This window comes from Anser brachyrhynchus (assembly GCF_964034855.1).
Source record: "Anser brachyrhynchus genome assembly, chromosome: 3".
NCBI lineage: Eukaryota > Metazoa > Chordata > Aves > Anseriformes > Anatidae > Anser > Anser brachyrhynchus.
Window position 1 is genome coordinate 48,522,760 of NC_137696.1, and position 103,978 is coordinate 48,626,737.

Below are 103,978 nucleotides of genomic sequence, written 5' to 3' on the forward strand. Positions count from 1 at the left end.
TCTTCACAGCAAATGAATAGTTAGAGTGCCTGTTTCTTACCAGCCTCCATAGCATACCTTTCCCATATCTCACAGGAGCCATACACTGACAGACGGCAGAGAAGACAAAACCACTGGTTTTGCTCTTCAGAAACCGTATCAGGGTGGGCATTGTCTTCTTGGCATGATGATTTTTTGTCATAAACTGTGACCACTTCATCAAAGCAGGTCCTTATAATCTCTAAGAATAAGTTATACCCTGCCATCAGCCTTCTCTATGAGAAATTAGAGCTTACTTGAGCTACTTGTGTTTTGCATTGCATAGCAATTATCCTGCTGTGAAGGGATGGACTTAACGACCAAATAGGTAATTTCTATCACTAATTTCTTTGCTTACATCTCAGAAGGCTGCATGCTAAAAATTCTTTTTAATAAGAAGAGCTTTCTTATCCTGGTGTACATAATCACACGCTGGTAAAGCACAGATATGTTCTACTTTTTTATGACTCATGATTTTGCCTGCCTTGCTTTTCAGATGCAGAATGTGATCCATCTCTCAGCCATCTGATTCTTAAGAAGCCTTAAGCATGGCTTACAAATATTTGGTCCTTTCAAAGTGCTATAACCTATCTAAACCAAAAGCATGGTAAAACTAGTTACTTGAAAATTTCATCTGCAATTACAATCTCTTTCTGTATTGTAGCTGAGGTCAGGAGGAACTTTTTTAGACAAAGGCACTCGGCTGCACAAGTGTCCTGTCAAGAGCCATTCATTATGGTTAGAGTGCAGAGGACAAGCTGAAAATGGTAGAATCAACAGAAAATATAAACTCATGCCTGATTATTTATTGCCATGTGCAAATTAGTTGGTAGCCTAAGTGAGAACCTGACAAAGCTGGATTAAGGACAGAATAAGGGCTGCAAATCATAACCTTGGGTTTTTGGTTTTTGTCTTTTTTTTTGTTTGTTTGTTTGTTTGTTCCCAGCTTTAAATGTGGAGCATTAAATGACAGTGAATCACAGCCTGCATCTAATGTGTAGTTTGGGTGAACAGGTGTCTCAGACACGGTCTTTTTCCAATTAAAAATTTTGCCTGGGCAGAATGAGAGGATTTTTCACATTTGCCTATGATTTCTGGCATTATTTCTCACTAGCTCCAACAAGTCTATGGTATGTGTGGAAAGCTGGGGTGCTTCCTCAGAGTAGTGATAGGTCAGCTGTACAGTGCTTGAGCTGCAGGACCAACACAGGAACACGCGGCTGTGCCAATACATCTCACTCGTCTCGGGAGTATCAGCAGGTCAGCACATGCGATTGGTGTGTTGCGTGCAACATATCCTGAAGCACTGAATAATCTGCATGGCTCATCACAATTAGCTGAGTCTCGCAACTTAGCATGTGTCACATGCATTAATTTAACAAATCCAGCACAGAGCTAGTAAAATTTTCTGAGCAGATTAAAAAGATTGGTTCCCGGTGACTAATCATACCAAAGCTCACCTACCGGTGTGTTATCTGGAAACCATGGCGTGACAAATACAAAAAAGGAATGACACACACAGTATTTCTATGAGGAGCTCTTGAAATTGTCTAGATCTGCAACTTTTTTTTTTTCGCAAATATTTGAATAAAGAGTATAGAGATCTTTCTGGCAGTGAGTCAAATTCAAGTCCCTTATCTACAAGTATATTTTTGGTGATTTCGGGGCAAAGATAACGTTTCCTTATATAGCTGCATCGGAAAGATGCTTTAAATGACTTCTGAAGATTGCAAATTTCTGTCTCCTGGGAGTGTATATGTATCTGTGATAGACACGGCACTTAATTCTAATGGCTGCCCAAACCCAGTCAAGACCTCATGGACATTGTTGACAAAGAGTGTTGATCAGGCACCATACAAAATGATGGAGGGCAAAAAAAAAAAAAGTTCATTCCCTTTTAAAATCACCTTGTGGCAATGCGTCAGAGAGAGCTTTGCATGGAGTGGTGCCGTGCCAATGTGAATAACAAATGTCTGTTTGAACACCTGCTGTCCTAAACAACTCGACATCCTGTAAGCATCGAGATGTCCCTGGGTGGAGCAGGGGACAAGAAGGCAGATGGCTGCTCAGGGAGGCAAACAGCACCCATGGGATGGGACCTGCTGGAGGAGGCCAGGTAACAATTGAGTGCCTTGCTGGCCCTCTTCCCCAGCAGCTCTGCCAGCAGCAGGCAGCTTTCAATTGTCTCTCAGCTAGTAAGCAACCCTCCCCTGCTGGTCCCATTTCGTTTTTGGGCTAGCTCCTAGCACTTAGCAGCTGCAAGAGGTTGCCAGCATTTGGTGACTCTGGTCCCACTGCTCCAGGAGGAGCTGGGATGCTGGGGAAGGTGGGTGAGGAGCAGAGCTCCTCCATTATAACATGACAGGGTTGGCAGGGTGGGAAGGATCTCACCAGGAAGGGACGAAGAAAGATTTTTCACTTCTCATTTCCACTTTCTTTCTGATCACTTGCTCTGATACAGGCTGAAGTGCCAGTCGTACTTCAGCACAGAAAAATGGGAGGCTGAGGCAGAGCCTGATCGCACAGGTTGCTAAGAGAGTAACCTAATTTACAGCAGATGGTGTTTATTGTTACTTCCCATCTGCATGAGGATTAAGAATTCTTCTTAGAAGAAAACGATGCAGCCTGACAGCATCCTGGTAGGAAGGGGCAAAATTAATTCCAATCAAATACAGCTTTTCTCATAAAAGAGAGGTTTTTCCAGACCTTTGGGTAAGCTTAGCTTAAATGGAGTTTAGGATTTTTTTTTCCTTTTTAAATAATATCACTCTAAGTTTCTAGCTGTGCAGAGTCATTTTTAAAAATGTGGAGGAATGGAGTCAAGTAAAGGTTAAGTGCATTGCCTCTGATCAGAAAGGAACTTAATGTCAGAGCCAAGATTAAAGTTTCAGCTCTCCAAGGTCTAAAATAAGGATGCAGTCCTACAAAGGCACTGATAGCACAGCTTGCAAGCATCTGTCCTTCACCCAAGTACTGACAGAAGAGAGCCATGGATATGCTGTCTATGAACGATCAGTCCCAGAGAACTGCAGATGTCTCTCCTATATTCAGCTCCCACTTGCTGATGTTGCCTCATTGCTCAGCATGCCTTTTTGTTCATATTAAGAAAGTAAATTTTTGTTCTATTGGTATAATCCACATGAAATCATAAGAGTTATACCAAGGTGATTAGCACACTGAGCCTCATTATAGTCTGCCAGTGTTTTTGTTTGTTTGTTTGTTTTTTATATACCACACCATAAAACTCACACCTAGCATATAACCGTGTGACTATTGCCCACATTTGTGCTCAGGCTTTAATGAACAATCATCAAAATGACTACAACTTTGAAACAGTGATGAAACTTTAAACTGGAAATGGAGGGAAATGACAGTCGAAAATTACTAGAAAGCAAAGCAAAAAAAAGTAGTGTTCAAAATAGGGATAGCAAAAGAACAAAGAATGAGTTGATAGTTTGATCGAATATGTGTATGTGTACAAAAGCAACTTGCCTTAACATGTGGGCCAGTCCCCAGACTGCAATGATCTTACTGTATTTATAATATAACTTCATTTCTGCTCTATGCTGCTTGTTTATAGATTCATTTTGGGCTTGGCATGCCCTCTTTTCCTTCCTGCAGCTTTTGTCCTGGAAGAAAAAGCAGAATCTGACAACTTTGCTAGGATTTCTAGAAATCAGGCAGCCCCTGGCAGATGGCTGGTGGTACACTAGAAACGCATGGCATTCCCAGCAGGGGGAAGCCATCTGAGGCCACTGGATCTGACCAAAGCAGCTGCCTGGATGCCAATAGACACCCATCCCTTGCACGGCGGCTCTACACTTGATCTCTACATTCACAGCAAATGTGAAGCAGCTGGGGTATTTCTGATATCTGGCAAATGTGCTGCATAAATAGAAATCTCTCTCTAGGATTTCTAGAACAGAAGTCTGGAAGTCCTAGATACATCTGCAGCAGGTACAGTGGTTGCTAATTTAATGCAAAAAATCATGATATGTCGTCTTCTTGAGACTTGCAGTGCAAACCCTCTGAAAAGGTTTGCAGACATGGCACCTATGTGGTGATGTTGGCCAGAAGATGTTTCACCATTTTAAAGTACAGTTATTAAAATCCTCAGATGTGTATTTTTTCTCTTAACTGGTTTACACAACTGTGGCACATCTGAGCCTTTTTCATTATTTCCTCTCTTGTAGTGATAATAGGTGAACAGTGTGTGTGTGTGTGCATACACTTACATGCAGGGTACTTTATACATACACCACAACTCATTTTCCAGTGTGGAGTTTCTCTTCCAGCTTGGTTATGCTCATGCTTTTCAACTGATCTGTGCAAGAAACCCTTGAAGGCTTTGTTTCCCAGAGTTTTACAACAGAGGATCCATTTGCCACTAATAAAGTTATGATGTTCAACACAACCTGGTAATCCCAACCAGATCTACGTTTGTTGAGCACTGATATAATTTGCTCCCGATTCCACAAAGAAATACTTCTCAAGACCTTCTGCTCCTTAAGTCATTTTTTTTTACAGCCTGAAAAATGTGCATGGGTTTCTATGTTTGTCTGAAGCATTAGTGACATCCAGTGGTTACCAATGCAAATGCTAAAAATGCTTAACCCCTATTGTCAAGGGACACCTAAACTTCTTCCCTATCCCTTTTTAACAGATAGCTATTAGAAAAAGGAGAAAAGCAGAAAAAATGTGTTTCCTGGCTCTTCCACAACACATTCGTACTGTGGGCTTGATTAAACCTCATGGAACTTGCAACGTAAAATCGTGTTTGTGATATCTGTAAGAAATGACAGTACTCCTTGAAGAAACCAGGTGGCTGAACTCATGCCATATACCACCAAAACATGGTTACAGACGACAGTACAAAACAACCAAACAATCAAATGTGAGACCACTGAGAAATATAAGCTGTATATGCACAAGGGTTTCACTAGGTAGTCTTCCATGGTAGTATGTGCATGACAGGGTGAGAGAAGCTGAAGTAAGAACATGAAACAAAAGCAACAGCAGTGATCTTCTGGACACTCATGAATAATGTAATCCTGATGAAAAGCCTCAAAGGCACTTTTGGGCAGAGCACCGGCTAAAGGAGGTTTGGATCTATAAACAAATATGTTATGCTCTTGTTTGAATTCTTTCCTCTTAAAGTAGATAGGCTTTTGGACTTTGTTGTAAATTAGGACGTTCTCAAAGAAATAAGCACGTCTACCATCTGTTTCCCCTCCCAATGGAAATAAGTTGATAGTCTCTGAATTTTGGGTAAGAGTCTGCTGAATCAGCCATAGGCAGTTATCTCAGCTCCAGTGTTGCCACTTCTGTGCTGTCTGGGATATCATTAAGCTGCAAGTAGCCAGCTGAGACGTCAACAGCCCAGAATAAATTTTCAGATGATCTCAAAATAATTAGGTCCCATTTTGAGAGCTTCTCTCACTGTCATGGTGAAGCATGTCAGAAGGAGAAGGTAGAAACCCACAGCCTTTTCCAGTTATTATTTGGGTCACCAAGGCAGGATGTCAGAAGTTAAGAAGCCCCTCTCTGTTATGATTTCTGTTTGGGTAAGGCAACTCAAGCATGAGAGAGCTGAAGCCTCCTTCTTCGCTGTCTCACCTACTGCCTCCCTCCCTCCTCATCTGTCTGTACTGGACATATCTTTGATGTAAAGCACTAGCCTGTACTTAACACATCAGGGAACAGGGGCTATTCTGCAACGTTTTAACAAGACACATGTTCAAAACATTTTTTTTGGCTGGTCCATTTTCATACACCAGTTCTACATACTACACACATTCACTATCAATCTTACAGCACATATCATACTTATAAAAATCGTATTTTAATATACTAACAAAACAATGGTGTTACTGCAATTTTACAGTTGGCTTCCAAGACCCATCACTTGAGAAATTAGCAAACTTCTTTACCTTGTCCATTTAGGCACAAGTTGGTGGTGGTGGTGGTGGTTTGGTTTGGTTTGGTTTGGTTTTTAAGTTGCATACTGATATTAAGCATTATTACAGCCTCACTGACCAGACTAGAATTATTTATGTCTTTGGGGTGAGGCAATGACATGTGTTGTAATAGCAGACAGTTATCACAGAAATCAGTAGCTTTCACTCACTGACTACAGTGCTCAGGACTGGAACCGGGGACATAAACTCTTCTCCCTATATTCATGTAATCAGTTTCATTCCCATGTCTTATGCCCCAAAAGAAAACAAATAAAAGGCAGTTAGTGAAACATCAATATTAGAAAAATACCCTTTTCTGCTGTGAACTTCCATTTCTTAATTGGAGTTCACTGTTTTTAACATCTACTTGAAAGCAGCCAACACAGATTTTTTCTTTCACAGTTCTGCCAGAGCCAAGTGACACATTGATGGAGATGTCATTTTAGACATGCAAGGCACTCAAACCAATACATCAATGCTAGCATGGTAGTTTGTCTAGTGTTATCTACATTTCCTAAAGGTTCTTGGTACCTGGAGTGTCTACGACAAATTAATTGTAGTATCTCTGTCCCTGCATGATGCATGCTGTCACACTTTCCTCCTTTATCAGAAATTGTATGCAATGCCTTGAGCTTTTTAAAATGATAAGAACAGAGAGAAATCTTAAGAATGTGGTGGGAGGTAAAAGTAGATACTTTCCTTCCCAACTTAACTAATGCATATTGGAATGGAAGTATTTCCAAGATAAGTGGATTAGTCATTGGCAGCCTTCAAAAAATGATGACACAATTATACTAAATATGATTTGTCATATCATTATGCATCCTTCAAAATGTTCTTTATTTGAGAATGAGAAGGGATGCTGGAATTTTTAAAACTCAGCACCCACACAAAAGCTAAATGTAGCTTTTCTACTCTCTGGCCCCTACACCATCCCTATTCATATAGTAGCAATAATACCGAGATGGACTTTCTGATGCTTTCTCTTTGTTCATCCAATGAGTCCATTAATTATACATCATCCAAAAACTACAGATTAAATAGTGATAACAGCTTTCACAAGATGTTTTCAAGTGTCATGTCTTTGTGTCTGGGAAAGGATGATGGGAAAAAAACTTAAAAACCATGCTTTGCTAGGCCTGGAAACCTTGGAATGACAGTGATGAGAGTCAGGAAAGGAAAAGGTTGAAGGGTTTAATAGTAGAAATGAAATAAATAATCCTAGCGCAGAAATAATGGAAGTAAAGATAGCTTCATACAACTCTGGAATGGCTCATTCCCTCACTTATCGTCTGTCATGGGGATACTCTGCTCTGTGCATAGCTGTACCAGATGAAGATGACTGCTTATTTCTGGTTTTACCGTTAACTTACTGAACGTGTTATATTGCAGTTTCCTTTGGCAAATTATTACATTACCCAGAAATCATGGTTACTTTACAATTACATCAATAAATTCAAAGGGTGTAAAGAGGTCATCAATAAATATATTCAAGTGGAAGTATACTCTTTTTTCCTCAAAGAACTTTGTAAGAAGAACTTTGTAAACAAAAATATAAATGGCAACAGTAGGTCTTTTTAGCACAAGGTTTCTCTTAGTGAACAAAAAAGACCTTAAAAAATTACGTGTAACTCTTTTTTAAAGCATACGTATTTAATATTGTTTAGAATTTTAATTTCCAACATCCAGCTCATTAAATTAAAAAGATAGCAGAGCATTAATATGGTTTTATTACTATACCACTATGGAGACATTTTAATATCAGAACATAAGAAACAACTTTTTGATCAGACACATACAGTCATAGCTAGTGAAAAAAAGGGGGGGGGGGTTTATGTGGTGGATAGATCCTGCTTTTCAGCTGACAACACGTTTGAGCTATAAACCATACCTGCCAACATCTGAGATCTCCAAGAGGGCTAGGCTGTGAAATAACAGCCTCAAAGAACTTTTCAAAGGGACAGAATGAGGGTGACCATTTCACTGGAAACAGAGAGCCTGCCTCACAGGCAAGGACAATCAGCATGCAGTGAGTCAGCCAGAGGGTGTACGTGCTCACAGTCATTACTGGACTGCTCAGCTCTTCATCCTTCTGATAACTCATGAAATCCTAACTCACATGCCAGTTCATGGGAGCAAATCACTCAAGGAGTTAGACTCTGGTGTATGCTTTTGCCCTGCTACAACCTATGAAGCACAGCACATCTACAGGGCTCCAGCTCATCCCACCAAAATCTATGCCTGTAGCATCAGGAGAATCTCTTCCTCCGATCTGTGGAGGTGCAGGGAACACTACAGCAGGTACGCCATTAAAATTGCTCAGTACAGCTCTGAACTCCTGAGCTTACTAAGGCAAGTCTAAACCCATAAAGCGTATGTGTGAGAAACGAGGTCGTTTTTGTCTTCCATACTGAGGTGGCATACAGAAGCATAAATGACAGCAGGGTGTCTTTTTACAGCCAAAGTTGCCGTTACTAATGTGCAAGAAACCTCAAATCAAAGACTTTGAAGGACAGATGTTAACAGAGGGTTTGCTGAAGAGCAGAAGGATGGAGGAGGTGAATTACACTCTAATTGGATTCCTGATACTCAGCAATACATGGGCACAAAGTGAAACACACTGACACATATGGAAAAGCTGTTTTTGCTGTTAGAGCAGTCAGGCACTAGCACAAATTGCCCAGAGAGGAGCTGGGCCTCTGTCCCTGGAGATACTTAAACCCCAAGGGGACACAGCACAGGACAGCTGTCTCTGGGTGATCCTGCTGAAGGCAGGGGCCTGGCTTAAAACACCTCCAGGAGCTGCTTTCCACCTGTGTTTCCACTGTTTGTGCATGGCTTTAGGTGCATGAATCACTTGCGTATACTCAGGACCCACTGCGGGACACCAGCACCCACTTCACCCATCTCCCCTGCCTACAAAGGGGGATTAACCGGAGGACTTCCTCCAAGGAGGCTGGGGGAGGCAGAGCCGTGCAGAGAGACCCCCACCTTCTAGAGGGGACACCGCATAAATCCACGACGGCCTCTCCCCGGCCGCCATTTTGTGCTCGGCGGGCCTCTCCGCCCGCAGTGCGGCCCGGAGCGCTCCAGGGGGCGCTGCAGCGCCCGGCCCGGCCCGGCCCGCTCATGGCGCACGCCCCGGCCCGCCCCGTCCGGGCCGCGGGGGGGTGGGGGTGTCGCGCTGGCAGCGGCGGCTCTTGGGCCTGGCCACCCGGCTGATCCCGGTAGCCGCGGTCCGTCATGGAGGCGAAGAAGATGAACCTGCCGCGGGGCCCCGACAACCTCTGCTTCGACAAGGACGAGTTCATGAAGGTGGCCGGGGGGCAGCCGGGGCAGGGCGCTGCGGGCAGTGAGGGTGCTCCTGCGGGGTGAGGGGGGTCTGCGGCGGGGTCAGCTCATTCGTATGTGGCACGCTGTATTTGGAGGGGAGGGGCGCTGTGTGTGTTCTTGAAGTTTTTGCTTACATCCGTCTCCCTTTCCTGTTTGGTTTCCAGCCGGATTTTGACGTTGATCACTTCGTATCGGAGTGCAGGAAACGCGTGCAGTTGGAGGAGCTCAGAGAGGATCTGGAGCTCTATTACAAACTCCTTAAAACGGCCATGGTAGAGCTCATAAATAAGGACTATGCAGATTTTGTTAATCTCTCAACAAACCTAGTAAGTGTTACTAAATGGTACTGTGAGGTTCAGGCTTAATACATCTTACTGTGATTTTTATTTTTCATACGAGAAGTATATGGCTTCTATTTTGACCTGTTAGGTTTAAGAAGGCTTAAACTCTGACCCCTTGCATTGAGTGAAACTGAAAGACCATTCCTACAGGATTTAACTGCAGTAGAGAATTGCTGTTGACCCATAATAAATGTTTTAGATGTATGCATTTGTCCTGAAAAATAATTCATTAGGAAGATAGGTTCAAGGCAAACACTTTTTGTTTTTATCGGTTATAACTTGTAAAAGTTGAAGGGAATAAATCATTAAAAATTTAATAGCGAAGATGCAAATAAGACCATTCTGAGATTTTTTAGGACTCTTCAAACTTACTGTACAACTGTATATTCTTGGAAAATTCAATGCACTTTACTGAGAATTTTAATCACTTCCATATTAAAATGTATTGTCCACTGTGTCTCCTGCTCTTCTATTCCAATTTATAACATTATACAGGTTCAAAGATTGAGTTTTACCTTTTCTATTGGGAAAAAAAAATCCGTAAGTCAAGCTTTTCTTTCATTGTTGGCTTTATGTGTCAAAAACAGTCCGATACCTTTATGACTACATTGGAAGTAACATATTTATGCATTACACTTAAAACTGGAGGCCATAACAGGAGATATCTCAGTTCTCTTTAAGTATCTTTAAAATGATAGACTTTGTCAGTAATTTACATATGAACTTACCAAAAGAGTTACAGTCTTTTTTATGGTAATTTCTTTAGGTTGGCATGGACAAGGCCCTTAATCAGCTTTCTGTACCTTTGGGACAGTTAAGGGAAGAAGTTATGGTATGCTCAAAACAGTCATTATACACAGCTTGGTAATCTTCAATTCACTTTCATATAATATGTAAATGTTTTACTTATGCTAATAATTGCAATTGTTTTGTCATTAATTCTATTCTTAGGTAATAACAGAGGCATTGTGTTTTCTAGCAGTTGTAGTAGGCTTATGTTTTTTATAGTGCCTTTCAATCCAGAGGTAAAGAATCCTTTAAGTGTGATCAATGAATGGACTCTTGCAAGATAACTCTCTGCAGATATTGTAACTATTTTAATATCTCAGTAACTTGGAGAGGGGAGTAAATAAGTCAGATTAAAGACAGTCCCACTGGAGACCTCTTCCTTGGCCCTGTGGTTGAACCATGAAAGATCACCCACTTCGAGTCGGTCTGATTCTTGTTCTTTCACTGTGACTTAGCAGTTAGTGAAGGGCAATTTTCGATCATGTTGGCAGCTGATTGATTTGCTGCATGAATGTTCCATCAAATATCTTAGCCTTGATGTCTAAAACTTAGAATAGGTTCACCTAGAGAACTATTTATTATATAGGAATTGTTATTTAAGTCTGACTTTTAACTTCAGTTTGAAGACGTAAAATCATACTGGTTTTATTACTTAGTTCTGGGTGAAAGGGGGGTTGTACTGTGTAAGTTATGGAGAAAACACTTTGCTTGAAATAATGATTCTTGTCATGGCAGTACTTTAGGAGCAGGTTATACTAAGATTATACTAAAGTTACTTAGTCTTATTTCTGTCTTTCTCTTTGAGAGTAGTTGACATACTATAGCTTTTCATTGTCCTGTATTCTTATTGATGTCTCCTGTTTCAGGAATTTAGAATTTAGATTTGATTTTTGTTTTTTAAAACATGTTCTTCATAGTGGGAATCCAGCTTTTCATACTGGCTTTCTCTTCACAGAGTCTTAAATCATGTGTCAGTGAAGGAATTCGGGCAGTAGATGACCGGCTGTCTAAACAAGAAGATATTAGAAGAAAAAAGGTACAACAGACAAATTATTACTTTGGAAAGATCCTCACTGGGTCAAATTCTGTTTTTGACATTAACCCCAAGAAAATAGAGTTTAAAAACTTATAGGTTGTCTAGATGCATATTCCACGGAATTTTGCACTTGTAAAAAATATAAGAGGGTTTGGTTGACTGACTTTGTTTTTACAGTCTTAATGATGTAAATCTTTTTTTTACTTTATTTGCCAAAAACATTTACGTTTGGTTGGCTTTTTTTTAGTTACAGTTGTTCTTATTTCTGCTTGTAGTTATTATATAAACTTGTATATTACAAATACAATCAACATACGGCCATTTAATTTTTATATGCAGGAGAACTAATATTTGTCTTTTTGCTTAACTTGGAAAAATTCAGGGGTTTTATAGGCTTATGCGAGCAACAATTTAACTGAGACATGGTTCAAAAATTAAGGTGGAGGGAGAGAACTTGCAACAGGTAGAAAAAAAAGAAAGAAAAATACACCAAAAAAAATCCAAAAGATTTTCAGGGTTGTTATGTAATGTAATGGGATTGGGGTCAGACATAAAAAATCTTTCTTTAATTACAGATGTGTGTCCTGAGACTTATTCATGTTATTCAGTCAGTTGAGAAAATTGAGAAAATTCTACATTCCCAAGGCACTAATGAATTGTCCTCTTTAGAGGGAAACAGGTAAAAACAAACAAAAAAAATAACCAAGTAAACACTTTTTTAAAATATCAATGGGACTAATTTAATTCCATGAAATTGGAGATAAACTTGCAAACATTAGGATATATCTCTCGACATTTAACTCTGATGGAATATGTAACTTGTTTTAGTATTATTTCAACTTCAGTCTTCTGTAAACTTGTTGTTCTGAATTACTTGTAGTGCTGAAGTGTGCATAAAATTGTATTTTTCTTAGGAAGTCCCTAATCCTGTCATGTCCAAACTACTCTCTAGTCCTGCAAATGCATGTCTTTTCCAATATCATTTGGAAGTAAAGTGTGGAATAGCTTTTCTTGCTTTCCCTGCTTATGTATAACTGAAAGGACTGCTGCAAGAATAGTCTAAGGCAGGCAACCCACACAAGTAATTCCTCTGGAGAAAAAAAGACAGGACCGGAACTGTGACAAATTCCGGTCAGACTGCTGAGTTTTGATTTTTAACAGCTTAATGGAAAGCATCCTCTCCCTCTACCTTTGAGAGAGGGAAAATGTCTTTTGGCGAGTTTTGGAATCAGTGTACCAGCCAGGCACTTGGAATAGTTAACTGGGATGCAAGTGCAACTTAAAGGTGGAGGAAAAAGACAATTTCATAAGCTTGTTTAAATGTGAGACATGCTCTGGTGCTCTTCCACTTTGTACACTGGATCACATGGTAGTGAGTGGGGGGAAGTGGACAGACAAATAAGATGACACCTAGAGGGACAAAGCACATGCAGATATTTTCTGACAGGGTGGGAGACTTTGCAGAATCATGTTTGGAAGCAAGATTGTACGTAAGTGGCTCAAAATTTAGGCTAATTTGGGACCATATAGACCTGAGAAGCGTAGGACTGTTTCTCTAGAGATAGCTGTCTTTAATTTTATTGTATGACAGAAAGGGGAAATAAGCAAATTTAGTTTGTGAAGAGCACTTACTATAGTTTATTGAGTTCTGTTAAGACTGACTTTTCTGTGACAGTAAGTAGTGTTGCCATATAGAAAGGAATGCTTCATACTGCTGATGCAGGATCTCTTGTTCCTCAGCTTCTGCTTCACCCACTTTGTATCGTAGTAATTTCAAAACAACTCTAATTTTGTAGTCTGTTCCAGATTATTATTGTGTGACTGCAGTAGCACCTATCTGAATTCCAAGTATTTGTATTAAACAAAAATTGGGGGAAAGCATTATCTATCTGTTGCAACTGAAATTGAGTATATTTGTAAGGATCTAACTGTGTTCTCATTATCTCTCTTCCAGCCCACTGGTAACCGGACAGGTTTTAGAGAGAATTGCCACAGAATTTAATCAACTACAATTTCATGCAGTACAAAGCAAAGGAATGCCCCTTTTGGACAAAGTGAGACCGGTAGGTATTATAGCCAGCTTAACGCTTGTAGGATCAAGCAAAAATATTTAAATTGGAAGACAAATGTCTGTTTCCACAGAGTTTTACTGAAATGATTTACAGGAGAAATGAGTTTCAAGAGGCCATTTTATCAGTAGACTGGCAGTGTTATTTCTTCTGAGAGTTTATGCTTTGCTTGCTAACTTCTTTAGGATAAATTATTTGAAATAATAGTGGAAAAAATAACAAACGCTTTTGTTAGTCAATTATGTCTTGCAATTTGTCTGCAAACTGATAGCGAGGCCTAGTTCCAGAGATTTATGTTGTTTTTGTTAACTGCAGTGTGCAGACCAAAATATAAGTGGAATGTCTTAAGAGTGGTTGACTGGAATAAATTGAAGCTTGTCTTTTATTGATATTTAGTGCCTAATTCTTGGTATTCAGGCTGGTAGGCTAGTCTCCCTGATACTCTGTTTTTAATAGCTGTCAAATGTAAAAGATGACTTGGTGTGTGTTTGTTTTTTGCCTCTTTTCCCTAACCATTCATTGGAGAGAGGGAATGAAAAGTAGTGCCTAAAAAATGTCATATGGAAATGGGGTGATGTTTTAAGCAGATGAGCATGAAAGCTGTCGTTCTTAATGGCTTTTGAGCTAATGAGATGCTTCATAGTTTCTCACTATGTATAAATACCTATTGGTGATATGAACTTGTTTTATCTCAACACTTTAAGGATACCACGTTGATTCACGGACTGTTTACAAGACTGTTTTGGCAGCTGAATTATCAGCAGGGCTAAATATGAGCAGCAGAGTAGTATTTATGGTGGTTGAACAACCTTTGTGTGGCTGGCTTAACAATACTTACCAGGACTTATGTTTTGTACCTGTTGTTGCTGTACTGGTTTTGGCTGGAGCAGAGTTCATCTTCTTCTTAGTAGCCCATATAGTGCTATGTTTTGAATTTGTGATGAAAAATTTGATAACGCATCAATGTCATAGTTGTCATGAGATCATAGTTTCCATGAGTAGTCAGCAATTGGGTTACTGGTTTGGCATGTTCAGAGCAGATTGTGTGGTTATTGAAAAAATTAGTTTTAAGATGGATGGATGCAATATAGCATGCAAAATGCCAGAGAGAAAATCTGACTCGTTAAATTGGTAGTTCAACTATGATTAAATTAACGTGCATCATTGAACTAGCTTTAAATGCAGAGCTGCAAGGGACTATCTTGGGCCAGGCGTGTATCTGCAGCTAGTGTAACAATGAATTGGATATAGTGGAAGAGATGTTACAGGAAATCAGGAAATACGGTTAGCAGACAGGAGGATGTGTGTTGACTGAAGCAGCTGTTAGGCAGAAGCCAGAAGGAGTCTAATGGCATGTCATTTGTTGCCAGTGTAATTCATTGTCTTCATTGGTTTGCAGTTAGTTGACAAGTTGTGCCAGGAACGCGCCACAATTTTAGTTTCTGACAGTTAAGAATAAATGCCACAGTTGTCATCCCTGGTAATGCATTGAAAAGCTTTTGTACGTTATCAAACATAGTGGTTCAGTTGAACAAGGAACAATTATTGACCCATTTCTTCAGTATAAAGGAGACCTTGCATAACTTAGCATGTCTCTTTATATATACAGAGGAAAATAAGTGCCTTTTTACATACCTTTTAACTTTGGTAACCCATTAAGCTGTGTTCATGATCATCTAATGTTGACAGTTACCAAGACTTGTGTACCTTTCAAATGAAATTTGAAAGCCAAATTAGATATTTCTGGAAAAATGTACTTCAGCATTAATGGCAAAGCTTTGCTTTTAATTTTTTTAACTACTGTATTTTGTTTCTCTTCATAGCGTATAGCTGGAATAACAGCTATGCTGCAGCAGTCTCTTGAAGGGCTGCTCTTGGAAGGCCTTCAAACTTCAAACGTTGACATCATACGTCACTGTCTTCGCACTTATGCAACAATTGACAAAACAAGAGATGCAGAGGCGTTAGTTGGTCAAGTACTTGTGAAACCTTATATAGATGAGGTAAGATAAAATGAAGAATCCTGGGGAGATGATCTGTCTTGCAAGAATACTTGTTTTTTTGGTTATCTTCCAGCTTTGGATAGGAGCTTCAGAGTGCTTATGTGGAGAGAGCAAGAGAACTGACCCTTAATGGTGTCAGTTTGTTGTTCCTATTTGAGGAAAAAGGTGGAGGAATTCTCTTTCCTCCTGTCACCAGTTTCAGTTATATCCTGTTACCTACATTTTGCTTGGGTCAGGGGGGAAATTCAAATAACAAACCTTAAGACAAGCATATGGCTGCAGTAAAATACAGCTTACTGTGGAGCAGGGTGCATTGGATCAGGTGAGGGGTGTGCCTTTCTCATTTACTGGCTCAATACCTGGCAAAAGCAGCACAAATAGTTCTTACTGCCGTTCCCCTTCTTTTCTGTAGAAGCAGTATCTGCTGTTCCCAGCTGTACCAGGACAGTAGCAAGAGCAAGAACAAGGGTTTGTCTGGGAAGCGTTTGCTGTTCTGTAGTGGAAGAAAATGTGTCAGGTGGCCAGTTCTCAATTCATGAGAAACTTATTTGTAGGACATCAGTTTACAATACTGAGTTGGACCAATCACAGAATATTACATTTTCTGATTACGTTTCCTGAAATTAGAGGACTTTATGCTAATTCTCTTGACTGTGCAGCTTTTGCTGTGCTGCTACCTGTAAAATGTTTGATCACCTTCTGGTACTGCTTTGTTCTTACCACTTCCTCTGGCCTGAACTGAATAGTCTATGCTATTTCTTTCTTTCTGTTGTAGTTGATGTTAATGTAATCCTTCTAAAAAAGGAGGGAAGATTAGTGAGTAACCTGCCACAATAATGGGCCAGCAAGTCAGTCAGTTGTGCCCAGTTTTTCTTGTCTGTCAGCACACCTGCAGTTGCCACTAAAAACATTTATAAGCGTCTATGGTTGTATCGTGGCAACTCTAGTTTCAAGCATCAGTGAAAATATAAAAATGAATTTTAAGATTTGATATTTTGCTGTATTTAAACAAACCTGATAAAACAAGTTTGTTATGGTTTTAATAGATATGCTGAAGTGGTGTTTCCATAACAACAAGCCTACTTTTCCTCATTTTAAGAGGGGAGGTAGCAATAAATGTTAACAAATTTTTCATCAATGTGTTGAGAATTATGTCTATGTTAGGTAATGACTGCATGTCATTTCAGGGGATATTTGTTCTGTACTGTGAATCGGTGCCCTTTTTACAACGTAAGCTCTAACACTGACTGACTGCCCTGTTGCAGGCAGTTTCCCTGGCCTTCACTAGGCTGTCAGAGTGTTTCACAAAACTATTAAATTCACTTGTCTTACAGAGTAGGTTAAACTGGGCCAACACCAGGTCTGTCAAGTTGTTGTACTAGAGCTAGCGTTATGAACCTCTCCGCAGTATTACGATGATGAATGGTCCAAGGCTTTCACTGTTGTGTCTGTGGGGAGGAAAGGCCATAAAGCATGAGAGCTGCCTTGATGATTGCAAATATACACTTGCTTGACTTGGGGTATGTTAATAGAAGGCAGATCTCCTTTCTCTCATTATTGCCTCTGAAATAGGTAACGCTTTCAGCAGCTTTGAGTCCCAAGTTACACTATTGCTGCATCTTTCCTTTTGCTGTCCAGATTTTCTTTTATTGCCATTACTCTTTAAATGGAGATATTTTTAACTGTTCTCTTTGCTCCATAAACCTCTAAATGAGGTGTGATGTGAGGCACTCTTATTTTTCTGCTTCCTGAATGTTTGAAATGTATTTTCTCTACTAGTCTTTCACAAAAAATGAGACCACTCATAGCATAGAGTCAACATTTCTTATTAAGACCCATGAAAGCAATGTGAACATCATTCCTAAAAGTGTTGAATATATTCCTTTAGGCAATAATAGTTGCTTTTTCTTAGACTGGTGTGCCTGTCTAAACATAAATGCAGAAGGGAACTTAAGGTATTTATTATTTTTTTTATTTATTTAGAGGTTGTTTTCCACATAGTTTTTCCAACCTAGGCAAGTGAAAAGTTAGTCTGTGTAACCTCTGGTGAAGGAGTTGTTCTTCTAAATCAAGATGGGGAAAAGAAATTACCTTTTTATTTCTACTCAGTAATGCCTTCAGCAGCCAAGAGATGGAACCTTTCTTTTCCCAGTGAAAGAACAGCCTGTCTGATAAAATCTGAGCTGTAAGTCATTGTCAGTAGGGTGTTTCTTTTTTCTGTAAGGAAGGAAACATTTTTGTTTGTTTTTACTTTGTATGCACACAGATTTATAAAACAGAGACAGCTGCTGGCTTTTGGATGTTAGAGGAAGTAGAATGGTGCATCCAGACCTGTCCACTTCAGAACAGACTTCCTTGGGTGCTTTCTAACACTGTAGCAACTGCAGTGGGGACTGGTCTTTCCCTCTCAATTTTCCCAGTATTTGTTCTATCCCCACTTCTGCACCATTCTGCTTGTTTATGTAGTGAGAGGCAAAAAATAGAAGAATAACAAGAAACATAAACTATTGTCCTTTTTCCATATTATCCACATACCGTCTGCCTTCTCTTTTCTCAGCAGTTATCCCTTTTCCCTGGACTTGAAGTACTGTCCTGTGAAACCACTTTGCTAGCTGCGTTAAAGGCTTAACTTTGCACAGAAGATTTTTGGCTCTTGGCTTACCTGCACTTGGGATTGGACCAACCTAACTCTACATTTAAAAAAAAATAAAATTGACTTTATTCTAAGGCTTGATTAGCTTTTGCCAGTCACACACTTACCGTCACAGACTGTTTGAGGTGATAGTGACATGTATAGTGGGTGGTAGCCAGGCATGTTGGCTAACAACTAAAAGCTAGAGGCTCATTCGTATTCTTGTGGCTAGTCTTGCTGTTTAGAGCTCTGGATTAAGGAAAGCAGTAATTTAAACTGGCATGTTCTGCTTGGAAGCTAGGAAAGTAATCTGCCAAATATTGCAATATTTGGGGATATGATACAAGGAGTTTTGAGTGAGCAGACTTCTGCATTTTACATTACTGTATTTCATACTCGGTTTTCTGACATTTAATATTGAATTCTTCCTGGCAGGTGATTGTGGAAGAGTACGTTCAAGCTCATCCTAATGGCCTTCAGGCCATGTACAATAAACTGCTGGAGTTTGTTCCTCACCACTGCCGTCTCTTGCGTGAAGTTACAGGGGGAGCTATTTCGAGGTGAATACCTTGGGGTTTCTTTCAGTTGCACTAAAGTTACAGTAAATACAATATACCTTTGAAATATATTGCATAATTACTTTCCGTGCGTAAATGACTTACCTGGCCTTTCCTGAAGATTAATATTCAAGTTTGATTTCTGTCTCATGTCTGTGTTTTTCAAAACAGTGAACAAATTTTCTTGATGTTGGGGCCCAGACCTTCAGAGAAGGGAGAGAGAGAGAGAGAGTCCTGTGTTTCAGTAGTAGAATTGAGTACTGTTTATGATACAATGTGCCAGATGCCTTGTTTTTTTTTGTTGTTTTTGTTTTTGAATCAAGGAAATGTGATTGTACACTTCATCTAAGGAAAAGGGCATAACAAAGCTATTAGAAAATACAAGTTTTAAAGTTACTGGGTTGGTAGCATACATCAAAAAGTGGGGAAGATCCTCAGAGATTTGACATCACTGTATTAATGGAACTACAGGTTTAATTGATTTGTATGCTACTTCCACTGTTTTCTTAAAAAGTGCTTAATTCCTTATGCAGTTAATTTGGCTGTTTCAAAGTTTAAATAATCTGTGTACTGAATTGTATCCATTTATCTGCTTATAGGCTGGTTAGTGTAGTGGACTGCTGTATTTAGCAGAACTATGGATATATCCCCTGGGGACTGCAGAATTACTCTTCTAATTATTTGTCCATTGCTGAGCTTTTTATTACTAACTTTTATTACTACTAACTTTTATTACTACTTTTTATTACTGTTTTACTAACACTTCAGTTCTTTTAATCCCTCACCATGTTTTAATCTTTCTTCTTAAAAACAGAAAGTTTTGACTTTGCACTGAACTGGAATTAAATGCTTGTGTGTCTTCTGCTCTCAATTGATAAATTTTCATAATCAGAGTAGCCTTTAATCTTTTGCTTCAAAGCACAATATTATGTATAAGTACAACATGGAACAATTAAGAGAGTTCTTTCATACCATCTTATTAGTCACGTTACTTCTATTTGCTATCTCTTCAAAGTTTGGAGCTGTTTAAGTCTTGAAAACATAAAAGTAGGAGTTCTCAGCTGAAAAGTACTTGCTTTCCAGACACACTTGCAAAATACGTAGCTGATAAAATTTTAAAACACTTCCAGAATTCTAAAAAATATTTTGTTGAGACCATGGGATCAGATATGAAACCTGAAACAAGAACAGTTTAAGAAAATCAGCATGCCTATGTAAAAAAGTATAATTACATTTTGTCTAATGCATGTGTGTGTCTTTCTAGTTATCCCTACCTCCGAATAGAAGCCTGGTGGTAAAATATAACCATGGAATAATTGAACTTTTATTTCAGTGAAAAAGCAGACATTGTTCCTGGATACGATTTCTTAGTGAATTCAGTGTGGCCAGAAATAGTACGTGGTTTAGAAGAAAAACTGCCGTCGCTGTTTAACCCTGGAAATCCAGATGTGTTTCATGAGGTAATTATTTTTTTCCATGTGTTATTCTTGTGACACACATAAGAACTGAATGATCCATGTTCTCCAGGTTTTTTCCCTGCTGCTCTTGTGTAAATTCATGTTCTTGCATAGTCTGGAAGAGGAGGTTATCTCACAACACTCAATCTTTTCGTAGGAATTCTCCTCTCAGGTTTGTCAGTGCCCTTGTTCTGGCTAAGATAAGAGTTAATTTTCTTCCAAGTGGCTGGCATTGTGCTATGTTTTGGATTTAGGATGTGAATAATGCTTGTAGTTGTTGCAGAGCAGTGCTTATGCTAAGCCAAGAACTTCTCAGCTTCTCACACTGCCCTGCCAGCAGGGTGCATCACTTGTTTTGTTTTGTGTTTTTTAATTATTATTGTTTATTATTATTATATTCTCACTTCATTTTCTGTCCTATTAAACTGTCTTTATCTCAACCCATGAGTTTCACCTTTTTGTCTGATTCCTCCATCCCACTGTTGAGGGGAGCAAGCAAACAGCTGTGTGGTGCTGAGCTGCCTGCCAGGTTAAGCCACGGCAGTCAGGAGGGCTCATACAGAAGTTATTGGAAGCCGTTTAGTCATGTGAATTTGGCCTTAAATATTTGCTTTAGGAGTAGATGTCCTATCTCAGCTGTAGAATTGCAACATATATGGAGGTGGGAGCGTATGACAAAAATATTTTGGCAAGACTGGGACTTCTGTATAGGAAGGGCTATCATTCATTTTAATTAAATGTCTGCGTTCCAACTTGCCCTAATACTTCTCAGTTTCCCATAAAGCTTCAGTCATCCTTCAGGCTCTCACCTAATGCCTTGCATAGTGCAAATTATGGGCTGTGCTGGGCTTCTGTCATCTGTGCTGCTCAGTTTACACAAGAATGTATTTTCAGAAGAGCTGGTTTTGGTGCTTTAAATTAATTATTTTTAATAGCCAGTCATCTTATGTTAAGCTGATACTGACCACTTGTGCTGTTATATTTATTTAAAAAAAAAACACCCCCCCAATGACTTTCAGTTACTTCATGTAGTCATTCCAGAGTTCTTTCTAGACAGCTTTTGTCTACTTAATGATCTAGAGTCTGAGTCAGAATCTCAGTATTTTATGTAAAAATCAATAAGAAGTTGAAATGCTAAGTGTAATGCCAAGCTATTACATCCACTGAAAAATGAGTAGGAGCAGTTGCAAATTAAGAAGAGGAAAAAATTTTTAACGTTTGCTGTCCTAATGGTAATTTAAGTAATGTAATGCAGACTTTAGACAGTGGTCTTCTAGCTCTGTTTTGGAAGTTGATGGAAATGCAGAAAAGTCTTTCTCCAGGTTAGTTTGCTTATTTTGCATATGTATGTAGTTTTAATACTGAGAAGTATTATCTGTTACAAGGTCTCTTTACATAGAAGAGCAAAAAATATTTTTTTCAAATCATCCTGTGAAAATCAGACTAACAGTCTTAAGTATGTATGTTAAAATAACTAGTTACTTCTGCAGTTTTTAAATTCTTTCAGGTTATTGTACCCTTATTTCTGACTCAGATTTGTAGTTTTACAGGCCTTTGAAAATAATACTTCTTCTATCTCTAAACATTGATTTGAGACACTTAAGTTTAGATTTCTGTATTTGAAAATTGCTGCATTTTGTTTCAGATTTTAACAGTTTGTTAAAGTAACTTCTGTGCAGTCAACAACCCAATCCTGGAAGCTGAAATGGGAAGCAATCTTGCAGTTAGTTCCATCTCTTAGATGTAATGTTATCAATAACTAGATAAATGCCTGACTTGCCTTCTATTTTGAAGGTGATAGGATTGTTCAGAGTGTTTTGTTTCTATCTCTGGCTAATACTTAAGGCAGCTGAGCATTAATGGCTTGTTTGCCTTTTAGAGTATTGGGCTTATCTAGGAAAGCAGGTTGAAAGAGCACTGATGTCTCATTCTCCCTGCATTTGACTCCCACAGCTCTTACGGTTCTGTTGTGTTATAGATAAAACCACGCTGGGATGGATGTAGTTACCTAAAAGATTTCCTGTGCAGTTTCCAGAATACCATCTCCCCACACTGCAACTGCCACATCACAAGAAAAACGTGCTGTAATCGTACGCTTACCTGAAAGTCACGAATCCACTGAGATATGCAATACAAAAATGTACTGAGATAAGCAACACAAAAGCATGACCGTATCAGTGCATGGCCTGTGGTCCCAGGTTTGTTTCTGAGAGCAGAACCTGTAAGCAGCACCTCAGGGACTTCTGAGAATGTTTTACTGCTTCATCAGAGAATCTGAGTACATTGCTTGCCTATGGATTGTAGTAAGTCTTGCTGCTACAGCCCTGCTGCTGCTCTTACCACCACACCATCAGAAGCACTGAGGCAGTGGCTTAACACGTACAGATTTCAGTGAGATGTAGGATTTCTTTTATGGCTGCCGTTTTGGGGTTGTTTTTTTTTTTGGTGGGGGTCCCTTTTTGTTTTTTGTACAAAAGCCATTTGCACATAGCCAAACTTTTTCATTGCAGAGAAGCTGATTTTAACTGCAGCTATGTTTTTACTTCTTGATTTACATAACCTTTTTTTGTGTACTGTTAATACAGTCTGTTTTCTGTGAAATAACATTTTCATGTACCATTTTACCTCTCGTTTCTTGCTTAAGGCTTTGGTGGCTGTCTGCATTGCATATGTTAATTCATTATGTTTATTTTCAGGCTGTTAACAAGTTACTGTTGAGAGTAAGCCCAAAGTGCATTTCAGGATTGACGTAATTCTTCTTTGCAACTGGCTTAATACTATTTGTAAATACGTTAATAAACTAATCCCTCCAGTTGTTTACTTTATCTAATTTTTTTTAAGTTTTACTGCAAATATTTGGTATTTGCAAAACGTATTTTTAGGGAAACAGTTCTAGAAACTCCTGTAGTACAGTCTCTATATAATAGAAAGGAAATAACATACTTCCATTCTCATGTATGTTTGGTGATGTCTATTTCTGGATTTCATTCCTGATCCTTTCCATTTGTTGTACCCCTTTATCTCTGATTTCCTGGGACTGACTTCAGTACTGTGCACCATTGTTGTTCCACCCCAGTGATTCAGCTCAGAAATACTGATACATCTCTCTCTCTGATCAGCTTTGTTTTCCAGAGTACTCTGACAATTTTATGCTTTTTAGAAGTGCTGTGCGCTGGTTTTTCTTACCATAGAGTAACACCAACTGGGTCATTGGGTTTGGTTTCACAGCAAGCCAGGATTTTAGCCTTACAAGACCAGGTGACGGCAGTGGTGTCGGCCCATTCTGAGTTTTGAGCTTAACTGTAGTCTGATGCAAGAGATCTGTTGAAACAGTTGTGACTTTCATTGCTTAATGGGGTCTTGGAAGTGATAAAAATGCTCATTCTCTTCTGCAGAAGTACACTACTAGTATGGATTTTGTACGGAAATTTGAACGACAGTGTGGCTCACAGGCCAGTGTGAAACGATTAAGAGCTCATCCATCCTACCACAGCTTTAACAACAAATGGAATTTGCCTGTTTATTTTCAAATAAGGTTGGTATGCATTTGTAGTCATTAATTCTTTCAAAAGTAGAGTTGTCAGAGCAAAATGATATGGCTTAGGGTCAGATCTCCTCGTTACGTTACAAAGTTACCCTTGTCAACAAAATCATAGAAGTCAAACTATGAGAGTATAATTACTGAGCCAAGTCATTGTTTTATGTATCTTCCAACACTTAAGCAAAATCATAGTCAGCTACCCTGCAATGTGCACTCTGTCATTGCACTGAATTTGATACGTTGCTCACGAACAGATCTAGGTAAGTCTTGAAGTCTGGTTTCAAGTTCTGTTTTTCAAGTGCTGTTTCTCCCTGGAGCTAAACAGTATGTTGAGTGATACTGTTTGTGCAAATCCAGAGGAAGAATTACTGTGAGGGGAAAAGATTTTTTTCTAAGAAATAAAAAATTAAAGGGCTGACAACTTCTAGATTTTCCACATCTGACTATGCTTCTGACAAATTATTTCTGTCTCACAGGCCATAGTGTCTAAAGTTCTAGATCTTGTAGGGTTGTCTTCTCAAAGATTGCCCAGCAATTTTCTTTTTGTAAGAAGCTATGTCATAAGTTTTATCTTATTTTTCCAGCTGGTGTGATGTACCTGAAGCGTTATCTTGTAAAGATCTTGTGGGAAGAGAGCAGAGAGAACCAAGAAAGCTCTATTTTAATTCTAGTAATGCTAAAATTTTACAGAAAGGAACCATGTTTGTAGGAGGTCTAGTCTACGCACATGATTTTAGGGCTGTTTAACAAGCCTCCAGGCAAGAAAGCTGCCTGTTGGTAAAGTCTGTTAGTTGTTAAGCGTTCTGTGTCATCTCTCTTGTTCCGAAGTCTTTAGAGAGTCTCTGGACAGCTTCATACACTGTTACATGAGTAGAGTTTGTTGGCTTGAGGGTACTGCAGCAATGTTAGTTGTGAATCCAGTCGTAAGCAGAGGCAGCTAATAGTTTCCATACCCAGTTTTGTTTCACGTCTTTTAGTTCCTATACACACAACAAGGATGATTACTTGGTTTTGTGGATCGTTTTTGTTTATAGCCCAGTATATTAAGTAAGATTTTTATATGCTGCCTTTAGTTTTGAACATGCAAGCCCAAGTACTAAGTGTCTGCAGTGTGTTGTACTTCGACTGTATATATCCTCTGGTCTTGCATTGTATTTCAGTATGGTTTGATAACGTTTTCTGTGCTAGCAAAGCCAGTTACAGGATTTTCTTTCCCCTGCTTCTCAGTATCCTGCTCATTTATTTGTTCCACCGCAGCTATTTATACGGCTGAACTACATCTTGGATCACTGAAATGATCAGGTCTTTTTTCTTAAAAAGGGGGGAGGCAGCAAAGGGAAGAATTTTCAGAAAAATAGAGGGAAGAAATTGAGGTTTATTTTTAACGTGGATCACTTTTGTGACTATGTTTATAGCATGATTCTATAAATGGTAATTACTGTACAGCCCTAGACATATTTATGCAGTTTGTTTAATCCAGGATAAAACTACAGTGCTGCTGAATCCAGGAATCTTATGAGGCCTGGAGCTAATACAAATCAGTGGCAGGAGTGTGGGTGTGGGAGCACGGTCTTAGTGTTTTGGTGATCCAGTACTTTTTATAAAATGTTTCTGGCTTCCTCTGACATCGTCTTCTGTTTTTTTGCTTGCGCAACTGTTCCTGCAGCTATGTAGTGAGCCAATACGAAGTACTGTTACCTTGGGCAAAAAAGGCTGACTTTCAACTCTAATCAATTTCTCCAAACCACTTCACTGTACAAATATTGATGCTGCCCCAAGGGAAAGGGCAGGAGCACTCAATACAGTAGTGGTGCTGACTGTGCAGACTGCAAGGGTCTGTGCAACTATAGCAATTATAAACCTCTTAACAACAGACATACATCATTAATAGGTCCCTGAAGCTGCCCTTTTGTTTGAAAGTGCAACTTTTCTAATTCGTGACCACTTGATCAAACGTTGATACTGCTGCTCATAAGATGGAAATGAAGCTTCAGCATCTTCTCTCTGTTCAAAAATCATTTTTTTTCCATTGGATACTTTGGGGTCTGGCTAATACAAAGAAAAGTAAATATTTTTCCGTTAAGATTATCGTAAATCTGAATAGTTCACTATTTCAGTAAATGGTTAGATAACAGCAGCTGCTTTGTCTTTCACCCTATCATTCCTATATACTTGAATCATGTGACAACTTTTGGAATTGCCCATGAATTCTTCAGTGCAGAAATGTGAAAATAATGTGGCATACTTATTATGTGTAGCAGCAAAGCTCTTTTTTTGAAGCATATAACTATCCTCAAATCATACAGGATTTTTATTGAAGTGTTATCTTACACTGTGACATTTACAGTTAAGGTTGCAGTTTTCTTTTTTTTTTTTTCAATTGCAGAAATTGCTCAGGACAAACAGACCTCACTAAAACCTGTACAAATGATTCTTTAAAGAATAGATGGATGTACAGGCATTTCTTTTGTAGCAGTGCAGGCACAAGCAGCGCCAGTAACTCTCTTCCTTGCCATCTCTTTCATTTATGTCATTACAACTGATAGTGGAACTGTAGTGAGCCTACACTGTGGATATTTTTTGCCCATCTAAGGAATATTCATCAAGAGTTGCATAATTTTTAAAAATCTGATTTGATTCTCTAATCCTCTTCACCGTAAGACCTGAAGACACTGCTTTCTCAATGAAGGTGTTGCACGGGCAGGAATGAGGGTTTGAAACCATTTCACAAATATTTCTAAAATACATGCTATATGTTGGTAGCAATTGAAGAAGATAGATAAGTCACATCACTTGCTTTTTATTCCACCCCCCTGGTGTGTTAATCACAGATCGCTACTTAAAATACTTTAAGCACGCATCTAGTCCATTAGTAGTTTGAACAAGAAAAGCTAGACGGGTCCCTGCTCTGAACTGGAAATTACAGCTGAGAGGCTTTAAGATGAGCCTTGCATGTTCATAATTAGTAAGCTTGGTAAGTGTACAGATTACTCTGCACATAAAAGCAAAAAGGAAAAATGACGAAAACTTACTATGGAGGACCGTAAAATATAGTTTTATTTCAGCATTAGAGGTGAGAACGTAGTGAAAGGATACATTTCTACAACTCCTGCACAACAAGAGTACTTACCTAATGTTTCTTTCAATATGGATAAGTATTGTAATGTTTTAATATTAATTTTGCTGTTAGACCTCAAAAAAATTGAGGGGTGGATTTTTATTTCTTCATATTTTTTGGTTGGTTGGTTTGATTAATTAAAAAAAAAAAAAAAGGTGGGAGAGGGGGTGTCAGGGCATCCTGTGAGGAACTATTGATTTTTCTGGTTCGGAATTGTTTACAGAACCTTATGCCACTGTTCATTAACAAACATGTAGAAAGCTAAAGGCTCCCACTGTCACATGACACGCTTGAAGGTCAGCTAAAGCACATATGAAACAAAGTGTTCACTTATAGTGTGAAAACAGTACCGATTAGAGGAAATAAAAAGCAGCAACAAAAAAAATAAAAAAAAAAATAAAAACTAAGGACTTCACACTGAGCTACAGTTTTGATAATGTTTGTAATCATGATTTTCATAATTTCCCAATGTATAGGTTTCTTATCTGCCTGTAAAATGTCAAAACGTTGTCTTTACAATACTTGTTGTCTTTTGGTCTGGTTTATATCCTGGTATATGTTGAGGGGAAAAAAAAACCACACTTAAGATCTTTTAGTGTATGTGCACTGATAGCATAGATACTGAACATTAAAAAGCATTTAGGCATCAATTAAAGCAATTGATTTATAACATTCAAAACTTTTCTATTTTTCAGATTTAGAGAAATAGCAGGGGCCTTTGAAGCGTCACTTTCAGATTCACTAGAGGAAGCACCAGGTAAACTTTAATTGCAAAAATTAATTATTTCCCTATTATGAAGGAAGCAGTGTTTTAAGTAGCAGTGGTTGTCTGTTTATTATTATTTACTAACATGCATCCTGGGGGTTCACATGAGCTTCCTATTTTCTTATGAACTCATTAAACAGTAGAATACATTTTTGTAGGGAAGGCAATATAAGACTACTGTTCAGTGACCACTTACTAAAAACACCTTTTTAGCAGCAACAATTAACACATTTGTGGAACTATCCCCTCAGTGCAAGAAGGAAGTATTGGCATCCTGTAAGTGACAACCAAAAGACAATGCTGTGTTATTGGGGCAAACTTTTCTTTATTGTTATAGACATCTTCCCCTCTACATAGCCCTATCTATTGTCAGCATTTAAGGTTGCTGTAGCTCGTTTGTGTTGGTGTCTGCTCAAAAAACATACATTGATTTATGAGCAGATGAGGAGGTAAGCATAGGAAGGATTACAGTGGAAGGACAAATCCAGTGTATTTGTTAGAAGTACGTTGTAATCAGAAAAGTTGTTACTTCAGTTAATGGAGTAAATGCCTGTGAAGAAGGCAGCTAAGAGTAACTTGTGTGTATTTTTACTTCAGACTTCTAAATTATAGAACTGAAGAGTAAGGAGGGAAAAATAATGGTGATGAAATGCGTAAATCCTACAACTTCAGGGCATTTATCTGAAACTTGCAGACCCATTCCTTAGCTTTATGCTATAAAATGGTAGTGTGTGAACTACTTTATAAGTATTTGGTTTAAATATGGATATTTCTACCGTGATTTCAATAAATATTGAAGACTTTTTTTAAATCTCAGATAATGCGATTGTTAACACCAGCGATGTTACATCTTTCACAATGTGCTTAGGAACTTGACCTTTGTTGCCTGATTGTTTTCAGAGGGCAGCTCATATTGCCTTTTGGCCACTCACATGGTCTGGACGAGTCTTCTGAAGTGCTGGTCAGATCAAATGTTTTTACCACTGTTAGCACACCGTCTGTGGAAACTTAGTCTGCAAATTTTGGCACGTTACTCCGTGTTCATTAGTGAGGTAAGAGAACTACATACTCAGGGTTTTGGTGATTAGTTATGTCCATCAGTAAGAGACCTCTTGAAACAAAATGTTTAACTTCTTTCTAATTACTATTCTTCTGAACTTAAAAATGCTGAACAAGATCACTCAACCAGTTCATGAATTTGTTTTATAGAAAGTATCAGTGCAAAACATGTCATTGAGCACAAATATCAGTATTGCTCAAGTATTATTGTCTGATGGTTGCCAAGATTATACTGTGTTTAAGGCTGCTTCTGCCACAGACAGAAGTAGCCACAACTTGTGTTTTGTCTGCTGGTATCAATATGTTTCCATATTGATACTGTGAACTAGGTTGTGAAGCTGAGCCAGATGAAAAGTAACCTTGCAAAAAAATAAGGTGGTGAGTTAATCCAGGTCAGTTGCTCTGTGGTCAACTGACTCAATATTGTAATTCACACTTCTGAGCAGAAGATCTTGTGCTCTGCCCTGTTTTAAGCCATAAAAGTTTCCCCCCCTTCCTGTGTCACAAAATGACAGCATGATAGAGTAATTTGGGTTGAAAAGGACTTCTGGAGGTCATGTGGTCCAAATTCCTGCTCAAAACAGGACCAGATTAGATAAGGTTACGGAAGGCCTTTACAGGTTGAATTGTGAGTAGTCAAAGGCAAAAAATTCAGTCTCTTGGGGAACCTTTTTACAATGATTGACCACCTGGTAATTAAATATCTTTTTCCTTTTGATATAAATCCCTTTGTTGCGCTTCGTGTCCATTGGCACTTATTCTGTCACTGTATCTCAAGGCCAAGTCTGATTCCATCTTCTCTGTACATTCCCCTTAGGTAGCTGAAGACAGCAGTAAGATCTCCATTCATCTTTCTCTTGAGACTGAATAGCACAGTTCTCTCAGCTAAATTGTCTTACTAAAAGTGCTCATTAAAACAGCAGCTGAGCGAGGCGTCTGATTTACAGCTGAGGGCTTGAGGAGGTGGGAGAAAGGAGATGATTGACAGCAATGAGTCATGTTTTCTGAGACCAAAAAAGACCTTGAGTAGCCTTGTTGCAAGCACGAGAGAAGGGGAGGAAGGGAGAGACTCAAACTGCACTTTTTGGTGACTGTGTTGGCATAGAAGGTGCTCAAAACTCTTGTACACAAATATCTGAGCGTTCCTCCTTGTAGTGTTGTAGTGGGACAGGTTGTGTGTTGATTCTTAGCTCTGAGTGAAACAATCTATTGTCTCTGCAGTTGGTTGTCTCTGCAATGGAAAGTTAATTGGCACAATCCACAGGTGGTTTTGTGTTCTGGCATATGAAAATAAACTACTTCTGCAAAGCAAAGAATCAAATTTTTGATCTAGCACATTCCTATAATGCACTACATTTGAACACCACACAGGTGATAATTACTCCAGGATGGTATTGTCCTGTAGTATAGTGGTAAAAGAGCTCTAAATTACTGAACTACTTGGTGCACCAAAACTGTTTTAAAAATACCGCTTTTTATGTAATTTAGGAATGTCTATATCGCTTGCGAGTGTTACATTCTAATGCCAAAAACTTAGGAAAACATTGTGCTGTGTCTGTATATACACCTTTAACTGCTTTTGCTATTGGCAGGACTCACATCTCAATTTGATGTTTCAGGTATCCATAAGGCCCATTTCCAGTGAGAATGCAAAGGAAAGCAAAAAATCAGTGCCAGCTGGCAGAAAGGAATCTTCTGTAAGCCTCAACCCTAACGAGGACCAAGGGAATGGGTCTTCTCCAGAAAGTCAGCCTTTGCCTTCTATATCCAGTACTCAGTTGGTGTATATTGCTGCAGATCTGGACAAACTACAGGAACAGGTTTGTGCTTGAGACTTTACCTACAGAAGTCTTTGTCAGTCTGCGTGCCAGTACTATTTGGCGTTTTGTTAATGACATTATTTTTCTAAAAAAATAATGCATTTGTTTATAAATATTTTTTTTTAAATTCTAAAACCAGAGTAGTCTGATAGAGGAAAATATCACCTGAAATGGAGGGTCTATTTTCTGCTTAGTTTGAGTGGCAAATTACAGAGAAACCACTTCAAGTATTTAAACTTTTAATCAGTAGCTGCTGGACTTTACCCCTAGAGCATATTGTTTCTACTCTTTTCTAATGTAAAGTGTGACTGCCCAGAGTTTTACTTTCGCTAGTAATCTCTCTGAAGTCTCAAAGTGTGGTGCAGTATTCAGCTTTAATATTATATTCTGTTTTAAATATTTATCGTTTTTAATCTTTCAGCCTTGAAAAGGTTTTATCATCAGGATTATTGTTTTATCATCATATTTTACTGATGATCCGGAATCTTAAAAGACCTGTGTGGTATTTATTTGCTTTCAGTGGGGACTCTTTCATGTTTTTCAGTCAATGAGGCTGAAATTTCTGTATCTTGTGAAGTTGCCCCTGGGTTGGTATTTTGTTGATTATAAATTATTTCCCCTGAGGACAACAGTAAGGTAGAAGATTGAATGAATAGGCCTTAAATCCTATTAATATTGTATTTTCCTGATACTAGGTTTCCATAAACACACAAAAAAAAAAAAATACAGAAAAGAGCGAAGGTGTCTTTTAAAGCACTTGTAACTTGCAGAATGAAGGAAGAGCCATTTAAATATGTTTATAACAGGACTCTGTTTGTTTGTTTAGATTCCTGACATCTTAGAAATGGTTAAACCAAAACTTGAAATGATTGGCTTCAAGAACATGTCTTGTATTGGAGGTAAACCTGAGAGGCTGAATTCATTCTCTTTCCCCATTCTCCCAAGTCCCTCTGCTAACCAAACAAAATCAGCTTTTACATGCAGTTTTATAATGAGAAACTTGAAAACGCTAATGTTTTATTGCCTAATGATGCCTGCTTCCAATGTTAACCATTCTGTGAAAGAGAAACTACTTTGAAGTCTAGAAAACATTTGATTAAAATTCAGTGAGTCTGAAGTGCGTTTTTTTGGGAAGTAACTTGTGCGGTAATTAGGATGCTTCTCCAGGAAGAGAGGGACCCACTTAAATCTAAATCAAGATTACGGGTAGATGTCTTAAGTCCATAAGAGAGGTAGCTGCTTGTGTAAATCCCCAACTCAGTAGATGATCTTTTGCCAATCACAGCTTTGTGTCAAGCGCTTTTCCAGTCAGTCCGTAGGGAATTGAGGTACTGTGAGAAAGAATTTCACAACCTCAGTTTCTTTGGTAGGTTTGAGCCTTTTGATTCAAGCCCCTTGCTGCACTGATAATACTGAAAACAAACAAAAAAAAAAGAATGTCAAGTTACCCTTTTTTAATTGTCTTCCCTGTATCCCTGTAGTTTTTCTGGCTGAGGAATGGTTGATATTAGTGGAGATACTTTATAAATGGTTGGTGTGTACTTATCTAGCAAGCATCCTGTATTTGACACCAGCAGACATCTAGGACAGTGAATGAGATTGGGATGATGCTGGGTTCACATGATCTGTAATGTGATTGGGCAGGGTAGCTCAGTCTAAACTTCAGCTTTTTGACTTGAATAGGAGCCTTGGAAGACTCAAAGACTTCTTTATCAGCCTGCATGCCTACCTTGAATAACAGGATTATCCAGGATCTGAGTGAGTCCTCTTTCACTTACCTGAAGAGTGCACTGGAAATTCCAAGGTTATACAGGAGAACCAATAAGGTCAGTGCTGGTCGCAGAAGAAAATATAAATCTCAGAAGGGCCTGTACTAAGAATCTTAACATTTATGATTTATTTCAGGGCTGTCCATATCTGCTTGAGAGTCAAGAAACGTATTAAATACTGCGATGACTTAGTTATTACTGTTTACCTCTTTGAAAAGAAAGAATTGTATTTTCAAAATTATAGGTAGGGTAACAATGATGAGAGCACAGGTTGAGATGGAAGGAAGGGCAAGACATAGAACTGTTGTACAAAACCAAAAGGGTTAATAAGATAAATCTGTTTCCCTTGTCTCATAGCATGTATCATAAGATGTGCTGCTGTTGAGTGGCAGGCTGGCAGGGTTTTTGTGTTGTTTTTTTTTTTTTGAGGATGGGTTGCTTGGGGCAGGGAGTGACACTTCCACCTGCTATGTCAAGAAGTTTTTTCTCAGTGAGAAAAAATTCCCAGATTTCATTCAGGAATGCCATGCACAGAAGGAACAAGATAAGAATGGCTAAGAAAAAATACATATATTGATTTGGTGAGAAAATAATAAAAACTAATTAATAAATACGGTTCCAAAACAATGTTCAGATCCTGGCTTGTTTTGTTACTATGCCTTGCCTTTGCCAAGCTGCACTGTTGTTATGGTAGCTGGTTTGTTCTCATGTAAGAAAACTGGCAATATAAGAAAATTTGAGTAACTGGTATTTCAGATGTCAGAGATTGTGTGCCCTGGGTATGATCTGTTCCCCTGCAATGCAGGAGGTTTGTCCAAGCTATTGTATGGATCGCTCCTGGAGAGATGAAGCGTTCTGCATCCAAGACCAGCTCAGAAGAAAGTAGTGAAGGGATATTAAAGTTATCCCTAAAGCTTTCTTCTGAAAAACATGGTGAGGGGGTGGGGTGGTATAAGAATAGAAGGAGCAATGGTTTCAGTTTAGTGAAGTATAATATGAAATAGTAGCTATTTTAACGAAGATGTGGTAGGCTGTTGTGTATGCAGTGTGTTCGACTTTCTGAAGTCAGCATGAGCAGCAAGTGGGCAATAATAGGGGTGGCTGGCACATGCATCTCTCCAAAAGCTTTGGTCATTTTGGACCTTGTTTCATAGCATTTTACATAGTATAACGCTGCTGAATGATTTTATCAAGGTTTGTTCCATGTGCATGAAGACCTCTATTGATTATTTGTGAATAACCTATTTCTTGGCTTAACATGCAGGCTCAGCATTTTATATATGTGCTGTAAATAATGTCCGTGTGTTCAGTAAATAAATTAAAGGTTCTTTTTTCCAACTTGTTTCCCTGCCATCTCCCAGGAAGTGCCAACTAAAGCTTCACCTTACGTTGACAGTGCTCTTAAGCCCTTCTACAGACTACAAAATGAATACAAAGATATACTGAAACAGCCCATGATTCATCAGTGGTTGGAAGGTGCCCTCTCTGAAAGCACACAAAAGTAAGAGCCATACACAACATCCTTTGTGTTAGTTAAAAACTTCATTGTCAGTTGAATGGGCACAGGAGAAAAGATAAAACACACTATGAGTTAACACAGCTGTAAAGAAAAGAGGAATATGCCCCTCTTTTGACCTGGTGCATTCCTTCAGATTTTGATTAGTGTTTTGTATTCAACAGATGAAAAGCAGGGCTGGGAACTAAGACCTGACCTCTGCTTGGATGTGCACAAACCGCGACGTTGTGGATAGAGCATATGGAAATTGTTTCACTCTAGTAATGCAACAGTAAACTAAAACCTTGCATTTTGTCTCAGAAATTACTTTAGTCCTTAACCTCATGTTATTTTCAGCAAATAGTGGTCAAATTCTCAAGAAATTTGAGTTATACTTTCCTTTGACAATTTTATTGTATACAATGATAATGCAAATTTTAGTGCTTAAAAAAATAAATAAAAAAGCTGAAAAGCCAATTGTTCCCAGCTTAATAAGGCAGTCATGACACAGTGCTTTTCTTCATATATCTTCTGGTTTCCTGGTTAGTATCTTGAGGACTTGAGGAGCATGAATAGCCATCTGCATTAAGTTCTTTAATGAATTTTGTTTGTCTGTCTACTTTCCTTTCAAATTCATACTGCTGCGAGATGTTGTCTTTTGTGAGTTCAGCCATTTAACTGTGCACCATGAGAAAGTAATGCTTGCTTTTCTTTGGATGTTCTGCCTGATGCTTTCTCTGGATACACACCACTTCTTGCACTGTGGAAAATGAGAAGGAGGCTTCAACACTGAATTGTAATCTTTAGATTGGCCTCTGTAATTAATGGTGGAAATATCAGTAGCTTCTTCTCAAGACCGTTCCTCTCAGCATCCTTCATTTTTCTGAGGGATGACGATGTAGTGATGTGCATGCAGTAGATGTAATTTTTTTCTCATTAATCTTTCTTCATTTAGGTATTATGAAACTGTTTCTGATGTGTTAAGTTCTGTTAAGAAAATGGAAGAGAGCCTGAAAAGGCTGAAGCAGGCCAGAAGAACTGCAGCTTCAAACCCTGTTGGTACGAATGGAGGTATGAGTGATGATGACAAAATCCGACTGCAGCTGGCCCTAGATGTCGAGTATTTTGGAGAGCAAGTAAGTTAAAAGAGAGAAGTTTGTTTACTGCTGTTACTGGTTTAGAGAAGGGAGTGAGATACAGGAGGAAGTGGAAGCTCAGCTTAGTTTTTTGGTCTTAAAAGCTTTGTTTGTGCTTTTTTGGTTGGTTGGTTTTAACGTCTGTATAATTCAGGTGACTTGAAACCTTTAGTGATTGTAGAAACTCCTTGAGCCATGCATGCTTTCCTGTGCTTTCTTATACAAATGAAAAAGGTTGTATTTCTAACTATTCAGAATTCAATACTACTTAGTACTCAGAAGCACAAAGAAATACTGAGGGGGCAGACCAAAGGATGGGGTATTTTCTTAGCTCTGATGAAAACTGCTTTATGGCCTTGCTTTTGTTTGTGTTCTCGGCAGGTAATTCCTGCCTTCACTTACTGCATAATCAAGGGTTTATTCCCAAGAGTTTGGAAGAGGTCAGATTTCTTACTTGTTGTGCTATGTAACAGTAAGTTTCTTTTGACGCCAAATACAAAAACTTAAACAACAAAGTATAAACAGGTAAAAGAATGAAATATTCCAGGAAATCGGTGTAGTAGCTTTATCAGATTGCATAAGCATACTGATCTGTAGCCATTATTTCTATATATAAGCTTCAGAAAAAAAAAAAGGTAAACTACTAATTGCAAGTCCACGTCACTAGTTGCCAAGCAGTTGTTATCAGTTTTGGTTACGAGCAGGTGCTGTCTGTACAGCATAACAGGTAGGTAAATTCTTCCTGTGTGTAAGGAGATGCTTTTCTTATTTCTGAGGCTTACCACAGAGGAGAAAGATTTGGGTGGAAGTATGGAAATCTTATTTACTAACAAGAAATACTATTTGGCAGTTTTTAACTGGAAGCTTGAGTTGGGTTTGTTCTTTTATTCCTATTCCATTATGTGAATTAACATAATGTGAATTTAAGTTAAACTGGGATAGATTATTCATAATCATTTAGGAGCTGATTTGGTACATGTGGACATTACCTAGAGTTCCAGCAACAAACACCTTTCAGGATTGCTTTATTACGGTTTCATTTAGATTTTAGTGTAGTCTTAGTTTTCTCATGGTTGTATTTTTCTAATTGTCAAAGCAAGAGATTCCCTAGGTAAGAAATGACTTGCAGCAAGCTGTTGTTGTCTTCATCCCACAAGAAATTCTAGGCTAGAACAATGGGCTCTTGCAGCTTATTGAAATGCTTTTGTTACTGTGCTGTTTTTATTGTGTGTATCCATGTTTGTCTTAAAGCCTTTCCTCAAATGCCAAATGAGGATTCTGGGCAAAATTTCATTTGAAAACAGTGCATTAAAAGCATAGTTACAGCCAAGGTTCTCTTTCTGACTGTTTCTTTGGAAAACTTCCAACTGACTTCGGTTAAAAGTTGCCTAGAAGATGGTTAAATATTTTACTGCGAGACACTATGTTGAATGGAAAGACTTAACCAAGCAAAGCTGTATCCAGCTTTGCTCAGTTGTGTGCACTATATGCAGTTATATTTCTTTGCTCATCAGTGCAGGACAAAATATAGGCTTTACTAATTGTTTTAAGGAAAACAATTCATAAACTTCTGTTGTTCGAAATAAAACTAATGTTTCTGTTGTCTTTTTAGATACGGAAGATGGGACTGGATACAAGCAACATAAAAAGCTTTTCAGCCCTTACAGAGCTTGTCCTGACTGCCAAGGATCAGGCTACAGTGGAACAATCCTAGATACTTCTGAAGCATGTGATTAAAGATAAACACTGTCCCTAAAAAAAAAAAGGTCTTTACTGTTCTTTATTTTACCAAATAAGTAGCAATGAAGTGCTTCCTGTTGTATCTTAAGCAACAAATTGATGCATCGACTGTCAAGATACGCTTGTTTCACCAAAAGATTGAGAGTTTACCATAGTTTTCCATTATATGGAAAGCAATCAGAAATTCTAAACTTTTTACTACAGAATAAAAGTGGAAGAAAACGTTTTTTATTTTGTTTTAAATCTTATGTTGTAGAAGAATGAACTTACGTGATGAAAATAGTATGTAATAAATTGTCTTCCTAACTTCGATGTCCCATATGTTTTTGAGTCAAATATTTTTATTGCTGACTGTCTAAAGCTTTCAAAGGGACAGCTCTTATGGAACAAAGACAATGCTCACAGGAATAGGAGTCTGCTATTTATTGTTCCTGCTCTGCACTTACCACCCTTCCCTCATCATGGGACATAGTTAGCTCTTGTTAGGGTTTCCAGTGTTTTTATCTTAAAGATTTATTTCATGGACCTTGTTGATAGAAGTGCTACATACAGAAAGCTCCTAAAGTTCTCTACATTTTGAAAATAATTTATATCATCAGCACCTAACTTACTTGCTGTTACATTTTGGCTACCTGTTTTGTTTCAAGCTAGAACTTAAATTTACGAAGCTAGAATTTATTCAATTTTGGCATAATTCCGATTCATGTCATATTGTCTGTTAGAATTCAGCGCTGTATTTTGCCTAAATACATGCAGAATTCTTGTGACTTCATGCCTAGCTACCTCAGTACAAGGTGCATCTTTATATAGCAGGAAATCTAAAAGTGTTATTAGTTTTAAATGGTAGGACTACCAGAGGGCTATCTTGAACCTAGAGCAACTGATCTATTGATACTTTATGTGAGGGATAGAGAGTCTGGGATGAGTAGGAGATGGATTAGAGGCTTTCAGCATAATTGTCAGCTATGCTCAGTGACAAGCCATGTTGTTTTGATGACATGTTAAGAGCCTGTTACCTTTTGTTTTCTTTCACCAAATCTCCCATCTGTTAGAGCATGATTTTAGGTGCTCATTCACTAGACTGTTGATGAGCAGTAGACTGCAGCTGAGGGCTGTGAACAACACTTGAGATAACCTGGAATGTGTGTTATTGCCTCTCTGGCAGAGGAATTCAGTGGGAGACCACAAGTGTTTCCTACATTTCAGTGGGATTTTTGCATGGGACAAATAGAAGAAGGCTGGACAGAATATATGTGGCAATAAGGGAAAAGCTATTGAGAAATGGTAGACCTAGAAGCTGATGTTGTGCTTTGGTGGTGTTTATCATACAGTTATGTTATATACAGTGTGAAAATTGCCAGGAGAAAGCATGTCCTAGTATGTTTCAGTTTATAAAGAGAATGAGAGCCTTTTTAAATGGTTAGCCTGGCAACTTTCCTCAAGAGTTTGAAAGTCTGTCTTGAGTTCTTTTTGACTTCTACATTGCTACCTGTACTAATGTTTCTGCAACTGGAACTTGGGCATCAAGAAAATTGGTAACTACAGGGGAAAAAAAATATCTTTGTTAGGACTTCATTAGCTCTACAGAGTGAAGAGTAAAATAAAATAAGCATTTTGGACATAAAATTGATGTCAGAAACAAGTCTCAACAGAATATATGCTGTTGGGGAAGCAAAGGTATTTAATTGTGGGTTGTTTTTTCTTTTACCATTTGAATATCCAGGAGAAATGGGTACATACACATATAGCTTATCTTTTTTATACTGTAATGCTCCAGCACTTTCCAGTCCTTGCTCTGTCCTGTTTAGTTCTAGTTCCCTATGCCCTTTCTTCCCTCCTTTTCTTTTCCAGGGTGACGGTGGGCAGTATTTTGTTTGTTTTTCTCCATGTAACACTGACCAGGGTATGGAGTTCTCCAGCCATGTGCGGTCCTCACCTGTGGAGATTGTTATTTTGTACCAGAGCTTACTGGCAGCATGGCCAGGGGCCCCTTTTATTTATCCTCCATCTCCATGGTAAAAATGGAAGCTTTTGTGGTCTGAAATTCCATTTGTGGCTGATGCTACATTCTGACTTAAATAAATAAACGGAATAACTTTTAATATAGCTTATATAAACACTTGGAAGCTGTCTCTTTCATGCTTACAGCTATACTGTTGGCTGTATTGTGTGATAATTGGCAACTTACTGTCTTATAAAACATAAATCTGACAGCAAATTTCAAAAGCTGGAATGAGATCTGACTTAGACAGAAACCCAACTGAACTGTGGCAAAGCAATTTGTAGGTGGTTTTATTTGCAACTTGCCTGTTCTGCATATTGATACCTAATTTCTGCTATATAAAATACAAGCACCGTATTTATGGGTTAGAGCGTCTGGAATACATACATACAGTATAGCATCCATGCATTTATCCAATTATAGCATTTGTAATCCTAGTATTCTCAAGAAAGATATTCCTCAGTCTTTTTCCATTAAGATAGAAGAAGGTTATCTATCTACATAACCGACAGCAAGGCACTGGTGTTAGTGGTTTTGGATCAGATGGAAATCTGGGCCACTGTGGGTGACAGTGAGCTACTGTGCTCTGCACGATACATCTGGCACCATACCCCAAAAAGGTTCGCAGTTACTGTCTGAAGGCATCAGCACCAAAGACAAATCTAGAACTGTGAGGTCAAAGTCTATGTTCCACTGAAATCAAAGGAAAAGCTCTTGCAGGCTTTCCTTACTCCCAATTCCTGTCTTCCTCATTGCATTCAGGAATCAAGTCTAATAATTAATCTGTGGTTCCAGTTTGTTTCAAACCTTTATGACACTGCTAAGAAGTTGCACTGAACTGCTGAAGCCATTTTATTCATGTATATCAGCACAACCACCGTTAGTATAGGTTACTGCCACTAATACTGTTTCTTTTTTTTTTTTTTTTTTTTGGTTCTTAATTCTTTTAAGAACATATGGTTTGGATGTGTTAAGGTTTACAGATCTGGGCTCTAACCAGTAATGTTCTTTTCACTATAAAGTTGTAATAAATGCTTCTCAGGTTAGAAAATATTCTAAGTAATGGAATTGTATTGGAATAGTAAGCATTATTTTTTTCTAAAAATTCAGAGATAATGCTGTCACACTATGAGAATTCATACGTTGCAGTTCATTAATGCTACCAAACCATATTTTTAGCTTTTCCATGGAGTTAAGAAATAAACATACCCATCTGGGCTGCAGAAAGAAGAAACTTCCTATAAATGTGTTTTTGCTTCTAAGGCAAAATCTTGTCTCAGTGGGACAAGCAAAGCTTGCCCATGATGTTGGCAGCATTTTAAAGGAAAATAGTGCTGATCAAGCTAGAAATTTCTGTGTATAATTGTAAAACTTTCTCTGTAAAAAGTGAAAGGGAATGTCTCTTGCAAAACTGACCAAACAAAAAGTGACCTCTCAAGAACAGAAGAGTTCCTTTTTTCTACCTTTCTGTAGTAAATGCTGCTTGTGCTCATAAAATCATTTTATTTTTTTTTTTAAGTCAGTGGCTTGCTGACTACTGTTCTGTCCCCACTGCATTGAAAAAGATTGCTAGGGGCAGAAGGGAAACAAGATGGGAAGAAGGAAAGAAGAGAAGCTGGTAGAGGAGTGTGAGTCACCACCCCACATGAAATAGATGACCAAAATTGGAATGTTGCAAATTTTTAGCTTTCAAAAAGCTGTATTTCAAACACTACCTGCTTCATCTCAAAGCTAAGTAGACCACTCCACATGATCATAAAAATAGCTGATGAATAAGAAAAAGGTGATGGGAAATGTGTATCGTTTCTCTCTTCTCCACACCTTCCCCCTTCCCTCTGCCCCAGTTCTTGGTGCTTGCATTTAAACAGTGTGCAGTGGGTTTGTTATTCTGCCAAGGAAAAGCATTGCCCTTGACTTCTCTTCAAAAACAGCTAAAAGGAATGGCTTGTTCAGTGTTACTTCGAGTGGCCCCAAATCTTTCTTCTGTGCTGTGGGGTCTTCTGGTCGATCTGTTTCATCACTTGTGAGTTTGAAAAAGGCTTTATTTATGACCTGTAAAGGGAAAGATAAAAGTAATCGGGAGTCACGATAGTGAGAGCTTAAGTAGATGAAAAAGCACATGAAGTAATCAGTAAGTTAGATCAGCTGTAGCCAGCACAGGATAGACTCCATGGATGTTCAAATAAGTCCTTGATGCACTTGCTCCATAATGTGAAAAGGCTGTACAGCAACTTGTACACTTCGGCTGTATGAAATCCTAGTACCCTTTATCCTGACAAAGCTTCAAACGTAGGACATCTTCCAAAAAGAAAAATGGCAAAGGCACTGAAATTACACTTTTAGAACATAATTTTCTGCCCTTTAATGGAAGATAGCCCTCCCCTTTAAGATCCCCCTTTCTTTGCCTTGGGACCTGAATGGTTGAACCTGTCTTCAGGTGAGGCAATGTGCCATGCTCGGTTCTGGTTTTGCAATTTCTGGGAGCAGTCCCACAGTGATCAAGGGAACAGCCCAATAACTGCCAGAGAAGCTGTGAGAAGCTCCCCATCCCTGGAGGCGCTCAAGGCCAGGTTGGATGGGGCCTTGGCCAACCTGATCTAGTGGGTGGCATCCCTGCCCATGGCAGGGGGTTGGAGCTGGCTGATCTTTAAGGTCCCTTCCAACCCAAACCATTCTGTGATTCTATGTACTGCAGCCTCCATCATTCAGTCCAGCTGTGGTACTTTGAGTTGTTCAAGCTCTTGGTATGCAGGCTAATTTGTGTGCACAGAACCTAGTGTGCTCAGACCTCAGACGTGGTGCTTGTATTGCATCCCCTGCTGTAATGATGAAATTTAAATGGTGTAAAGCAAACCTGTTCTGCTGTGACATTAATCGAAACAGTATTCAGTACCATTCAGTCATCTTGAATGTCCCCTGCTGATCAAGTATCCCTCATCGCTCGTACTGTTTTGTTTTAGGTCAAGTTCTACAGTTAAACAGGCTAAAGCTGAGCAGAAGGCATATTTTGCTTAACACCAGTGATATATACCATACCTTCCCAACAGTTAGATTGGTGTCACTTATTTTACTGAGATCTGCCCCCTTTCCCAGCAATGCAGGCAGTTTCATATCTGCAAGAAGTTCCTGTAGATCAGAGCTGTCTTCTATTTTTAACTCTGGCAAAGTTAATTTAATTTCTCTGAAAAAGAGAGAGGAGAAGAGGGGGAGAGAGAGAGATGAGAGCACATCCTCTGGTATCGAAGCATGGTGTTTAGGCAGATTATGGGCAGCCAGTGGATGTTTCTTCTACTAATACCGTGTCTGTTGTCCCTGAGTTTCTGTGAATCTCTGTTTGCACTAGTTGTTACACCCTCCCTGACAGGATCTGACCATTATAGGAAAGCAGGGAGCAGGCAGGGCTGCTCTGCGCACCCTGTCCCACTAATTCCTATGGGAGGGTACATGTGTGTCCAAGCTGTACCTTGGGGACAGATCCTGGAGCCAGGCCACAGACTGCAAAGGGAGCTTGGACTCTACTTTGTCCAGGTCGTTGCCATTGATGGGTTGCAGCAGCACCAGAAGAGCGTTCTTGCTGACAGGGACTTCAATCACAGAAAAAGTCTCGCTGGCTTCAGTCTTGTACTTGAACGTCCCAGTTACCGACAGCATGGGGACTGAGATCGCCATGTTCGAATCGACCCAGAACTCCTGAGGCTCTTTTAGCCGGAAGGCTTTCTTAGCATTCACTGAAAAACAGACCAAGAAAGAAGTTGAATCTTCCCTTTCATCCTTCCTCCCCTCTGCCCCTTAACTGGTATATTGTTTGTTTAAAAACAACACACCACACTAGGTAAGGGCAGTGTGTGTAAAATCATACTTAGCTACTGTAAACATGTGTAACCTGTCTTTAATATGCCTTCTGGTAGCATCAGGCAGAGGCAGTGCAGATTTACAGAACAGAGTCTGAAAAATCATCAGGACTGTGACCAAAACTGCTATGTTTCTACCAGCTTTGTGACCAGGAAATGCAATAAATCTGGTAGAATTTTCTGCTTGCTTTGTTACCTGCTCCCTCCCAAGCTGCCAAGGTGGTTCCCAGGTGGCTCATGGGTCTGATGCGGACGGTTTGGATTTCCTCTCCATCCCATGAGCAGCTGTGACGACCATGTGCTAGGACTGCTTGTTTGGGACCATATCTGGCAGGGCCAGCTGCAGGAGTGCCCTCGCACAGCTGGAGCTGGCTCCTGAGGTAGCCAGGGGGCTGGTGCAAGGGAAGGTGGTACAAGCTCACCCTGGGGTCTTACCTTTGGCCATCTTGAGAACCAAAGCAATGGGGAAAGTAGCAAGCACAACAACACCAAAGGGTTGATTGAGCCTAGGAGGTCAAGAGGGACATACCTGAACACTTGCTAAACCTTGATATAAATTTCTTACCCAGTTCACAAGTATGGGAAGCCTTGCTCTCACCTCCTGCTGCTTCTGTGCAGCTTTGCATTTCAACATGTTATCTGCTCATTGCCATAGATCAGTGCTGCTGCCCAGTTAGGCAGATAATCCTGTTGACATTAAAGAAACTACTGCCATCAGTGAGAAGGGCAAAGATCAGGAGTCTTGAAATTGCTGTTTTGTGGAAAGGGGAATTAGGAAAACAGATTTATACGTTCTGGTAAAGAAAGGAATGCCTTCATTAAAGTAATATCAGTATAAAATAGGAGCTGGCATAGCTGTACTGCTAAATAGTCTATTCTCCAATAAATCCAGGGAAATGCTGGATCCTAACACATTTAGTATATAATAAGGTGTGCATAGGAACACTTGTCTCCTAAATAACTTTGTATAAAAAGCACATTTAGGCATTTCCACTTAGTGTAAATTCACCAAAAAGCAGCAGCGGGTAGGAGATGTGAAAGGTATAAGCAAAACAAAATAAAATAAAACAAAACAAAAAATAAAATAAAATAAAATAAAATAAAATAAAATAAAATAAAATAAAATAAAATAAAATAAAATAAAATAAAATAAAATAAAAATAAAGAGTTGTTCACTGTCTTTTCGTATCTCATAGGAATGAGGGATGGAAGCTGAAAGCAGAAAGGAGACACTTTGCCTGTGTAACCTGCGGAACTTACTCTCACAGGACAGCAGATGTCAAGAGTGTAACAGAATAAAACAAAAAGGGAAAAAAAAAAAAAAGAACCAAGCATTCAGAGAGTTAAATGTATCAAGCTGGGATAATAACTTTTTAAATAGTCTTGGGAAGGACATAAGGAATGTCACAGATAGAGGAAGCAGTGTCCAACTGCCTGCAAGGCAGCAGGTGAGGCAGTAGGCTCCTTACTGGTGGCTCCCATCATTTCTCTGAAGCAGCACTGCCCTCTGGCAGGGGTGGACGTGTGAAGGCACAGACCTTGGATTAGCTCCAGGCAGTTTTTATGTTCCTGTTAAGTAAAACGAGCTCCCATAAAGAGTTGACTCAAAGTGCCAGGAAGCTAATTGCCTCTGGAACATTAAACATGAATTTGGATGCAGAAAGTTTGCTATCTGAAGCATGAGTGCTGCACGTCACAATTTAGTTGTATGCAGTTTTGTTAAATGCTGCCAGTAGGGAGAAAAACAAAACAAAACAAATCCGATCTGGCAAATAAACCAGACAGGCAAACAAGCTGCTTCTTCAGCGGTACCATTTAAATTATTTATTAATTTACAATAGCGCATTTGGATCTGATCACACAAAATTTCAAAGCTCTGGTATTGACTTTGGGGCTGAGTCCATTAATACTGGGACAGCCATGAACCACAGCAAATCAACCCCACTGGGTTTGAAATGGCTCCCCATGGCCGTCTGCTGCTGAGGGTCTGGATGCCTCTGCCCTCAAACATGCAACTAGGTGTCTAGTCCCCTGAAAAGGCTCCAAGAGAAGTTAGAAGTCTTAATATGACTATTCACGTCTGGTTTTACAACAGTGTTGTTCTTAGGACATGGGAGAGACCTGTTCATAGAATCCTAGTACATCCTGAGCTGGAAGAGACCCTCAAGGATCACTGAGTCCAACTCCTGGCTCCACAAAGGACCACCCAAAAATCAACCCATATGTCTGAGAGCATTGTCCAGACACTTCTTGAACTCCATCAGGCTCAGTGCCGTGCCCACTGCCCTGGGGAGCCTGTCCCAGTGCCCGACCCCCCTCTGGGTGCAGAACCTTTCCCTAACCCCCAGCCTGACCCTCCCCTGTCCCAGCCCCATGCCGTCCCCTCAGGTCCTGTCGCTGTCCCCAGAGAGCAGAGCTCAGCGCCTGCCCCTCCGCTCCCCTCGTGAGGGAGCTGCAGGCCGCCATGAGGCCTCCCCTCAGCCTGCTCTGGGCTGGGCTGGACAAACCAAGGGACCTCAGGGGCTCCTCAGGTATCGTCCCCTCTAGGCTGTTCACCATCTTGGTAGCCCTCCCTTGGGCACTCTCTGATAGTTTTATGTCCTTTTTATACTGTGGTGCCCAAAACTGCAGACAGTGCTCGTGGTGAGGCCACACCAGCACAGAGCAGAGCAGGACAATCACTTCACTCAACGAGCCTGACAATGCCATACCTGAAGCACCCCAGGGTACAGCTGGCCATTTGGGCTGCCAGGGCACACCATTGATTCATGTTCAACTTGCTTTTGACCAGAACCCCCAGATCCCTTTCTGTGGGGCTGTTCTCCAACCTCTCATTCCCCCAATATGGGTTGCTCCATCCCAGGTGCAGAATCCAGCGTTTGTTCTTGTTAAACTTCATATTGTTAGTGATTGTCCAGCTCTCAAGCTTGTCAAGATCTCTCCTCAAGGCCTCTCCACCCTCAACAAAGTCAACAGCTCCTCACAATTTAGTATCATCTGCGAACTTACTCAAAACACCTTCTAGTCCTACATCCAAGTCATTTATGAAAACCTTGAAGAGAACTGGCCCTAAAATGGAGCCCAGCAGATCCCCATAAGTGACTGGCCACCAGCCTGATGTAACCCTGTTTACTAGAACTCTCTGAGTCCAAGCCATCAGCCAATTGTTCACCCATTGCATTATGTTTTTGTCTAGCTGCATGCTGGACAATTTGTTCAGAAGGATACTGTGAGAAACCGTATTGAATGCTTTACTGAAATCCAAAAAGATTACATTGACTGGCTTCCCTTGGTCAACTAGATAAGTGACCTTGTCATAAAATGAAATTAAGTGTGATAAGCAGGACCTTCGCCTTGTGAACGAATGTTGCCTATGACCAATGATCGCATTATGGAGTATCTTCTGACAGCACCCACGAAAAGCAAAGAAAACTGGAAATCCAGTTTGCAAGTGGGAAGATAAAGGCACAAAAGCATTTAATGCACGCCTGAGCTCCACCCTTTATCAGTAGAAACCCATTTAGAAACTTAAATCTCACTGCAAATTTACTGAAATACAGTCACTGGTACACAAACTGCCCTAAGGTGTGCCATCTCTGGTATTACATTCAGGCACTAGGATGCTGAAAAGCAAGTACACTCAGAGTTGTGGTGCAGTAGTATTTCTGGGACAGCAGTAATGGAACAACCCTAGGTAATTAAAGGATTGCCTTACTTCTAGTTTTGGATACTCTTCCAGTTTCACTAACTGGTAGCTTACTTTCTGACCTAGAATTGCCTCCAGACTATGGAAAAGTATTGCTTTTGCTTGCTTTAAACCTACATCCTCATGATTTTTGCCAGAAACTCCTCATGACTTTTAGTTCTTTTGTGGTAAGAAATCAAGCATGGTACTCTATTATTCATCTCACCACAGCTTTCCTAACCCATGGTTTCCTGATCAGGGAAACTTCCCCTGAGGCCATCTCCCTCCACCTCCTCTCCACTGCCCTTGCTGGCTTGTGGCTGAGTGAAGGGAGGCAGCGTGGAGACAGGACCCTGGGAATGGGACACTGCATGGGGCTGTGCTCCAGGTTCTCACCTGAGCTCTTCCCCCTTGCTGTTTGACCTTGCCTCCTTCCCAGGAGCAGGGCTGCTACCTGTCCACCCAGCCTGCCTCCAACACAGGTGCTTGCTCACCCTTACCTGACAAGCGGACATCCACCGCAAACAGCAGATCGGTGGATGGGTCAAGGTCTGTCAATAAGCATTTGCTTCGACCCTCACTTTTGGCCTCCACAAAGGTGTTTATTTGTTTTGTTGCCTCACTTGGGTTTGTAAAGTCCACAGCTCGGGCGTAGAAAGCATCGGCTGAGGGGAACAAGTCATGCACGAACTGTTCAGATAAGGGTATGCCAGGGGCAGAGAAGAGGCAGAGTGTCTTGGAAAAGAGCAGCTCCTCATCCCTGTTTTTGATGAGGCTTTCAATAGTCCTCAGGCTTGCAAGGACCTTGTGCCCATCCACCCTAGAGGTGCAGTCAGGATCTCCAGATGGGGGAACAAATCCCAGCAAACCCTGCAAATCAGTGGCCGTCTGGTTGGATGCACCCAGGTAGAAAGACACCATGGAGCCATAGAGACTGGTTGGGGACAGGAGGACATTTTGGCCTCGACGTGCTTCCCTCAGCTCATTGTAAAACCGCATGCCCAGGACATGCACAAAGTCCTTCAGGTAGCTCAGTTTCTGCCTCCCACGGCCACTCAGGCTCGGGGTGTCCAGCTTGACTTTGTCCATCAGGTCATCTTCATAGGCAGGTGTGGTTTGGGAGTCAATGGCGTCAAGGACAAATGTTTTCCTTCCCTCTTGGGCCAGGTTTTCCATATCCTCACAGGTACTCTTGTTGAAAGAAAACAAATTGAAAGGATGGACATAGACCCGGTCACAAGCCACCGCAGTGAGGCACAGGAGCAAGCAGAGAAGGTCTGCTGCCAGGTTCATGTCGGAAGACCACTTCCACAGTGTCTGCTGAAAGAAAAAGTGAAGAGGAAAGAAGACTGATCAGCCTGTTGTAAATGCTGTTTCTCATATTTATATGGTGAGGTGCTCATACTGCGTTGGAGTTACAAAGACAGGAATGGTAGTGTAGAGTGCCAGTTGGACTGCCTGCTCCCTGAAAAGGACGGGGTGAAATGGCCAACAGTTTCATGGCAGCAGGTGGGGACGTGCCAAGCATGTCAACATTACCAACTGCGATATCCTGAAGATTGAGCACTGGAAGCAACATGGTAGTGCTCTGCAATGAGTTAGGCTTGCAAGCTAGACTGTGCTAGTTCTGGCAAAACATTATAATAATGCAGCTATATTGCTCCCGGGACCTAGTCAGAGCTATCTCTGCAAATTGCTGCACTAAATCTTGCTGACACATGGACGAGTTAAGCGATTTGCCTGCTGTTACAGGGGAAGTGGGTTTGGAAACCAGGTCTCGTAAGGTCCCACTGCTGAACTCTCCTACTTTGTATGTCTAGTCAGCATAATATCTGGCACTAACGAAGCATTTTGTGTTTCCATAGCCCAGTGCAAACATTCTTTCTAGCTTCTAGGCAAACACACTCAGGGCTCCCTTACAAAAATGTGCTAACACGGAAACCAAGAGCTTATTTTCATAGCACCTTCATTATCTGAATACAGAGTTAGCAGGGATAAACTCTGGTTTTCTCTTCTGTGTGAGCAGTCCTCCTGTGGTAAAAGACCTCCTGCTGCTCTTGTTTTTCCTGACTAGAAATAGAGAAATTTCTTGAACTTTGATGTCGCCAGTGTTTCGGAACAAAGGATCTGGTAAATATTGGGAATGCAAAAGGCATAGGCACACATACATGCACATGCATATGAACATCCACATGTATACGCAAACACACTGACAAACTGTGTTTATAATTCTCACTTTTCCTGTATCCAGTTTTTGATAACTAATAGCTTTGTTGCGCCTTCCTTGGATTTGTAATCTGCAACTTCGGATTTGCATATCTGAAATCCAAATGAGTCAGAAATGACACTTCTGTATGAATAATGCTTATCATTTGCCAAAAATGCTGTTAATCAGAGCTGTATTTTTACACTAATAGTTATATCTTGTTAGTTGCAACTCTGTTCACCCTCTTATTTGCCTCACAGCAGCCACTGCTGGCAGCAAGCTCCCCAGCCCCACTGGTGCCAGAGCTTGCTTCTCCCCTGAGCCACCATGCTGACCCTCACGGGCAGAAACAGCAAGAGGGGCAGTCCTCACTGCCGGCACTTACACCAGGCCCGATCTGTGGTGAAGCAAACGTGATTTATTTCCCTAAAGAAGTCAGCCTAGAGCCTTTCAGAAAAGCATGAAAACTTGAGCTGAAAAACTGGCATGCAGAGCAGATCCATCGAGTATGCTTACTAGCCTCCGTCCGTGCCGGTGTCCCCCTGTGGACGATGTCTCCTCTGGGACAGGCTCCTTGTGGCACCTTCTTGCTCCGGGAGCTGTGCGTGGTGATGTCCAGGGCATTTATGCCCTTCCCAGAGGAGGGGCCTTTCTAAAAGTCTCCAGTGACATTGCACAAAGCTACTTTATGTCACAGGCTGGGAGGCCAAAAAAAGTTAGTTCGGACCAGATAGGGCCTGATAAAACTGGAGCATGATTTATCACTGGATGCACAGAAAACTCCAGAGATCAATACACAACCTTTAACCCGACCCAGCGCATTTGTGTAGCCTGCAGTTACACATTTACTGAGATGGACACAGGCATTTCATTACGCAGAAGAACTGATTATAGGACCTGAAAATAACTCTGCTCGTTTTGTGCTGGACTCAAAGAAATGCAGATTTCCTTGTGCCTGCATTTGTTGCACAGTCAGACCAGACTTTTTCCTTTTTGGATAAGTTGCTTTTAAGCTCTGACTTGTGGCTTGTGTACCCATCAGTGAGTGTGATATGTCAATTTTTACCATTTTTTACCCTCTTGACCTATCCAGAAGATCAAAAGTTTGCTTGTTTTCCTCTTCAAAGCAAAATGTGGTGGAGAGGATGAAAACTAGATGGATTAGGTCACCAGATCCAGCTGACAGAGAATTTACCCCTCCCACTCTCAGCTTCCCAAGTCTTATTTAGAAAAAGCAGTGGGATTCAGAGATCTATCTGCTGCTTTTGGAGTGATCCTTCAGCTTTGGTGTGCCCCTTTCTCCTCTTTAAGCAATTAAATAGCCGGCTAAACCGGGGATGATGCAGTTGGTCTGAGCCATGGTGTCCTGTTACATGGGAACTTCAAGGAGGAAGCCACAAGCCAAGGCAGAACAATGCTGTGGGTGCACCTGGGCTGTTGGAGCCGCTGAAGCTGATGGTGCTGACAGAGATAGCCAAGCCCTGCTAGGCCAAGCACAAGTGACAGAGGGATGGAAAATATCTGTCTCTGCAGCACTGCTTTTCATTTGAACAATTTGATTACTTTAGCTGTAATGAGTCCTGAGCATAGGCCTGTATGACATGCTGTCATGTAACGAGGCCCAAGCAAACAGCTTGAAATATTTAAGGTGTTTTCTCCTCTTGCTGCTGGAGCATCTCACTCTGAGAAGCATCTGGCAGCAGAACAATCCCTGAGCATCTGCACCATCTCCAGACGGCTATAAAATGCATGGAGCCTGGCCATGGATCCAGGCAATAGGAGAAGCAGTCACTCTGTGGCTCCTGCAGTGCACCGTGGTCTAGCGCACCATTATGCACTAGTGTATTTCTTACATCTTTGTCATTTATCTTTTCAGTTTCTGCTAAAGGAGGAGATTTCAGACTGTGAAGAACATACATTGCCACACCTGGGAACATATTTTGTCCTAATAAGACTTACTTAATTACAGTCAGTTTTACATTCTACTTCTGAGCCATTTTTAAGGTAGAGTGCACAAGCGTTATTCCAATTATTATATGTGGACCCTTTTGTCAGGCTTTTTTTTTTTTTTCTGTTGGGTTGCCATGGTTTTAGGAATGAACATATGCTTGAAGACTTCAGCAAGAGGAGAGTCTCTATCCTGCCTTTCAGCTGTGGTGTCCACAGAGTTTCTTCCCCAAAGAGAGCTGTGCCAGAAAAATTGCACTGGGAAAAAAATAGGTGAAAAACTTTCCAAAAGCTAGGAACTCAAGAAGGTAAAAGCAAGATCCTTCCTAAAAGCATTGCTTGTACAAAGAAAGCCCAAAACCTGCGCACGTTGCCTAACAAATCTTATCTTGCAATAGCCACAATAAAGGTATAAATAAACACAGACCTCTCAAACGTGCTGTCCAAGGAAGAGGTTCCTGTCCTTCTTTTGCTCCACTCCTCCTGATCTCAGGAGAGGACTCATGTCTCCCTTTTATACGCACCCTTACATAAGCTGGCCTGAGCTCCCTTCCCCCCTGCACTGCCCTCATTTCTCTTCAAAACCTGCCTCTGTTTTTCCTGTTTGTTATTCATGGTCACAGCTGCCTTCTCCAGAGAGGGAGCACAGAGTGGCTGAAAACCCGCTCCCGCTGGTACTGTGGTCACTGCTCCGCTTGCAGCCTTGCTTCTCGCCCATTTTGTGCCATTGAAATGAAATCCCTTTGCCAGCCAGCCTTTCTTTTCTGACATGCAAGTCGGGGAGCAATGTGCCTCCCCATGAAAACTTCTGGGTGGTGTTGCTGCCTCTTCTTCTTTATGTAAATGCTATCAAATCTGCTTTGGAAATTTTAACCCTAGTAGGGGAACACTGATCTTACAGCCAACAGTGAGTAATTAGGTCTTGAATATGTTTTTTTCCAAGCTCAAATTTCAATTGATTGGCAAGCCAGTGATTCTTTTGCTGAAGAACACCCTGTCTCTGTTCTGCTGAAAAGTGTTTTCATTGATCCAGATAGCTCTGGGAAAGGCTGCATAAAATTCAGCACTTTGTGCAGAGACAATAGTAAATATTTTATTCTGTTTTGGTTTTGTTTTTTTGCTCAGCTTGTTTTCCAGTCTTCCCAAATTTTGCTCTGAGATCTGAATTCGAAGGCGCCAGACATACTACAAGGATGTCTCCCTGTCTCCTGTGAGGTTAGGATGGGATTTATGGAGAAAGAAGTTACCGTGGATAGAGGACAATGAATTACACTGCTCACAGACTTGGCCCACAGGCAGTGCCAAGAACCTCAACATGGGCTCTTTGTAGGTTGAGCTTGCACTTCTGACCTCTGCAGATTACGAATTTGCATTGGGTTAACTCAGACAGCCTGTACGTAGTCATGTATCATTTGTTACTAAATTCGAGGTTTTTTTTCTTTGAGACTAGAAGTACCCTGAATGGGAAGCAGGGCCCAAACAGTTCATCTGCACAACCTGCGGGTTTAAGTTGGTAATTGCAAATCTCTATTCCCCATCAATATTCATAATGCTTCCCTCTCTTTTCCTTTGGTAAGGGAAGACCACATGAGGTCTGGACGAGGCACCAAGAGGAGAGAACAAACTGCAAGAAGGACAGGAAAAAAGGGAGAAAGAGGAAGCCTGTGTGGGAGGACCTGACAGAAAGGAGACAAGGAATATTCCTTTATCAGCAGTGGTTGCTGCAGGGATGGCAGGCAGGCATCACGCTGGAAGGAAGAGCATTTGTGAGACACCTGGGAAAATCTCTGCAGAGCAGCCAAGTGCCTGGGGAGACCAAGGCACTTTGGGTTGGAAGAGTGACCACTGGGATGGGGAGTGTAAACGTAAAATGGTGGAGACAAGCCCCAAGTCCTTACTCGCTGTTTTGCCACAATGCCAGAATCAGCAGGATCCCAGTAAAATTGCCATGCAGAAAATATAACTAAGAGGAAGTTCACTTCCTCGTATATAAACTGCAGAAGGCACTGCCGTAAGATGCTGTGGAGACTGAAAGCGTTAACTGGTACAGAAAAAGATTAAATGAACTCACTGAGGGCACAGCCATCAGAGGCTGCAGAACACAACAGTCCAGGTACAACAGCTAACTTGGGAAATCCCTGCGCAGCCCTGAGTTTTAGTTTGATCCATATAACAGCTCACATGCTCCTCTCTAAGGGCTTGTCTACAGCCTGTGATGGAAATAGAGATGTCTGAGCTTAACTTGGCCAGCGTAACTTGGCTCACCCTGCATCACTGACGGGAAATACTATTTTAGCAGTGCTATGTCAGTGAAGCATCACACCTAGCAAACCTGACCCCAGCCAGGGCACTGCTGGGCACTGCTCCATCGCACAGCACATTTAGGAGCCCACTGTTGACTCTTCAAAATCAATAAGCCTCAGACAATTTGAAAATTTTTCAAAAATACTGGGTAGGCTCCAAATATTAGTTAGCCACTTGTCATGTTTTTTGTTTTTCTTGCTTAGTCAAAGTACCTGTAATAACTAGTGGCAGAGTCACTGCACCAGGTTCTGAACTCTGTCTCTGTCTCCTGCCAGACCTTTGGGCTCTGTTCTCACTTCTGCTGCACACAAAGTACTCAGGGGCTTTATCCAGAGTAAATACATAGGGAAGAGGGAGGGGGTACAGATCTGCTGATGGGTCAGGCAGGTTCCTGCACGGTAGTAAACCAATTTTCCCCAGTTCTGTGAGAACTGTGGCAAGTTGCCTTGGGCCTGATTTTATTTGTTTGTTTTTCCTATCTCTGGTGGGGAAAGGCTGTGCAAAGTAATTTTTTTGGACTATTTTAATGAAACTTTGATAAGGAATAGCTTTGTATGTGATTTTTATTTTCTCTCTGTTTTCTCTGTACACCTGACTCCTGCCCTTGTTGGCTGGAAACGCTTTTCTGTGAAAGCAGCACGAGGGATGTACTCAGTGCTTGCCCAATTTTTTGTGTAAAGAGGATTGCAAAAATGCTTCTCAATAATAGCATTCAAAGTACAGATGACGAAAGAGAGATTATCCCGCTTCTGCTGCAGGGCCTCACAGTGAGGAACAGCACGGCTGCTACAAAACTCAAGGACCATGTGCGTACAGCTTAACCCTACCGCCAATTTTTCAGTACAGAAACTGAACCAAACCCATGCTTGACTTGGTGATTAGCCAGCATAACCGCTGTGGTCCTCCCACCCTGGCCTTCACCTGCCTCTGTCCCGCACTCATCCCTGTGCTGGGACAGAGGGATGCAGCGTGCCAGCCCGGACAGTGCCAAAATACACACGGTGAGTGGGTGGCTGGAGGCCGACTCAGGTAGCTGGGGCCTGCCCAAAATGATGCATGGGGCATGATGCCCCCTCCTCGCAGGGACAGAGGTCCCTGCAGGAGCGTCACCAGCTCTGCATCTCCTTCTGCTCCTCAAGGAAGGGTCCCCTTGAGGGAGGTCTTTGTGCTGGTGACGGCCCACCTGCAGAGCTCATCGAACGGTGTAATACCTGCAAATGATTCTGGGTCCTTCCCTGCAGCAGGTGCTGTGAGGAGCGGAGACGATCCCAGACTGAAGCAGCCAGGACAGCATGGGGCTGTCCTAAGACGGAAAGGGGACACGGAGAGGTGACACGATTCACCTTCAGCCATACAGTGGGTTAGAAGCACCTCAAGGACAAGAATCCAAGTTTCCTGCCTCTCAGCCTAGTGCATTACCTACTTGATCACGCTGTACCTGAATACCTCAAATGACATCCAGGGACAGCAGTGCCTGCACGGCATGATGCCTGCCTCAAAGAGCTGGAGCAAGCTTTGTTGTGAGATTGACGCACTTTGTGAGATGCTCCTGCTGAATGCCTTTGTGTCAAGGAGGGGTTTTGCACCTTCCCAAGATTTCCCAGCTGGGTCAGCCATGAAGTCTTCAGGATGTTCCCTGCGGTGAGTGAGGAAAGTAGCCAGGTGACTGCTGTCTGGGAGATGCTACAACACTAGGTCCAGAAGGCTCTGCCACCAAGCATCCTGCTCCCCTGAGTGTTGTGAGATTGCCACCACAAAGTTCAGTGAAGCTTTTACTCCCTGGGGATCCTCTTGGTGAGACCTGGAGAGGTTAATCCTTGGTGGCTCCACTGGGATATTGAAGTTCTCATTGCATCCCCAGGGCACCACTCAGAGTAGTTGTTTTCTAGCCTGGAAAAGGCTGCTATTCAGTGAAATTAAAAGCAGTACCATAGAAAGACCTTTGGAAGCTGGAATATCCCCACCTGAGCCTCCCTCAGCCACCTCTACCCCTTCTCCTGCTCCTCTGCCCACAGCTTCTTGCCCAGGGTGGGCAGGTAGCAGCAGGACTCAGCTATTCCGGCTGCTATTCAGTGTTCCTCTGAGAAGAATGTCTGCAGCAGTTTCCCCGTTCTCCCTTTCTCATTTGAGGAGCAGTTTTAATCATACATGGTAGATGCAGTTTGTTTTTGGGAAATGGACTGGCTCGTTCCCTACTGTGGTGGTGTAGGGACTCTCTTATTTCCAGGAGTTGTAGCTGCCAAAAGGAAGCTCCTACACACAAAAAAACAGACATGGGGGCAAAAATGCAACTCTCTTGGGCTAGCAACCACAATTTCCAACCCTCCAAATATAGAATCATAGAATATGACCCATGATATAAAATAAAGGCAGAAGCCTCCTGAGACCTGAGGTAAGGAGGCGGCGTTTGGGTTGGCTTTGATTCGAGGGGTACACAACTGCTACCAGCCAAGCTGTGGGGCACGTTGGCCTGCCTCCCACTCTCAGATCCCGTAGACAGATGAAGAGAGGTGGAAAGCAGTGAGGCAGAGAGGGGCAGACAGCTTTACAGTAAGGCTGCCCTGGCTGCTAGAGCCCCGCAGAGCCTCCCAGGGCTGCTGACACATCAGCTCCAGCAGGGCTAGCTCCAGCCAAGGCAATGGGACTATCTGCAGAGCTCAGGCCTGCAGAAGGAAAACGGCAAAGGCAGGAGCTAACCCAGCAGCCTGCAGAAGCTCTCGCCTTCCTCTCCTGATCCGAAGCTGCCTCCGTGTGGAGGGCCCCGGCCTCGCAGCGCCCGGCTGCCTCCACGCCGGCCCGGGGCACTCGGAGGTGCTCTCGCCTGCCTTCGCTTCGTGCAGCCCACAGTTCTGAAAGCAAGCGGGGGGGGAGATTAAATTTATACCCACCGGTGGCTTTTTGCAGGAAATAATAAAAGAGCTTGTGACTGAAGTTTCTGAGGTTTCAGTAAGTGGTAACAGTCAGAGAGCAGAATTTCCTGCTCTTGTTTCTACTGGGTGGTTTTCAAGCAAACGCTTAAATGTTTGCTGCAGTTTAGGATTCATTTTATTTTTATCTTGCCTTATTTTTCCACCTTTTCCATGTTAATGGTAAAATTACATTTTAGCTTACTGCCTAAGGGAGAAAGCTGAAGAATAGGAAATTCAGCTCAGGGTCCTCCTATTGAGAAGAGAATTAAGCCTGCCTCCCAGTCAGGCTGCCGAAACGCATGCTGATGAAAGCCTCTGTAAACCATAATCCCCCCTCCAGCCCTCCCAAATAAAATAATAATAACAAACAAATAAAAAACAGTGGAAACAGTGGGAGCTCTTATAACTATTCTCCCAGGAAAATTTGAGCTCCTGTAGGGCTTTCCTCTGACTCATGGGGTTTGAAGAGATGCTGTAGCTTGGCTCCGCTCCCACACTGCCACTTGGTGTTTCACAGTCCAAAGAAAAAGAATAAAACTAATCTTAAAAGCACCCTTTTGTTTGTAAAACGACCTCTTTCCAAAGTAACGAATTAATGAAGCAGCATTGGCTCAGCTCTGACAAAAGCCTGGAAGAGCAGCTCGGAAAGCTGTGCCTGTTTGTCTTGGTAAAGCACTCAGATGGCTGTCTAACAATGATATTTCAGCTGCCAGCACAGATAACGTTGTCATTACTCACCAAAGCACACAAAAAGATGTTTTTCATGTTGCTGTTTTTTTTTTTTTTTTTTTTTTTCCCTGGGTATACAACAGAGGGGAGTAGCGATGCTGGGCAAAAAAGGGGACAAACACAGTCAGGGAGGGCAGAGATGCTGCCTGGTCCTGAGATGCCATGAGCATTAGGGACCCCCAGGCACCGTGGGCTACACTGTGAAACAAGTCAGCCCCAGGGGATGTCTGCTCTGTGTCAGCATTTCATAGCCAGGCAGCGGGCAGCGGTGGCAGAGCTGCACGCAGTGTGGCTGAGTCCTAAAACAGAATTTGGGACAGGCACCTCTTTAGGACAAGGCCCTTTTGCTGTTCCACAATACGGAGAAAACGGCCTGGCTGTGGCCTCTCGCCTCTTGCTGCTGTGCAAAATGATAATGAGTGCTCACTGTAATTTTGGCTTCCTCCTCTGGATGAGATTTTGATATCTTGCAATTCCTCCAAGGTACTTTTTTTTTCTTGACTAAGCCCAGAGCAGGATTTCCAAAGGGCACTCATTGATGTCCCTCCCCTTGATTTCCAATAGCCTTTTTCTCATTGCTCTACAGCAGTTTTCACTAGGCTGGCCCGTGACATTTCGTAGGGCAGTCTAGTCCTCAGGCCTGGCTTGCGGTCCCAGCACAACCCCTAAAACCCTGCGTGACCTTCCTGACCTCCCCTCCCTTTGCTCTCTTCTGCCTCTGGAAATGAAAGAGAGAGAAGGATGCTCCAGCCCCTCTCCCCAGAACAGGCCAGAGAGAGCCTGTAGGGCCTTACTGCTGGAAGCTGACGTTAAAGTCCTAAAAAAAAAGCCCCAAGCTGGGCTCAGTTTGTCTGGTCTCAGCTGTAGGTGGAGCATTGTAATGTCCCAAGTTAGCAAAGATGCGTGCAGGAGCACATGCAAACTCTGCCAGGCTGCAAGCCACCAGGCAGAAGTCCACGCTCTGCATTAAGCCAAAGTAATGGAAAGTATAAGAAATAGTGTGGTTTCATGTGACTGTGGCTGTGACATTTGGATTCAAATCAATGCACAAGTTCAGAGGGCGCCAAGCAGTTTAAAATGAGACTAATCTCAGAGACAGAACAAAGATGTTTTATATAACTTCATACAAAGTCAGAGGAAGAAGGAAGGTCGGAGAGCTGCCCGGTTTCACAGATGGCACCTCAGTCCACATAACATTTATCCATAAATCATTGCAAATATAAGAAGAGCTATAAAGGGACTGAGGCAAAACCAGTCATGCCTCTCAAACCCCTGGAGAAGGAACACGAAATGAAATCGTCTAGCCTAAAAGAGTCCCTTAGAGAAAAACAGATGACAGTGGCAGGGCTTAGCTAGCAGTCAACAAGTACCGGAGAACTTGGGATCAGTCAGGTCAAAGGCTATGGATAAGCCCTGCAACGTTAAACTGATGACAGGGCATGGGGTTTAACCATGACAGGGTTATGAAAGACTTAATCAGGTTGCTGTCATTTGAATAACCAACTTTAAATCCTGAATGACCAGGGTCCACCTGGTGTTGATGGGGAAGGAATTACGTAAGTGTGACTAAGAAAAGCACACGCCAGATGTTAAAAAGCTGGGGCTGAGAGGCAGAGCTGTAGCATGAAGCTATGCAGGATGCCAGGGAGAAGTGGACCTAATAGTTTCCTACATCAGGCCTTTTGGGTTCCCTCTATGTCTCCTTCTACTCCTTGAATTACAGTTTGAGAGAGAGAAAATGGGAGTCTCTGGCAGTTAAGACCACAGAAAATAAAACTAGACCCTCTGCCTTCTCAGTGAAAAGGAGACAATTCAAGGAAGTCTGACCTGATAGCAATGATGGTGGGAAAGGAAATGACAGGAACGCCTGTTCCAGCACCATGTCTGTGCCACAAGAAAATGGTGAGAAAAGTCTCATCACCCCAAAGCTCTGGAGAACAGGAACAAAGGTCTCACCTCTGGGGCAAAAGAAAAGCAAAATCCCACCTCTCCAGACTCTGCTCCTGGCCACGGGCTGGTGGGTCCCAGAGCCCATCTTTCACAGAGCGCTTGCCTATGGGCTCCGAGAGCTGCCTACATCCTCGCTGCCAGTGATCCTCACCTATAGCTAGTGGTATGAACAATGTCTGCGGGCAGAGGCAGTTGAACTGGTGCTCACACTCCCTGCAGGCTTTAGAGCCAAGGCTGCAGATAACCGATAAAACTCCAAGTGTTTCAGGAGCAGGCATCTAATGGTGGTGCATGGAGAAGAAAACAGCGTTCAGCTTTAGCATACCTTGCCAGCCTGTGCATCACTGATGTTGCTACACTGCCAGTTTGAAGCCCTGCCTCGTCTTGTGGCTCAGAGAGAGATATCTGCAGACCGCATGAGCCTAATGGTTTCCAGAGGTGGCCTGTTGGGAATTAATTGCATTTGCTCTGAAGGCTGTCTCTCATCTAGCAGTGCCTTTACACCTGTGCAGGCACCCACTTTGCAGGGCAAGGGCAGACCTGCCCTATCAGTCCTGCTGGGAGAGGGCTGGGGGCTGGAAACCTGCTGTCCCCTGACAGTGCAACCCTGGAGAAAGGACTTCATTGCTCAGGGCTGTCACAAGCCCTGCTCCTACTTTGCTTCAATGTCACAGTGTGTCCATTGCAACAGCTTGTCAAATTAAAGTGTACAAAGCCTAGTGTCAAAGACTCTTATCGTCTGTGTTTGCCTACCTTCCCAGTGTTAACACCTACTCTGCTTTTTCTCAGTGCACCAGCATGTCTAAGAACTAAAGCCCTTCTACATTGGTTGCTTGTCTGCCCGTATCCTGAGGTATCTGAATATTTTGGTGTCTGTCCCCAGTGAAATACCACACAAATAATTGCTTTGCTTGGCATCCCTGCAGTTATCCTCAGCAAAGAGGCCAGGACCAAATAGGTGTAATTGTCCTTTTATTTGTATCAGGATAATCCCTTCATGTCAAGCCTTCCAGCCATATCCACCTTTCAAAAACACAGAGGTCAAACCACTTCTACAACATTTCCCTTTTCTCTCTTATCTCCCCATTGCCTTATACCTAATATGTATATTGTTGTTCCTGCAGGGCAGGAAATATCTTGAAATTGCATATCTACACAGCAACTAGCACAATGTAGTTTAATAGTCCCTACTATACAGAAATCTAATACATATAATTTCCCCTAACCCAAAACCAATGAATGAAGGGATCAGGCTAGAGATGCTATCAGTTTCTTTGGTCCACTCTTTTCCTAAAACAATTTCATGATTTATTGCAACATCCTATCCTATATAGGATGCAGATATTCTTGTGCATGAGACCAAGACCCATGTTTCACTTTCCTCCCACCGATAACAGTCTCTGAGGATCCGCAGACCACACCAGGAGGCAGCAATAACAAGAGATGTCTTGGGGGAGAAAAGCACTTCTCACTGGTTTCAAATGAGATTTCATGGTAAAAGAGCAAAACTGCTAGAAGTCTTTTTTCTTGTAAAACACTTGAGTGTGGCTAGCTAGATACAAAGTTTTGTATATAACTGAGAACTGAAATATTTTGTTAACATTTTCTGCTCACTCCTCTTTTTCCCAACTGCTCTCTCCAGGTGCCATCTCTTCATGCCACTTTCAGACAGATTTTACACCAAGGCTGAGATCTCAGAGATGTGAACTTTCCTGCAGTGTCAGGACTTGAGCACAGTGAGGAGAGGGAAGAGCTGTCCCTGCCCTCTGAAGAAAAGGCTGCAGTGTGAAAACATCCCTTATTAACACACCAGAGCATTCACTTAGGACAGAAACTTTATGAATTTCCCTACAGCACAAAGAGCACCCATCAGAGCTCAGCCCACACATTTTTGATTGTAGCTGAACTCTGACAAGTGGGAACTCCCTGAGGTGATATGCGGTCACTCCCCTTGGGCTGTAGCAGGTGTGGAGGCTGTGTATCCTGGATGCTGAACGTCTCCTTCCCCGGCCTTCACGTTAGTCTGGTGTGTGAGAACGTGCCTTAGCCCACACAGAGATGTTGGGGATAAAGCGCATTCCTGTTTTTTTACCACTGACTGGATGTGGGATGTTGGGTACATCACATCTCTGAGGCTCATGTTGGCACTTATGACCTTCTCCTGCCTTAGTCCCTTAGCTGGGATCCATCTCGCATGACTATACACATTTAATAGCTGAGCATCTACCCTCAGCTAGTCCATGAGGCTTCACCTAAAGGGAAATGAAAGACACGGTCATCTCCAGAGAGATCTTATGGATGAGGACACAATGAATCACTTCCTAGAGGCACTGCTCTTCCATACTGACTGTAGAAAAAGCCGAGGTGGGTAGTTTGGAGTCTGTTCTGCAGACCTAAAGTTTGGTCAGTTGACTGCCACATTTGGAGCACAAGGCCTGCCTCTTCTCACACGTCTGGACAGCATCCATACATTTGGACAATGGGAACTTGGTCTCAGGAGGGAGCCTGCAGACATCAACAATGGATGCAATTATGGGGAATAAACATGGGAATATATGCTGTGAAAAAGAAAGCTTTCCTCACAGCGCTGCTGTGACAAATAGCAGAACAGAAAGGAATTAATTCTGTTTCACCTAATTGCTCTCCATAAATCATCCCTTGGCAGCAAGCTCGAGTGGTCGACCAAAGGGCCAATTAAAGCACAGGGAGGCTGACTGGTGTTTGTACTCAGGGCTGTGTTTTGTGTTACAGGAACTGTAATTTGTTCCCAGGGCAGCATCTCTTGCCATTCCATGCATGGAGGAGTACCCAGGCCCGTCTGGCTCTGAACCCTGCTGTTATTTCTTCAGAGCATCCACGGTGCATGGACTGACATCCTCTCCAGGACAGCGTTTTGCTGTCTAATGTGAGATGTGATGTGGCAGGTAGATGCTGGGCAGCAGAAGAAGCACAACAAGAGACGAACAAGGTCATGAAACCCAGAACTCAGTGGCAAGTTTTGCATGTGTATTTGGTTTTAAAATCCGTTGTTACAACACACACAGAAATCCTTCAAGTCACAGTCTGTTAAAATCCTTCCCCCAGGTAAAATACCCTGTCACTTGCCTTGCCCTGAGCCGTCCCCACAAGATACTAGCACCCCGATCCTGGGGCCAGCCCCGGGCTACCCCTCAGCAGAGCAGCCCTGGCCCTTACACCTCAGCCCTGGTGTCCCTCGACAGCGACAGCACCTGGCTGCTGGGACAGCCCCACCATCCATCATGCCGGGCTTTTCATGTGTTGGACAAAAAGGGCGAGCCTGCCGCGGTTGCAGAAGCTACACCCCGTCCTGCAGCTTGTGTTTCGCTCTGGTGGCTCCCCATACCTTGAAGTCAGCAGCCAGGGGTGGCAGGGAGAGGTGCCAAGCCCCACACAGGCCCGTCACCGCCGGGTGGGCACAGCAGCCCTGCCCCGGGGAGGACCTGGCACCACCTCACCACTCCCGGCCCAGCAGCTGGCGTGGCCGAGCCGGCCGCCTTCCCTCCCTGTTTGCTTTCAGGGTGTTCATCGTGCTGCTCCCACGCTGCTCGGAGCTGCTCCCGCTCCTCTCTCCCTCTACCCCCGTCCTGTTAAGCCTCAGCCCCCCGTGTTTCTCCCTGGTGGGAGCCATGCCCTACCTACTCCGGGACTCGAAGCCCAGGCCGCCACCGCTGCCGCGGGAGGCGCGTGCCACCCACAGCTCAGGGAAAGCCTACGAGGAGCTAAAGCAGGACTGCCTGCGCAGGGGCAGCCTCTTCGAGGACCCTGACTTCCCTGCCAGTGACGCCTCCCTCTTCTTCAGCGAAAAGCCACCCGTTCCCTTCCTCTGGAAGAGGCCTGGGGTGAGTACACAATGTCCTCATGCCCCACCATCTGGTGGGACTGCTCCCGTGTACGGCAGGGAAATCCAATGATTGTTTGGGGCACTTTGCTGTTTGTTTGGGATCCTTGGCAAGGAGGAGGGTTGGAAGGTTTCACCCCACAGAGCTGCGTGTTGCTGGCTTGCAACTGGCAAGGGGGAGCGGAAGGGTAGGGACATTGTAATAGAAGCTAAAATCTGATAACTATTGAAAGTATTTCTGAAACATCCATTTTTAAAAACTATCCTGTAAAATCCTATGCCTTTCCCATATTCTCTTGTCCTTTCGAAGGCCTTTGGCTTAATCATTTTAAGATATTGTATGTAGATTTTCTTCTGTTCTGCCTTCTGTAGCTTATTGTGTAGCCACACTTCATGTGCATATGTTTACGTACATGCATAAAGAACTTCTAATCGGGCATCTCTCTTACATTATTGCCAAGCAAAAGCAATGTTAAGATGAAGATAAGAGGGCATGCAAGGAAGTAAGGGTAAAATACATTATTATGATATGACTGTTTAAAAAACAACTGCCATTAATGGAGGAAATTCATAATTTAGGTTAAACCTAAAAAATTCAAAACTTCAAACTTTCAGAGCATGAGACATACTTGCTTCAATCATGAAACACTGAGAGGTCATGAATACATGCCATGGTTACTGAGCCATTCAGCAGTAGCCAAGGGCTCGATGAGTATCTCTTAATGCATCTTGCGTAACAGACACTAATAACACAGGAATAGCCTGAAGCTTCGCCAGTCACATGCTCTCAGATCACAAAACCAACATTGCTCCTGGTTCCTTCTCCCCAGTTAGCTTTAACTAATAGCCAGAAAATTTGTGGCTACTTTTCATTTCTTTGTTAATGATTAACATTTATTCTCTTTTTCATCATGGTCTGAAAGCTTCAGAATCAGTAGAAAATGTCCCTTTGCCAATAGTAGTACCAAGAGAGAAAAAGAACAAAATGGGCTTAAAATGTGTTTACATTCTGGCTTTGCTTAATCCACAACGAGAGACATTCAAATGCCTTAGTGTCCGATAGCTAACGTAGTGTCACTACAGAGCATTATTAAAGCTATTACTCCTAGACAAGTTTCAGCTATGTAAAAGCAAGAGATGGCCCCAAAGGCAAGAGTAGACCCCCAGGCACTGCTGCCCATCTTGTCTGGCAGTGCCTCGAAGGCCAGGTGGGTTTTGGGGCTGCCCCCAGGAGCAGGCTGGAGGTTTGGGGTTGCTTTGCTCAAAGACGTAACTCCTATGTCCTTGTGTGTGGTAGTGAGGGAGATAGGAGTGTGGTCTGTCTGTTGTACTTACCAGTCTCATCTTCAGGATGTTTGTAAGCTGAAGCAGAAATACCTCTACTATGAATAAGCTACCTGAAACAGGCTATGCCTTTGCGCTCCAATGCCTGCCACAGAAAAAGATGATCTCCTGTGAGCAGCACAGCAAGAAATAAAGCTCAGGGGAAGCTTTAAGGATGCAAAAAGACAAAGTTTAAGCCCCTCAGCATTTAAGCTAAATCAGTTTCATGTCTATTAGCTGTCAGTGTGTGTGTATATATATATATTTGCATTTACGTTACAATTAAGTTTACATTTATATACTTATATATATTTACAGCAGTAAATACAAGCACTGTAACACCATTTTGAGTTAATGTTTTGCAAGCAGGGTATGGGCCTGGGGCACGTGCCAAGTTTATTACCCCGGCTCAGCTGGCCAAGTGGTTGTGCCTTGACAGTGCGATCCCAGCAGCGCTGCCCCTGCGTTTAGGTATCGGTGTTCAGACTGCTTCTCGTGGTGGCTGATTTTTACTGTCTTCCTACCAGTGTTTTACAGTGGCTCAGCTGAAGTGTAGCACAGTACATGCAGGTAATTGCAGGCCCAAATAATGTTAGTCCTCAGATTTACACCTTGTTACAGTTTATTCATTACTAATGAGAGTAGAGAAGGTTTTCTCATTATTTTCACACGTATATATTCACAGATTCACAGATTTCTCTAGGTTGGAAGAGACCTCAAGATCATCGAGTCCAACCTCCGACCTAACACTAAGTACTCCACTAAACCATATCCCTAAGCTCTACATCTAAACGTCTTTTAAAGACCTCCAGGGATGGTGACTCCACCACCTCCCTGGGCAGCCCGTTCCAATGCTTAATAACCCTTTCAGTAAAGAAGTACTTCCTAACATCCAACCTAAAACTCCCCTGTCGCAACTTTAGCCCATTCCCCCTCGTCCTGTCACCAGGCACGTGGGAGAATAGACCAACCCCCACCTCTCTACAGCCTCCTTTCAGGTAACTGTAGAGAGCGATGAGGTCTCCCCTGAGCCTCCTCTTCTCCAGGCTGAACAAGCCCAGCTCCCTCAGCCGCTCCTCGTAAGACTTGTTCTCCAGACCCCTCACCAGCTTGGTCGCCCTTCTCTGGACTCGCTCGAGCACGTCCATGTCCTTCCTGTAGCGAGGGGCCCAAAACTGAACACAGTACTCGAGGTGCGGCCTCACCAGAGCCGAGTACAGGGGCACAATCACTTCCCTCGACCTGCTGGCCACACTGCTTCTTATACAGGCCAGGATGCCGTTGGCCTTCTTGGCCACCTGAGCACACTGCTGGCTCATATTCAGCCGACTATCCACCAATACTCCCAGGTCCTTCTCGGCCAGGCAGCTTTCCAGCCACTCATCTCCCAGCCTGTAGCTCTGCTTGGGGTTGTTGCACCCCAGGTGCAGGACCCGGCACTTGGCCTTGTTGAACTTCATGCAGTTGACCCCAGCCCATCGCTCCAGCCTATCCAGATCCTCCTGCAGAGCCTTCCTGCCCTCGAGCAGATCGACACACGCACTTAGCTTGGTGTCATCTGCAAACTTACTGAGGGTGCACTGGACGCCCTCATCCAGATCATCAATAAAGATATTAAAGAGGACCGGCCCCAGTACCGAGCCCTGGGGGACTCCACTAGTGACCGGCCTCCAACCAGATTTGACTCCATTCACCACAACTCTCTGGGCCCGGCCATCCAGCCAGTTTCTAACCCAGCGAAGCGTACGCCAGTCCAAGCCCCGAGCAGCCAGTTTCTTGAGGAGAATGTTGTGGGGAACGGTGTCAAAAGCCTTGCGTTTAGGTATCGGTGTTCAGACTGCTTCTCGTGGTGGCTGATTTTTACTGTCTTCCTACCAGTGTTTTACAGTGGCTCAGCTGAAGTGTAGCACAGTACATGCAGGTAATTGCAGGCCCAAATAATGTTAGTCCTCAGATTTACACCTTGTTACAGTTTATTCATTACTAATGAGAGTAGAGAAGGTTTTCTCATTATTTTCACACGTATATATATACCTGCAGGCACAAACTTTTGTACACAGAATAAACAAGACCCTCTAGCTAGCCCAGATCTGTACATCTACCACTGCAATTGGTGAGCTGCACTGATTTGCACCTGGTGAATGTCTAGATTTCTACAAAAATCTTAAGTGCTCTAAGATTCAGAAAGCTATATAGTGATTTTTTTTGCCAATCCCTTATCTTTACAAATGAAATCCTTGAAATTGCACCTTATCAAAAATTTAGAATAATTTGAAAAACAGGTGACCCTTTTCTCATTCTATTTCCCCTTCCCTTCCCTTCCCTTCCCTTCCCTTCCCTTCCCTTCCCTTCCCTTCCCTTCCCTTCCCTTCCCTTCCCTTCCCTTCCCTTCCCTTCCCTTCCCTTCCCTTCCCTTCCCTTCCCTTCCCTTCCCTTCCCTTCCCTTCCCTTCCCTTCCCTTCCCTTCCCTTCCCTTCCCTTCCCTTCCCTTCCCTTCCCTTCCCTTCCCTGTCCTGTTAATTTATGTCTAAATTAAAATGTTGGGCTAGTATATCTGTCATTTATTTCTAGTAGCTCAGTATCTGAGAAAGCAAGAGACAAGTTGAAGAATGAAGAATTAAAAAAAAAAAAAAAGAAGAACACAAATGTGTTTTAACAATGCCAATTGAATCTGTGGTCTACAGGAGGAATTAAGAAGGAAATTCTCCTAATATGAACAGCCACTGGCAACCAGTATGACAGGAACTATATGCTGGAACCAGAAAGATAAATATAATCACAAAAATAAGGCCATCATAAACAGCCTCAGCCTCAGCTTTTCTTAGATCTCTAAGAGGGAGATCTTTTCTTAGACCTCCTTCTACCAATGTGTGCCAGAGTCCCAAAGGATGCAATTTGTTTCCCTTTGACTTGAAAGAAACATAGCTTCAAAGCAGCAGCAGGAGAGTTGCAGGCACCTTCTTTCATCTCCCTGAGAAATTCATCACCCTAATTCTAGGCAATACCCTTACGCAGGTGAATCTTTGAATATGCTGTATATGAATGCAAGATCTAGTCCTGGGTTTTGTCTTTTAGCATGCTGAAAGCACTGATACATGTTATTACACCATCCAGCCTGAAAATCCCTGTAAGTTTACTATTATTTTTGCAACATCCACTCATAAACCGTAGCTCTCGGTTTTCTTTTGTGTAGCAGAGAATGTGACACGGGTCCATTCAAAGTCCTTTAAATTCCTTTTTATTGATTTTTTTTAAAAATTGTGTTTGTTTTAAATGTGGGAGATTGAAAATATTTTCTCATCTGTCAGTTGTAGGGCTGTGTAACAGGCAACGAGCCATGAAACTCTCCCAGCACTCAGCAGCATTTGTGGCCATGTCGGTGGAGAGGCTTTTTATCTCAGCCCTTGCTAGCACGCAGAGTTTCTTGGTAACACTAAATGCTGTGAGAATCGTGTTCTCCAGGAGCAACAGCGCTAAAATAAGGCACGTTATTAAAGATCAGCTGCCTTATGAGCTGTTGTCGTGCTGGTGTTTGAAGGCAATGAGCTGTGCTCTTTATCGCTCACATCCCGTCACAGTCACACATGGCTGGGTGTGTTTAACAAGCAGGCGGGCCAGCTGACGAGGAGGTGCTGTTTGGTTTCCCCTCGCCAGGTGCGCTGGGGACATGGCACAGCCTGGCCACCACCTCCTCCCCGGCAAAGGCAAACAAAAAATACGCAAACCTGCTTCCTGCCTGAATATCTCCTCCGAGGGATTAGCTTCTCAAGAGAGTTGCTTTCCTCATCCGTGGCCGTGTGCCGTTTTCCTCTGCCATCCAGGTGATCATTTCTTCTTGTGGGCTGCCAAAACTGCTGCGCCACCAAAGTCACCAGGTCACAAAAGCTGCTGGGCTTAACCCCTGAGCTTTGGGGAGGGCAGAGCCTACAGCAACAGCAAAAAGCAGCTGACAGCAGCCCTCCCCTGTCCCCCCCTGCCTCCTACATATATATGTAGCGGGGAGGTGACTGACGTGACAAGCTGCAAGGCTTGCTGTGATGCTGGTCATCTCTGCTGGGGCACAGCCACCTCGCAGGAAGATGATGGTTGCCATAAATTGGGCTGAAAAACCTCATCTGTCTAGCAGTAAAACACTGTCCCCCTCACCACCAATACCAGCCCACTGCCATCCGCAAACCCTCGGCAAAGCAGAGCATGGCCTGACAGGACAGAAAGTCAGGCTGCTACCTTAGGGGCATGGCTGGGCTTCGCTGGCTGAGATGAGAACTGCAGTACCAGTTCATCGGGGACACTGTCCTGGCCACAGCCTTGGCCAGCAGCAGATGCTCCAGGAGTAAGTGAGGGAAGCTGAACTGAATTGCCTATGTCCTACCCTGACAGCCCAAAAAAATGCAGTGACAGGAACCAAAAGTAACTCTGTTTCCTTCTAGGCAAATGCAGGGGTTAAGTGACTGAGTGTGCTCTGCTATATTTCCTCCCTCTTTGTCTTTTTTTACAAGCTTCTGTTGATTACATAAAAGAATTTCATGCAATAGGGCCTGCAACAGCATATCGTGGCAGACTGAGAAGCTCAAGGAATATTCCCCCAGCAGTATATTAGATGCTCTCCTTCTCCTCCTCCTCCTCCTCTTCTTCCCTTTTCTATCCAGTTCAATCAATTCAATTCAATCTACAGTTCATGGGAAAGGGAAGAAGGGAAGCAAAGTCCTGCCACATATATTGGTTTGCCACTGTGATTTTTCTGTCCAGCTGAGATACTTCAGAATTGCTTTTATGTCACCGTGATCACGCAGTCCCTCTAACCTCTGAGCACACACGGGTGGGTAATGTTGGCTCCTCCTAAAAACTGACTCTGTAAAACAAACAAGGCTGGAGTCTGCCTTTTTTGTTTCCTTGTCTGAGGAGGAAATAGGACATATAGTGTCTGGCAACCATGAGACTATGTATGATGTGCAAGTAAATACAAGGCCTAATACTGTGTTTGAAGGTAAATTGCCAATTTTAGGGTGTTGGTTTTTTTCAGCTGTTGGGAAAAAAAATAGCCAGGGTTGTAACTTAACTTTGAGATTCTGGACCAGGATGTGCTCTATTTTAACAATTGCCTATGGGTGAATAAAGAATGCCAGCCTTTCATTAGCAGCCAACTAATTAGGAAAAAATGAGGATAGCTGATTCTTTAATTGCTCTGCACTATAATTAATTACAAGGATTAATTACAAGCATTCCCCATCTAGTTCTTTGTGGTGGCTTACACTGCTGCATGAAAATATAGCTCGTGCACACACAAGGCTCACATCTGGGCTCAGAGTGACAGTGACATTTTCCTGGCATATTTTCAGTCACGTCTGTGTCTCACTCCCACTCTTCCAGGACATTGTCAAGGATCCCAAGTTTATCCTTGGAGGAGCTACGAGAACTGACATTTGCCAAGGGGATCTTGGTGAGTGATTCCCTCTGTGTGGATGCGTGCACCCTGCGCAGAGCAGCAGGAATATCCTCACACGTGAGGGGATGTTTCCCCTGAACCGATGAGAGCAGTGACGCTGGAGGCACCTCCCATGCTCACCTTGCCCACAGCCACCTCTTTGGTGGCACTCTCCCATCTGTGCCAGGGATCATCCTCGTGCAGAGGGATTCAAGGCCAGAGAAGGATCCCCATGCAAGGGAGCTTTTCATCTACCAGCACCTCCAGACTGCCCTGGCTGGGCAGGGACACACTTCCTGGGGACACACAGGATCTCTTTTCAAGGGGGGTGACAGCTAACTGTGACAACATCTCCCCTCACCCCCACACCATCTTCTTTTCCTCTCAATGGAGGAAAATGAGTTTTTTTCCCCATTCTCAATTCACAGGTGACTGCTGGCTATTAGCAGCCATAGCTTCTCTCACATTGAATGAAAAAACACTAGCAAGAGTGGTACCGCTGGATCAAAATTTTGGGCCAGATTATGCTGGAATATTTCACTTCCAGGTAAGATGAAAATCTGGCACAGCATGACCACAGTTCTGGGCAGCTGGTAATTGCATGTTGTGGTCTGGTTTGTGGTGGGGTTGTGGGTTACTCCAGAGGAAACATCCAAAAAAAAGGGGGGGGGGGATTGCTGAACTTAATCTGTTGTTTATGTTTTGAGGAACAATCTTGAGGGCTATGTCAGCCTCTCACATGCACACACATAGCCACGTCTGTTCTGTGAAGAGAAATATGGCTTTAGAAATCATTTCACATTTTCCACGCAAACTCCTCTTAGGATGTAAGGCCTTAAAGATGAAACAAGAGTTCGGCTGTGGTCTGTAATATGTGTGTCTTGAAGATGGTTTGAATCACCTGGTGACCACTTGTATGTGACTCACTGGTGACCACGTCAGTGCCATTATCCAGCTAAGGAGCTATGGTGCAGATTTACTCTTTTAGACTTTTTTTCAGACAGATTGACTTTCCTTCAGAGCAGTCTAGCATGGTACAGCGGGAAGGAATGGTTTACATTTGAATTCTGAGCAAGCCTATCCTTGTCACTAGCTGACACTTAGAGGCACTGGGACACGAATCTCCTACACTCAGAAAATGTCATGCTGTCAACCAACTCATGCTCCATCTCTTCTAAATAGTTTTGGCAGCACAACGAGTGGCTGGATGTCGTGATTGATGATCGATTACCCACCTTCAAAGGCCGGTTGGTTTTCCTGCACTCAGCTGAACACAACGAATTTTGGAGTGCTTTACTAGAGAAAGCCTATGCCAAGTAAGTCTGGTGTACCACACTATACATATATGATTTACAGTTTGTACATATAATATACACAATTCAAGTGAACAGCTTCTATCTAGTGCTTTTTTTATTTTTATTTTTTTTGCACATGCTGCTGCCCTGATCTAAAGAGCTTGTGAGCTTGTCCAGCTCCCATCACAGCATTAGATACAAACCTAGCTGTTAGCAACAGAGTTGGATAAAAGCCTGAATCCTACCATTTGTGTCCCCGCTGAGACCTCAGATGATAGTTCTGGCCAACTCCAGATTTTTAACTGATTTGGCAGGCAGCAAGCCACTGATATGCAAAGATATCCAGCCCTTGCCAACATGGTCACTGACACTAATAAAAGAAAAGCCCCAGGCTTTAAGAATATCGAGGAACGAATGAATTAAAAATGTAATTATCAAGGAAAGCAGAAGGATCCCAATATACATCATCTATCTCCTGAGTACATTCTGGGGCACGTCTCTTCAGTGCCCTTCTGTGATTTTACGCCCATGTGAGAAAGCTCTCAAGCATGGGTTTCTTCAAAGTTTTGAAAGCCTGTCTCAAGGTTAGCATGTGTTTTCCAGGCTGAATGGCAGCTACGAGGCTCTGAAAGGAGGCAGCACAATAGAAGCCATGGAGGATTTCACTGGGGGAGTAGGAGAAATGTATGAGGTTAAAAAGGCTCCTGACAATTTCTATGAAATCCTAGAGAAAGCTCTGAAAAGATGCTCAATGGTGGGCTGCTCTATCGATGTAAGTAACAAATGGGGTCTGATTTTCTCAGCTTAGTTTTGTGGTTTCTGCATTAAAAAACTACTTTTTGAAGCATGGTTAAATCATTAACAATTAGATGGATATGCATTTAACTCTGCAAATAATAGCTGTGAACTGACAGATATGTAATATTGATGTAGTCCTTAGTACAGCCGTTGAAAACAAAAGATTCATCACATTTCAGCAGGTGATGGCCACTGGATTTAAGGCAATAATGATGCTAGTATGAGCACTTGGGGAGGGTGAACTTTAAATCCTGTCTTACTTGGTCCCTTGACAAACCAGCCATAGCTTTATGAGGACTTAAAGGCTCCACAGACTAAAAATTGATTTTCTTCATCTCTGGATTCTGTAACAACACCTGCTGGGTCTTGAGAGACTCAAGAAAGTTTTCAGGATCACTGTGTTAGTTTGTAAATAGGGACTAGGGCTTAAAATGCATCAGATTTATCCCTCCAGGTACTGAAATCTCCCACTTTTACTGAGAAAACTTTGCTGACATGTAGCAACTGTGTAGGTGCCTTTACACTGCTTTGCCAGCAGGCCTGACCCAGGGTAGGAGCAGCTGCCCATGTGTCCTTGGCTTTCTGGTGAAAAATCCTGAGCTGCTCAACAGCAAGAGCGAAAATCCTGTTGCTGTTCCCTGTCCACTGTGCTCAGTGGTAAAGGTGGTTCAGAAACAAGTGTGTGCCGGGTTTCTTCACCAGAATGAACAACTGGAGAAGAAAGTTTCAGATCAAATGAAAAATCCCACCAACACAAAATGAGAGCATATCAACACCTGACCCCACCTGAGTGCACCTTTTCTGTCCCTTACCTGACTCAAACTACATTTGAGTGGGAGTTTAGATCGATATCCTGGAACTGTGGATGGAGTTGATACAAAATCATAGGGACATAGAAGGGATCTGAGCCAGGAACCACCTTATTTTCCTTCTGACTGTACAATGCTCCAAAAGAGAAATCCCCACAGCTCTAGGGAGCTCCTTTTCAAAGGGCACCACTGCACCATCACTGCCTGCATGGAGCAGAAAGACAATTTCCCTATTCACATTTCCCTGCTCTGGTTAGCCACTGACCTCCCACATAATGGCTGGAAGGGACCAAGTTACACTACTTGCAATCCCGCTATGAAAAGAGGTATTCACATTTTTTTCCATATTACAGACCAGCAGCGCTGCCGAGTCAGAAGCCAAAACCCCCTTTGGCCTTATAAAGGGCCATGCTTACTCCGTGACGGGCATCGATGAGGTACGTCCCCTCTGGTTTGTGTCAGCAGCACAGGGCAAGGAGACACCCGGTCAAAAGACAAGGGACTGTCCCCCAGCTTTAGGCAATGGGAGGCGTTACCCTGGAGGAGTTATCCAAATTCCCATCCATCTTTCCCTCCCACATCTTCTGTAGCAGTGCACTTTGAGCCCAGCTTAATGACACTCAGCATTTTCTCTTTTTCTTTCTTCCCCAGGTGAGCTATCGGGGCCAGAAAGTGCGGCTCATAAGGATAAGGAACCCCTGGGGACAGGTGGAGTGGAACGGCCCTTGGAGTGACAAGTGCGTGCACTGTGCCATACAGGCCATGCAAAAATCAAGCTGCTGCTCCACGTCTAGCTTTCTGCAGGCACAGTTATTTCACAAAAAAATAAATCAGGAGTTTGCATGTGCTTAATAGTATTACTGCCATACTAGCGTGTCACCCTCAATATTTTCAAGGCCGCTCAGTTAATGGGACATTGTCAAGGATGTCTAGCCCCCAAAATCCAGTATTAGCAAAAAACATACATTAATATAAATTGGATAAGTTCATTCTAAGACACTTCCAATAGTAAATATTATACGTTCGGAGTGATTTTCTCTTTATTTTTTTTTGCAAGCTAGTTCCTGTAGTACTTGTAACATAACATCCATATTTAGTCCTACTACAGATAATCTATAAACCAATTTTGTACTACCCCCTCTATCTTATGAGTTTGTCATTGCATTTACTGTTCTGGGTTTCTAAACATATTAGGAATAGGCAAGAACTTTGCAGGTTGTATTATAGATATGTATGACAGTTAGATGACACCCTCTCTATGTGGTACCTGCTAAAGTTATGGAAGGACACAGAAACACAATAGGATTGGTCTGAAAACCAGTCTGCTTTTACTACTAAGTTACATGAAGTATAAATACTACAAAAGAAAAAAAATATACATTAAAAAATAACAATACATTCCCCCCTCGCACCCCAAACATATACTTTTTGATACATTTTTACACATATAAATTGCTTCCTTTTTGTTCCACTTGCTTCTACTGAGTTTTTTCTTATTCACACAGATGTAGAGGAGAAGAACCATAACCTGGCTGGGCCTTTAAAATTGCTGAGACACATAGTCATCTCTAGCACTCCTTTAAATGTAAATAAATGAAATATTTTCACATCAGCTCAAATCCTTTGTTATGTTTATGATTATATCTCTCTCAAAAAAAAAAAAAAGAGAAGTTAAGATCAGGACAGGCATCTGGCAGTTCAGGTTGTTTATTGAAAATGCTTTTTCTGCAAAGCGGAGCTCTGACTCTGCACTTGGGAGGTTTTCTGGAGCTCTGGTTGCCAGTACAAAGCCCTCCTAAAGCAGAGGGGCTCCCAGGTGACTACAGGAATCTGTAATAACATTTTGCAATGGTTGCTGGAATTGAAAACCTAACACAAAATGCCCTGTGTATCCTATCAAATTGGAAATGCAGTAGGGCTTTTCCATTTTTTTCCAAAAACTCTTAGTGTTTTTTTGTTTGGTTTTGACCTGCTACAGCTGGATCTGTAGAGGTGAGTAAAAAGGAGGCAAAGATTATATCTGCAATCCCAGTTTCTCCAGCAATTCTCTCTGTACAGGGAAAAGAGCCTATTCTGTTCCCACTGAGTCAAGTTTGTAGAAACATCTGTCCCTAAATTACTGAGAAACCTAAAAGAGGAGATGGTGCTACAGATGGCAAACAGATTTAAGGAGGAGTGTGACTTACAAAAATCTTGTGGTTTAATGATAACCATATTTTACTCAATCCCACCACCCGACAACAGTCCCAGTGCTGAGCGCAGGGAATAACTCAGGCAGGAGGCTCCTGAGGCAGCTTTAGGATCTTTGTCCCAGTCCTGCTTCCAGATACATTAGCTGGGTCTCTGCCGCCGTGTGGAGTGGCAGCAGGGTTCGTGAAACCTCTTAAGGCCATTTGTGTTTATGTGTGCTGCTCAAATAAAACACTTCTGGATGAAGAGCAGCCTACTGATGTGTCCAGGCGGTTGTTCTGAGCCAGGGAAAATTAAATGCCATAGACCGATAGTAAAGCTTGGCTTTGTTTTCTTGCAGCTCTCTGGAGTGGCGTTTGGTCAGCCCATCAGAGCAGAAACGCTTGTCTCAGACAGCACTGGATGATGGAGAGTTCTGGTAAGCCGTGGGGTTTTAGAGCATGACTCCAGTCAGAAATCGAGGTGCTGGTGGCCAAAATGGGTGACAAGGAAGAAATTTCTGAGTGAGCAAATGCTCAGTTTCCTCCTAGGAGGAAGCAGGTTCTGCATGTTTTGTGTGTGTACATGTGTATTTTAATAACAAAAAGTCTTTTGAAGGTCAGTTTCGTTAATGGCATTAGCATATTTCAAATACTGTGTGTCGCCCGTGGTTGTAACAGCCTTTAAATCCTTACCAGGAACATACGCACGCTACAGAAGGGAGCATTGTACTGCACTGTAGCGCCTATGAAATGCCTTCAGGGTTGATGTTAGTCATACACTGGTAGGGAAGGAGCTTTTAGAAGCATTGCTACTTGTTACAGAAAGTACAAGAACACCAGGATATGTGTGAAATGATGGAAAGATTTAAGAAAAGATGAAAAAAAAGAAGTGGTAGCAATTGCTTTCAAGTGTGAAGTGCTGTTCATGCCAAATTCACTATCTCAGACAGAGCAGATGGCTGACTTGCACATGATTCCCTCACCCCACCCCGTATCAACCACGCTGTGCACTACTGACAGTGTGTCTGGTCGTATTTTCCAGGGCCAGATGCTTATCTCTTTTACACAGAGGTAAATCTAGAGAGGTATTCAGCAGGACTATTCCAGATCTTTCCCACAAGTTAAACCAAAGTTCACCCTTTGGTCTGGAAAGAGATTTAATGCAGGCAATGTGGAGCATTACGTCACATAAAATGGTTTATCCCTTATAGCTCTGGAAGGAAGTAGGTCCAGTGACTGATCCATTACTTGAGCAGTTTTACACAGTATATTTTTAGTTATTTTGCTACTGACATTGAAAATGCAGTAGGGCATTTCCATCTTTTTCAAAAAGTTTGAGTGGTTTTTTGTTTGGTTTTGAACTTTTTGTTTTTTAGAGATGAACAAAAAAGGGGCAAAGACTTTACCTGCAACTCCAGTTCCTCCAGAACATCTCTCTGTACAGGGTACGGCTTAAAGCCTGACTGTGTACTGGAGGTACGGGTGTGTAGATAGGCATCAAATGAGCAACAAAATTCATCAGAAAGTTATCTGTCCAACAGAGCTAAGCTCATAGTTAAATAAGTCCTCAGAAGGTCAGTAAAAATGAAGAAATTTGAGCACACACAGGCAAATGTTGGCCTTCTTCATACAGCATCTCAGACATTGAGAGCAGAAACAAAAGCCACCAGGACTGAAATTTTCCCTGAAGGGGTTAAGCAGACAAAATTCATATGCAGAAGATAAGAAATGCTTCCAAAACCAGTCAGGCAAGTCTGATACCAAGCTAACCCCTCCACCCAGTCCATCAGACTTATTTGTCCTAATGTCTTTTGACTTGTGTGTATTTCTCTCAGGAGTGTTTGCCCCTTGGCCCCTTCTAAGCTCCTTCTAAGACGCAAGACACACCTTGATGGTTTCCCCATCAGGCTGCATGGACAGACTTTGCATGAGCAGTGAATGTGGTGTACCCCTAAAGACCTCAAGGTGGTCAGATGAGGAATGAGATGAACAGAGCTGTGTCTCTCCAGCTTTCAGTTTGCTCCTACTGCTGATGCAGTTTACCTGAGGAGATGGAGAATGAGCTACATTCCTCCTGCAGCAGGGGACTTCCATCTAGTCTGTTCAGCACTCCTGGTGGTGACTTTGCTTGCCTCCCTAGAAAGCTGGGGTGATCTTTGTAAGGTGTTTTGAAACCTGCTGCTAGAAACAGTGAGTAGCAAAGTAATTAGGTCTTCAAGAGTTCAAAACGTGTTCTCCATGACACACATTTTATCTTTGTGCTTAGCGTATAACATCTGGTACAACGGGGCTCTTCTTGTTGATGACAACCAGTTTGTACTGATTAGAAGTTTGTACTGAAGTAGACCTAATGGCAGGTTTCACCCTCAGCAAGCTCAACAAGTATTCTCTTTGTACATCATTTTTAAGATGTCTGCAAGGTGACAGGGAGACCAAGAGACCTACTGTGCACTCATGAACAATTTCTGTAACTGTGCTACAAGTTTGGGACCTGGTTTATTCCATGTGCTGACTGCATACAACACTATGGTCATTTCTCCTGCACAGGCTCACTTCTGTTAATTGAAACAGAAGAAGCAGAAGAGGAATTACACCTGTTTATTCTCATGTATTGTGTTTGGTTTCATCCTAGGTAGAACAGGAAGGTTAGGAGGAAAGGTAGTGTAGGGAGGGAAATTTGACCAAAAGCTATGGGACATTTAAAGCAGGGTAAGTATCATATCATCAGAGTGGCTTCACTCGGTGCCGAAAGGCAGCACGGCTGTGGTGGAATACATGGGGTGGGAAAAGTGGTCTGATGAGACCTTTTGTCCCTTCTGTTCTTTGGATTTGGGAGGACAGAAAATCTTCATGGTAACACGCTCAGGGCCTGCTGACCTCATTATCTATCCTGAACATATTTTAGCTGTGTTTTAGCAGTTAAGATCTGTCTTGTCAGGGCAGATGAAACGGTGCTTCTACCAGATAGGAAGGAGGCATCCTGCTGTTGACTAAGAAATCAGCTTCTCACTCACCCTAGTCTCTTCTCTGCTAAAATCGGAGGGTCAGAGTCTTCTCTTGCCTTCACCAGTGCAAATTCAGGACAGCCGCGCAAAAGTCAAAGCAGGTGTTTTATCTCTTAGGTTCCAAATCTGATCCATAAAGTGCAATTACTTCATCTGCTTTGCAGCATGCTTCCAAAGAGCCCAAAATTGCATGGTGTGGCCAGGAAGCTGAAGCACTCAAGAGACAGAGATTTTGCTATACTGCCCCTGCGACAGTGTACTGAGCATCGCAGTGAGAATTAGCAATGTTTGTGACATGCAAGGCTAGCATTAGATGAGAACAGCTGACAATAAAGAGGACAAATCCCAGGAAAACAACTCCTGCTGTTTCTTCCCACCCTAAAAAGAAGTTGTAGAATGTCCCAGAGTAGGTGTAAATCAATGCTACCACAGACACCTATTCCTTATACACCATAAAAATTGAACTAGCTTTGTCCAGTGAGCTGCACTAAGGGCTAGCTGGGTCTTATCTTCCTCTGCCACAGATACTCATGTGGTCTTGGAGAGCTTCTAATTTCTTGCTACTCCATTTTGCTGTTATGCACCAGTCACCAGAGAAAAAAGATAGCTACAGAAGTTCATGTCAGGGAGGAGCAGTTTCTCTGCTCTGTTCCCATAGCCCATGGCTGCATACCATGCCCAGCTGGGTGCCTGGTTCCAGCTGTCCCTTTTCCTGGCTGTTTGCTCAGTCCTGAATACCAGACTCCTCAGCCAGCAGGTCTGTCAGTATCTCTTTGCCAGTTTACTTGCTAGCTTAAAATCACATGGCTTATCTGCTTCTCAGCATGCTGAGTAGGCTAGGTTCAACCAGCCCAGCATAGAAACTCAGAAATAACTGTTTTTTGGCATTTGCTTCCTCCTTCCCATGGACATGTATATGTATCTGCCTTGGGTTTAAAATAATTATACTGCAATCTATGTGACACAGTAGCAGTAAGCAGTGTCTATCACCATTAAGGGCTGGTTGGAGCCATTACTTAAGCCCAAACGTACCTTTTGTCCCTCTGTTTGGCATACGTTTTTGCTAGGACAAGGTCCCATGCTCCTGTAATTGAGAGAAGGGTGAACAACTTGAGTCTAGGCACCTTACCAGAAGGCCAAACGTGACTTTAGCTGCATTGTAGACAGGCTAGTCGTACCATGGCCTGACTAATTCATTGCCATGTGTCCCTTGTAGTGCCGTCCTGTGGCTGGTGTTGAACACACAGATGATTTGTAGGCAGACTTGGCTCCTGTATGGATGCCTGCCATGCAGGATCCTGGATCCTTTGGTTGTGTCTCCATCAATATGGATGTAGCTCTTAGGACTAGGATATAGTAGCCTGAGGGAAGGGGATGGTCAAGTATCTTTTTCCACAGTAGGTTTTTTTCCAGTGTCACTTCATCGTGTCCTACACTCAACTGTACCTTAATAAAATCAGTGGAGTTATAGTAAAAAGAAAGGTGTAAGAGATGTCAAAATCAGACTGAGACAGTAGGGTTGCTTGTGTTTCACACCACAAAGAATGAAAGCTAGCTTCTCCCCCCGTGTACGTCATCATATCTCCACAGTCACTGAAACCACTTAGATCCACATAGGGTGGTCTGGCCCTGTGACCGTGGAGAAGAAGAAGTTGTGCTGGGCGTCCTTCACTAATGTTAATAATTGCGTGTTCCTTTGCACATCTTTCATACAGGATGAAATTTGAAGACTTCAAAGTGCATTTTGATAAAGTTGAAATCTGCAACCTGACTCCAGATGCCCTGGAAGACAGCACTGCCCACAAGTGGGAGGTGACCATCCATGAGGGGAGCTGGGTCCGGGGCTCTACTGCAGGAGGATGCAGAAACTTTCTAGGTAAGTAGATGCAGCTTTGAAAATGAGAAGCAGGCACAGAAGTCCTTACCCACCCTCAGGCACCTCTCCAATTACCCCATAGCCAGGATTGTGGACGCAGGTCAGGCCAGCTGAGCCTCAGCTAGTAGGAACCAGCCAAAGGTACAAATACAGTCCAACTTGAGGCTTTGGGGTAAGAAGAACTGCTTTCTTTTCTCACAAGTCTGTTGGATCTGATTTGTCTCTCACTTACATTTGCATGAGCAGGACTGGCTCCAAATAAACCACTTAAAATGCAGCAGTAAGTGTAAAATGAGACAAAAATCCAACTCAGACAGCATGTTTATGTGGCTCTGAAGTAGCATCAAGGATCTGAATTGTGTTACTCCATATTGGCACCAGCACTATGGAATCATTGTAACTATGTATTTTGAACAAAATTCCATCTGACAGCTTTATTAAAACCATGGTAACTTAATAAAATATCAGGCCCAAAATCTTTTCTACACCTAACTCCATGAAGAACTTTGGGATTCAGCTAATTTTCTGCAGAGCTGAGTGGAAAGAAGCATGACAACTAATGGAAAAAATAAATTTGAGCAAAACCTCAGCTTAATTGTCCTTTTTGTCTACTTTTTTTTTAGTAGTAGTAGTGGTGGTATTATTCTGATGTAAGAAATGCTCTGGTGTTCTTTACATTGGCAGACACTTTCTGGACAAATCCACAAATCAAGATGCATTTGACAGAGACAGATGATGGGCAAGATGACTGCACATTCATTGCAGCGCTGATGCAAAAGGATCGCCGCAAACTCAGGAAGTTTGGTGCTGAAATGCTAAGTATCGGTTACTCTATTTATGAGGTACTCTATTACTCTTAAAACGCATGCAGTAGCCACCCCATCAATATTGCCATCTTTCTCTGGATTTGTAATACTGCCAGTCATCAGATATTTTTAGGGCCCCTGCTCTTGAAATGATTTTCTCAGTTACATCAAGCCCCATGGAGAATTTTGACTTGGTTAGGATAGACTCCTTTCATAGGAGGATTTAGGAGTCCCACGGGTAACAAGGATAAACTCCTCAGCCCCATGACTGTGTCGTCCCCTGCCTGGCTCCCAAAGAGGGAATGTTGCTTCTTATGAGTCTCGTGGGGCTCATCACACACAGTGGTTCCTGTCCCTGTGTGAGGTTGGAATCGGAAAATCTTTTGAGGCGCTTTCTCCATGCAGAAGATGACTGTGAGGTCTCATCACTCTGTGACACCCCAACTATGATTGTGATATTTAATAGCAGAGAATGTTTAATCAAGAAGAAATTGTCCTAGTGTCCTCTTAGACTGTCTTCAGGGTGGGAGAGAACTGCTGATAACAGGTCCTTGCCATAAAGCAGGAGCTAGGTTTCTGCGAGTGCTTGGGTGAGGTGTGACAGTCAGCATTGCAGCTGGAGGTCAGGCTTGTGACAGACAGAGTTTGGGTCCGTGACTGGGAAGAGGGCAGGAGTAGCCCTCAGTACACCACAGCCAGTGCAATGTTGCCTTCGATCCCCTCTAGAGCCCCGGTGGAGATGGACACCTGAACAAAGACTTCTTCAGGTACCACGCCTCGAAGGCCAGGAGCAAAACCTACATCAATTTAAGGGAAGTATCCAACAGATTCAAGCTGCCACCAGGTGACTACATCCTTGTTCCAACCACATTCGAACCACACCAGGAGGCAGACTTCTGCCTGAGGATCTTCTCGGAGAAGAAGGCCATCACTGAGTAAGTCAGCAGCAAGCACTGGAGCCTCTGATGTGCTCTCCTGTACACGGGGCTGCCGAATCCTGGAAAGGGTCTGGCTGCCAACTGTCCAGCCCTACAGCAGAGCCTTGGTGTGGGAAGCTCCTGTTTTTTTCCCTCTCCAGAATTTTTGTGCGCTTAGTAAGGAGAAAAAGGAAAGGTTTGAAAATGAGCTTTTGGTTTGCAGTGTGCCCTCCTGTGTGAGGCTGAGTTGGGTGAAGGCTCGTTTGTCCTGCTCCCTTCAAAGTGTGTGGAAAAAATCTGTCTGCAGATGCATTTGCCCATTTTTGCTAAATCTGGCTTTTTTGGAGAGGAGTTTAGGAGGTAGAGAAATAGGGCCCTGGTGAATCCACTGGAAGCTTACAGGGAAGAATTGCTAGCTGCCTGCTACGCAGCTAGTTCAGTAATCTGCAAGTACAACAGTGCTTCCGTATATTGTCTGTCCACTTGACAATTTTGTATTAAAAATTGAGGAAGAAGTGTGCATAATTAATACGGAATGAGATTAATCCTTTAGCAGACAGCACACAGAGGGACTGTGCCCTCACAGAGTCCTGCTTAAAGTATGTTTTAATGGCTTATGCCAATATTTAAATAAAGCAAAAATCCATTTGATTAATTTTACCTATATGTAACCAGTTCAGTAAAAAATGCAGTTTTATCTTTCACCTCTGGAAAATGTTAATGAGCAACTTGGTGCCCTTTCCACACCAAGCAGATATTGAACATCTTCAGACACTGAATGTGGTTTTGTTTTCTCCAGGGATCTAGATGAAAACGTTGCCATTGATCTCCCTGAGGTAAGTCTACAGAGTTAAAATAGCAAGAGGAGAGCTCAGCAGAAGCCAGCACACACTGCTTTTACTGTCTTTGGCTAAAACATGTTCATTTCACAGGAACGCTCCACAATTGCCAGCTTTGTGTGAGTGACTGAAACATTCAGTTCTGCTGAATATGGTAAAAGAGCTGTAACAATCAAAATCACAATCGTTATGCTTCTGCAGCTGCTTCAAGGCAGTCAGAGTCAGACAGCACCAGAAGCTGGTCTCAGCCACCACAGGTGCACTGAAAGTACCCCACTTAGCACTGGGGAGGCAGATGGCCTTTCGTAGCTATTAAAATTCTATTTATTGTTAAAAAATAAGGAGCAAGAGTATTTCCACAGGCCTGATTTTTTATTTTTAAATGCAAACCTAGCAATATCCTCAGGGCTTGATAAGTGTGTGCCTAGTGAAATGATTAAATTCTTTTTGTGCCCGGATGACCTGGCCTGCCTGCTGAGTGCTAATTGCAGCTGAATCTGAGTCAGCTCCCATTTAAATGTATCCCTGCACATAATCTGTTGATTGTAGTATGAATTCCCATGGAAACAAGCTAAATCATAATCCCATGTGTCCTTCTTTATTAAAATCCTCCTCCAGGGACCAGCAAGCAACTGAACATCTCCATTTCTAGGATCTCAGGGCCATGTTCAGAGTCAAAGTAAATCTGTACAGTGTCATTAAGGGACCACATCTGAACTTGACTAGTAGAAAGTGAGGAACATGGATATGGTTGAAAAATAAGTGTAAATGGCCAAGCAGTGTCACCAGGGTGACAGTACACTAAATGTCACCTGTATTATATCTTCTGTTGGTAGAGAAAACAAAGCTTAATTCTTTGCATCCTGTGCTGTGCTGCTAGTTGACTTCTTTTCCCCGGTTTTCTGGCACCAGAACTGCTCTCTGTTTGCATGGTCACCCCAGCTATAGCAATGGCCCTACGTGGTGGCATCTCTCATCAGTGTAGACTGAGGCCTGGGCTCTACACCCCTGCAACAGCACTGAGCTCAGCTGGCTCAAAGTGCTTCCACGCATGGGATGACTCTGTGGAAAGCACCGAATCACAGCCACTTCCAGCTGCTGCCATCAAGAGAGGCCAGAGGTCCCTGAAGAGCTTCCTTGAAGGGAAGAGCTTCACTGGGCTGGGTTGTTCAAGGACTGTGGAAGCGGAGTGGTTCAGGGGTGGGGTGAGAGGAGAGGCATTTTCCAGGATAGGTGCTCTTGGTTTTGAGATAGCCAAAGCAATGCTACATTGTGCGATTCCCCAGGCAAAGGAAGTGAGGGGTGAGAATCCCCTCAGGAAGTTGGGTGCCTGTGAGGCCTGAGGTCTGCAATCAAAGCATAACAATGTTCAGGAGCATATACACTTATTGTAAGATATACTGTGCTCCCCTAATGCAAAGAGGAGCTGTGTGCAGGAGAAACATCATGTTTTACAATTCTTATAAACGTCTTCCTGTGGTTGATGTTGCAGCCTCCAAACCCAACCCCAAGTCCACAGGCAACTGAAGAAACTGAAGAAGAAAAGCAGTTCCGGGCACTGTTTGAGCAGATCTCAGGAGAGGTGAGTGCAAAACCCTCATGGGTCATAACAACACATAGAAAGTAGGAGAGAATTCTGCTCCTACTCAGGGCCAGGTGGGGCAAAAATGCTGTATTTTGGGGGGCAGTATGCTTAGTTATAGTGTGTTGTTTAGGCAAGAGATGTCACCACAGAAAAGGGCACAGTCCCAACCGAGCAAACCAGAGGATCAAAGCTAGAATTCAAGCCTGAGGGAGCTGACCTAGTTCTGTGTCCAGCTGGATTTATATTTTTCTTTAAATCAAAGATTCCATCTTGAGATTGCTTTCAGACAGCCTTAGGCACAGCAACACTCCAATATTTTGCTAGCTGTTTGGTTTTTAGCCTTTTCTGGGTTTTGTATGATTCTCTTTTCCTGAGATGCAGCAAAGTACAGATGGGTGATGTTTGTGTTTTCTGAGGTTTTTGGTATGTCTGATTCCAGAAACACTCAAGTAACAGATGCTGCTGCCTTCTTTTTTTTTTTTTTAATTTAGGACATGGAGGTATCCGCAGAAGAACTTGAATATGTTCTGAATGCAGTATTAAAAAACAGTAAGTGCTGATAACCTCTGTACTGTTTCAGTGGCATGCAGCAAAGGGCTGTAAAGAACTTTATAAAAGCTGCCGTTAAGCTCACTTATGAATGTGAAAATAAAGGCTGTGTTACAAATATTGCCTGGTGGCCTCCAGCCAGCCAGGGCAGAGCTGGGTAGACATATTGTCCATGATCTAACCTCAAGCGTGTCCTGCCTCCAGCATGATCCATGTCGGTTTAGTGAAGCCAGTTCTACATTGCACTACTGCTCTGCTCTGGAGAGACAGGGAGTGGTACTAATAAGACCTGGATGTGGCTCATGGCTCTGCTCATCACAGGTCCTCCCACAATGAGGTCTAAGAGCCAGCTGTCTATGCTTATGAAGTCCTATTTTCTGCTATGGATTTGCAAAAGGCAGATTTGCCCAATTACTTCTGTCTTATTGTTGTCCTTTTTCAGAAAAGGACATCAAATTCAAGAAGTTAAGTCTCATTTCATGCCGAAACATCATTTCTCTTATGGATGTATCCTTTCAAATAAGTACTTGTGAAGCTAAACAAATACTGAATATAATTGTTCATAGCAGGACGACATGTATATTGGAGACGGGTGTGGTGATGTCACGGAAGAACACTGTCCACAGGAAAAAAAATATGTGAAAGTTGTATCCCTATATTTACTTCAGAAATTTAGTGTTAGAAGCTTCAAGACAGACCTTTTTCTACTGCAGACTTCAGAGGGGGATGTTTTAATCTAAGCACTTGTAAAAGTAAATCTCAAATTATTTACATATAGGACAGTGCATTTCTCAAGCTGTGGTTTATTTGAAAAAGATCTGGAAGAGAGAACCCAAAACTGTTGTCTCAAGAGTAGACTTCACCAGAGAGAGATGTGCATTCAAGTTTTGGGTCAGAAAATTAAGAATGAACAGGTTGGTGAAAATTACTGGTATCAAAGCTGTGGGTTTTTTTACAGCCAGACAAAAAGCTGGAAAATCTGGTCTTTCATCTAGATCCTGGAACTCCAGGAAGCAGACATGTGGGTGAGATTTGTCTGTCCAAATTTAGGCATTTGTGGTGTAGGTGTCTACATCTAGGCTAGCTTTCTAGACTTCCTTTGTAGATAATGAAAAGAATGATGTAATTATGCTTGTTCTGGATGTGCCTAACTGTGAGAGAAGCTAAATGATGGCACAGACATGAGGTGAGTACCACACAATGAGTACCACAGCCCTGGTACTTCTCCACCAAGTTCATCCTTTGCAGTGTTCTTGTGTTGAATTTAGTATGGCTTCTCTTCAGGTAGCGCTGGTTTTGGCAGTATGCTTTTCTGATAGCTTTTTTTTTTAACACATGAAACAAAACAAAGATTGTATCAGTCCTGACAAGGAAAGTATCTAACACTTGTTTTGCTTGTTAAGCTAAGATGTTTTTATCTTTTCCTTTTGTTGCTCCAGTCCACAGCAAAGGTAACATGCTCTCAAACACTTTTAACACAAAACCAAAACAGACAAAAAGACAAAACTGTATTCTGGTAAAGCCATGTCTATAATGTTAAAATTCAGTGCAAATCAGTCACTGTGCATATACAATGAGAAACAGAGGACTGGTCCTATATTTTCTCCCTCAGAAACCAAGCTTCAGACGGGAGCTGGTCCATGTTCACATCTCATCTTTACATGGTATTGGAACAGAGCCAGGGTCTACACTTAACCCTGGAGCATAACAGCAATCCTAGGTTTACTATTTAGGATTTAATCAAATAGTTTCCATGATTTGCAACAATTCCAAGGAAATCTCTGCATAGTTTTGAATTAGTGGGGAGACATCTCTTCGTCTGCTTTGGAAGCACGAGGAATGCAGACAGAACCATCCCACTCTGGAAGTGGCATTTAGAGCACAATGGAGGAGCAAAATGGCACAAATGGAAGCCTGAGCTGATGCTGGCAAATGACCTCCATGTCACATGCCACCAAATTCCCTGGTTGTAGTCACCATGCAGAGTTGGGGATGGGGGTGAAGTATTGACGTGACAACCAGAAAGAAGAACCTGGCTGGCTATAAAAACAGACTTTTTGTAGGAATGATAATGTCCTTGGAATCTGTGAGTGCCCTCAATAATATTGCCAGTCTAGGTGCTTAAATAACAGCATGCTATTAAATAATGGCAGGCTAGACCCAGCTTAGCACATGTTGGCCTTTGTGAACAATTGCTGAACTAGCATCCGTCTGAGCGAGGGCTTTGTCTTGAAAAGTAAGATGGAAGGGGGAAGGGGAATGCAAGTGAGATCTGCTTGGGGGACATCAGTAGCTCAGCACAGTAAATATTAAGAAGACCCTCACTCATCAGGAAGAGGTAAGTTCAGGCAGATCTATTCACCACCTCTCAGCACTACTGTGCAGACGATTATTTCAGACTTTAAAGACCAGATTCTGCTAGCCTCACCACACAACTCCCATTAATCTTTGGTAGAGACATTGCAGTAGAGCCTGGACTCTAGAAAACAATACTGAATAACACACTGGTTGACTAACTCCTTCGAGTATAGTAGCAATTTGTTTTAATCAGGTAATTTAATTCTCTGAATCATTTATGTGCTATTTACTTCTAAAGCTGTTCTCGCCTCAGAACAATCTGTCTTTCTTACTTGCATGGAGCTCAGCTGTGTTTTTGTGTCACATAATGTTCCCCAAGTATCACAGCCACCGTCATGAGCTGCACCTCATGAGAAATCCCAATATCATGCTCAACGTCACCATAGGCTTGCCAGCCAACGTAATGTTATATGTTTAAAGGGATAGCAATGTTAAATTCACTCAGAATTTGGATCTTTACGTAACAAGTCATTTTCCTTAATTCAAATTACTAGACCAGTGGCAATGGGACTCTGGAATTCACTGAGTTCAAAGTTTTCTGGGAAAAACTGAAGAAATGGATAGTAGGTGACATTATGCATTCTATTTGGTTCTCCATTTTACTAGCTATTCCTTGTGTAATTTTTTATGTATATGCAGACAAAAATAGAGACAGGAGTGTTTACAAGCCACAAATTTTTACTTAAAACAAAAGTTTTAAAAGTGTGGGGGCTTGTTTTGGATCTTCAAAGACATTCTTAGCTTTCCATGATGCTAAACCTTAATGGTTTTCTGGAAATAACAGATTTTTGTACGGAAATCAACTACGTTTGGGACAAAGAATGTAATGGACATTAACAAGGAAGCCAATAAACATGAAACTTAAGGAGTTTCTGTTACTGTTGTACAGAAGAAGAAATGATGATTCATGACTAGTAGGAAATAATCATTTCATAAGTCACTGCATTGCCATTATCGATCTCTCAGTAGACAACAGTACTGAAGTCTGGGAAAGTTGATTCTAATTTTAAACACATTTCCCTGCCACTGTATATGGCAGTAAAAATAAGCAGACTTTCAGAATCAGGGCACAGACTGAATATTCAAATAAAGACATCGTAATTGTTTCCTCATGGTCATTAATAGTTTTTTTCTGAATTCATGCTTCACCCAAGCATTTAAAACACGCAGTTCTCTGTTTCTTGTCTATCCCATCAGAAATGACATATACTTTTTCTGGATCCTAATGTCATATCTCTTTTATCAAAAGATGCTTTGTTTTTTAACAAGGAGACTTGAGAAATCCTTGTCTTCTTTAAGAAGATTTGCACATACATCTGATGGAAAAATTTAAGCTGGACGTGGCAACAGTTCAATTTAACCCATATTCCAAGGGCGAATCATGTTTGTCATCTCATTAAAATAAAGGAATTTAACTCCAGTTTAATAATTATTTAATATTTAGGTCAAAATTCAAACCAGTTGTACCAGTCCTCTCAGCTACACAATGAATGTTTAGATCTTTTATACCTAAAAGGAAATGAGTAAGGGACAATCTTGACTTCATCTTACACAATTTTTTCTAGCCTTCAGGATCATATAGAAAAACTTGAAAAGAGATTAAGAGAATGCCTCGGGAGAGAGAAGCTAGAAGACAAATAAAAATATATCCTTCCCAAATAAAATTACTTTTTAAAAAATCATGGATTTTTTTATGAAGAGAAACTCATTATATCTGAAAGACTGGGTTTGGCAGTACTTGTTTGAATTTCACAGCAGCCTATTCATATGACAGAGAACTGGGACCCAAATTGCTCCTCAGTTACAAAATCAGAATGGATCTAGACCATGGATCTTGTCAGCTTTTTAAAGTGCTTTGTGCCACGCTGTTAGAGATAACCACCTTGCTTTTGTGTGCCATATCTGTGCTCCTTTCATGTGGAAATACTGAACTTTCCATCTGCTCTTTTCATAACAGAATATCTTTCTTCAGTTTGACTCCGATAAATCCGGCTCCATGTCCTCCTATGAGCTTCGCAGTGCTCTCAAAGCTGCAGGTAAGACAAGCACTACATTTTATTTGGGGAAACTTGTTGGGCAGGTCTGCTGTAGGCAAAGAGGTCTGCAAGCAATTACACCATCTGGGTGCCCTCTAACTGGGAGGAGGGCTATGCCGCAGAGAGGACCTTAGGAGCTAGAGGGCAAATTGAAAGGACTTCTGGCAAAGCCTCTTTCCAAAGGTGCACAGAGGTGTAGATAGGACCAGGCTTCCCTTTGGTTAAAGCATTTTCTCAGCCAACCTTAGATTTCTTTGTGCCCACAAGGGTTTGAAGCAGGATGGCCAATCTGGGGCTGGGAGCAGCCAGTGAGGAGCTGATGGGAGAAGAGGCTTGCCCAGTTGTCCTGGTGGGGCTCACCATTCCAAAGCAGAGCGCTCCAGGGAGGATCCTTGGGCCATGGCACTTCCAAGTAGAAGTGGCAACAGTGATTTCTGTTCCTTAGGCTGTCTTGAAGAGGAAGTGGGATATTTTTACGAATTACTTTTGGGAGTGTGTCTGTGTGGGCTGCCACTGGCCCTTTCACCTAATTATCTCAACACATGCAGGGTTAGACCCTAAAAGAAAACACTTCAGAGCCCATGTCCACTTGAGGGCTTGAGGAGCTGCAGGTAACCTGTTTGTTACAAAGAGTAATCAGTGGGTTTCTATTTCATCACAAAGTATTTTTATTAAAGCACGTAGTTTTGCAGAAATCCCTTCAAATTTCAAGGAGTCTCTCATATGCAGTGACCGCAAAATTTGTGGTTCAGATTTACTTATTCATTCCAAGCTTAAAAAACTTTGCAGTCAGATCACTTTCTGTGTGGATGCGTTCCATAGTGCATCCTCCCATTAACTGATTTTCAAGCTTAGTTAGTAGAGATTTGCAGATTCCATCCTGGCCTATGAGGCTGCTCAGTTTTCCTGTGTGTGTGTGTTTTGGAAGGATATCAACTCAACAACTACCTGTTGCAGCTGATTGTCCTGCGATACTCTGATGAACAGTTCCAGATTGAATTTGATGATTTTCTGAACTGCTTGATTCGCTTAGAGAATGCAAGTCGTGAGTATCTTCTTCCTCCAGAATTTCTTCCCCTTTGGAAAAAAAAAAAAATATATATATATATATATACACCCATTTTCTGCTGTCACCAAGTATATTGCATAACATCTGAGATCAGGTGTGTAGATTGAATGGCTAACAGAAAGGAACTGTGTTTAGCATTTGTTTTTAGAATAGCTTTTTCCCTGTAAAATGAAAAATGTTCTGTTGCTGATGGAATATTTCCCCATGTGAATAAAGCCTGCTTCAAAAACTCCACCATGATGCAGAAGGCATGTGAAGAATGTTGGCAAGGTCCTTGTTGTAGACTTTCTTGTGGCTCACCCATCACAGCAATGGTGCCCAGCCAGCTTGTAGCCAAGTCTCACTTGTAAAAAAGTGGAGCTGTTGTGTGTCCTATTGGGTCTAGCCCCTAGACTCCCCAGTGCTCACACTCACTATTACCACTTCCCTCAATTCCTGCTGAATTGGCTGAAGATATGGTTCCCTTGTATCCCTTACGGTCCCCATCAAGGCACCCTAGGGTCAGTTCATTTGCACGCAGGGTCTCCCTTATTCCAGAGCAGAAGTAGTAGAGACAGGTAAAATGGCTGGATAAATGCTGAAGTGATCATCAGTGTGGCTCCAACCTCAAATCAAATTCAACTCAACTTGATGAAAGTCACAATCAACTTTCCTGTGTGATATATATATATATATATTTTTCTCTTTATTTCCCGGTTCAGTCTGGGGCAATAGAAGTGTTAAACTACTGAGAGAGAAAAGTTCAGTCAAATATATAAAGAGATGCAAATTGCTTGGCTTCATTTCAAAGCATCCAAATCTGAGTATTTAGACACCCGCTTCCAGTTGAGTCCTGAAGATAGACTTGCACAAAGGCCTGAAGTCAGCAAGACTTTTCCTCCTGCATGTTCATTTTTCAGAGTAGCTACCACCTCTGAGCAACCCTAAGCGACCAGCTGTTGTGCCAGGCCCTTCCTTTCGTAGGCACAGCCACCTATCGTTGTGGGATGGGGAGCTTATATATGAATACGAATGAGGTATATTTATAGCTCCTGTGTCCTGTTTTTCATTTCAGGAGTATTCCAGGCACTGAGTGTGAAAAATAAGGAGTTCATTAACCTGAATATAGGAGAGGTATGAGCACAGCTTTATAAACACTAGCAAAATTACGGGGCTTCTCTACAGCTTTTTCCTCACATTAGAACTGGGATATTTCTGTGTGACACCAGGTGAAATCCATGTCCATGAGAGCACAGAGGGCATCTGCCATAGATGTCAGCAGTGCAGATTTTACAGTGCACACACTGATTACATCTTCTCCTTGCTATTTCCTTCCTCGCCCTGTTGCATGCTGACAGCTTCCCATCCCCCTTTCTGGCTTCTCTGCTTTTTCCTTCCTCGGGTGCCAGCTCGCTGTGGGGAAAAGGGGAGGCAGCCAGCCTGGGACGGGGAGGTCTTTCACTCTCATATCGGCTTCTCCTGTGCATGTCCATCCTCTGCTTCTCAGCATGAGTTTGTTACTTTCTTGTGTTCTCTTTGTCTCTCTGTTACACATGTGGGCTGTGTCTCATTTTATACTTACCCAAAGTCTCCTGGGGCAAGGCACAATGAATTCTCTGGCACAGTGAATGTGGGAGCTGATGTGGACTGTGGGGATGCAAATGAAGGGCCTGAATTATTTATTGCAAATTTGATCTTTCTTCTGATATTAGTTCATTAACCTGGCAATGAACATTTGAAGAAGTTTGACTTGGATGTCAGGAGTTTCCTGGGACATCGTTACCATGACTGCTACCCTGACAACTGTGGTCCCCTTCTGATGTAGACTTAACCAGAGCTTTTGTGTGGAGGAAGACGTGTACTGTCCACCCTTTCTGGTCTCCAGCCCTGTTGTGTTCAGGAGCTCCACAGTCAGATCACATTTTGTTTTTAATTTTGATAAAACCTGCTAATGGGTTTGTTACTGGAAGAGGTATTTGGATGGGGCACACATGTCTCTCAAGTGGACTGAAATTAATGCCCCTAAGTTAACACAGTCTTTTATAAAATAAGATTGCATTTAGTTTCAGCACAGTACAGCCTACAATGATTAAAAATGTTTATTGCTGCTTGGTTACAAATTACTGTAAGGTGCTTTTAAAAATACAGGGTTGTGTAAAACTGTTCAATTTGGAATTTATTTTGAGGCATGCTGTGTGGCTACATAACAAGTCTCTTGTCACAGCCACATCAATTTCAGTCTGCTAGACTACAAACAAAGGAAGACTAGGGAATGTATGGATGAAAATCCATCCTTGAATATTTGTAACAAAGGTCCCTAGTCCAGGTTTCCTTAGAAAGATGTTTAAGCTAAGATCTGATGTTCATCACAGATTTAATTGAGGGGAAGATTGTTACATCTCACCTCCCCTCAGTCCTTCCTCTGCTATCAACCTGTCCAAAGTGTGCCCCTTGAGCCTAAGCCTGCAGAGTTGCACACAGCTTGCCTGCACCTTCAGAGAAACACGTGGCTCTGGAGACAGTGAGCTCTTGCATGGGGCTAGCCTTCCCTCACAGAGTCAGGGCTTGTATCCCATACCAACCATGCCTTTAGAAGAGCAACTATAATCATTTTAGGTGAACTACATTGGTAAGGCCTTGATCTCTGCAGCTATTGCTGTTTTGCATTTGTCTCTTGTATTGTATTATTCATGTGACATTGATAGTCAGCGCTGACTTAAAAAATAACAGTAATAGCAGCCAGGAACATAAGAAGTCTTCACTGGATTTGTTTCTATGTTTATCTTCATAACTTGTGTCTATTTTATAATGAATCAACTGTCTCAATTTGTTTTCTAAAACTTTTCTTGCAGTGAAACAGATGGCCCTTCTTAGAAGAGCTTTGCATTCCCTACTGTCCAGGATCACTGAGGCAGACAGGGTTTTATTTTCTCTAGATTTAGACCTAACAAGCAATTCTGGAATGAAAATCAAACCATAGTAAAGATTAAGTTCAAAGAACAACAACAACAACAAAAAAAAACACACAAGGATCACGATGTTTAAAATGCCCATTTCTTTTCCCTAACAATTACAATCTTATAGCTATATAGAAAATGCTCTGGAGCTAACTGGAAGCTGAGAGAAAGCTAATGCAGTATTTCATGAACTGAGGTACTCAGTCCCATCAGGTGTATTGATTTTCAGATGTGATGGTTGTATGCCCTTTCAACAGCACTGGAGGCAGCTGTCCAAGTTTGTGAAAGTTTGCATTAAAATCCAGACCATTCTATAACTATTTGGACACATACTTGAGAGTGAATTCATAGATTATTATCTGTTTCACTGCGTAAGCTTGAATGTTGATATAAATTTGTTGTAATATATTTTCTTTCTGTAATGATACCCACAAGGTATGCAGAAGAAAAGAGACATCTCCATGCCTGGCACCTCCAGTGTAGCTTTCTGTGTCTCCACAGAGAGTTGGGGATGCCTTGGAGAAATCTGGTTTGATATAAGCAACGGGGAGCAAGTAAAAATCTCTGCATTGAAGAGAAAATTCATGCATTTAAGAAAAAAACACCCCTAAGTGTTTTCTTCCCACTCAGAGCAGTCTCCTGCTGACTGTATGCCAGGGAATCTGAGAGTTAATGTGCAAATCCTTTACAAATTAGAGTAAGACCCAGCTTCAAAAGGAAAAAGTAATCTTAGGAATAAGTGCATCTGAAGATGGAGGATTATATAATGCCCTGTAAGTTTTTTTATTATTATTATTATACTGTTTGTGTGAGCAAATGAGTAGGTGAGTGAGAGATGTTTGACTTCACAGACCCATCAGAACATGGTAGCCCTTCTCAGCTCTGTGCCCATTAGATGCTTGAGCAGGAGGGCAACCTGGTGCCCAGAATCAGGGATCTGGGCATTCCAATTTTCTTTTCTTTTAATCAAGAATCTTGAGTTTAAAGCCAGACCTTGCTGCCTTCTCTGACATGAGATGTGGATGCATTTGGTTTTGTACAAGAGCTGGGGCTAATCACTTAGGGTGGTCTGAAAGCCATGAGAGCTCTGTGTTCCCTATTGTGCACACAGATCTTGTCAGCGAGTACTGGCTCATGCTGTGAGCCCTGCCTCTCTGCTAATGGCTACATTAATGGGGAACATGAGATGCATTTTTCATAATTATGTTACTGGGGGAAAAATCACTTAGCTACAGGGTTGCAATTTGAGCATGCTCTTCCACTCTCTCCCAGAACCAAAAATGCCTCTCTAAAACCTGCTGCTGAAACCTCAGGCCAGATGTTGTCTGGGATCAGCAATGGAGAGTCTTTGGCAGCGACACCTCCCTCAGAAAAATCACATTTCTGTCATAGCCCTATTTTAATCCCCACGAGACTTAACGCTGGTCCCCAAACACCTGATGTGTCAACACAGTGGGTGCCTGAGGCATTACAAGGGCCAGGAGGTGGGGGAGAGAAAAAAAGTGAAGCGCGGTCATACTGCTGGCAAAGCCTCCTTCTTGTAGTGTTGTGGCATCAGGCAGGAGAGATGCTTGAAATGATGAGGCTGTTCTCCCAATTTATAGCAGTTGTGGTTGCTTCCCTTCATCAAAATTAAATATTTGTGAAGAGATAGCTGAGTTATCTAAATCATTTTCATTTCAGCTGCATCATCTCCCTGCCTCTCCCTGGAAATACTTGAGTCTTTGTGCTTTTCAGCTAATGGCAGCGCATCTTTTGGAAGCACATCAGAGCGCTGAGGGTAGTTTATAACGTCCCCAGTTATGTCTGGAACTTCAATATTTTTAAAATAAATTACAAATGCTTGCTGATTGAGGTAAACTAAAGCTGTCAACTGTCGCAAACAACTATCTTTTGCACGTCAGCCACTTGTGAGGGCAAGTGTGTTATAAACTGCCCTCCCAACAACTCCAATTTTCATCCTTTGCCCTTTGCGTGGCCCTCGAAGGGAGGTCTGTGCCGCTGAGGAGGACTCGGCCTCCTGGGTCGAGAGAGAAAGCCTGGGCCCCTCCTGGAGTGTTAGACACCACAGACGGAGACAGGGCAGACTGGCCACAGGCACCAGTCCCCTTCCTTCCTATTCTTCTGGCCCACTGAACGTACAGCCACGGCTCCCTGTCACCATTTTGTCTTTGTATTTATTTAAAATGTACAAAAGCAAGATGTGGGGGTGGGGACAGGGCGGGGACAGGGACAGGGCTCCCAGTCATGGCCACACTGCCTGGCAGACGGCCCCGCGGGACACGGCCCTGCCACTGCCCTGTCGGGGAGGGCACCGCCAGCGTTTTGTGACAATTTTATCCAGTTGCTAAGCAGCTGGGGACACAAATACAGTGGAAACAGACTGCCCAGAGGGAAAACTGCTGCATTGTTCTGGAGGGCGCCAGGCCTCCTCTCCCCTCCTGGCTCGCTGGGGGTCCCGGCTGAGCTCCCTTCTCAGCCGGGGGGCACAGGCCTGGTTCCCCCGGCCCCTCCAGCTGCGGCCTTGCCCATTAAGGTGCAGCCATGCCGGAGAGCAGAGCCGTGCCCAGCTCCACGGCCTGGCACTGGGCACCCAGCCTGGAGATGGAGCAGCTGGGATGCAGTCTCTGCTCCTCTTGATGGCTAAGCCTGGGCAGCAGCCACATTGCACTGCAGCCCCCGTGGCCATCCTGCAGCCTGCTGCCAGGGCAGGCAGCTCAGCGGCTGCTCCAGCTTGAAAACAGATTATCTGGTGCTGCAGAGGATGGATTTATCATGACTGATCCCGTCCGTTTCCTAGAGGGCGTGATGAGTGACCGAAATAGAAATGGGGTCAGCAATTAACAGGGTAGCTCTCAGTCACTGTCACCATATGTTATGATGAATGTCTGGTTTGCATATTTACCTGATAAATAACTTACTGGAAGTTTTAACAGGACACGGTTCAAGCAGAAGGGAGACAGAAGTGGTCTGGGTACCTGAGAAATGAAGGGGCCGTTGTACAGAAACTGCTGTCCCTGCAGATTTCTCCTCCAATATGAAAACGTGCATAAGTATTCCTCCCGTTTCAGTGAGGGCTTTTTATGGCACTGGAGAGAGGCAAGTGGGTGGGTAGCAACAGCGACGCTCTCAGCTCAGCTTTGTGCCCCACCAGGCTCAGCTGAAGTGCCTGACTTTATCCCTAACAAGGACGTCATATACGCTATCTTTTTTTGAACTGGGGAAGGCAGACATTTGGGCACAAGAAGCAGAGGTTGAGAAGTGCCTTTATGAGTGCACTGCAATGGCAGTGACCCAAGCCATGTCCTGCGCTGATGCCAAAATCCCTCTTAAGGCCAGGAGTTCTGGGACATCTTTAGCACCACAATGGCTGTTTCAGTTTCTGAACCTTTTAGCAAGCCCAACTTTCTCTACAGCGAAGGGTAACATCTCTCCAGGAGAACCCACTGCGCTCTTTGAGACACATGTTGTTCCTTCCAGGGGCAGGAAACCTCAAGCTTGCCGAAGCACTTTTCTGAGCCAACAAGAGCTACAGTAAGAAATTTTGATTGAAAACAGGTTCATGGCTGGCTGTCCAGCTGAAAAGGAGTAACGGTGCAGTTTGCAAAAGCTCTGGGGGAAAGATGTGCATTCAAGGTGATGAAAAAAACATGGGCACCGGGTTTGGTTTGGCAGGGAAAGCCAGCAAGGGGCCGGGGAGTGATGGCTCCCTCAGCAGCCTGCACCGTGGCCCACACACATTTCATTTCAAGCATCTGAAGAGCAGAGGCCTGTTCTGCAGAGGGCTCTTGTACTGACGTCAAGGAGTGATTTACAGGGTAAGCTCTTCTGGGAAGGCAAGTCTGTCCATATGCAGGTATTTAAATCCCCATGTTGGCCCCATGAGTCTGAGAATTTGGCCAGTTCCTTGGGAAGAAAGACAATGGTCAATGTCTGACCTTGTTCTCTTCCAGGCACATCCTAGAGGGCAGCTGTCTTAACTTTTGCATTGCCTTAAAGCAGATGCCTCTTTGGTAGTAAAGAAGACTCTTGTCATGCAAAAGAGTGCTGGGGGAGCAGGGAAGGAAGAGAAAGGGAGAAAAAGTAGGGGCAGCGTGAGCGGTCTTCAATGCTTCAACATAATTATGAAAGTCTATTGCTTTTAGCCTTAAGAAAACAAATTCCTGTGGGTGACCACCAAATCTGCAGGCCAACATGGCAAAACTTCAGACACAGGAAATGCATGAGCACCCTTCACACCCTCTCCTCCTTCCTGTATCCTGCAGCTCGTCCTGCTGGCACTGACCTCCCTGCAGAATCGTGTCCCACCACTGCTTCTCTGACAGCTCCGTGGCAGAGCTAGCACTTGGCACTCTGAGATCCCCATTCGCCTGGGTTGGTGCACCCCAGGTTCATTCTCCTGCAAGGTTTTTCTTTTTAAGAAACAAGGTGTCCCTTAAGTGACAACCCATTGGAAGAGCAGCTTTACTGCTGGGATGCAGCAACCTGTGTCCATGGGTCCTGGGCATGGTCCCATGCTCCTGAGCAACCTGCTTGAGCAGGGGGGTGGACCAGATGATCTCCAGAAGTCCCTTCCAGCCTCATTCATTCTGTGACATGGCCAGCTTTTACTCCAGCCACCCCAGTGAGGATGGCTTGGCTGAGGGACCAGGTGTCTGGGGGGGTACTGGCTGGACCACTCTGCTGTGGGCAGACACAGGGGTGTATTCAGAAGACCCCGCATCACAGGGACAATACATGTGCTTAAGGCAAACGTGTCTTAAGGCAAATGTCCCTTATTTCCCTCCATAGACTAGAGCAAATTTCTCCAGCGAGGTGCCATTATCACCCAACACCTGGACCTAGGACATCCCAGAAGGCACCAGACAAGTGCCGGTGTCACTAGATTTTGTGTTCTCCAAAAAGCTTCAGGTCCAGAGGTTGTATGAGAAAGTGGGAATTCTACTGTAAGGTATGGTTTTTATGGCAACAGATAAAATCTAGAAAATGGTATTTGAGCAGGTTAAATATTCAGAAACTAGAATACAAACAAAGATCAACCCTATTTTATTACTTTTTGAAGTTCAGACCATGTTGATAATTTTAGTGGCCTTAACTCATGACTCATGAATGCTTTGATGTGTTGTTACTGCTCCCAGTATAAAATAACCCTGTGCTGGCTTTGTTTACAGGCAGGGATTTCCTTCCCTAATAAATGTTTGAAAGTGTTCTGACAATTAAGTCTCCAGAGCTGTTAATTTTGTAGTTTCCCTGATTACTAACAACCAGCTCTTTAAAAACATTAACACTAAGCGGCCACAGGAGTGGGAATTAGTGATTTAAAGACTTTTGGAGATGTAACATTAGTTTTATAATGCTGCAGTTCTGCGCTAAGCAGAACCACGTTCCTCCCTGCAGTCTTGTTGCCCCTGTGCATCGCTCAGATGCACAAAGCAGAGAAGTGGCACACCACCATTTCAGATGCATATTAATATATACATCAACTTACATTTATATACATTAAAAAAAAAATCTGTAACATAAATAATATATATAAATTTATTGTACATACATGTAGGCCAGTCTGTGTAAAAGTCTTCAGCAATAGCCCCCAGCAGGGAGGTGGCCAGTCCCTACGCTGACTGACAGCCAACTTTTGACTCACCACATGTGGATTGTCCGGTTTTAAAACTAGCTGGGAAAAGGCTACCAAAAAAAAAAAAAAGCCCAAGTTTGTTCTGCAGAAGCAATTGCCTGCAGTCACAGATCTCTGTCCCAAGGGAAAAATGCAGGTTCTCTGATGAATTCAGCTTCACTCAAAACTCAGTTTAAAATTCAGCACTTGTTTGAAGGCCAGCTTTAGGCTAAGCAGCCTCAATTTAGACAATTTATCAAGGTATGTTGCAACTCAAGAGGTCTTCCAGTGCTCCCAGGGCTAACATTGGAGGTGCCAGCTGTGCTGTGGCTGGAGATTGTGTTGGCACTGCACGGTGCCCTTCCCCTGTTCCCTGTCACACCAGGGTGAGCCAGGCACTGAGAGATGCACAAACCCAGCTCCCCAAGCTCTGTCATGTGTGACAAACCCTCTGGTGAAACTGGGGCTTTGCTGGAGTCTGTTGCTTCCAGTGATGTCGGGAGGATGGGGATTTTGCAGCATCCATGCCCAGCTTGGGACAGGACAGCCACAAGCAGATGCTTAGTGGTGGAAGTGTGGCTCCTGGATCCCAAGGGGATCTGCCCTTCAGGCTGCCTGGGAGACTGCAAAACTGCACGTCAGAAGGACATCCCCAGCTCCACGTCTGGCCCTGGGGCTGAAGCTCTGAGGTTGCTTTGTACATTGGATCTGCTGTGTGCCCAGCTTCTCCCATGGTCCAGGATTTTGCAGGAATTTTGGGGAATTTGCAGGAATCTGTTCAGGAATTTGAATTCCTGTCCCTGTGTAGTACTGTGGCATTTCTGTGCAGGACCCAGCATGAAGCCTGTCAAAGCATGGGGACATTTATTCCGTAGCTAGCCCATGCTTTCAGCTAGTGCTCACAAAGGCGTCTTTCCCATCATCTCAAGTGCCTTACAAATGTCTGTTCCTTGCACTTCCCACCATGAGATTGCTTCCACGTGACTTCAGCTGACGCTTTTTGCTTTTAAGGAGGTTAAGATGATGCTTCGAGCTGTGTGCAGGCATTCAGCCTAGGGGCGAGCATTGCCATTTGATATTAAGATCAGTCAATGGCTTTCATTCAAAGTCTCCAGAGAGGAGTCTCAGTGTAGTTTCTGATATCCAGTGAAAATCTGAAAGAGTTCAGTGTAGAAAACCTCTTTAGAATAATTTCAAAGCTGGAACAAAATGATGTCCTGTTATTATGAAACTTGCATCTTCATTCACTGGGCTACAATTGATGCAGTACAAAAAGTTGAAAGGGCGTCTTCTTTGGCTCTTAACAGTGAAGAGCTGTGCACCATGAGCAATTTGTAAAAGGAAATACCATAGCCACGAGTCTAGCTGAGGCAGAGAAATGCCACAAGTGGCATGAGCACATAGTCTTTACCATTGCTATTTGCAATCACTTTTGCAAGGAAGTTGCTATTTTGTCTATAACAAACTAAAGCACTGAGCTGATGTACAGGCCCCCAGGGCCTTTGTCTCACCAGTCCTCAAAAGATAACAACACCGTTGACAACATAGACACAGGACCTGCATCCCCTCAGGAAATCTCATGAGGGCATCTCGAGGTGGTGTGCGGTATCTGAGGTCACACTAATTTTGCCGTCAGGCAGTGATGCCCCCACAGCCCCCACAGCCCTCACTGGAGGGCTTCCACCACGGCTGCGGAACTGGAGGAGGTTCTGCTGTCGAAAGGGCCAGCAAAGAGTGGGCTGTGCCACAGCCTGCTCCGAAAACAGTGCGACGGATGGAGCTGGCCCTCAGGGCATCCCTAAAAGGGGAAACGCTGACAGATCTTCAGGGTTTCGATTTCTGTTAGCAAGAGCTTGCATTTTTCAGCCCCAATTTCTTGAATTTAAAAATATATGTGTATATATCTGAATCCAGTCGTCACTTTGTGCCCTTGAGGACTTACAAACACCCCGTCCCCACAACCACCACCAGTGCAGGGTCCTGCTGCCTCTTGCAAGGACTGCGCAAGGAACAAAAACCCACGCTAAGCAAAAAGGAGATCGGTGCTGGGGAAGCAGTTTTGAAATGAGAACATTTTGTAGGTATCTGGTTGCGAGTGCTGAGGCTGTTGAAGTCAAAAGGGATTTTAACGTGGCAGAAATAACTTGGAGCCTATGAATTTTTGAAGAGCAGATCTCTGCATAACTCAAAAATGTTTTCCCGCACCTCTCCAGTTACAAGTTATTTATGTGCCGCACACTTTTCCTCTCTTTAATTAGATTGTAATTACTCTGTTTACATTGCTGTGCACGGCGAATACATGTGCACGTCTCCCCTGCTCTCCTGGAGGCGAACCAGCCACTGGGAGCCTTCTCGGATGAGAAAGGACCTCCCCTGGGGCAGGCAAGGGGCCCGGCCTCCCCAGGCCCAGCGCGGGAGGCTGCTTCGTCATGGGCAGGAAGGGCTGGGGCTGGGAAAAATGCGTGGTTTGGGTTTGTGAGGGAAAAATAACCCCAGTCTGATATCTTCCTCCCATTCCTCGTGTGCCCAGACGGCCGTGGGTCTGCAGGCCGGGCACCGGCCAATGCCTTGCTGCTGCAGTGCTGCACAGGCCCTTCCTCCCCACGGTGAAGAGCTTCAAGGAATTCGAACGTGGTTTTACCCACGCCTGGACAGAAGGAGGATGGTGGGGTGGGCACGGCTGTGGCCGGGGGGTCTGGAGGCTGGTGGCTTTATGGAAACTGGGATGAGCTCCAGTGACGAGAGGACGGAAGGACGCTGCTGGACGTGCAGAGGCTCCCGCGAGATGGACGCGGTGAGGGGAGCACGTCTGAAAGGATAGATGCAATGCATCGTGCAATGTGCTTTTTTAATTGGAGATTCCATCATTTCTTCCCTAAGTGTTTCCACTGCCTGGCTAAAAATGGTATCTAAAATTAGCTCCCCCAGATAAAGGCATTTTTGTCATATTTAGTACATTCCTATAAAAACACTGAAAGCCAGCTGTTTGCGCTGGGTTACAGAGACAAATCTGTTTGTAACTATAATGATCTGGCATTGTTATTGCTGGAATTAATAGTTGTTGTTTTTTTTATCTGTCTACATCCTATGCTCATTTTTTCCATACTGAGGTAGTGCCAGAGGAAGCATTATAAGGGCTATATAATTAAAACCAGAAGTGCCTTGCAGTGAACTTAACAGTAAAAGCTAATGGAATTTCTAGCAAAAAGAAATGCCCTGGAGGACTAGCTGGGAAGGAACTAGGAAGGACTCGGTGCTGTTGCAGATTTTAGCTGAATCTGTACAGTTGAAAGGAGTCAAGACTGCAATTTTTCTCATGCCAGTTGAAGTTCTCTGTGAGTGCAGTCACCGACTGCTGGATGCAGTCCACGAGGCTGGGGGCACCGAGCCAGGACCCACCTTGCCAGTTCCCGGTTCCCACCCCATCCATCAGTGCCAAAACCCCTAAAGCCCAGAAGAGCCCACACAACCCAAATGGACTGCTGTCTGCTAGCAGTGACCTAGACCAGGGGGTGCTGGGCCTGGGAGACAGGTCTTGGTCACCAGAGCACAGCTGTAGGCCTGAGGGACCTGTCTCGGTGACTCTTTGGGCACTGGCTCGCTGTCCTGAGCTTGGGCAAGTTCCTGCCATGCAGGGAGCTGGGGGGGGGCAAACCCTTGCTGAGTGGTGCCACTTGTGCCAGTGACAAGGGGCTACAGGGCTCCTTCTTTGTTCGTGCAAGACATAAAAAGCTTCACGTGCTCCCAGCCAGGACTGGATTTGAACTGGCTGGTGGAAAGATTGTACAGGAGCACACTTTGCTCTTTACCAAGATTGTTCTTAGTCATCTCTGCTCCTGAATTGTTACTGGTGATATCTCAATGGCCAGGAGCTTGCCTTGCAGGACTTCGACATCATCAGATGAGCTGATATCAAGTTTAGCCTGCTGACCCAACGCTTGGGTCCAGGCTGGTGGTATAGATGTGGTACAACTTGACCAAGAACTCGGCACTCAACATGGTTTGATCTGTGAGGAAATACATGGGGGTCTGTGTGAAATTTAACGTCAGGTGTGCCTCAGGGAAAGCAAGCACGTGATACTCTGCTAATAAGACACTGCACGACTGTCAGTGACAGCAAGACCATTCCCTTGGTGAGACGAGAGCCAGAGCAGACAAACCAGAGGACACACAATAAAAAACACTCCTGTGCTGGCAGGGCAGCGGGCCAAGAGCCTCTCATTGCCCTGTAGGATTGCTGTGACTCTGGCCAGATGCAGTTTGTGGGGCCAGCTGAGCGTGCCTCAGGCTGCGGGTGAAGGGCTTTGCTGAAGGGCTCGGGGGCAGCTGCGAGGCCCGGCAGCAGCTCACCTAGGTGGGCAGGAGCTCGGTTCCTCCAGGGGCTCTGGATCGCCAGCAGCAGCTCAGTTTCTCCAGAATCCAGGATGGAGTAGTGAAAATAAGCTCTAATTAGTGGCCACAAGTATTTGCTGTCATTCTCTGCTCCAGAGGAACTGAGCTGCAGCCAAGTGAGAGTGGAAGCCAAAGGGTTCAGTACAACGCAGAGGCCCGAGCAGCTTCTTAAACATAGGCTTATAGGCACACACCAGAAGTTTCCTTCTTGGCAGATACAAACTGAAAAATGTGGCAAGGAGAGCAGGATGTCCAGTCAGCCCTTTAATAACAAACAGCTGTAATAAAATCCAGGCTTCCTGCAAGTGAAAATAAATTTTGCCACCAAGTTAACTGTAGCCAATGCTTCAGCTTGTGTAGCAGGGAAATGTCATGGTGGAGAAGAGCAGTGGTGAATTTTCTACTCCTATTTGAACTTTGCTCCTTCTTCTCTCATCTTTCTTTCTTATCTCTCGTTCGTGACGATGCTGTGTGCCACTGCACCTTTCCATAGCAGCTGGCACTTCACAGCAACAACAGCAATCCCTACAAAACACTTCGTGCCTGGCTGATAGGGGAAATTTTCAAAGGCTGCCTTCACTCTGGGTCTTTGACTTCAGAGCACAAACCCAGGAGGCAGATGGCCAGCTTGACTTCAGGGTCACCGGCACTCTTGCCACTTTTGGTAAGAAGGGAAGTCAAGGCTGAGGGCAGGCCCCTGTGTAAACCTCTGGTTGGTTACTGAAATGTTAAGCCATCCAAAAAACACAGACAACTCCCCTCTCCCTCCCCCCCTATTTTTTTTTTTTCATTCCCTCATTCTTTCTGGAGACAAGCATTAAAGGAAAATTGCAGCATGCTATTTTCGGAGCAGCTACATGTTTTTTGACTCATTGGCATCCCAGTAAAACACTGACCTGCCAAGGGCATTTATCCCTGTATCTCTGCTCCAAAATGAGGTCCAAGTTTCACAGCCATTAGGCAGCAGAGCTGATAAATGCTGCGATTTAGAAGTTGCTTAATGGAATCTTTTCCCCCAGAAGACATTCGGAGTAAAACCTAGAGTGATGCTTAAGGCAAAACAGTAAGCTTTCAAAGCAGTGTGCTGGGCTGGAGGTGAGCAGAGACAGGGCTGCCAGGCTTTCAGCCAAGCTGTCCTAGGGATAATGGGTAGCTGGCCGGCCCGCGGCCTGCTGCCCTAAGAGTGGGTACCCATATTGCGTGGGACACGGGCACTTGTCCTGGCAAGAAGTTCAGGGTGCTGGTAAGGAGCAGGATGAACTGTGGCCTCTCCCCTGGTGTCTTCATCTTGGACAGAAGGTATGAGGATGGGAAGGACCGATGCCCCTGGGAAGGGGATCTTAGGGGACAAAGGGCTGAAGGAGAGGGATGAGGTAACTGTGAGATTTTCTTCTCACAATAAATTTGACCTCAGATCAGCATCAGAGCAATTGGCTGACGGGCAGGGCTCAAAGGGTTGTGGTAAATGGGGCCACATCTGGCTGGCGGATGGTCACTAGTGGGGTCCCTCAAGGCTCCATTTTAGGGCCAGTCCTCTTCAATGTTTTTATAAATGATTTGGATGTAGGACTAGAAGGTGTTTTGAGCAAATTTGCCGACAACACCAAACTTGGAGGAGTGGTAGACTCGGCTGAGGGTGGAAAGGCCTTGCAGAGAGATCTGGACAGATTGGAGAGCTGGGCGATCACCTACCACATGAAGTTTATCAAAAGCAAGTGCCGGGTCCTGCACCTGGGACGGGGCAACCCTGTCTATACGCACAGACTGGGCGACGAGACGCTGGAGAGCAGCCCCAGAGAGAGGGATCTGGGGGTTGTGGTTGACAGCAAGCTGAATATGAGCCAGCAGTGTGCCCTGGCAGCCAGGAGGGCCAACCATACCCTGGGATGCATCAAGCACGGCGTTGCTAGTCGGTCAAGGGAAGTGATTGTCCCGCTCTACTCTGCGCTGGTGCGGCCTCACCTCGAGTACTGTGTGCAGTTCTGGGCACCACAGTACAAAAAGGACATGAAACTGTTGGGAGAGTGTCCAGAGGAGGGCGACGAAGATGGTGAAGGGCCTAGAGGGGAAGGCATACGAGGAGCGGCTGAGGTCACT

At 43.0% G+C, this 103,978-nt stretch overlaps 3 protein-coding genes across 11 annotated transcripts; 2 read left to right on the forward strand and 1 right to left on the reverse strand.

Moving 5' to 3' along the window:
• Nucleotides 1-9,090: 9,090 nt before the first annotated feature.
• On the forward strand, nt 9,091-37,044 carry COG2 (component of oligomeric golgi complex 2). Of its 3 annotated transcripts, none has more exons than XM_080585865.1 (18): nt 9,091-9,290; nt 9,473-9,634; nt 10,416-10,481; nt 11,394-11,474; nt 12,050-12,153; nt 13,429-13,537; nt 15,367-15,546; nt 18,614-18,738; nt 20,069-20,195; nt 23,588-23,727; nt 27,547-27,608; nt 28,518-28,669; nt 30,296-30,496; nt 31,323-31,395; nt 32,180-32,322; nt 33,627-33,766; nt 34,716-34,896; nt 36,509-37,044. In XM_080585865.1, the coding sequence occupies exons 1-18, from the start codon at nt 9,219-9,221 to the stop codon at nt 36,608-36,610; spliced, it is 2,220 nt and encodes a 739-aa protein (XP_080441991.1). In that variant the 5' UTR covers nt 9,091-9,218; the 3' UTR covers nt 36,611-37,044. The 3 variants fall into 3 exon arrangements, with proteins under 3 accessions (XP_080441991.1, XP_080441992.1, XP_080441993.1); XM_080585866.1 differs by having other exon boundaries at nt 9,133-9,290; nt 10,416-10,513; XM_080585867.1 differs by lacking the exons at nt 9,091-9,290; nt 9,473-9,634 and having other exon boundaries at nt 10,434-10,513; nt 11,394-11,473; nt 12,048-12,153.
• Nucleotides 37,045-38,902: 1,858 nt separating this feature from the next.
• AGT (angiotensinogen) lies at nt 38,903-50,857 on the reverse strand. 7 transcript variants are annotated; one of them, XM_080585897.1, is made up of 5 exons: nt 50,755-50,857; nt 46,675-47,491; nt 42,102-42,366; nt 41,675-41,819; nt 38,903-40,690 (listed from the first exon to the last, which is right to left on the reverse strand). In XM_080585897.1, the coding sequence occupies exons 2-5, from the start codon at nt 47,465-47,467 to the stop codon at nt 40,499-40,501; spliced, it is 1,395 nt and encodes a 464-aa protein (XP_080442023.1). In that variant the 5' UTR covers nt 47,468-47,491; nt 50,755-50,857; the 3' UTR covers nt 38,903-40,498. The 7 variants fall into 7 exon arrangements, with proteins under 7 accessions (XP_080442023.1, XP_080442022.1, XP_080442021.1 ...); XM_080585896.1 differs by having other exon boundaries at nt 46,675-47,494; nt 50,755-50,850; XM_080585895.1 differs by lacking the exon at nt 50,755-50,857 and adding an exon at nt 48,897-49,045.
• Nucleotides 50,858-61,371: 10,514 nt separating this feature from the next.
• On the forward strand, nt 61,372-91,024 carry CAPN9 (calpain 9). Its single transcript, XM_080586443.1, has 20 exons — nt 61,372-62,079; nt 68,772-68,841; nt 69,255-69,373; nt 70,009-70,142; nt 70,725-70,893; nt 72,082-72,165; nt 72,380-72,465; nt 74,259-74,336; nt 78,620-78,780; nt 79,465-79,622; nt 80,313-80,521; nt 81,303-81,339; nt 82,835-82,924; nt 83,419-83,476; nt 83,919-83,983; nt 86,329-86,397; nt 87,792-87,870; nt 88,799-88,915; nt 89,994-90,052; nt 90,631-91,024. The coding sequence occupies exons 1-20, from the start codon at nt 61,480-61,482 to the stop codon at nt 90,655-90,657; spliced, it is 2,469 nt and encodes an 822-aa protein (XP_080442569.1). The 5' UTR covers nt 61,372-61,479; the 3' UTR covers nt 90,658-91,024.
• Nucleotides 91,025-103,978: the final 12,954 nt, after the last annotated feature.

Bases quoted from the DNA above. Each gene is read 5' to 3' on its own strand.
- CAPN9 (XM_080586443.1), top strand. From the start codon at position 61,480: ATGCCGGGCTTTTCATGTGTTGGACAAAAAGGGCGAGCCTGCCGCGGT. The intron at 69,374-70,008 runs GTAAGATGAAAA...TCTTCTAAATAG, and splicing joins CTGGAATATTTCACTTCCAG to TTTTGGCAGCACAACGAGTG. The intron at 83,477-83,918 runs GTAAGTGCTGAT...GTCCTTTTTCAG, and splicing joins GAATGCAGTATTAAAAAACA to AAAAGGACATCAAATTCAAG.
- AGT (XM_080585894.1), bottom strand. From the start codon at position 49,004: ATGCCCTGGACATCACCACGCACAGCTCCCGGAGCAAGAAGGTGCCAC. The intron at 42,367-46,674 runs GTAAGGGTGAGC...TCTGTTTTTCAG, and splicing joins GGTGGATGTCCGCTTGTCAG to TGAATGCTAAGAAAGCCTTC. The intron at 40,691-41,674 runs GTATGGTATATA...TTCCCTTTACAG, and splicing joins CCAATCTAACTGTTGGGAAG to GTCATAAATAAAGCCTTTTT.
- COG2 (XM_080585865.1), top strand. From the start codon at position 9,219: ATGGAGGCGAAGAAGATGAACCTGCCGCGGGGCCCCGACAACCTCTGC. The intron at 9,291-9,472 runs GTGGCCGGGGGG...TTTGGTTTCCAG, and splicing joins ACAAGGACGAGTTCATGAAG to CCGGATTTTGACGTTGATCA. The intron at 27,609-28,517 runs GTAAACTTTAAT...GATTGTTTTCAG, and splicing joins TTCACTAGAGGAAGCACCAG to AGGGCAGCTCATATTGCCTT.